This window comes from Neurospora crassa, linkage group I (genome assembly GCF_000182925.2).
Source record: "Neurospora crassa OR74A linkage group I, whole genome shotgun sequence".
Taxonomy (NCBI): Eukaryota; Fungi; Ascomycota; class Sordariomycetes; order Sordariales; family Sordariaceae; genus Neurospora; species Neurospora crassa.
The window spans coordinates 9,334,758-9,461,599 of record NC_026501.1 but is presented as its reverse complement, the minus strand read 5'-3'; the positions used below and the strand labels follow the sequence as shown (position 1 = coordinate 9,461,599).

The following is a 126,842-nucleotide window of genomic DNA, read 5'->3' as shown; positions in this document are numbered from 1 at the left end:
TCTGGAGTCTGGAGCTAGCGGATAAGTCCTTGGGACTTTCATTGCTTCTCGCTTGGAGATGTTGGTCGTCGCATGGGAGGAGAAAAATGTTTTTGTCACTATTTTCTTTCAACTAATCCGGCAATAAGTTTTGTCTTGGTCGATGCTTATGTGGAGGAGATGACAATCGGTATAAAAGTGTCATTTATCTGAGCGGGAGGACAGGTGAAAGAGGAAAGTGTAATGAAATGATGTTTGAGAGTGTGCGAGTTAGTTTTGCTTTGAACAGAAAATATTAGGGGTTTGCTCTTGCCTTTTTGGACTCATCCTTTTTACATGCTGTAATGTGATCTCTATTGGTGGAGGCCTGTTCAGTTAAATAACGAACCGTTTGATATATCAAATTAGTATCTGACTCCAGTGAGGGTATATGACCACTCATACCACTTCCCCAACAACATCCAACCAGGCCCGTACAGCTCAAAAATATACGATCATAGGCACCAGGGCAAAAAACTCGGGATCCCGTCCGCTCTCCCCTAGATAAGCCGGTGACCGCCAGCCTAGTAATCGGATCGGTGACGACCGGTGAATAAGCTGGTGTCGTATGGATGTATGTCTTTTTGCTCTCTTTCGTTCCTGCCACTTGCGTTTGGTTTTCTGTTTGGGAAGGAAGTTGCGTTTGGAATAACGAACTAAAATGGAAGGAACTCTTCAACTCACTCAAAGGAACCATGCAGTGAGCATCGATTGTACCATGTCGCATTGAGACTTGGAAATTCCCCAGTGTTTTTGAGAGATCAACGAGACGGACTAAGCGAGGCAGCTCCACGGAAGTTCTGTCCTTCAAAGTGGAAAGTATAACGAGATATGTATGGGCCATCAAGAGGCCTACTTCCCGTTTCCCAGCCAGTGAGCGACATACTCCCTTTACAAGTCGCGATTCTCTGCCCAAGACAGAATAGCCGAGTGTATCGCTGATTCAATTGCTTACTCTTCCTTGTCGTATTTTCTTCAAAATAGCGGAATATAGCGGGGACGGGCCCTGATATTCCTAGGAATCTTTACGTACTGACACTGCAGCTCCAATCTGTCATTGTGCCATTCAACAAGTCGTCTTCCGTGAGTGGGCGGCGAAACATACAAGACAGTCACTTCACCAAGTCATACCAACGACAATTTCCTAAATCTGTGATCCTGATCATCAGACGTAAAACACACCACGAAGAATGACTCACCTGCACAGAAATTCGGTTATCCACGCTAAAGCGGCCGGCTCATTCTTGAGTGTACCTGCAGAAGCAGGTGGTCGTTCGATGAAAACCTTAGAAGCAGACGCAACCCTGTCAGCAGCTCCAATAACCAACCGGGGTGTGCACACGTCTGTGGGACGTCGGGAAGACGGGCGGGTAGCTGCATATGTTTGACGATGAGACTAGTGAGCCAGTGGTGAGTTGCGGGATGCAATGACAAACAAAGGACAGTGGGACGAGTAGAAGGAAAGAGAGCTGTATGAATTGAGATGTTCAGAGTAGAGCACACTAGGGAGGTGAGTGTTCAGAGGATAAGAAGTAAACAGCGTCATTAAATGGCTAGTGCAAAAACGACAGATGAATGTGGTAATGACCGATGGCCATACCAATGTTCGGGGAAGATTTCCCTTTTCAATCAGTGACACCAAAACACGGGTAGAGTAAAACTGCAAGTTACCGTTTTTGTTTCAAAGTCGCTGTATTTCCCAGGTTCACACACTCTCTCCCGAAACCCAAGAAGACGAACTATCCGCTTAACGCCACATTCCCAGCACCCGGTATTTTATAAGAGGCTCGAGACTAAAAACTAAAAGACAAGAATTCCGCGGTGATTTCTATTGGCTGAATTAGGCTATCGTCCGGCATCGATCCTACGAACGGTGCTTTTCGCTTTCTGTTGAAGTGAGAATATCTGATTAGTGATTGGGTTGCTGAGAGTCACGGCCGTTGTTCTGAAGCTCACCCAGACGCTGGTAGAGTAGGTAGAGCGCCATGCGGTTGCACTCCTCTGTACCGGTGATGGTGACGAGTCGCTCATTGCTGTTGTCCTGCGGTTCATTAATCTTGATCACACTGCCAGAGATCTGCCTGATTTCGTTGATCTTCTGTCCACCCTTGCCAATGATGGCGCCAACCATGTCGTTGGGGATGTAGATCTGCTGGGTGAGGGCAGCGCCGGCAACAGGGGCGCCATGAGGGCCGGCAGCATGGGGAGCAGGGCCGGCGTGGCCGACATGGGGCGCAACGTGGGGGGCAGCGGCACCGTAACCACCGGCGGCGTGGGCACCGTAGTGCATCGGGACGGCAGGGTTGGGCTGGGCCGGATGAGGTGCACCATATGGCGCAGGGTACTGGCTGGGCGGCATGCCGTGGTGAGACCTGGGGTCGGGGCCACGGTTGCGCTGGTAGTAATCGCGGTTGCCAAAGTTGCCGCCAGCGGGCTGAGGAACGTAGGGGACGACCTGCAGGCCGCCGGGAATAGAAGCAGCGGGGCCTCCGCTGCGGGTGGCATACGCTGAGGCGGCGGGACCACCGAAACGCTCGTTGAGCTGCTCGAGAAGAGTGCTGCCAACGTAGTAAGTAGCAATGTGAACAGCATCGGCCACGCCCATGACAACCAACGACCGTTCCGTGGAAAGGGGCAGGCACGAGTCGGAAGCATTGAGGCGGGCTCCGGAAGCCTCCTGAATCTCCTTGATGCGCGCACCGCCCTTGCCAATAATAGAGCCGATCAAGACGTGGGGAATCAAGAGACGCAGGGGATAGGTCTTGGAGTGGGTGTTGGAAGGCTCAGCAAGAGGCTCATTGTTCAGCGTACGGATAATAAGACCGAATGCCTATGAAACTGTTAGCCAGTGAACTGCTGAGGGAAACATAGGGACGACATACCTTTGCGACCGCATCAACGACACCGCTAACAGTGAGAATACGTTCAACGGCGCCCTTCTGGTAATCACTGACGGTGCACTTGGCGTTGGACATTTCTCTGATCTTGGAAACATTCTCGCCGCCCTTTCCAATGATGGTGGCGGCCTCCGGGCTGGAAATAACGGATCTAACATGGATCCAAGCAGTCTCATCGTGAGGTTGAGCAGAGACAGGGGGCTGAGCGCGGCTGCGAGCACCGTGGTCCTTGGTTGCCTTGCTCTGGGGAGCATCGGGGACAACTGTGTCACCCTGGGCATCCTGACCCTCCGACTTGTCTCCCTTCACCTTGGTGCCGTTGGACTCGGGGGCGGGAGTGGGGGTGGCGGAGCCGGCAGTCTCGTCGGCATTGTGGCTGTCTTCGGGAACGGGAGCCTCAACCTCCTCTTGGGCGTCCTTGACAACCTTGTCGAGAGCGAGCCTCTTGGCCTCGGGCTGGTCGTTGCGAGAGGGCGAAGAGGACTCGTCCAGGGGCCGCTTAGCGGACTGGGTGGGCTGTGGCGAGGCGGACATGGTTGTTGTTGTTGTTGTTGCGAGCGAGCGAGCTAAAAGTCAGGTAATAATCACGTCTCGATGAAGAAGTCGTGGTCGCGCGAGATGAATATTCTTCTTGAATTATCGAACTTGTTTTATCTACACCTTGGGGGTTTTCGAAGGAAAACGTGCTGGTGTAGTGTAGTGGAGGTGCGGTTGAAGGGGTCGGGACTGCGCTCTCAGGGTGTTGGAAGTGGTGGTTGCTCGGGAGGGGCCGATCAGAGAGAGGATCGACGGGACGGAAACCGGTGCTGGTGCTGGTGCTCGAAGTAGTATGGGAGGAAGGAGGCCTATCGCTGGATTGCTTGATCTTGCAGTGTTGGTGAAGCCTTGTCCGGGGAGTTGGTGGTGATGTTATGCGGCAAGGGCGAGGCGCAAAGAGTAGGCAGGTAGTAGAGGTGGTTGAGCAAGGAAGAAGGTGAGTGAGGTACGTAGTAGAGTAGTAGAGTAGGTGGTGGTAGTGGTGGTGGTGGTGGTGGTAGAGTAGACGGAGGTGATGACGGATTGCCCTTTTGTTTGGTACGGAAGAAGAGAGTAGAAGCACTTCTGGTATCTCAAACCTTCTTTCGCTTGTCAAGCACTGGAGACGAAGCACGCCAGTCTTTTACTGCTAGCCCAGGGTATCCGAGATCCGGCTGTAGCTACCGATAGCAGATCGTGGATTTGACCGGGGGACACACTTTGGAGCGTCGATCCGGGTGTGTGTAGATGGAGGAGTGCGGTGGGCGGTCGACTTCTTTTTCGACGACGTGGTGATGGCGCGTGTCGGTGGTCGTGGCAAAGGAGAACCCAACAAGCCTGCAGAATCTTCAGAAGAGAAAAAAGAAAAAAAAAGAGGACAAAAAAACAAGTGATGGGATGGCTCAAGTCAGCGAGATGACGAGAGGAGGAGATGACGACGACGACGAGGGGTGTGGTCGAGAAGGAAAGGGTTGCCAGGTGGTGAGTGGCTGTTGGGGGGAGAAAGTGGAAGTGAAGTGGAAGTGGAAGTGGAATGTCTCGCGAGAGGTTTGGTTCAGTTTGGAATTGTGGAGTGGAAGGGAGATGGCTTGATGAAACCTGAGGGTCCCGCCTGGGCCTGAGCAGGATCAGCAACCGGCCGTAGCCTCAACCGACGCGACCTGCCACGGGCCACAGGCCAACTCAACAGCCTCAGGTGACGGCCCGGTGTGCGTTTGGCGGCTGTAAGCTCGCTTGAGGCCAGCTGCTCAAGTTTCGCTTGCCACCTGCACAGCCGCTCTGCCGGTCTTGGGCAGAAGCTAGTTCACTGTAGAGCTGGAAAGACGGGAGTTGGTGCATGGGTTTCCTGGACGGCGCCGCAGCCCAGCATGCAACCCCAGCTCAGGTGTCTCCTTGCCCAACGCCCAGCGGCCCAGCGGCCCAGTTGCCAAGGCATCCGAGCTCTGTGGATCCAGGCCACCCGAGCGAGAGAAGCTGCGATCCGATTTCAGCACTTCCACTTTCTGCTTCACAGTTCTTCAACCACTGCACCACCAAGCAAGCTCAGGCGTTCAATGCTTGCTGCCTGCAACTGAACACCGGCATTGCTGCTGTAATACAGTAACACGGTGTTACGGCGTATTTAACAATACCATCGAGACACATCCGACGAGAGAAACAACAGACCAGTGAACCATCACGTTGTTGTTGTGGTTGTTGTTATTTTGGTGGTTTCATCCCAATCAGGTTGATTGCCTTGAACGCCGTCGACGAAAACAAACGGGCGCGTATTCACTCAGGCTTCGGCGAGAGCTTCATGGTTGGCTGTCGACTGAACTCCTCATCGGAAAACAATTCGTAATACGGGAAGCCGTGTTTTGAGCTTCATTCATCCCGGCTGCTGGACATATCCGGGTGGAACACACACTTTTCATGAACGTGGCACTAGTTGCCAAATTCTCGTTCCGGACGTTGTACACCAATAAACCGATACCTGCTTGCAAGTGCAACATTTTCTCATACTCCGTCACTTCTCACTACTCCACGCTGTGATACCGTGTCCCGCTTAGGTTTTCCTCACTTGCCACCCTTTGAGCCAACTAGGCCAACAAGGCTTCGGAGAGCCGGCCATGTCAACAACCAACAACACCAACACCATGGAAGGCATCATCCAAGGATCCACTGCCACAGACTCAAGCAACGGTAGCGGTGGTCGCGTCAAGGATCCTGTGCATGAAGCGAACCTAGAACGAACCATTCGCGAACTCAAGCGAATGACGGCAGAAGCCGAGGCGACTTTGAATGAGGTGAGCCGAGCCCCATGTCATGTCAACAAACCCCCTTTTTTACTCACTAATAACACATTCACAGCTAAAACAAAACATTGCCCAAAATGGATCACCACCACCCCTCAACCCCCTCTCCTCCATGCACCTCCTAACCCGCGCCTACACCTCCCTCGCCGAGTCGGACCCAACTCCCCTCCTCCCCTTCCCAGACTCCGTCCTCCCTGCCCTGCTCGCTATCCGCAAAACCAGTCAAACCATCACCCAAACCAACTCTTACCTCTCCTCTTCTTCCACCCTCCTCGACCAGCAAAAGCGCCACCTCGAAAACTTGAAGACCGAAGTCCGCGAGCAGAAGGAGCTCCAAGAAGCTCTTCAGGCTCGCGTCGAATTGCTCAGGAAAGGGATGGAAGCAAAGAAGGAGATGACGCCCGAGGAGCTAGCGAAAGAGGAACTGGAAAAGATGGAAGGGGAGCGGAACAGATACGATGAGGAGACAAAGAAGCTTGTCAGAGAGTTGAACTGGTTTATTGAGGAGTACCTTGGCCCCTTGCTGGCAGCGGAGGAAATGGGCGGGCCGGTGGTAGGAGAGATGATGGATTTGGATGCTGATGATCTGGAGGCGGGGTTTAACGCGAGGGGCAAGTTGAAGAAGGCTAAGGCGAAGAAGACGGATGAAGGAGAAGATGGGAATGGAAGGCAGAGGAGGATTGATGAGATTTGGGGTGCCCAAAATGACCAGCAAGAGGGGAGACAGGGTACTGGCAAGAGAAAGAGGGAGAGGGATGAGGCGAGTGCGGCGGGAGCGGAGATGAGGAGCTTGATTGAGAAACTGCTGAATAAGAGCATGGATGCTGGAGGGGATAGCTCGGCAGCATACGTGAAGATCGAGAGGGAGACGGCGGCGGCGAGGTTTTTGGTCAGGAGCAAGGTGGCTGTTTTCCACCCGAGGGATGCTACGAGGTTGAGGTTGGTGGATTTTGGGAGGGAGTTGGATGATTAGGGCAGCCACGGTCATGGAAGTCTATCATCGTGGAATATCTACGGTATCTGGCTCGAGTCGATCTTTTGAGGTTACACACCTTTCCTTGGGCTTCAACTTCATCACCATCTTCGCTTCTGTTGCCTTACCTCAAGCCATTCTCCCGGCAGGCAACGCACTGGCCAAGAGATTTTGGACCCCTGGAATCGATCAATTTACGCGTCCGACCGACGCGTCACCCAACGCGCTTACATTCATTCAGCTCTGGCTGAGCTTTTGCTTTTGCGCCTCAGCTGCAGTGTTGCCGCCTCCCCACCATTGAAACAGCTGCGTTTCCTCCTCCTCCTCCTCCCTCGCGCAGCAGCAAATCAATGTTTGTTGCCCGCCGTCTTCTCCTCTCTCGTTCCACTTCTGCTTCTCTTTCAATTGTTTCCCAAACCACCACCACATTCGAACACTTCTTCGCAACCATCACCCCAATGACCACCGGCACCACCGAACCTACTACCTCCTCCCCTCCCGCCAAGCGCATCAAGACCTCCGCTGATTCCTCCTCCCAAACCACCACTGCCGCCACTACTACCGCCGCCACCATGACTGCCGATACCCAGACTCCCGTTACCAAGGTCGACCAGGCCCCTCCTCTCCTCATCAAGAAGCTATCAGACAAGGCCCGTCTGCCTACGCGCGGCTCCGCCTTCGCTGCTGGTTACGACATCTACGCTTCCAAGGAGACTACGATCCCTGCGCGCGGCAAGGGTCTGGTGGAAACGGATATTTCCATGGCTGTTCCTGCTGGCACTTGTACGTTTTCTTTTCTTATTCCTACCTGCCCTCTTCTTCTCTGTTTACTTTTTTTCTTGTCTTTATGTATTTCCTTCGGGTGTACCTCCGGTGGCCACTCCGTGGAGGCCCTCCGGGGGTGTCCTCGCTTCGCTCGCTTTTCCCCCCTTCCTTCCCTTCCCTTCCCTTCCATTTCCTACTCTTCTCTCTCCTTCCCTCCCTCCCCCCCTCCTTTTCCCTTCCCTTTTTTTGCCCTCTCTTCCCTCTCTTCTGCCCTCAGAATTCTCGCTAACACGAACCTTTCCAAAAAAACAAAAGACGGCCGCATCGCCCCCCGCTCCGGCCTAGCAGCCAAGAACTTCATTGACGTTGGCGCCGGCGTCATCGACGCCGACTACCGCGGCCAAGTCAAGGTTCTCCTGTTCAACCACTCGGACGTGGACTTTGTCGTCAACGAGGGCGATCGCGTCGCGCAGCTGGTTCTCGAACGCATCTATACCCCCGAGGTGGTCGAAGTCGAACAGCTGGAGGAGAGCGTCAGAGGCGCGGGCGGGTTCGGGAGTACAGGCGTTGGTTCTGGTGTTGGGGAGCAGATGAAGAACTAAGAAAGCAAGAAAAGAAAAGAAAAGAAAACAGAAGAAAAGAAAAGAAAAGTGGGTTAGGGGTATGAAGCGATATAGATGGACGGCGTTTTTGGGAAATTTCGCAGAGGAATTGAAAGGTATGAAATGCATATGATACTTCGGATTGGTGGACATGGACATAAATCTCGGTGATACATGAATGGTGAAATGAATAAGGACGAACGAACGGCTTGACGGGCAGCGGAGGTATGATCAGGCAAGCTCTAATGGTTCCTTTCAAATCAAGACTCTACAACCCTTCTGTATCGACCCAATTCTTGATGTATGAAGCGTGTATGGTGTAATATACACTCTTGATTGAGACATCAACCAAATAGTCTAACCCCCCAAAATCTCCCGCAATGCTATGCCCATGCTCTAATCTAGCTTCTATGGTAGAATAGAATAGAATAGCGCCTCGCTCACCAGCAGCAGATCAATTATAACTCCCGCTATCCAATGCTGATCCCGTCATCCCACACCCCTTCTATTCCTCGCTCTCCCTCTCGCAAAGATATTAATTCCACACCCAAGCAGATCCCCCCCAAAAAACTAAGAGCACTCTATCCTCCTAGCCCTAAACTCCACCTTGGGATGCCTCAAGCTATCCAAATGCCTGACCAGCCTCAACTCGGCCGCCTTACTCTTCATCAAATGTAACCTCTTCCTCGCCTGCACTTCTTCTTCCTTTTCCGCTTCCTCCACTTGTTTTCTCCTCCTTCGTTCTTCTTCTTCTTTTATCCTCTCTTCCGTCTTTTCCTCATCTTCGCCACCATCGCTATTACCATTCGTCGTCGTCGTCGTCGTCGTCGTCTGTGTTGAATCCAGCCTAGGTTTCTTATCCACATGCCCATCCTGATCTGTCGTCCCATTGCCATTCGCATGTCCACACCCATTAACCCCATCCGTCATCGCCTTCTCTCGTTGAAGCTGTTCATCCACAAACCCCTTAGCCCTCTGCACCCTCCCCTTCATCCCCTCCGCCGTCTTCGTCAACACCTCATGCATACTCGCCAACACCTTCTCCGCCGCCTTGGCAAGCGGCAAGTCCAGCGCGTCCACTGAGTCATCTGACAACCACGATTCCCGTTCTGTCAAGTCTCCTTCAGTGTTATACACCGCTTCTCGCATGCGCACAAGCATCAAAGCGGAAAACATATCGCCCGTTCCGGAGAAGTAGCAGTCGATGGCGGGGAAGCTAATCTGAAACGCGCGCGGTTGGCGGGCAGAAGTCATTGTTGAGCCCACTACGCTGAGGGTCTTGGTGCGGGGCGGTTGCGATTGGCCTTGGCCTTCTTCTTGGGGTGTTGGTGTGGGCGCCGAAGAGCCGGGTACGGAGTTGGGCATGGTGGAGGAGACGGTAGTAGCAGCGTCGGGAAGGGAGACGGAAGTGATGATGATGTGCGGGATGGCGTAGCGCTCGTGCAGGACGGAGATGGCGCGGGTTAAGGAGGGCATGTCGACTATTTTGACTTCTGATAGGAGTCTGTTATCTGTTAGATTAATAACCCAACAACAAGAAGAGAGGGAAGGGGAAAGGGGAAGAAAAGAAAGGTACGCACTCGGCCTCGAATTGGTTCGGGAGTATCAGGTCTGCGTACTGCACCAGCCCTTTATATACCGGCACCACATCCTGCGCGACGTACAGACTGCCGTTATCGCCCATCACGGGGTCCAGCACCCAAAAGAAAGATCCAGGCTTCCCGCGCGCTTGAGCCTTTTCCTTAAGTTCTTTCGCTATCTCCCCCACGGCTTCCAGCGCTGGAGCACCGGGGACGTATCCGGACAGCATCATATCAAAGTCATCGAGGTAGGACTGTTTGAGACCGCGGTAGAGGTCGGTGATTTCGGAAGCGGACACGCGCGTGCCGGTGAATTGGCGGTAGCCCGTATGGTTGCTGAACTGCACCGTGTTGAGGGCGGCGACGTCGCAGCCAAGGGATTGCATGGAGAAGACGGCGATTTTGTTGCCTACGTAGCTGAGGGAAGACACATTGATGTTAGCCAATGCCTTTCTCTTCTTCTTCTTTTTATTCTTTTCCCTTTCGTCTCGTCTCGTCTCGTCTTGTCTGGTTGGGGCTCGGCTGTTCTAGTCGTCATCGGGGGAGGCCGGCGCAAAGCTTGTAGGTAAATCGGAACTTACCCAGAGACAACCTGAACACTCCCAGTCAGCAATTGATTTAACCTGGTATTAATTGAAAAGGAGAAGTAGACTTACATGGCTGGCGACCGCCAACACGCGGGTGTCGGGGACTGGAGGCTCTCCGTCGCTCATGGTGACCTTGGTAGAGTACTTTGTATGCGATTCGGCTTTTGGTTGTTGTAGAGGAAAGATCGAGCTCGAGACTTGTTGTAGAGACCTCCTTCGTTCGAATTGGTTATGTTCGGTAGATGTCCTACGACGTAGAGTGGCGGCGCAAAGGATCTCGATCGTTGGTAGAGAGAGGTACGTAAGCCGAGTAAGCCGAGCTGGCGATTCAACGAACGGTCTGTCAATTCGGTGATATAAATCGTCTCTGTAAAAAATAGTCGGCCGCTTGAAATCTCGACGATATGTTGAGAACTGGTGCCAAAGTTAAACGATGTAGAGAATGTTTGTTGTTGTCAAAAGGAACTAGGTCTGTCTCGAACTCGCAGAAGAAGTCCGAGGAAGGACTGCCAGTGGATGATCACCGGGTCAAGAAAAGATGGAGGAAAGATTCCGGAAAAAGAACTAAGCAAGCAACACTGTGACACACCAAGTGAGTCTGACTCTAGACCTAGTCAGTCAGTCAGCGGTGAAAGAAGAAGACCGTATATAGCCGAAAGATTCGATCAATTGGAAATAGTATCATCAATCAAATAAACTGCGATATCGCCCTCTCGTGCCACCCATTTGCCCACATCTTGATTCGAGTCCTCGAATGGTCCAGAAATTCGCCGCTAACGGTCATGGCACAGGGCCGGCCAGTCAATGACTCTTTTTTTTTTCCCCAGGAACCACCCATGCCCCGCCAAAAAGTTTCCTGCAGGGCGGGTTAGGGGCAACTTGAATGCGGAGTCCATTCAGCTGCTGGGCGCGCCCCGGGCCCTGGGCTGTTGTAGGCGGGAGGGGACGTCACGCAGGTGGTGGGTAGGTAAGTTACATACATTGAATGAACAATGTGGGGAAGCTGGTGAACACCAGGAACTTCATCGGATGAAAAAAAAAAAAAAAAAAAAAAAAAAAAAAAAAAAAAAAAAAAAAAAAAAAAAAAACAGTCGGGTGGAAGATTTCTGGAAAACACGCCGACTGACGGGAAGTGGTGATGTCAGTACTGGTGTACTTGTGATTGAACCCACTTCTGAGATACCTACTTTCAACGCCAAGCTGAACTCCCGAGAAGCGATGATTACCATAGTGATACAGGGAGGACAGTTTGCCGATATCAATGTTAGAAACCATCAGACAAAAAAAAAAAAAAAAAAAAAAAAAAAAAAGGAAACGACAACAGCATCGGGTTCCTTGGTGAAGGTGTGTTGTTGGAGGCCATCGCAATAATCATTGACACCTCGTCGTCTCCCCTAAACATTCATCTTCGCAGCAGAAAGAACAAAACGCCCTCTAAAACATTTGTGTGTAGTGTACTAGTGCCAGACTCTTTCAAAAACACAGATTTCTTTTTCTTCATATCCCTTTTCTTCTTCTCATCACTGCATCACCCCTTATCTTCTACATGACTTGCAATTCTCCTCCTCCCCATGATTTTATAGCAACTCGAGGTATACATGAAGGCATAGTTTCGTGGTGTTCGTAACAAAGATGTGGTTCGGTTGTTGGAGGTAAATGGGGCGTTTACTCCTCGTCGCCAATCTGTGAATCAGAACCAGTTAGCATCACGCCTGACAGAAAACAACCACCCAGAAAATGACAAACAAAGACATACCTTGGGCGCAAGATAGAACCTCAAGTAGCTGCTAGCCGAAATGTTGTACTCGACCAAAAGGGGCACCTCGTTGGAGAGGCAGATCTTGACCGTGCTCGACAGCGCGCTCGCCTTGCAAAAGTTGACCAGGTACTTGAGCGAGAACGTGAGGGAAACCGGCTCGCTCAACTCAATCTCGATATTCTCGCTGGGCTTATCAACGTTGGTGTGCTGGCGGAGGGTAATGCTGCCGTTGCCAATGTCGCCCTGGCAGCTAAACTTGACGCCGTCCTTGCTCGCCTCAATGTTGACGCTCTCGCTCATGGCCATGAGGTCGGTGGTGATGCGCTTAAACTCAGAAGACGGCATGCTGATGGTGGCCGCGTACTCGGTATCCGGAATGCCCAGGTGCTCCTGGTCAATGTCCATGAGCTTGAGGTCGTACTCGGAGATACGGTCGTTTTCGGAAGATTCGAAGACGAGGTTGAGCACGTCGGGCGCGTCCTCGGCCTTGAGCGTCAGGATGTCCTCGTTCTGGGCGGCGCGGAGCACCTTGGTCAGCGACGTCAGGTTGACGCCGAGCGCAATGTTGCGGTCGCACCGGAAGGGCGAGAAGGTCTCCGTCTTGAGCATCATGGACACGAGCGCGACGTGCGAGTTGTCCATGGCTTGCAGGGCGATGCCCGAGTCGTTGCAGTCGAAGTTGCAGTCCTGCACGAGGTCCTTGATGGCGTCGACGACCTGGACATCATCGTCATCATCATGACAGAGTTAGTGGGGGTCTTCTAGCTGGGAAAGGAAACAGACAGCACTTGACAGGAAGAGGACATGACATACCTTCTTCAGGATCGACGCCTGCTCCAACCGTGCTTCAAGCATTTCTGTTGTTGTGGTAGTCCTCCAGTCAGCAACCCATCACTCCAGTTCTCCAGCTTTTCTTCCTAGTGCCGGGCCAGCGAGCAAGCGAGCAGGCAGCTTCACGCTCAGACAGAGACGACATACTGATGGATGTGAATTACCGAACTCGACGGGGGAAAAAAAGACAAAGAGGGAAGAAAATATGCGCGCGCTGGGTATCACTTTCGGGAGAGAGAGGCGCTCGTGGTTTGACGAAGAAAGAAGAGAGAAGAAAAGATTTGGATTTGGGAAGAGTTATGGTTTTGTTCAAAAAGCTGCAACAGGCAGGCAATGGACGATAAAAAGAGAGGAACCACCAATACCACAGGTGGTGCCGGGACACCCACTTCGCGACTTGACGCGCCTGCTAATGGCAGCTAAACGCGCTGAGCCGGGGTTAGGCTTAATTGATTTACCGCTTCAGGCTAGCTCCCGGTGCACGGTCCCGTTCTCCAGCGCTGTTAGTCCGCTTTCAGGCGCAATCTTCGCGTTTTCAGTGGGAGCTGTCGCCCTGAATCCCCTCTTTCTGTTTGGATCGTGTCTCGACGGCAATGTCGAACCAAAGGTATGCTGCTCACTTCAAGTTCCGATGATATGACTTCAACTATTCGACTCCCTCATTTCTGCGCGAACTCTGTTCTACCTCCATTCTCCAATATATTTTGATTATTACATTATTTCACCTATCTTACACCCTCCCCCAACTCAAAAAAGAATTTGTTACAGAATGCCCGCCCAAGATCGTCTGTATAAACTGTGTAAACGCCGTTAAATTCTGTGTCCCACATTGCTCGCTTGCCTGCCCCAGCTTTCAAATGTTCCCATGGTCTGTATGTCCGTCAAAACGCCATTCTACCCAAAGTTGTTGTTGTTGTTGCTGTTGTTGCTTTTCAAGAAAACTGGCAAGCTGACCTTCTCGTCGTTGTTGTTCGCCCCTCTCTTTTGTCTGCGCGCAATGCCTTGATGCCATGTAAGATTATAGTGGTCAAAGAAAAGAAACCCGAAAGAAAGACAGCGCGAATGCCGCAGAGTTTGTCTGTCGTCATAAAGAAATCCTCGTCGGCGCCGCACTCCTGCCGTTTCCCCCGCCTGGTCCCATGGTTGTATGTCTCTTCGGCCTCAGATTAATCACCATCTCCAACTCCTTCAACATGCCCCTACTCGCTTCCGCCTTCTCTCTCTGCATTGCCCTCATCTCTCTCTCCTCTTTCATTTTCACCAATCTCTCTTCCCTGGTCAGCATACTCCTGGGCCGAGCCGATAGCGCAACCGCCTCAAACACATCCGGCTCGTTGGGACTTGGCGAGGAGTTTCGTGTGGGAGACGTCTCCCCGGTGAGCGCTTTCAGCGCATCCTCCGCTCCGCCGCCGGTTTCGTTCTCTTCGCCGACAGTGGTCAACCCGCTTAGAGAGGTAGCAGGCGAGTACAGCATGCTCATAGACGAAATACGTTTCTCGTTGCGGTCGATTCCCGATGCTAGGGCAGCCTTGCCATCCTCCCAGGCTTGCTGCAGCATCTTGAGGTCTTGGCCAATGGACTCGTATTGCGACAGGAGGTCGAAACCAACTTCAGAGATGTCGTCGGCTTCGTTGAGTGCTTTCTCGGATTCTTCACGCAATAGTGCCAGCTTGGCTTGGAGACCGCGGATGCCCGTCGATAGAGAGTCGAGCTTGCGGAATTGCGTTCGGCGTTTCTCGCGGTTGGGCGAAAGAGGGAACTTGGTTTCGGGGATAGCGGGGAAGCCTGAGTGGTTTTGTTAGCTGTTGTGTGTTTGTAGTGTGCAAGAATACGGGATGAAACTCACTCTCTTCATCGCTCAAGATGAGACGAAGCCTCTCGTAGCAATCACCTGTCAGACTGCTCAGCTGGCTGAGACACTGAGCCGCCGTCGACCACCGCACAAAGTCGCTGTTATCTCCCGTAGCCTCAAACGCAAGCAAAGCGCAGAGAAGCAGCTTGCGGATGGTATGGAACCGAGCAGCGGCAATTTTGAGCACCCGTAACGACTCCGCCTCCTCCGTCGCGACCTCCGGAAACCCTTGCATCGCATCGGAAACGTCAAAGTCGGTAATGTCGTAAACGTCGTAGTACTTTTCCAGATCCAACTGTTCCGAGAGTCCCTTCACCGCTGTCGTCACTTGGATGTAACTCTTGATCATATCGGCAAACCGCTGCTTGAGAGCCTTGCGCAGGCGTCCGCATCGTCTCGTTTGGCTTCGGTCTTCGATTCTGCTGATAGGCGGTAGTGGTGCGCTCCTGGTTATTGTTAGCCGCAGTTAACCCCAATATCCTCCGGAAGACCATACTCACAGCCTATACCCCCTCGACACCAACTCAACCTCCTGAACAAGCGACAGCGCCGCACTCGTAGCACTATCCCAATCCTGACTCTTCGCCACAAAAGTAGCAACCTCTGCCAGCGCCTTGTTCCGCACATATCTCAGCCACTGCTTCCGGATATAAAAGTGCGCCACCAATCCCACCGCAACGGCAACCACGACGGCAACCAGCACCCCCTTTTTGGTCAGACGAGCATATCCTCCCAAACACAACCACCTTATCCCCAACGCCACCACCAACGCTCCCGCAGCCGTCGCAACCAGCCCCGTCGAGTTCGGTAGTACGACATCGTTATTTTGCTCTTTCGAACTATCGGCATCCTGATTTCGGTAAAAGTGATTAAGTCCAGCAACCGAGTGCCCACTCAACAACTGCGAAGCGACGATCGTATATCGGAACTGCTCGATGAATTTCTGGTTGTCGGCGCGGTCTATCCTCGCTGTTACGGCTTTCTTTTCACCACGAACAAACGTCATTAGTTCAACACACATGGCCCCTATGATTTGAGCGTAAAAGATCCTTACAGAATAGGAGTCATGTAGCGAGCCGAGCGAGCTGTATCGCTTCATGCGGTGTGGGATCTCGAGTTGTATTGGCTCAGGGGCGTTCTTTCGGAACCGCTTGCGGACCATGGGGCGGCCTACGGGAGCGAAGTTGGGAGAAGAGGGGGGTGAGATGCTGTGTTCGGAGAGGCGGTCATCGTGGGCATCGTGGAACTGGCCATTGTGGTCGGACTCGGAGGCTGGCGGTGTTGGCCAGTCATTGTTGCGTGTTTCTTCGCCTTGATCTGTCATGGCAAGTAAGTGATGCTGTGCTTTAGAGATGGACAGTGAGTAGGTAAGCGAACCCTTGAGATAATTGGCAAGAGGCTCGCAATCCTGAATTACGGTCTCCATGGATGCCACTACGACCGGACAACGACTCGGACAATGATGGGACTCGGACAAGAGAACGGAAGAGGAGCATCCAACAAAGAAACGGGAGGTCGATATGTGGTGCTAGCTCTCCATCTGACGCCAGGCGGCACTCTGAACAAGGAAGAAAGAAAGAAAGAGGAGTGTGCTTGTCCCCTTGTTTCGACGGAGTACAGATACCAGGCCGGCGGCACCACGCAGTTTCCTTGTTTCAAGTCCTGGTTCCTCCTTCGATCGTGTTTAATGTCCGTTATTCTGCAGAGCTAAAGCTAGGCGTGGGTCGGTGTGGCTGAGATCTGGGAATCGGTGGGTTTTCTGGGTGTCGCTTATGCTATGCGAGGTGGTCGAGACGTGCGAAAGCAAAGTGCGGCGCAAGGTGGAATGTTGGAGTACCTGAGTAGTGTTGGTACTAGCGCTGTCGGTTATCGGTGCATATGCCCTTTTGTCTTTGTTGTTCCGACAAACGTTGTCAAGATTCGATCGATCGTTGGTTTATCGTGGTCTATCGTGGTCTGGATGGTTGTATGTTGTTGTCGATGTTGAAAAGGAGTGTCAAGGTTCAGTTGGAAATTGGTGTAAGTGACTAGTACAGTAAGTACTACTGATGACCGCTTGAAACGGGGTCCAGGTCGTACGGGAAACGGGCAACTGGCGACGTCCGAGCCTTGAACGAGCGAGCGGCTGGCGTTGTCCAAAATGAGAAATTGTTAATTGTGACAAGTGCCAATACTAGTGGAATGATTATCAGTTATGGAAGCCTTTTCTTCTCCGTGAATTTAGTGTTTCTCTCCACAGCTGAGTCCCAAAATAACACTCTTGATGGTCCTGGGGATGCTCATTAAAGAGGTCACAGAACCCTGGCAGATGACGTGAAATTTGACGCCACTCGTTCTGCAACTCGCCAACCAAGGGGGGGGGGGGGGGTGGATTCTTAGGATTCTGTATCTTACCGGCTTTGCTGTGATGATCTGCTGCCCGTCTCTCTCCAGTCCAGTAACCAAATGCCAGCAAAGTGAAAAGTTGGAAGATTGAAAAAAAGGCCCAACGTCGCACAGTTATGTCACTCCCAGAAGTGATCCATAGACCATGAGCTCAGCTCAGCCTTGATATCGGTGAAGAAGGGGCTCCAACAGAAGTGGAAGGCTGGGAGATCCAACCATCAATCCCTAGGTAGGTTGAAACATTTCAGTTGAATGACACCTTTTCTTCAGGAGGCTGGACCGTCCGTTCAGTTGTTACGCTAGTGTACCTTGAACCCTGGAAATTACTGTACCTCGACACATGCCAGTATCGCCGCGTCACCGTCGCCGACGCCGAGAGGTCAGGAATGTGCTGACAAAACGGTAAGATACGATAAGATTACAGTACAACGGATCGACGGCCCAAGGCTTCGTTCTTCGTTCCACCGGAAGCCGGCAATGGAGCCGGAGAGCCGTAAAGGTTCTTAGCAGCTGAGCTGAAGCCCTGCCACGTGCGCCGTTGCCTGCCGGGATCAGTTCTGCTGTGCATGGCTGTCGGGGCAGGCATTTTCAGGCATTGTTTGTTACACTGAAGCTCCAGGCCAGCTCCGTTTCCTGACGTTGGCCATCCCGTCTGGGGCGACGGGAGCTGGGTCATCAATTGACCAACAACAAACACCATCCAGCCAGACCACGGGAGTGTACAAGTACTATCACCATCTTAACGACCCCACGACGTGAAACGAATTCGCCGATACTTGATACGAGACACAACGAAACAAGCGAAACGAAACAAAAGGCGACGAAAAGCAAGACGAAGATCCGGGGTAAATTAGCTGGTTGCACATCAAACACCCCCGCCAAGAAATCAACACCACCCAAGCTCCCGTCTTCCTGTCGCATAGTAGGCCTGGCGCCAGATAGTACCGACACGATACATCACCATCCGTTGAATCAAATCATCTTCACGACAACAAGATACTCAGTCAAAAGCCAACATGCTATCCGAACGCGACTTCCAAATCTCCCCCATTGTGCAGGAGAGCGTGATGCACAACTCCAAGGTTCGTTTATTTATTCCCCTCCCTTCCTTTTCCCTCCATTCTCCCCTCCCCTCCCCTCCCCTCCCCTTCCCTCTATTTCCCCCCCTCCCACATCTTTAACCACAGTCCCCCACCCACCAAGACTAACTTGATATCCAGGCCCTCCAAAACCTCCAATCCCTCTCCGCCTCCCTCTTCGGCATCTCCGCCGGCATCCTCGGTCTCGAATCCTACTCCGGCTTCCTCTTCTACATCTTTTTTTCGTTACTCACCTCTTTTCTCATCTACCTCGTCCGCGTCGCCCCTTTGTCGTCACCAAAGGGGTACAAAGACAATAAAGGCACGGGCAACGGCCTTGGGAGCGGGGTCGGCGGCGTCAAGAAGTATTTCCGGAGTGGGTTCGAGTTTTGGGCGGGGGGTATCATGAATGGGTTTGCGGGGTTCGTGTTGACTTGGACCTTGTTTTATGGGTTGGTTAGGGCTTAGTTGTCACGGGCTAGGTGGAGGAGGGGAAGAGGGAGGGGATGGGGTGGAAAGAAAGGGGGAAAGAGGGGGAAGAAGAGGAGGGTAGAGGAGGGTAGAGTGGGAAGTGGGATATCGTCATGTGTGGAAAGACCAGAGAGGTGGGGGAAAAGAGGAGGAATGAAAGACGGCTTTTGTTTGAGGACGACATGGGAAACTGCTGTGTGTGTTTTGACGACGTGAAATGCGGAAGCACGATAGGCAGAGGAATTACGAATGTGATGCTTTGAATAGAAAACACGGGTTCGGCGTTGAGACCTGATTATGGAACTGGAAGCACGTATTGCTACGAAACATCACGACATTGGTACATCGTACATTACCCAGCCGCGATGAAACCCAATAGAGCCGTTGGTTATGAGACAAAGCACAATTCAGCAATGCTAACAAGAACACTATGCTACCCAGATATCATCTAACCAACAACTGCCTTCGACAATGTCGACAACACTATGAACAATAAACAGAGTTACGCTATGACCATAGCAAGAACAAACAACTCGTAGTATCCAAAGAGACGAAAGAACAAAAAGGACTCGCTACCACACTTACTCATGTTCAGACACAAACCATAGGAAAACAAGATAGATCACTCAACAATCTCAACAACCCTCCCTACATACCCCTCCAACCGCGACGACCGATCCCGACTCCCATTATCACCCAATATCAAGATCCTCGAGCCCAGTTCGATCCACTCGCGGTTGGAGAGGAGTTCCAGCTGGACTTCGCATCCCTTCTTTCTCGTCTCCTCACCAACCAGGTCTAAGCCACCGCCATCAGCATTGCCGGCGTGCAAAGGGTCTTCATAGGCATCTTCGCCCTCTCCAAAGGTAAACACGTCCCCGCCACTCCCATCATCCTGACCCGTAAACTCGGGAGAAAGAGAGGCACTGGGAGTGAGACGAGTGACCCTCACCACCCTTGCAGACGCCCTAACGCTGGCCACGTAAACATTCACCAGACTTCCCACCGTCAGCGCCCCAGCCACACCCTCGTCCTCCATATTGCCATCACCATAGGAGGAACCGTGATTATCGTCCTCAAACACCGCCGTGACCCCACTGGCAGCCTGCAAGGTGGTAGACGACATGTGTTTCCCAGGAACAGCAAGGACCATCCCCTTTCTTATCCTCGCTGCCCTCTTGCTCCCTGTGCCATTCCCATTGCCGTTTCCATTGCTTGTCTCTGCAGTGTTCGGGTCACGGGGATCAAACACCATCCCTATTGACCCCACCTGCCCGGCCGCCAGTGTTTGCACGGGAAGTTGAAGATTGCGGATAGACACAACCTTGGCGGTGTGCCATTCGCCTTTCGCCGAGGAAGCAGACGCCGACGGATTGGACTTGGCCGACGAGTTAAGGCGGTTGAGTTCAGCTGATGACGGGTTCGCTTCAATATCAGATAGGATAGGGCGGAGGTGGTTGTCGGTTGCCATGGATCCTACTGCGCCTAGCGAAGAAGTAGCTGGGCTGGGCGTGTCGCTGGTGTCGTCAGACGAGGAAGATGAAGGGAAGGGCCCGACGACTACCGTGTCTCCTATCGACAGGCTGCCGAAGCGGAGATAGCCTGCTACCACGGTGCCGAGGTCTGTTTCCTCGTCTGAGTCGCCTGTTGCTAGCGATGAGGATGCAGCGAGATTGTACTGGTCTTCGATGTGGAAGAGTGAAGCAGGCTGCTCGGGGTTCAGAGCTGGGCCGGTGAAGTCGTGGGCGGTTGGGGTGGGAGGCAAAGGCAAGCCCTGAAGTAAGGCGTGCAGCATGCCTATACCACGTCCATCGACGGCGGAGGTGAGGACTATCGGGACGACTGATAGGAAGTCACCCTTGGAAGCAAGTTGGTCGACAACCTTAGCGACGGCTGCCTCCTCGGTTGGCGAGACATGGGTAAGATCGGAAGGGTTGGTAGCGTCGGGTTTGAGAATAACTGGAGCTCTGCCGGCTCGCTTGATGCCAGTGAGAACTTTGTTGAGTGTCGACACAATGGACGGCTTGGATGCGAGATCGAGCTTGGTGATGATTATCGCAAGGGGCAGTTTGAGTCTCAAGCAGAGCTCGAGGTGGGCGGAGGCTAGGTCGATGCTATTGCTGCTACCTGTTGGAGTGGTTCCCGGAGCCGGGGCGTCAACGGAAGGAGAAGCATCGCTGCCATCGGCTGCTATGCAAAGCAGTGTCCAATGCGGTGCCCAACCGACGGTACCGCGTAGGATAGTCCTACGATATCTTGGAGCTCCGGCCGAGTCGACCAGGTAGACTAATCGACCGTCCCTAGTGAAATCGTGAACGTCGATCCAAGATTCAACTCCGCTGTGAGCATCGTTGATGATTTCGTCTTCGTGGTACCCGACCAGTGCTTGAGCCACGGAAGAAGTGACGCCCGAAGCTACTTCATGAGGGTGCTTCAGCAAAATGAGCCGGCTTTTTCCACGGCCATTATCCAGTGAGCCCTGAGACAAAATGCCCAGAAGCGTAGATTTCCCAGACGTAGTTGGCCCCGTAAGCGTAACGCGCAACTGGTTCGCGGTCAACGGACCCTGTTTCATGGTGGGCAAAGTTGAAGACACAGCGCCGTTAGCTTGAGTAGTCAAATCTGGCATAATGAGAGCTTCAGCCACCCATAGCTTATCTTTGCGTCGAAACTCCCGAGGTTCTCCGAATAACGAATCCCCAGGCTCATCCGAAGACTCGATCCATTCGCACTCGCCCACAATCACCATTCTCAGCACATTCATGTTGCACCCCAAGCTCGCCGCCATGACCCTTAGGTTTGCCAAACTTTCATCCAGCTCATCTCTCGTCAGCCCGACAAGTGTGCCGTCATCTGCCACCCCAATCTCATACAGCGCACCTCTCGATGCCTCCAGACCCGGTAACAGCTTGCCCAGCTTCACCTTCCCATCGCGCTCCAGCTCATCCGGGGCCGGCAGTTTCGGAATCACCAGATCAACAGCCGCGGAGCTGGCATGGTAAGGACAAGATTGCTGGAGTCTCCAGAGCAACTGGGTAGTCAAGTGCTCGAAACGGTCCTGTCTTGTTGTGGTCACGCCCGGGCCACCCCCGACAGAAACGGGAGTTCCGCGTAGTGACTTGGACGTAGGATCATAAGGCAGTGGTTTGCTTTGGGTTGAGCCGCAGATCTTGGCTGTTGAGGTGCTGCTGTGTTCGTACTTGCGACGAGGGCGGAGGAGAAGGTGGAGCTTGTATTCGGTTGGACCCTCTTGGGGCTCGGCTTCTAGACGGGTGATGCCATTGTAGTCGGAGAGCAGACCGGTTTGGATGACGCCGAGAGTAGTAGGGGTTGAGGAACGGGCCTCCGGAGTGGAGCGCCGGCTGGGCCCTTCGGAGGATTTGAGCCAGGGAGAGGAGACTCGCGGGGGGTTGGGATCGAAAGTGAAGACGGACATGTTGATTTGGAATTGTTCGCTGGTGGTTTGATTGATTGGGGGGTGGTAACACCTTTGGAGTTTGAATCACAAACACTGGTCAATGTGTGATGTTGAGCAAGACGGTTTAACAAGCAATAACAAATATCAGCGAGTCTTGTAGTGGTAGTAATATCGGGGGTAATGATTTAGTATTGCACGATGAAGGGATGTGTTATAGGAGGATAGTGTGTATATTCGGGTAATCATTTTGGATGCTGTAGAGCAAGTTGCTCGGTGTCTGGTGATGCTGGTAACGAAGAGAATAGTGGGTGGTTAGGTGAGGTCCGTGAAGAGGGTCCTAACTAGGTGCTTGTGGCAAGACCACTGGTCTGCTTAATTGAGGCTAGAGAACATTGTGATGACGGGTGCCGTTGTTGACTTTTCTTTGAGATTCAATTTGGTGAATGCAGGAGGGGGTTTCCCCAAGTTAAAAGTGAGGTTAAAGAAGGAAATAAAAAGGTGAAAGGTGTTTGGTCGGTGAGTGACGCATCAATGTTGCCTTCCTCTTTCGTCCAGCGCTAAATGCTTATGGCGGTCTGTGCATTATTCGGAATAATGTCAAGTATCTGTAAGTTTAGAATACTGTCCCCAGGGCTGTCAGTCAAACCAGTTTTTCCCATTGTAGAGGGTAAAGGGATGAAAGATAGCGTCATTTGATGACTTTCGGTCCCAAGTAGCAATCTGATCACATTGCAAGTATCTGACTCCAGGAAGACGCAAGCAGTTGCCTTCTTATTCTCAAGCCATTGTCAGTATCTCGTATTGTTTGTACAGTTGAATACGGGTTCAATACATTGGCACACGGTGGGGCTGCAAACAACACCGAACCACAATTGAAGCAGAAACCGGGAGAGTCGAGACACCTCTTGAATTTGTATCAGCTTTTTGAACTAGGCTTGGTGTCAAGATCGATGCTTTATTGTGCAGAGTGCCGGGCAACGAAGTCCCGCCCTAATACCTCTACTGAACGGATGTTCCATGTTGTAATGTAAGGTAATTCTCAGCTCCTCTCTCACCATCGCCGTCTTGGCTCCTGCCCGCTCCTTCCAAACAGAGCACTAACACCACGGCAATTAAGGCCACTGCCATGGCAGTTATCCGGTACTTGCGCAACTACCACCCAACCGTCATGTCTCCGCAGTCAAATGCCGAGCAGCTGGTTATTCCTTAACAGCAGCTGCCGCAAACCCTCTGGATTTTGCACTCCAGGCAAGCTCGGCAGGCTTCGATGCCGTCTCTTTGTTCGGATTTCCAAAACCAAACTCAGCACGAATTCACTTCATTGATCAAGTGAAGCGGGGGCGGAGGCGAAAGGCAATACCGACCGGGAGCATTTCTTGCTAAAAGTACACCACCCGGCAACTCTATTTCGATGATGCCCGTCGACCTCCCACGGCCTCATCTCAGCCATCCATCACCGAACTGCAGCAGCCACCACTAACAGTTCGATATCGCCAAAATGGGTCGCAAAGATAGGAACCCCACTTGGCGAGAGGCCAATATCTGGGAGAAGCCCACCCGGAGATACAGCACCTGGGCGACGACCACAACATGGAGAACGAACACATGGGCCAGCAATGATGTCGACCCCGATCCCGAGGTTCAAAAGCACACAGCAGAGGAGGCGAAGACCAAGAAGCCATCAAGATGGCGATGGCGGTCTTTGGCGTGTGGGATGAAGGTAAGCATTTATGATGGAACACCACCCATCCAAATCCCCAGCACTAGCACAGTCCAGCCCTAGCCTGCGACATGTACAAGCCCGCTTTCCCCTGGATCACCCATCTCCACTGCCCTTTCCTGTGCATTTCAGCGTGCCCTCCACCACTCAGGAGCCAGGAACCAGCGGAAAAGGAGGCCCCATGGACACCATCCACGTTTCGACTCCCATTCGACTGGACCCTTGGAGGAAACATCAGACAACACCTCTGGACTGGTCTGGACATGGGGGTGACGATGAATGCCGGCACGTCCACCGCCAAGAGAGCCAGGAATGGTTAACACAGCCTCAACACCAAGCAGCCCACGGACAGTCTCGCAAAGAAGGAACCAAAATGGGCGAAATCTCAGCCTGGGCGAGACGCGGACACAGCGGAAGCAGGCCATCCGTCGGTGTTAGTGGTCAACATGTTCCACGCTGCCATGGGCGTAACAGAAACACCTGAAAATGGCTGCTTACAGGCCAAACACACAACGAAGACCCGCAAGATCCGTCCACGCTTTCCCTTCCCACTCGGTGGCCAATGCAGGCATCTCCAGATCGCCCCCTGCTGCTGCTGGCCTGCTGCTGCTGCTGCTTCCTGCAACTTGTCTACCTACACATGAGCATGGGACCTCCTTGCCAACATGGTTACAACGCTTGTATTACGGGCCTTCCCCAATCATTTACAGCACTCCATCGGCCGTCCGAGGAAGCACAGAAACCTGGAACGCTCTCCAGACACCAGTCAAGACATTCGGAAGTGTTCTCCAAGCGGGAACTACTTGTATCCCCCTGTTTCCCTCATACTCATGGATTATTCTCCCTAAAAAAACAAACCCTCCATCCATTTTACTCCTTTTCTCCTTCCTCTCGTTCCAGTTCCACCGCATCCTGTCAATCACAACACATCAGTTTCCATCTCTTTGACATACCCATTGTTCCAATAACTTCAAGTGTACTGAGTATTGTAATCATCACAGCTTCCCAAAATGGGCTGGTCATTCGGACGAAAGAAGAACAAGGAGGCCGCTGCCGCCGAGAACCCCTATGCCCAGCAACCATCGGCCGATCCGTATGCCAACCAGCACGCGAGCCCTGCTCAGTCTCAATCTACTCTATCCAGCACCGCTAGCAGTGGTCCATCCCCGTACCAGAACCAACAAGCTCCTCCTCCTTACTCCGCCGGGGGTCCGGTTCAGCAGCCGCCTGCTGCGGGCAGATACACGAACGAGAGATTCGGCACCACGGATAAATATGGTGATAACCGATACGACACCCCTTCCAGCAGCCACCAGAACCCTTATGCGCCCTCAACCAGCTCCAACTACAACTCGGGCGTTTCTGCTCAACCGTCTTCCAACAAGCAGCAGTACCCGGTTACATATGGCGACAACAAGCAGCCCGGACAGATTCCTCCTGATGGATATGAGCCGTCTCCCCAGGAACTTTATGGCAACAAGTATGGTGTGCCACAGGAGGAGCTCACGGAGGAGCAGAAGGAGGATGTGGAGTTCACCGATGTCCGAAACGAGATTGTGAACGAGCAAAATGCCACCATCAACACTTTGGATCGGACCATGGAGACGAGTTATGCTGCTCTGGCGAACATGCGCAATGCACGACAACAGCTGAGGGAGCAGAACGAGAGGCTGCTGTATGCCAAAGGAAACATTGATCACGGAAGTTAGTTTTTGCCATGTATACCAAGTACAAAGTAGTGAATGACCTGACGCTAACACCCTGCTACAGCCGCCCAAGCCCGTCAGGCCAAGGAAAGGGTCAAGGAACTTGAAAGAGTTAATCGCTCCATGTTCCTCCCTGTCGGCCACAGCAAGAAGACGCTTGACAGGATGGATAGGGACCGTCTTCAAGCCGAACTTGAGGAGAAGGAAATCCGCGAGCAGAACGCGCGCGAGCTCTACAAGAACCGTTCACAGGCGCAGATGGCCAACATGAAGCCTAAGAAGCTGGGTCTTGGCGGCGGCGCTGACAACAAGAAGAAGTACGCGCTGGAGGATGATGAGGAGATGGACCACAACGAGAACGCCATCAACACCAAGATTGCGCTGATGGAGCAAGTTGCGGACGAGCTCAAGGAGGGTGCCCTGGATATTGGCGCGGGTCTGGATCTCAGTAATAGGTATATTGAGACCATGACTGAGAACGTAAGTGTTTTGAGTTCTGGGAAGGGATGCTGGGAAGAGCACAACACTAACAGTTGCAACAGACCGATAGACTCAACATCGAGGTTCGCAGGAACAAGATGGCGCTCGAAAGATTCTAATCAAGATGGTTTGGCAGGTTGGTACGGTTGGGTGGTTTGGAATGGCCGGAGTTTGTTGGTCTTAGGTTTTGCTGCGAACATGTGGTCCACGCTTTCTTCAATGTTTATGTCGACATTGTGGGTTTAGGAAATGTTTTATCAAACAAGAACATTTCTGCGGTGAGTCCGGTGTAGGGTTCCTCCTCAAATGATGGGTTCGGGAAACATGTTAGAACGCACGCGGTTACAATGATTCAGTAAATATCTACTATGGTAATCAACTAGTCATGTACTTTTGGTGTCCGTATATGGTGATGTGTCTCTCACTTTTGACTCCTATCATGTGCTATTCTTTTTCACAAGTTAGTGTTCAGCCTGAGGTATATCGAAAAGTAAGTACATTTGTGAATATTGAATGGTACCATCCTCGCCCCTCTCCAAATTCTCTGCGTCCTCTTTTCTTCAATACAACGATGATGTCCTGTCTTCACGCATACCAAAAGTGTTCGCTCCGCTCTTCTAGATTATCGTTTTACTTGTACCTGGGCCTAGTTCATCACTAACATCATCACCCCTTTCTTTCCTCTCCTCCTCAACGACCTTTTGGTCACCATCAGATGCTCCGTACCTACAAAGTCTACCTTCTCTCAACTTACTTGTCTCCACCTTCTAACCAAGTTCAAATCAACAAAGCCAAACAGTCATACTGCTAACACACATATTCACTCTCTTCAACACTAGATAACACCTAGCTTGCCTCGTGTTGTCTGCCTTGTCTTGTTTACTCTATCTGTCTCAATACAGGCCTAGTCTATTAGGTGTGTAAGTAGGTAGTAGGTATGTAAGTAGGTAGGGGAGGTAGGTACTCAATCACACTTGACATGATACACGGCTCTGGATTTCTTTTTTGTTTTCTTTTTTTTTTTTTTTTTTGATTTTTCTTCTTATCAACCTTTACACCCAGCTGCTGCTACCTTTAGGTAAGTACCTAGAGGTAAATAGGTACCTACTGCTATCAGCGCTATGTTTCAAATTTTCATCATGTTCAAATACAAAATTGTCAAATTTAAAATCCAAAGTGTTCACAACACGAACCCGGCTGGCTGGGACATGATTTCCATCCAACAAAGATCTGGATGAAATTGTTACATACTCGTGTGTGTATTTCTAGTAGGTATTGGACTGGAAAATTAGGAGATACCAGACGAGCACTATACCAATTTGAATAGATATCATCCAGTCCACTAGGGGTACCGAAAAACCAGTACTAGATTGTACAAAAGGGGACCATATTACAGTAAACAGAATCGCAGTCTCGAAAGTACCTAGCCTTTAAGACCATCTCCGGCGAAAGCACCACCCGGTACAGTAATAAATTCACCTCCCTCTTCCCCAAACCCTCTCCCTCCATCTCCTCATCACCAACGCCACAATAAGAAACATCTTCCTACAAATCAGAAACTCCAAGTATTAGCCCACCCATCCTCTCCAACGAAAGATACAAACCGGATTTTGAAGAATCAATTCAAACTTGCATCATCATCACCACCTCCTCCTCTCCCATCGGCACCCCTCTCCTCCCTTCCTCCTCCTTCTTTGCCCACACCCCCTCCGCCAGGTCCAGATCCTCCCGATTCTGCCTCGTCTCCTCCATCATCTCCATGTACCCCCTCTCCAAGTCCCCCACCACATCCACCACTTCCCCCTGTGCATTCACCCAATCCCTCCTCACCCCCAGCTTCGCAGCCGTCTCTCGATGGCTTTGCGCCGTGCACCCCGCAAAACAGCCGCCCACGCCCTTGATTCGGTGGTCACTAAACCGCGGATCGCCCACTTGCAGAATCGTCTTGACGCGATGCGCGGCGATGACGGAGTAGTCGTGGTTGGCGCTGTGGTTGGCGGTGATGAGGTCCTTGAAGACAATGGAGAGCTTCAAGGCTTCGCGGAGACGGTTCAGTTTGAAGAGGGTGAGGCCGTGGCGCTCGAGGGAGACGAGGGTGTGGGAGTGGGTTTGGCCGTACTTTTTGGATGCGAGGGCGAGCGCGTTGCGGTGAACGAGGAGGGGACAGGGGAGGCGAGGTGGTGGTGACGGTAGTTGTTGCGGCGGTTTGTTGGCATGGGATGATGAAGAGGAGGAGGATTCCTGGAACTGGAGACCAAGTTTGGCCAAAGATTCCGAGGCCATTAGGGTCGTGATGTCGTCTTCGCCATAGATGTCTTTGATTTCGTCATAGTGGGCCCACAAGAGGTCCGTCTTCTCGTGGAAGGAGAGCGTCGTGGAAGAGAGGATCTCCTTACGATAGGCGTCCTGTTTGTGAATGTCCATTTTTTCGTCGACGAGCTTGTGTTTCTTGCGATAATCTGCCTTCATCTTCTCAATTGCCTTGTATATTTCATCTTGTTCTTCCCAGGTCAGGTCGGCGACGGCCTTGGGGTTTTGGCCCCTCTCTATCCAGTACTCTGTTTCGATGATTTGGTCGCCACAGGGCTGGAGGTATTCATTGTCAGACTTGATGCCGCTTTCCCAGATCATCTCGTCGGCTCTTTCGAGGGCTTCGAGCCGACCTTCGGGATATCCAGCTTCCATAAAGAGATCGGCTAGGCGGCGGAGGGAGGTAATCACACGCCTGCAGTATTCTCCCGCTTCTCTGGGTGTAACGTATTTTTCGGAATCCGTCTCGACAACCTTACCATTTTCCCGGACATACGAGACCCTGTCCCGTTTGAGGCAAATGTATCTGTTTCGCTCGTAGGCCTCAAGGAGCGTCATGTGGGCCTTGTGCCAGTCTTGACGCTTAACGTAGAAGTCGCCTAGTCGGTCAATGGCTTCGATGGCGCGTCCTTCGTCTAGCCAGCTGTTCTGCTTGTATCGCTGGATAGAGGAGATCAAAAACTTTTCTGCTTCTTCCCAGTTGCCAACACTTTCATTGGCGAGGGCCCAGACCTTGTCGTAATAAGCTTCACGGTACAAATCGCCGATAGCTGTCGGAGGTGCGTGTTCGTTTAGAGCGAGGCCGTGCGGTACCACTTTTGTCCGGTAGCTGAACTCTTCCGGGCGAGATAATTCGGGTATAGATTCAAAAAGGATGCATCGAGCGGAGAGCGCGTACGACTCCTTCTCGGTGAAACCATATTGGTCTTTGGCTGAGGTGTCCAGTCTGTCTCTGGCCCAGGAGTGAACTAGCACGTGCATGGAAAGCGACCGATGTCGGTCTATCCTCACGAGAGAAAACTGTTTGAGGATGTTTGCCCCGCGGCGGAACCAGGCCGGATCCCACTTTCGGTCCTCGTCGAGCTCAATGATGATATTGGCGTTACGGTCGGTGTCTCCCCCAAGTTGCTGATCGATGGGAATTTCTTGCTGTCCCTCCTCCTCGAGCTGCTCGCCTCGCCAGTTGGCCGCTCTCATGAACATTTCTTCGGGTATGTTATCGTAGTGATAGAAACAAATGATGTTGAGAATTTTCATGGCTGTCTCGTAGTCGCGTGCGTGTTGATCTTCGTTGATCCTTCGGGATTGCCTGCGAAGGGCGAGATACGACAAGTCAAAGGTGACATATACAGCCGGATCACCTTCCATGTCTGTGCCTGTCGTTGACTCCTGCCTCTCCCTCAGCAATTTGTCCCGCCTCTTTCGAAACTCCATAAGGTAGTCTTCAATGTTGCGCTCTGTCATGTGGATGTTGGCACCGGCTTGGTCAATGGCTAATGGCAGACAACCCAACTCCTTTACTAGAGCCGTACACTGCTGCCGCTCTTCCGGATCCACGATCGTGCGGTGAAGAGTTTTGATGAAGAAGGTAGTGGCTTCATCATCGTCCATCTCGCGGACTTCCGAGACAGCCTCTGGGCCTAGCCTTTGAAGGAGTGTGTTGGTTCTGCTAGAATACAGCAGATTCCCTCTTCTAGGAACAATGTCGTTGTACTGACCGTACTCGTCGCCCTTGTGAGCGTAATTATCGAAGATGAGGAGCCATCTGCCATTGGAGGCATTCATCCAGTTCAGGACCACCGCCTGAGATTCTTCGATCTTGTCTGTTTGTATCCCAAGTTTTAGTGCGATATTGTGGTAGCTTTGCTGTACTGTGTTTTTGTTGGTGGCATCAAGCCAGAAGACGTGTTCAAACCTAAGGTACTTCAATGTCAGTGAAAGCCCAGAAGGGTGGCAATGTTCAAAGAAGCATGTTACCTGTCTCTGTGAATCTCGGCAAACCTCAAGGCGATTTGCGTCTTTCCGATACCACCCATGCCCCAGAGAAGATATTCCCGGCGCCGCTGGTTGCGCCCATCTGGGTCTGATAGCAACACTTTCGCCATATTCCTGAGAATGTCAGTCCTTCCAGTGAAGAAGTTGCTAGACAATCCCATTGGACGAGCTTGTAGCGACATGGCCACCGCACTCTTTTCCAACTGACCTGTCCAACATAAGTCTCTGAATATAAACGGCAACAGTTACTAGTAATAAACAGTGAACTTACAGACCAAGCCAATCCACGCTCCTTCTGATTTCCTTTCAGCAAGTATCCTCGCAACCTTTTCGATGTGCGCTGCAACTTCAGGAATATCCATATACTTTTCCGTCATCTTCTCCAACATCTTCATCTTCTTGTACTCAGGTAGTTTGACCGCATCGGCCGCGCCAGGAACACTGAAGCGAAAGTATGTCTCGTTCCACCCATCGAGGAATCTAGCAACATCGATGTGCTTGGGATCAGGGTCCGTCAAACTGTCCTTCATCACTTTACCCATTCGCCAGCCCCAAGAAAGACCCTGGCCGAACCACCGACCAGACCTCCTGAGGGTCTTGTCCGCCTTGGTGCCGCACCCAAGGCTCAGGATACATCCCAGCTTGAGGGTCGGATCCAAAGATGTGCCCGCCTCGTTCAAGACTTCGGTGATGGGATTGTTATACCCCAGCGCGCCATCAAGGAATTCTTCCGGTACGTTGTTGTGGCTGATGGTCATCGGGGCAAAGAATGTCGGCGCTGCCGAGGTCGCTCGGGCTGCTTCCCAAATCTTGCAGTTGCTGTATTTCCGGTCTTTGGAAGAGTAACTGCGGAACCGTCGTGGAGGACCAATCTTTGCGGAAGTCACGGCGCAAACAAACGCCTTGCAAGTGGTTGGCTCGTCACTCGGGTCGTACATGAGCTCGCTAGTTCTTCGCTCTTGGACGAGCTTTTTCACTACTGTTTCGAGTGCCTCTGCTCCGTACTTTGCGCTGATCTCGAGCCTCTTTTTGTTGTGCCTGTGGAAAATGACTTTGCCCAAGTCGTAGTACTTTGCCAGAGCTTCTTCAGTGGTCATGCGTAGCCTGCCAAGCAGAATGGCGACCAGTCTGTGGGAAAGAGACAGGTCAGTCTCAGGGAAATGCCCCGTCAAACCAGAGAGATAGGAAGAACGTACCCTCCAGTGCTGGTTCCGCCCATAATGTGGAAGTACTCGCATGGCTTTGGCAACTCCTTGAACCCCTCAATTTCCTGCACCCTCTTCATGATTCTGTGAAGCATCACCACCTCCGACAACCCACGAACTCCTCCACCGTCTAGTTGGTACCGACCGTCGTTAGCTTGGTTGTGAGAGAAACACAGGCTGAGACGTACCTAGGGAGAGCAAGTTGACCGGGCCATCGATTCTCTGGTGCCGTTTCCCTTGATGAACCATCTTGCCTCTTTTTCCCTCCACCTCTTCTTCCAGCAAAAACGAGCAGTATCCCCAAAAGAAAAAAAAAAAAAGAAAAAACAAAAAGAAAAGAAAACCAACGCAAAAGGGTATCACAAAAAGTAAACAATCAGTAGAAAAGTCGTGAACAGCAACGATATCAACCAACCATCAAGTCATGTCAATGTCCAGTCCATCGTGACGATTGAGGCCCGAGGAATGGGAAAAAGCGCCGCCACCATCTTCATATAACCAATCCCACCGTCACCGTCACCGTCACAGTTGCATTGCTTCTCGTTCTTCCTCCTGTTGTTCCCAAGGTTGGACTCGAACAACGGCCGCCCACATTTGTCCACCCGACCACCCAACCCTTACTTCCCTTCCCTCCTCCCCCTCCCCAGTCCCCCTACCCCTGTATCCGTTGCGCGTTCAGCCTGACTCCTCCTCCTCCAAGGTACATGCAGATCAATCAATCAATCCATGTTGTAACCCGCCCCCTGGAGTCTCACGGTGGCTCTATCGTCGAACGAATCGAAACCGCCAGCGCTTAAAGGCGTCCAAAGCCACTGGGCATAGCCGCAGCGTTACATTACAGGAGGGGCGGTACTGGTAGGGAGGGGAGGGGAGGGGGGGGCGCCCCATGGTACCGCGGTTGGTACAGTGCAGATGGGCGAGCGGGCTATCGACACTGCTCAGGTCGAGGATGGAAGTTCGGGAGAGGATACTCTCGAAGACAAATATCTTCGAAATAAGGCACCTGTCATCGACATCTAGGTTAGGTTCTATCCGCTCTGGAGTTGTGCGCAGATTGGGGCTGTAGATAGTGTTTTTGTTCGTGATGATGATGTCCAGCCAGTGCCGGGCATCCAATGGAGACGGGAAGTGGCCCGATGTCCGTGGCGAAGAAGTGGAAGTTGAAGGTCGGAGCGGAGGGCGCTCTCTCATCCCGGCCGCTATGTACCTAATCTTCAGCGGGACGAGCCGCTGTCGTTTCAAGAAAGAAAGAAGCTCAGGTCACAGTGTCTGTTACTGTGTCTACTGTAAGCCCCTGTAACACCACTGAAAGTCCGCTGTGATGGAAAGCGCCAACCTGCATCGAATCCCATGCACCATCTTAATTTTTTTTCCACCATCACCAGTCGTCCACTCGAACATCTCTCAAGCTCCAAAGGGGGTACACCGCGCTCCCACAAAAATCATGGACCTGAACAGTCAGTTAGAGAATAGTAATAAAGCTAAGCTCTTGGCTTGCGGCTAACCACAGAACCACCCTACGATGGAGGAAACCGGCCTGATGGCCTTCCTCGCCGTCCCTTCCCTCCTCCCGTGTGCTGGGACTAGACATGGCTGCATACATGTATTTCACCTATTGTGGACATAGCCTCGGATAGGTTGCCTTCTATCTTTAGTCCTTCGCCTTGAACTCATAGATAAGTGTCCATGGTATCCCAAAACCAAAGCACTCCCGCCACGAAACCGCCTCGTACATGTCATCGATATTTATGAACTTCCACTTCCTTGAATCATAACGTCCGTCTGTATATTCTCAAGCTAAAGCCCCAATACAATGTCTTCTGACGATGAGATCGTCAACATTCTCTCGCTGGGTACGAAGCTCATGGCCTGCTCTTCCGTAAAGTGACTACCTGGCTAACCTGGCCTTCCATGGCACTATACAGACGGCGGGGGCGTTCGTGCCTTATCAGAAGTCATGATGCTTGATAGGATCATGAAAAGGATCCAAGAGAAACAGGGCCTTGCGGAGATGCCGAAACCATGCGATTACTTCCATCTGATCGGAGGTATTGGCACTGGAGGGTGAGTGTCTTTGACCACCATCACTACCTTGCCTAGACATATGGAACGCTTACTCCGGCATCCAGAATCGCTGCAATCCTATTCGGAAGGCTGCGTATGACGACTACCGAGGCTCTCACAGGGTATGAGAACATTGCCAGTGAGATCTTCAGTACTCGAAAGAGGAGACTCGAGTTCTCCGTCGACTTCAGAGAGGAAAAGGTCGAGAAAGGGATGAAGAACATCATGAAAGGCCGCAACGATGGCACGCAAATGAGAGACGAAAAGGGCGAACGCTCTACCGGAAAGTCTTTTGTGGTTGCGCGACGGTCGGATGGCTCATTGCGCCGCATCCGCGCCTATCGTCATGAGCAGAATCAGTTGGACTTCACCATCTATGAAGCCGCAAGGGCAACTGCAGCGAGCATCGAGTCCTCCGGGGACCGGTATTTTTCCGACGAGACCAAAGACTACAAGAACCCGATAAGAGAAGTGCTAGAGGAGGCAACAGAAGTCCTGGAGAACACAGCGAAAGTTGGTTGCGTTTTGAGTCTGGGGGCCGGCACCAAAGACATACATCATCGCGACGAACTGACAAAAGATGGCAAGAAACGACACACCGAAAAGACGAATAGTGACATGAAAAGGCGCTTCGCCAACGTGCCAGACACGTACTTTCGGCTGAATGTCTATGACATGGCTGACAAAGTCGAAGCTAATAAATCCCACGAGATTCCCGCGGTGAAGAGCGAAACAGAGCGGTGGCTAGGCACAAGTGCCATGAGAGGTGTAATCGACCGAATCGCCGATGTCCTCATCAAAGGGACCACATCAGGCGTGACCGTCGACAAACTCACGCTGGATGAAATAAACCCCAAGCCGAAGCAGGAAGAGGAGGAAACCGTCGAATCTCCCCCAGCACAGTCAGTGTCCCATGCCAACACAAACTCAAATCAACTCATTGACTATAACAACAACGACATGGACCCCAACGACCCTACTTACCTCTCAGAACAAGCCGCCCTCTGGGCCCAATACTCCGAATACGCCTCCGCCCTCGGCCCTTCCTCGTCCGAATCCCTCGTCCTCCTCCACCGCATCTTCAAACACATGCTTACCCACGAGCACCTATCCTGCTCGCTCCGCGTCGCCGAAGAGGGCTACAAGCGCAGTCTCGCACGCCACGGCCCCCCCTCCGCGATCACCGCGCTCACCACCTGCTCACATCTCGGCGACGTCATCACGGCGCTGACATTGCTAGGGGAGTTCGCCCGTGCTCATGATCTTCTTGAGGGGCTGGTGGGCATCTTTGTGAAAACGTTGGGTCCAGAGCATATAAACACACAGCAGGCGATGGAGACGCTCGAGGAGCTAAAAGAAAGAAAGCGACAGAGAGAGTGGGGGATGGGGCGGGCCATGTCGATCATGAGGAAACACGAGGACTGGGTGAGGGGAAGGCCGGAGGCGGTGTTGAGGGCTGAGGTCGGGGATGCGGGGTATGAGCAGAAGGATAGGGATTATGTAAATGCCGTGGCAGTTTACGCGGAGATTCCGGTGATGGATGCTTGTAGGGCCAAGGGGGGGTGTAAAGAGACGGGGTTCAGGGAGGTGGACGAGAAGTTGGCGATAGGAGGAAGGACCTCCAAGGATGTAGAGATGGAGATGGGCTTGGTTGATGATTTTAGTTAGAAAGAGGAACCCCAAGGGAGAGGACTGGACTGCTCATGTTTACTTGTGGTGTGGGCCTTTTCAAGGCAGGGAGTGTACCAGTGATGCTGCCATATTACTTGAAGCCTTTGTGTTGCTTTCCTTGGACCTCAGCTGGAGTTCAAATGTTGCTACTGTGCAGAGCGACATCTGGATGTCTTGACTCTTGCCAAACTGGACTGTCGCATGACCTTCAGTTTGCAACTAAAGTAGCAAGTTCTGCAGATATTGGCCATGGCTGCCCTCGCGTTCAGTTCTTCGGGGAAGCAACGGAGTGGAGATTTGGGTATGACCTTCCCAATCCGTCCTTTGAGACGGATCATGCTGACGCTGTGTTGGCTATGTTCGATCTGTTCCTTCCCGTCCAAAATTGCCTTGAGCTCTCGGTCCCGGCAACTCGTCTGCACAGCCAATTGGAATCAGGGCCGGCCTCGCTTCTTTCCAAATCAGCTCGTGTAATGGATTACCCCTTCGCTCCAGACGGAGATTACTTGCTCTGCCCGTGCTTCCATATACTATGGAAAGAGCAACTGAAGGAGAGGAGTTGCCCATTTCTCACGCGGAGCTTGCCTTACTCGAACTTGAGGTCATCAAAGTCTTTCTTGTGCGTCGCTCTTCGCTTCTCGTTTTGTGCCTCCAGCTCGGTTTTCATCACCGCGATGGCTTGCGCCACGGAAGGTGAGCCACGCTGAAGAAGTCTCTGGCTGGAAACTCCTCAACTTGGGTAGAGTCTTTGGGAGCTGGTAGCAGACGGAAGGAGCATGACGTTCTGAGGAGACCTTCTCCAGACGTTGAGCCGATGGTTACCCGAGATAACAACCTAGGTATGCATATAAACCCCGGATCCCCATGTCTCTGAAGCAGTCTTCTTTTCACCATCCTCTTCACCCTTTCTCGATCGCTTTTCACAATTCTCTCAACTTCATCCTTCATCTGCACCAGCACCAAGCCTCTGGGTCACCACTGCTCCATTGACGCCAGCATCATCATGAACAACGGTGTGGACCATGTACTGACCAAACTTTGGTAGCGCTACCGAGCCGCAGCCTTTCACCATCCTCTCGTTTCATTCTTTCCAGGTTTCTCTTCACAAGTTTCTCAGCTCCATCCCCCGATCTGCACCAACACCCAGCCTCTGAATCTGCACCAGCATCGAGCCTTTGGGTCTGCACCAGCATCAAGCCTCTCAACTTCATCCCTCGATCCGCACCAACACAATCATGAACAACAACGCGGACAATGAATTGGCCAGCCTCTGGGAGCGCTACAGAGAAGCAGCGGTTGCTACGGGGGAGGATTCGATGGAGTCCATTCATAGGCTCGAACATGTCGCACAACATCTTTGGACTCAGGGACACTTCTCATGTGCTGTTACCATCTTAGGGTTGGAGGTAAAGACGAGGGAGTGGATCGCGACGAGAAATTAAAAGTTGCGATGACCAAGTCGCGGGGGCGCCTGAAGGTTGGGGACAAGAAAGTTGAGGAAGAGGGAGGCGCATATCTAGGTAGGGATGAAGAAGACTGGCATCTACCTATTTATTAGTTGTGATACGGGAGAAGCATTGATTTGTATGGTCGGAGGAACCAAGTAACGCAAAGACGGCAGAGGACCAACGCATAGGCACAGCAGATATGTAATTATCGACGAGAACGTAAAGTTGGAACTGGAAGGCGTGAGGGCGAGTAGAAGAAAAGAAATAAAGAAAAGGACTCAAGAAGCTAAGATAAAAATAAAGGAGAAAGAAAACCAAAAAAAAAAAATTTAAAAAAAATACGAGCCTTCTGTCCGCCTCACCATTTCCATTCGGTTCAATATCACTCTCTCAACAGAACCATCCATTGGAACTGACATTCTTCTATGTCCTCTCGAATCTTCTACCTCTCATCCAGTACAGCCCAGTCCAGTCAGTTATCCTCCCTCTCTCGACGTACCTTCTTTCCCCGTGCCTTCCCCCTACCCCCTTCCAACTTGCCCTTTCCAACTTGCCCCTTCCCCCTTCCCATTCCCAACCCCTCCCCCCTCCTCTCTCCCCTTTTTAACCTTACGAATCTTCTTCACACATGCACCTCATCTCCTCACCGCCATCACCCCCAAATCCTCATTCTCCCCTCTCAACACTTCCATGTCTTCTTTCATCTGATCAATCATCCCCCTTATACTCGCAATCTCACGCTCCAGACGCTTGATGTAGTCGGCTTTTCGTTGGCGGTGGGAGGACTGGGCGCGGCGGACTTGGAGGCGACGGCGGGTGTGATACTTTTGAGGTTGGCGTTGACTGGCTGTGGAAGTGGAAGTGTCTGTAGAGGTATCCGAGGTAGGAGTTGAAGTACCTGTGGAGGTATCAGTGGAGATACCTGTGGTAGAAGTAGGAGTAGAGGTAGAAGTGGAGGGAGTAGTACCTGTAGAGGTATAAGAATCGGTGTGTATGTGGTCCGTGTTGGACATCGATGGCGAAGGGGGGTCAAGTTGGTGGAGGGGTGCACCTGTGGTTGTATGCGGAAGAGAGAGGGAGGTTGAGGTTTTGCTATTGTTGTTGATGTCGTTGTTGAAGTTGCTGTTGAAGTTGCTGTTGCTGCTGTTGCTGCTGCTGTTGGTGGTTGTGGAGAAGGAGGAAGAAGAAGAGGATGACCGTGGTATGGTAATCATGGTAGATGATAATTTGGTGGGTTCATGTTGTTGAGATGATGGTGATGCTGTGGATTGTTCATTGGTAGAGTAGGTAGATGGGAAAGAAGAGGAGGAGGGTAAGAAAGAAGAAGAAGACGCGTAGGAGGAGGAGGAGGACGAGGAGGCGTAAGAATACATCTGGCTGCAACGATTTGGTCTTTTTGATACTGGATTATGCTGCTAATGTCAAGCAAGCAAAGGCCAAACTTGAACGGGGGTGTAAGTCAACGGGGTTTGTGCTGGTAGAGGTATCGGCTGAGGGTGATAAAGATGGTAAGAGGCCCGGAGTAAGTGTGCTTAATTCCAGACCCGACAGACAGACACATACCTCTACACATATATCATCCAAATCATCATCGTCATCATCGGACATGTCTCCTCCGAGATCAACTCTCAACGAAAAGAATCTCGACGGAATCGGAACGCTCCGCATAAATTTCAACTCAAACATATGATGCCGTGCAGCCATCAACACCAACATCAAGTCTCCGAGTGTCACTCCAAAGTTTCTCGCATTTCTGTCATAGCAAGCAAACATGGAAACCTAACCACCAGTTAAAGTGCCAGAGAGCGACGAGAGTCTGTAAAAATGCTCCAGGTTCACTGACACTTCGTTGGCAGCCTGACCACCACACTGCACCAAACCCAGAAACTCAAATCATTTCGATAACTCAAATACCTTAACCAGGATCGTACCATCCATGTATTCCTGTCTCCAATATAAGAAACTTACCTCATCCAGCGTAGTAATAGTACCTAGTAGCTACCCGCCTTTTTCCCGCCTTCTCCAGCCCTGTCGATATGTCATCCTTCCGGATAGAAATCAAATGATAGAAAGCGGAAGAATAAAAGAACCTTGATGGCCTAGTAGGACCGCCGGTCCGGGGGAAGGGGGGGGGATTGGCAGATCCATTCAACCATCCATAATCCAACCATCCAACCATCCAACCATCGAACCTCGCCCTGAACAAAATAGTTGAGACCTTTGACATCATACCGGGTACCATATACTCCTACCTACTACGCATCATCCAGCGTCTTTGTTACACACCTGCTGATTTTGAGTTCTAGGCAGTTTCTGGATATTTGTATTGTATCTAGATGAGACTCTGGCCAATGTCTTTTCGAATTGTTGTAATGCGTATTACATGCTTGCAACGGCCTCTTTTTTTAAAAAAAAATAAAAAAAAAATTAAGAAGTAAAATAGAATTTACAAGCGGTAGCGAACTGATTTACCTAACCTATTATTGGTCGGTCTCATCTATTTTGTCTCGAACGAGCCAACCATCCATCCATCCATCCACCCCCAGGCACCCAAAAGTTCCTCGCTTGGTGCTGCAATGCACATGGTGACAAATACCTATTTTTTTTTTTTTGTGGGTTAGGGGGGATGCAACGCTGCATGCTTGCACATGTCCATTCACCACTGCAGTGCCCCCAGCTCCGGTGCCCCCGGTCGACGCCTCATCGTCTCATCGATCGAAGAGAAGTGGAAGGTAGCACAAGGCAAGTCTGGAGGTAGCAAAGTGATGAGTAAGGTTGTCACTGCTTCACACTTTACGCTTGACACTTCTGTGAGGACTACTGAGAGTATTGGGCGGCGGGCACTGCCGGCTGATGACATGGAATGATATTTTGCTTTTTTTTTTGTTCTCAGTTCGCTAGTTCTAGAAAGGTAGATAGCTACTTGTTCGAATGGTACTCCTCACCATGGGTGCTGATTCATCCTCCGCTTACATATTCCCTATGTATCTATGGCTCAGGGGTCTCTGTCTCCCTTGATGGACAGCATAGCATAGCATACCTAGCATAGCATGGACAGCCAATGACAACTGGAACCGAAAATAGGTAATTCGCCCATCCATCTATGGTATATCCTCCTCACATCCTAGGTACCCATTCCATTCCATATCATCAATCACTGTTCCTTCGAACCCTTCCTTGCCCTGCCTTGTAGTCCCAACCAAAGAGAAAAAAAGACAATTTTTGAGTTCCGACCCGTTCCCTTCCCTTTTCCTTTCCTCTTCCCCTCCAAAACGCCAAAATTGAGTGACGAAGGTAATGCGCTTTCCCACCGCCGCCGCCTATTCGCCATGCAGATAAAGAAACAGATATGAAACCCCACCGAAAACAAAAAAACAAAATAAAAAACCAACAGAGTTAATGACCTTCCTCCCGGATCACTTCACCACTTCAATCACTCTCGTGGTGTGCAACCCCCTCTTAGATCCGCCTAAAGCTCCCATGGTACCCATCTCTCTCCTCATCCGTACTCTCATCATCTTCATGCTCCACACCCCCAGCCTCCACCTCTTCATCACTCTCATAGTCCGATGCATCCCCAATATCGCCCATGCCATCCTCACTCACATCGTCGTCATCATCATCCTCACTATCACTATCATCATCACCCCCCTTCTCGAGCATAGCAATGCTCCTCCACTCAACGTAATTCTTGTCCAAGTCCAGCCACCTCTTGGCGACCGGCAGCTGGAACGGATCAAAGGGGAAGCACGCCTCGATGTGCGTCCAATTCTCGTGATCGAATTCGAAGCCGGAGTCGCGAAGGGCACCGCCGGTGGCGTACGAAGATGTAAAGAACTGCGAGAGGTGGATGGTCTTGTTCTTTTCGATTTGGGGGTAGATGTAGATCAAGCGGAGGTGGTGCGAAAGGCGGGCGAATTCGTCGACGATTATGGGGGAGCAGCATTTTAGGGGCTGTTGTTGATTTTCGTCAGTAAACGTAACACTCGATACGGGCGGTAAGTGGACGGCTTACATTAAGCTTGCTGGCAATATTCACCTGCAACCGCTGCCTCAAGCCCTTCATCCACGGCAAGTCCTGACCCAAGAAGCTGGCCGGATCGTCCCAGTCAAAGCTCGCGGGGACCTCGTCCCGATCAATCAGATCCCGCCAGCGGAAGCAGAAGATGTACAGCAACCCCTGAAAGTACGCATAATACTGACCATAGCGCCGTATGTCCGGTCCGCGACAGCTGGTGTGGGTGTTTCTGTAGTGATCGATGTAGTCGAGGAAGGTTTGCGCAATCAGTTGCACCTGGTCGCTCTGCACGCGAGCTCCTCGTGCCGTGAAGGATGCCAGGTAGGCGACGGCCGCTTGCTTGACTACGGGCGCCCGGGTAGACTGGAAGGCGATGTTGAAGAGAGTGCCGATAAACATCTCCATTAGCCGGTTGGACTTCATGGCGAACTTGAAGAGGAGGTATTGCGTGTGGCGCGATTTGAGGTGAGGGAGGATGACGTTGACAAAGTCTGTTAACAGATCCTCAAAGGTGGCTAGTGCCTCCGGGCTATCGGGGTCGGCAAAGACGGGATCATAGATGGAAAAGAGGAGATCGAGAATGGCATCCATCGTTTCCAGCTTGCTTTTCAGCAGAAGAATTCGCCTTGTCTGCTCGTCACTTTCCTCCTCGTCTTCGTCGTCCGAATCGGCGTCGCTCATGGCATCGTCATCCTCATCATCGCTCTTAGCGTTCGAAGCTTCGAGTTGCCGTAGAACCGCCCGTGTGGTCTCGTCGTCGTCGTTCTCCAGATCCAGTGTCATTTCGACGTCCAGCTTCACCAGTCGCGAGAGGATTAGCTCCATTATGTCCCGTTCCAAGTCTGGCTTGTCCACCTTGAGCCTGAGCAAGTGATCAATGTATTCCATGTGTCTTGTCTTCGATTCTTCGGTATGTGGGAAGTTGTGGGTAACGATATCGAGTATCATCGGTCGTGCATCGGCGTAGAGCTCGAGGAGGTATTTCAGACCGAGATGTAGCCGCTCTTTCTTGGTCTCGCTATCGACGGGCGGAAACCCCGGTACGACTTCTACCGTCGAGGTTCGTGTCTCGGTAAACTTGTCGACCATCATCGAGAGTGCCTGTTGCCTGAAATACACCTTCGCAGACAAGGCTGCCAGTAGCTGAATGTACGCTCGTGCAAAAACATCGTCCCTGTCTAGCCACGTGCAATTGAGCACCGCCCGGATGAGTCCCGAACACGATCTGTCCAGCAATGGCGCATGGCTGGTCAAGGCAACGACGTAAACCTGGAGGTCTTGTGGTTGTGGTGCATCGGCGTCTTCCTCTTCAGCAATTGTTCGCTTCGGGCTCGGGCAAAAGATTTCCTTCAGGCCATCGTAGTCTTCATCGTCACCGCGGGCATGACCCTCAAGGGCCTGCTTGACCTCGCGCTTTGCGTCGTCCAACGTCTTGCCACCAAATTCCTTGATCATGTTGAGCTTGTCGTTGAACATGACGGTTTTCCTCTTCTTGGCGGGGCTGCTGCCTGGGAGGCCGTCGCTACTCTCACCGTCCTCTTCCCTGGACCTTCTCCCAAGCACTGTGGTCGGCTTTCGTAGGATGGACTTGATGGCGGATGAAGTGAGCGGGGTTGCCTGCGATCGGGTTGCGACCGGAGTGAGAGTCGTCATGGTCGAGAATGGGGGTGGGCGGAGAATATTCGCCGTCTACCGGGGGTTGGACGATTATCTGGTGATTATTTTGTCGATAGGAAGTGGATCCCTGGGAATCGATTTGGCCGGCAGAAAAAAAAAAAAAGAGACGATGATTATGACTAGCGTGGTGGTGTTGGTGGAAATGGCAAAAGTACGCAAGTACTTGGTCTGTCGTTCAGGTTCTCGACATGCACAGAGACGTCTTGACTGCCCAGTGGCGGACAGGTGATGGTACGGTGATCAAAGTGTGTCTCGGCTCCCGTCGCAGATTTGACCAGACAACAATGGCATAATTGTCGAGTTTGAGATTACAACGAAGCGGATGAGAAGCGAGAGACAAGGTACGGGAGTCTCCTTGGGCCAGTGTGGTATTCCGCTCCAGCTTGGTCTGTTCTTGGTCGCTGGCCGCAAGGATACGGCTTGAAAAGAGTTTGTTTACGCTATGATGGATGAGAACTGAAAGACGACAAATCAATTGCAACTGGGCAATGTTTTTTTTCTGATCTGTTTAGTGAGCGGGAAGCCTCCATTTGGTCCCCACAGAATGGCACGTGCCCACCAGTCTATGTGCGCCCGTGACCGACAGATTCGGAAGGCGGTCAGCTTCTCGGTTTCGGTGAGTGACACTTGATTACATAACCACCATCATCGAGCTCAACCTCCCAAGTCCCCAAATTCCCATGTCATTCCGTATCATACGCATCGTGACATGGGCCAAAGCAAATATCCAAGACGTTCAACATACCTTATCATAAAAAGTCACAAAGTTATACTGATAACTTGTTCGTTCTCGAGTCTAGTCCTAATGTAATTGCTACTTGTTGGCATGTCCTACCTTTTCGGTCAGAGCCACAGAGACAAAAGAGCATCAACCCCAGCTCTCTGACCAAGAAAGGGAACCACACAGCCCATTGTTGGTTTGCTTGTAAGCTTGGCACTCCTGGTATACTGGACGAAATTCATCCCAAACTGTTGTCCCAAGTCCCACAAGGATGAATTTAATGGCCCAGTAGGGATTGAAAAGAAATTCACAAGATTCAAAATGACAGTGAACTTCTGGGAAAACTTCTTTAAAGTAGGATTGCCCTCTAGTCATGGAACTAAATAGACCAACCAGCTACAAAAACAACATTCAAGCCAGTAGTATTGGACTGTATTCATAACCACTCTTTACGCCAGCTAGCCGACTAGATACCAATTTTGATGGCCGCTCCTGTATCTTTGTAGACCAAACAATATCCACCCTAGAAAAAACGAAAGGAAATAAAACATGGCAACGTAAGAGGCTGCTACTTCTTGTCTGGGTAGGTCAACAAGCAACAGCCCCATGGTTATACACACATCAGAGACTCGGTAACAGTGAGTATGCTTTTCGTGATCCTCTCCCGGCTACAGTCGCAATGTGCAGCCTTTCTGGCGACGCGCCGACTTCTCCTGAAGACGTTGGTTCATTCGCAACCGGATCATCGAACGTCTCATGAGAGCATGACGCCTTCTGGACCCGGTTTTAATTTGTCCCTATCAATCACAGGCTAATGGGATGCCTGCTTGGGGCCAACAACCAGAGGGTCCGAAAATACTGCCCGTGCTTCTAGGGCTTGGAGAACTGCTGGGTCGTAGAGGGATTCATTCTTGCTGACAACCGCCCACGGTCCGCTGGCTCCTAGTACCCTTCAGCGCCGCCACCGTTGTGTCCTGTCTGAGCGCCATAGAGGTTGTAGCCTGAAGCATCGCCACTTTCTTGCTGGCCACCGAGATCGTTGCTGGAAAACCCGCCTTGTCCAGGTTGGTTCTGGCCCTGAGGCGCGCCGTAGCCTTGGCTGCTGGGTCGATTTTGCTGGTTCTCGCTACGATTTGTCTGATTCTGCTGCTGCTGGAGTTAGCCGGGTTTTCATGTTTTCCCGTCCCGTCAAGACCGCCATTGTCATGTCTCGGTGTCATATTGGGCGAAATACCACGAGACAGCAACAACATCGCTAGTACCAAAGGAGCCTCACGGAAAAGGGACTTGTGGAACGGAGACTTACTTCTCTATACTTGGAAAGATAAATCTTGAGAGCTTCGGCATAATTCTCGAATCCCAGGGACGTCATTGCGAACAAGATGTCCTCGCCGTTTACGGTCTTGCGCTTTTCTTGCTGGCATTTTTCCGAAGCTGTGATAGGTCAGATTCAACTTCTTCCTCTGACTGGATGACTTTTGACGCTGCGAGGAAGATTGGCTGTCATTGTACGTACCTTCGCTAGTGATAAACGAGATGAACTCGCTCACGCACTCTTGCATGCACTCCTTTGCCTCCTTGGCTATCTTTGCATTTTCGGGAAGCGCATTCTTCATAATGCGGGCGACTGGGGCAAAGTTGCGTATGTTAGCATCGTAGGCATCACATCGATCGGCTTTGGAAGACGAGGAAGAAGCGCGCGGCGCTTCGGGCGACTTGGACGACGAATGGTGAGACATGGAAGTGTATAGAGAGTATGCGCAGCGCTTGTTCTGGAAGTGCTCTCAAGCCCAAAGCAGTAGCGGAAGCAGCAAGACAGAAGCGAAGCCAGTCGGAGACGGTCTCGGGTCTGCTTCTCGTCGCCAAACCCCCAGCCATGAATGGACATGGTGCCATGCAAGCGCAAGCGGGCGTGCTGCCCTGCTCTCTGTCTGGCCACGGCTAGAGCACACACAGACACACACACACACATCCTCACACACATCCTCACACACATCCTCACACACGCTCCCACGAGGGAGGCGGGCGCACACACGAATCATGGTCTGTGACTGTCCACAAAGACCAAGAGACACAAAGAGGCTCAAGGGCCCGCCGGCACCGAGGCAGAGGCCAGAGACAGACGGGGACGGGTAGAGGTAGGTAGGTCAAGAAGGGCACGAAGGCAACGAGGTGTGTAACATACCATTGGCTATGGGCAACCACCGGTCCTGTTCCTTGACTTCGAACTCATACTGGTTGAGCCCGCTCGAGTGTGGGTCCTGAGGGTCGTTCATTTGTGGTTCCTCGCCGGGTGACGGTGCACCTTGTTCGACATCCTTTGAATTGGATTGGGGGGAGTCGGACATATTTGGCTACCTGCAGCGGCTGCTCACGTCTTTCTAAATTCCTTGGACTGCCAACTCGCACAGACTGGATTAAGGTAGATGATGTGTCGTTGGACACGTTGCAAGGGTGTTAGGTAAGGCTTGAGGCCACTTTTTTTTTTCGGGGGCGGCTCGGCCTGCAGGCGACTGCGTCAATCGTCCCCCCTGTTTTTCGCGTGTCCAGGGATCCTTCAGGCTGTGATGGGGGGGCCGGGGCTGGGCACGACGGGGAACTTGATGGGGTACCTTGGGGTGGACTGGTGGCGATGAGAAGAAGGAGGGACGGGAGAAGCCCGAGACAGGATATGGCAGCCCGAACCCGAAGCAAAGGAACGCTCCGACCTTTACTGGTCTGATGTCTCTTTGTAGCGGCACGCTCGGTACCTGTAGCGATAGGTAGCGAGGAGTGAGGGGGCTGTTCCGGGGTGTGGATGGGGTGGCCCGACAAGACTGGTGACTGGACGGGGCACTGCGGGTCCTACCCAAGGGTACAGGGTGGTGTCTCTAGCGCGGAGACTGTCTGCTGCCTCTGGGGCTCTGGAACCTTGCCGGCGCCGGCGCCCGCTGGATATTGTAGATCGCCTTGCTGCAGGCAGGACTGGTGCGGTCGTAAACAGGATGACCAACGGTCACCACCAAGATCTGTGGGTGTATGTATGTATGTATGTATGTATGTATGTATGTACCGCAGTGGGTGGGTAGACTGACCCTGCCGCAAGTATATTCCCGTGTGCCTGGATTCAACGTTTCGTCAAGTCCGTTCTCTTGCTGCTGCCGATGGCCTCCTGATGTTGTGTGTCTCTGTGTACACACGGGTCGCTGTTACACCATACGGCGATGGGCTGGCGATGGTTGGTTTCTTTTGGCTCTACTGTCCGGGCCAGCGCAGGGCAGAGCAACGCGTTTTGTTTCTTTGGACTCGCGGTAGGGGTACGTAGAGAACAGTAGTGTAGATTGTACTGTGTATCGTCGATGATGATGACGATGCTGCTGCTGTCTGCCTGGTCTTCGCCTCGTGGAAAAGGTAACCTGCAAAAGTCGCGTCAGAAGAGCAGATCCAGTCATGTCAAGAACCAATACTTGGCCGGACGTGGGACTACGACGGTGGATTGGACTGGGATGGGTTTGGGGACAGCTGGAGACAAGACGGGGCACGAGGTGGCTTGATGGAGACAAATAGGTGACTGTGTGGAAATGTCCAGTAGAAGCTACCAGGACCGGGAAGGCTGGGATGGGCGTCTGAGGTCGATGTGCCCTTCCTTCCATCACTTGGACTGCCGCGTTCCTGCTGGGCCAGCAATAGCAAGCAGCAAGCAGCAGCAGCACCTCATAGCACCGAACTCATGGCGCTCACGTAAAGAACGGCATGACTGTAGTATAGTGTGCCTGTGTGCTTGTGTGCTTGTGTGTGTGGTGGTGATTGTGCGCAACGATGCAGTGCGCGCATGGCAGCATGGCAGAAGCAGCAAGGCAGTCTGACTCCTTCACGAGACTCCATCGTCTCTGGGGTGTTGTGGTTTCTCACGATGTATGTGTACGTACCGGTGGTGGTGGTAGTATGTAGTATCAATACGATACTTGGATAAGTAGTGTAGAGATGAGTGGTCTGTATCTTCGCGTAGAGTACAAAAACGGGTTTCTGCTTTGCCCTGGTCGGGGTGTCGGACGGCGTGTGTATCCACGTCGAAGAGGAGTGGGTGTGGTGTTTGACTGGGGCGCGTCAACGGTTGGTAGGGTACCTCTTGGGTTAGGGCGTCGAGATATTCCTGCTACTAGGGAGGGGAGGTGGAAGATGGATGCCGAATCTCCCTACTAGTGGATAATCCAGGTATGTATGGTAGGTAGGTGTCTGAGTTGGCCAGTATGGATGGATGATGGATGTGTGAATGTCAAGTGGAAGTCAGGTCTGGCTGCTGTCGTTGTCGTTGTCCCCGTTCCCTTGCGTGTCTGAGATGCATGGCCGGGAAACACAAATCCAAGACAAAGCCGACTCGTGGGGTTCCGGTTTGGTTCTCTTGCTTGTCGTGACAGTCCTGTCAGCTCTCGTTGACAGGCAGCTAGCTAACTCTCTTGGTCTCTAGGTACCCAAAACAGCCGACTGCACTAACAATTTACTAAAAGAAGGAAATCGGGGAAGAGACGAGCGGCATGCGGGAGAAGCGGGTCTCAACCAAAATCATACGCCGCAATTCACCCCGGATAGGCATAGCTGCGTTGTAAATGTTCCGGCGGGTGAGCGACCATCCCGGCTTCCACTTCGCCAGCACAACGTCGGATTTTACGTACAGTATGTCGCAGAACAACAACGACACCAACGACAACACACCTTACTCTCACTCTACATTGCTGATATATTGACAATGGCACATAAAACACCCGAATCATACATTTGTAGTAGTGTCTGTCTGGGCAATATCTATTGCCGCCCTTCTTGTCGGCATCATACTGTCCATGTGGCCCCTCAATTTGACAACTACAACTCCATCGATGTCAATCCACCACCAGAATGGAGACTGACGCTTTCGTCGTTTGTACAACTAAATCCAGAGACTCCAAAGTCCAAAGAACCTGTTCCCCTCATCCGGCCCCGGCGTCCTTGCTGTTACATACATGATCCTTTAGGTATCCGCCTTCCCCACCTGGGCCGATGGATATCATCAGCGCCCATGACGACTACATAGTCACCCGACTGCTAGCACGAGACGTACTCCGCGCCCTCAACGAGACGTCAATATCTGATGGATATCCGTACACAGTAGACCGACAAGAGCGGTGAAAGTGCGTCATCCGTGACCTCCTCACAAAGGGTTGCATGCTTGTTGCGATTATTACCTAGCAAGGATAATGCGCAAAGCAACAGCCACTTCTTTCTTTTCCAACTCACCAGGAAAACAAGGTCCAACAGTTGAATATCTCTTCATGATTCCAGATATGTATGATATCTTGGCGGAACAGCAACCCCAGCTTCAGGGCGACGAATGCCTGGAAGGTGGGTGGAGACAGCCTCTGATTCGACAATGGCTGTGACATATCAACACCATCTACAACCCAAGCAACAGGCACGAGGAGGCTGAAGGAAACCCAGAAGCCCAATCGGTGCCCTGAAATCCAACAACGGCTTTTTAGGCCGAAAGGGGCTGGGGATCTATTGTTTGGGGGTCCAAAGGAGATCCCAAAGGAGAGGAGTGTGTGATGACTGGCTGGGCTCTTCGTTATCACCATCTTCCTGTCATGATATGCCCGCCCCTTCTTTCGTTTCCCACGATGCGGGTAACCATTCACAGCCATTTTCACTGTTCTCCAAACACGAGTCTGGGACAACCTCAAAGACCACGCTCAGTGGTTGTCACAAAGCCAGTTCTTCGCCAATAATCGATTTTACCTGGGATTTCGACAATCTCATTGGGAGATATTCCGGAAATTGTCGCAGAAATCCCCTGTTGGCTCAACACGCTATCACTGTCACGGGTCTCCTCAATCGCAAAGTTCAGACAAAAAATGGTTGGGGCTGGCCAACAAAAACCCGCGTTTCATGATGTGCTGCTGTACGACAGGACCGTAACATATCACAAGCATTCAAGCTAAACGGCGGCTTACTTACATTCAAGCCATTTAAAGCGGAGAAAATGACGCCGGCGTTCCGCCCGCCGACGGCAAGTCCGTCATAACCGTTCTTTGCATTTGTCCGTCCGCCCGTCATCTCAGACAATCTCGCACACGCAGTAGCTCATCACCAGTCTTTTGGCTTGCTTTGCGTTGCTTTGCTTTGCTCACTCGCGGGTTCCAGTCCAATCGAAGCCCAACCAACCAACCGCATGCGCTGGCTGGGCTTGGGACGAGGAAGGTTTCCGGCCTCCCGGTTGGGCACTGAGACGCGCCCCTTTGTCGCTAGGCTGCAGTGAGCCTCCTTGGGAATGCCATGCCAGGATGGACATGGGACAACTCATCAACCACACCACCACCACGACCACCACAACCATCATATCCAGCATTCTTAAGCACCCCCAAAAGCACAAGTATGCCGTGACAACTGTCAACTGATTGTTTATGCCTTGCGTGTAAATATTGAAGTAGGATGATGGCCTAACAGCTCTTGGTTATTCCATTTCTGGAGAACTTTTCCGCATCCTTTCGGTTCTGCTGCTGATGTCGGCCGCCCCTTGACAACTATCAACATCGGCATCCATGATATGACTCTAAGCACTATCGATTTCGTGTTGCTGAAAACAGAAAGCACCCTAACGCGACGTCATCGCCCTGTAGCTCGTTCTCGATCATTATCGCCTTCACATGCCGAACCTTCCTTGCCCTTGAACACGTCAACAACCGACCACCCTTGGTGACATGGCATCGTCTATCCACTTGAACCTTTATTTTTCACTTGCTTCATTCGGGCTCCTCCTCACACTGACAAATCCGTAATGGTGGTTGGGGGGTATTGTATCCGTACACTATACCTGATGAAATCTCTCTCTATCTTCCTCCAGCATATCATACCGTCTATCTCCTCATGACTGAACAACCTGGACATTGTTCTTCTTCTGTATAGTTTGAAAAATCAGTCAGTCGGTTGACCATTTCTCATATCCAGCTCAGACACTTGCATAGCCCAGAAAAAAAAAAAAAAAAAAAAAAAAAAAAAAAAAAAAAAAAAAAAAAAAAAAAAAAAAAACACAAGGACACAACATTACCTTCCACTTATCCAGCTCCTCCTGCTTGTTCTGGTACTGCTTGACCAAGTCGTTCAGAACCTTCTTCAAACCCTCGGCGTTGGTCTTCAAAGCGGGGATCACGTCCTCCACCGTCCTCTCGACCAGGACGCCATTGATCATGCGGAAGCACTTGCGGTCTGCCGGGAGAGGGTCCAAGGTTTCGAGGACGAGTCTATTTTCGGCGTCAGTTCAGTTTTTCCAAGATCGGGATTCATGGTCAGATCTTCCCAAGGTAAGGGTATGGATGAGGAGTTAACTGGGGAGTAGTAAGAGATATGAGAAGGGCGGTGTGGCAAAGAAAGAATTATGAATACGAGGAGGCAAGAAGCAAGAAAGATGGAAAGACACGGAAAGGGAAAGTGTTGAGAGAAGGAAAAAGAAAACATCAACCATCCATCAACCACGCCGCAGTAAAGCGGTGTGATGACATGTATGAGATCCCACAACGAGAAGAGGGAGGGAAGGGGTCATAGCATGACCGATGAGTGAGGATTTCACACCATCACCATCACCACCTGCTTCAAGTCGGCTGTGGCGGCTAAACGAAAAGGAAACCTCAAGTCCCAAGACCGAACATCGAGATGCTTACTTATGCTCTTCGGCCTCCTGCTCAACATCGCCAATCTTCTGGGCAATTTGTTGCAGAGTGTTCTTGTAAGTGGTGTACTGAAGCTGAAGGTCTGTTCGAAGGAAGCTGTCAGTCACCTCTACGTACGTCTACGTACAATCGACAAGGATGCCCCTCTTCTTTGGACCCTTGGAAGGACAGGACATGAGAACACTGACCTTGCTGCTTCTTCGCAGCTGCTGGTTGTTGAGCCATCTTTGTCGTCTGATCTGAAATCGTCGCTACAGTCTTCACAGTGAAAAGTGAGAGGTCTGGTCGTTTTGTTCAAATCGGATAGAAGACCAGGCAGGCAGTTCAAAAGAGTTGACAGTTGCTCTGGTGCGAAAGCTAGGCCAAAAATGTTGTTCTAGTGCTCAGGAGGTCCCAGTGTTGCTTGAAAGAACCGTTGGAGGGGCAATCAATCACAGGCCTCTCTTGGGCTCCCCAAGTAAACTCTGGTTGGTCAAAGCTTCCAAGCACCTACCTACACAGTAAGTAGCTCCGAGCGGTCCAGGCCTGCCGCCGCGGCCGCGCTTTTTTGGATTTGTCTTGTCTGTTTGATCTTCCCGTCTTGTCGCGAATCACAACCCGATCACCCCCAGATCACCTTTTTGGATTGCGACAACACCCGACAACGACTTTGGTCTCAGTAGCTGTTCCTCCGTGACAGCACAAAAACTCTATCTAAGATGCATCCTCTTTTGCATACCAAGGACAATGCCGGTACGTTTTCTTTTTCCTCCTCCTCACCTCCCTCTCGACGCATCATCCCACCAAACAACCCCTCTCATTCCCTTCCAACCAACGGTTGCTGACAACTCACCTTTCTCCCCAACTATAGCCTGCCACGACGTCATGGTCGCCTTCGAAGAATGCCACGCCCGCGGCTTCCTCTGGAAGTCCATGGGCATGTGCAACGAGCTCAAGGAGGAGCTAGCGGCCTGCCTGCGCGCCGAGCGCTTCAAGACCCAGAAGATCAACCAGAGCAGCGTGGCGGACAAGAAGGCCATTATCCGGCAAAAGTGGAAGGAGATTGATGAGAACTCCTAAACATACTACGCACGATATTCTGGATCGAGAAGAAGAAGAACAACAAGAAGAACAAAACCGAAGCCGAGCGGTGGACCGAGCGAGCCGAGCGAGCGATGCATACGCCCGACTGTGACTCGATACCACCACCAATCATTACTCTGCCTCTCACGACACGACCGATGCGCCGCCATACCTTACCTACCTACCTACGACGTTCGACGCCCTTTGGCTTAAGGCTAGAAGCAATGGATACTGTCTGTGGGAAACAGCATGTACAAAGAGGAGGTGGTGGATGAGGCAGAGGAAGAACTGAAAGAGGAAGGGAAAAGAAGATCCAGAATTCAAAAAAAAAAAAACCAAAAGTCATACCGACCCGGAGGCTCCGAGACATACACACATACACAGACCATCAAGGTTCACACAATTGATACCCCTCACCCACCCACCCCATTCATTCCATATCCCATCACAACCATACGAGAGAGAGAGAGAGAGAGAGAGAGAGAGAGAGAGAGCATATGGGCGGCGCAACTTGCATTTTGTTTCCTTTTTTTTTTTCCTTTTCACATGTAACATTGGATACTGGACAGGCAGAAGAAGAAATATCACTACTCCCCTCTACCAAAACACCCTCCCGCCCCCGACACCGGTTATTTTGTTTTTTTCTGGTCGGCTCCCTCAAAGAGTCTTGCGGAAAGCATCACCAAAGGTATACAGCCCAAAAGCAGCAATGGCGCTGAGCATCATGGGCACAGGCTTGCGGAGCTTAATGGCGCGGGGAAGGGAAGCGCCGCCGAGGACGACGGAGGCGAGGAGGCCGAGCTCGACGCCGTAGGGCTGGTTGTTTTGGATGCGGTAGCCGCCGAGGCCGTCTGTTGTTTTGCGAAGACCGTCAGCGATAATTTCAGTATAAGGGTCGAATGGTAAGTAGGATGAAAGGGAGAATGAGGTATGGCAGAGGTGGGTATTCGAGGTTTGTAGAAATTGGTAGATTGGCGCGCTAGCTGAGTTCGGGAGGTAGGCAGGTAGATATAGATAGATCGGATGCACTCATAAAGGTAGTGTAGCATGTAGGTAGGCATCGCGATCCGGGATCATGGGACGAAACACATACAAAGAAGACCGACAGCGCAACCGGCAATAATGGAAGGCTTCGACTTGGTGCGGGCATAGCCGGCGATACCACCGGTGACCGTGAGAGCGGAGAGGACGTAGGCGGGGAGTTCGAGGCCCTGTTTGAGTTTGATGCGATTGCAATTGTTAGCATGACCTGAACAGCTCCAAGCATCTAAGCAATCCCGTTGTATGCCTCGGCCTCTCTCCAGCTTGCCATTGCCATGCCAATCGCTAGGTAGGTACAGGTAGTTCTAGTCAATTGAACGCAAGCTCGACCATAGCTGTCCTTCCGTCTCCTTAAGTTGGTATCACCCAGGCGAAAACTCACCATTGTGAATAGTGTTATCGTCTTAGTTTCCGTTGTTGTTGTTGTTGTTGTAGTTGTAGTTGCTCGTTCAAAAAGATCATTGACAAGTTCCGTCGGAAACTTACCGAGCAGCTAAGGTAACTGTACCAGCACTAGAGGTAGCGAGCAATGTCCGGGTCCAGTCCGCGCGCGCAACGGGATCTTGGGGGACTCCGGTCGGTTGCGATCGGCAGGCAAGCTCCGACAGACACTGCTCAACAGATTCGCTAATTGCTGATTGGGAGCTCGGGCCACTTTGTCATAACTTACGAAAGCTCCGAACGAAGCAACGAAGGTTCGGGAAGAGCCGAGGATGACGTCTTGGGAATTCGGTCCTAACCCTGAGTGAGCAAATACCCTAACCCGGCACGGGCCTACTTGATGGTCTGGACGAAAGTGAAGAGAAGGCGATGAAGGAAAGCTCCGTCTTTTCTTGTCTCTTTGTAGGTACTTGGGGGGTTCTGGGCGCCAAGGCTTTCTTTCCCCCCTACATTCCATGTAGGGGGAGCCGAAAAGTTGGGACAGTATTTTAAGTTGGGACATCAGGAATCTGAGCGTTTCCTATAGAAAAGTGTTAGCGAAGCGACTTTAGTCAGCTATTCAACTACTAAATCTTTTCCTAAAATTCCGAAAAAAATTCCAGTATAGAATCCTTACTAAGAAGAACCATTCTAGAGAGTTTGAGAAAATTATCTTTGGAAATAAGTAGATGGTGAGGTCCGAATATATCCTATTCACTAAACGTTGCCGCTTTCTTCAGTGTGCACCTTGCTAGCGAAGTTGACGATTTTGTAGTAAAAGAATACTTTTATCGCTTTTATCTCCCCAACCCTTTGACCAAAATTGATGCAACTTTGTAGAGGCTCTTTAGAGTAATTCTCATTGCTTCTGGATTTTTTTGGGAATTTTGGAAAGAAGTCTCGTAGGAGAATAGCTAACTGAAGTCTTCGCTAACACTTTTCTATAGGAAACGCTCAGATTCCTGATGTCCCAACTTAAAATACTGTCCCAACTTTTCGGCTCCCCCTACATGGAATGTAGGGGGGAAAGAAAGCCTTGGCGCCCAGAACCCCCCAAGTAATCAAGACCTTGTGGTCATGGTAATCTGTTGTAGCTCGATATTTCTGAAAAGTTGTTTCCTTGCTACCTTTGGCAAAGTAATGGTGTATGGAGGTTATCAAGTGTTTGTTTCAACTGGTCGCCTATTTCTAGGATTGGACACTGTAATGTCTAGTGTAATTCATGAGCTGAAATGACGACAAGTCAATATGGTTATAGAGGAAGACTTTGTAAGTTCCTGAACATGCTTCAAGACCTCGTGTCAACTTTCTTATGCATTTTCATAGCTGACCAATGCGTAATCTTACCTTAGATACACCGTTTCTAAAATTTAAAATGCTGTATCAAATCCTGCTAATTCCTTTTCACATTCGTACTAGCCATTTTGATTTCTTCTTGCAAGGTTTGGGACTACTCGGGATAGATTTCGTCTACGTAATATACATAGTACGGTACGGTACCTAGGTAGCGTACCGAGCCAACAAACAAACAAACCAGTACTGGACTGTAGTGTCTGTCCTTTTTGGGAAGCTACGGCATGGTCAGACGACTCACTTGATCAGTTACGAGATGACCGGGACTAGATCTACACTATATGTAAAGCTCAGGGGCAGTGTGTGGCCAATAAGCCAAAAGTGCTTGTTACTACCATTTCTCCAACAAACAGCACTCTTTCTTGACGTTGAGATCCGATCTGGTCCATGATTCGAACACCAAAGTCGCAAGGCCATAGGGATGCATGCGGCTTTGCTCCAACGATCTCAGGGGTACAAGTCCCCTCTCTTCAGTACACGCATGATGATCCTTCAGATCCCCAAACAGCAACGGAACTTACCTAAAGGCCATGTCGTTGTTTGGCTGAAGTCTAGGATTCCGTCTATATGTAACCCCAAAGTGCGGAACTAGAACTTTGCCCGGTTCATGATCTACACTGCCTTTTGGCTTAGATCTTATGCATGTCATCGGAGGTCAGAGAAGAGCGGATGAGGCACATAAGACTTGGCTTACGGGGTATGGGCTCAAGCGTTCGGCGAAACTTTTCTGGTGCTGTTAGAATAGTGAGATGGTGTGACCTTGGGCAGGGCAGTGGGAGTCTAGGCTTGGAGCAAGGAAGCTTGTGCGATACGAAGCTTGTATCATGGGGCATGTGCCGATGGTTCAAGATGGGGCTGGGTCTGAGGGCGCAAGGAGCATCTTGAATGTCCCCATAGTCGGTTGGCTATTAGATTGGCTTGCCCAGTGGCCGACGACGAAGTCACTCCAGTGGTATGGGTAGACTTTACTCACGACCATGGTCCATGACGACGCCTAGTCATTGTCTGTTTCGGGACACGGAAGTAGTTCCGTTGTGTCAAATTGTTTGTGCTGAAAGGTTACAATAGCCTGCCCCTTTTGTTAGTGTAACAGACTGGCTCGTGAGGGTATGTTGAGTCGGCAGCCGAACGTGGAAACAACATGATGTCTGACAGTGAATCATTGAGACGGTGAATGATGGTGGTGAAAAGGATCAAGGATCGATAGCAAGTGCTGAACTAGTTCGGATACGTGATGCCGGAGGAGAAGATGCATCGTGGGAAAGGCTCCGTAAACGGGGGTGGCAGAGCGGAAGTGGAAGACGGCGTCGCGTGGCAGTGCAAGCCGTCTCCAACCACCCACCAGAAGGACTCTTGAATTCTCGAAACCCGGTGCCGAACTGAATGGAGTGTTTGTACATAATGGCCATTGTTGATGCAGTCAGTGGCTTATGAAAAAGGCATCGACTGATGGGTTCACGGATGGTCGGCCGTGGATTGGGTTCAACGGTTTGTCGGGACTTTTTGACAGTGCGTATCAAAGTGACAAGTCAAGCGAATCGGGAGGGTTCAATATCAGCAGTGAGAAACTGAATGAAGTGACTGGACGTTAAAGAGTGAGTGAGGTCTGTCAGGGCTTCGACTTCCATGCTTCTTTCCGTGCTGATGGGCTGCATATATGTATCATTGTGATGACGGGAAGGATGATGTAAAGTCGCAAGGCACAATCCGAGTTCCTGGATGAGTATCATGAAAGTGTGTGGGATGACGGTGAACTGTCTGCAAAGTGCCCGGCGACGATGATGTCGACTTTGGTGGTTTGCAAAATGGTTCGCGCGGGGCAGTGCACTGCAAGATGCCTTGTTCAAGGTGGGGTCAGCAGCCGTTGAGGTTCCCGTCGCTTCCCTTGGTCGGGCAGGTGGGGTATCTGGGGAATGATTCTCCCCACCAGACGCCGGGAGTGTGGGAATGTTCAGTCTTCACTTCACTTTTTCTCTGCAACCACCAAATTCTCGTGACCTCCTTCTTCTGTGACTGGACACAGATCGGAGATAAACCTCATTTGGTCGCCTTGAATTGCTGCAATACAACCCCAAGCGACCACCCTAGTCGATCAACTCTGTTCAGCCTGCTGCTCTGCCCGAGTCTGCCCTTCTCGAACACTGTTGCTTCGCCTCATTCCACGATCCACTCACAGACGTCGACCATCACATCAAGTGGAACGCCCCATGGATGTTGCGATACTGGTGAAACCGTGCCGACTTTGGGACGTCTACCACTGTCTCGGGTCTTGATGGAACGGACTTGATCAAGGTTCGTTCTCTCACCGACCGGTCTGCCTTCCTTTTGCCGTGATGATTACCACCATTGAGCCTTGGACCGTTTGGACCACTACGTCCGTCGCTGTAAGCAGAGCATATCGAGGGTGATCTCGACCAGGTGAAACTGTCGGGCCAACTGCATCAAGCTGGCTGCATCTCCAGGCCAAATCAGTCAATATTTGACAGGGGCTTGAGGATACACAAGAACAACACACTCAACACCCACCACTGGGCTCTGGTTCGAGATGACATGAAGCCACGATGAGGCAGAACGAGCACTGCTCCCATGTGGCTGGGAGACCATGAGATGATCACAGAGTCAAGCAACTCCGCATGCCGGTTGAGAAATATCGAGAACATGACTTCATATCCGGGGTACTGGTTTATTGGTTTATGCATGATACTTATCCTTCCCAAACGGGTTGACACCGTCACTGTCGACCCCAGGCAACCACGGCTACCTAGATTCAGGACTCCAATCATGGCCCGGCTACCTCTCCGCGAATATCATCAATTCACTTGACTGATGAAACCCGACCTAGACAAAGAGACTATCGGCAACTGTCAAACCAAGGCAAACCCATATAATGATAACTATGGTAAAACATTCCACAGTTCGACAGAGTTCGCTGTGTAAGAACTTTGAGCTCACTGAGGTTGCGGATACACGGCTGGACCACCGAGCTGCGCTACCACACACTATCGCGAACCCCTGCTCACATCACCCAAATTCAAGCCTCTAAGCGCTCACGGCCACAGACCAGGCTCGAAAGCGCAAAGCTGTCTATGCGCCTTGCCCCCATCCACATCCACGCTGCACGAAGGAGAGACAGGGGTCCAGGCCGGTGTTGCTCAAGATTTGGTTCCTGTCGGGTACGCAAGACACCACCATCTTTTCCCCTTCTTCCCGTCCTTTCCCACAGTTCTCTACAGTTTCTCCTTGGAATCGCTCCATATCCAGCTTCTATCACGCGTGGGAAAGGGAAGCCATCGCAAACATTTGATCATCCGTCTCATTCAAAGTGGAGAAGCGTCTATAACACGGCGACAAGAATCCAGCCAAGACAATAACACCCTCACTCTCTCTTCAGAACCCCGCGCAACCGCGACACAACCGCAGCCGCAGCCGCAATCTCCTCCTCCTCCTCCTACTCATCATCCTCTGAGGTTTGCCTACGCAGATATACCATGATTGCCGCCTAATCGCCTACCAGGAAGATCGGGACCTGACCGCGCACTGCCCATTCGGCCAACACTCTCAGCATCATAACATCACTTCTTGATATATACACACCTCACACATAGGGAGCCACTCTCTTAAGGGCCCTCACCCCTCCCCTCCTTCAATATGTCTTTGGCTCATACCTATTACTCGCCGTCTTCTCTGGCTGATAACGACTCTGCCACGCCGGAGCGAAACCCACTATCACAAAGAAGCCATCTCACACCAAACACCCTCAGTAACTCGGCGTCACCTGCCTTAAACAACTCACAAACACCAGAAGAGTCTCTGGCAGCTTTCGGTAACCAACATCAGCAACTATTTTTTGGCGGCCAGGACGATCCGTACTTTGGTGTCAACTTTTCTTCCGATTCGGACGGCTCACCCTCCTTCCTTGACGACATCCTCCAGATAGCCAACAGTAACCCCTTTGCGGACGACATCTCCTCCGAACCAGTCCAGAAGACACAAAACGCCTTTTTAAATGCCAGTCATCTCCCCATGAGTCCAGAAAAGACACCTTCGTTACAGACCTCCCCAAACCCCGAAGCCGGCTCCAACCAAGCTACCTTTCCGAAACGTCCAGTCATTTCCGTCAATACCCAAGAGGTCACCCATAGGCCAAAACAGCCATCGCTATCAGACTCGCAGGACAGTAGCCAGCCTGGGTACGAGTTGACATCAGAAGCTACCAATAGCGCGGAGCTGGGTGACGACGGCGCTGTACCCTCGGTCAACGTCATGTCAGAGCAAAGTCCAAGGGTAACAGTCTCAGATTACGACACCATCAACTCGTACACTTTCAACGACGCTCAACACCATGTTCTCTACCCTGGCATCAACGAAAATGATTTCATCCATCAGACTCCCGACGGCGATATGTCCCCATCGTCTACACTCGCACGCGATGAGTCTGTACGCTGGGCCCCAGATCAAGCCAGCGGCCGAAGTGGAGTAGCTCCTGGTGACCGGTCTTCCGCCGAGGTGCGCAGCGTGAATGAAGTGGCAGCCGAGAAACAAGTTCAAGAACGGAATGAGGAGGTCGATGCCTGGATGGCCAGGTTGAAGGACGTCAGCCGCACAAGATCGGGCTTTGTGGATGTGAATCAACCCTTCATACGACCTCTTGACCACGATGATGAAAGTATCGATCCGCGGGAGATTGGAGCGGAACCCTCCGAAAACAAGAAAATATCAGGCCAGACATACTTCACAGAGAAAGGCGGCGAAATGACAGCAAAAGACCGAGCCATCATCTACGGGAACCGCAATTGGGCTGATGCACCCTTGTTGTTGCCCATCACCTCTGAAAGACATCAGCCAGAGACTTCTCATGATGCCATGCGGAAATTTGAGCAAATGTGCAAAGACAATGGCTCCATTATTTCAAGAGCAGCAACCTGGGGAACCAGGCGTCGCAGTATTGGCACCATAGACGCCGAGGTCGAAAGCACTGGGAACATCCTGAAAAAGCTGTCATTGAGCCGAGGTGATTCCATTCGCCGACCTAGTGCAATCTTCCAAGAGCTCCGAGGTCTAGTCAGAAGACCCAGTAACGCCAAACGAACTCGGGCTGATAATGAAGAGGTTGCTTCCAACTCTACACGCTCGTCGGTGGACCGAAAGGACGGCCAAGGAAATTTGAACTTGGCTCCCCCAAATCGTACAGGAAGCTTGGGCAAGAAGCAATCGGTTCCCAGCATCAACACCGCCTTGGTCGCCATGGGAAGCAATGTGGCATCTATTGGGGCCGTGCACGCTAGGAATAACTCCATCAGTACTACTCCCATTACTTCTCCTAACGCCAAAAGTCCAGCGCGGAATCTGGGTGTCAACTTGACCCGTCTTCGGAGCAGATCGGACGCTCCTACTCTCGCAGCAATGTTGAAGAATCATGGCGGTCCTCCAGCCCCTCTTCCAAGACCTTCTGCGGAACCCAAGCCTTCTGCTGAAGTCATAGAGATCGATGATGATTCTGATGAGGAAGATGACGAGGACGGGGCAGGAGACTCCAACGCCGATTCAAGCGCATCAATTGTCCATGTTAAGCCAACGCAGGATGGCTTCAAGCAACACTTCCTGGAGCTCCATCCCAAGCTCCCCGAAAAAAGCCGTTACCTGGTGGACCGCATTGCCTACCAGCAGATGGTTCGTTATAAGGCCCTGCTGAACCACAAGAAGGAGCACGAACAGCACCTCGTGAACAAGAGTTGCCCATCCGGATCAATGTGTATTAAATCAGGCGGCAAGGCGAAGTTGATGAGGGCCAATCCTGGCGGCCGAGGGCTCTCTGTGCGGCCTGAAGAGGACGTTCCGCTGGGTGACAAAATGATCAACCCCAACCAGTTCCCTGCCAACATTCCTCCACCGATCACCAGGGACTTGCCCGCTGAGCTGGAGTGCCAGTTGTGCTTCCAAGCAAAGAAATTCGAGAAACCTTCGGACTGGACCAAGCACGTGCACGAAGACGTCTCGCCTTTTGCCTGCACGTGGGAAAACTGCAGAGACGGTAACAAAACATTCAAGCGAAAAGCCGACTGGGTCCGCCATGAGAACGAAGGCCATCGTCATCTCGAGTGGTGGAAATGCCGCGTCGACGATTGCACGCACGATTGCTTCCGGCGGGACAACTTCCTCCAGCATCTCGTGCGCGAGCACAAGTTCCAGGAGCCCAAGTACAAGACAAAGGGCGATATCAGAAAGGCCGGCGGCGCGTGCCACCCAACCTGGCAGATGGTGGAGAAATGCCACAGAGTCACAAAGACAAAACCGGAGGAGGAGCCGTGTCGGTTTTGCGGGGAAAAGCTCACGACATGGAAAAAGTTGACAGTCCACCTGGCGAAGCACATGGAGCAAATCAGCTTGCCCATCATCAAGCTCGTGGAGCGGACGGAGGTTGATCCTGACACGATCATCAGCCCGGTGCAGGAACCTCCGCCGAGGCATTTCCCGCCTCCTATACCCGAAAAGAGCGACAGGAGGCACAGCGGACAGCCTCATTTGCAGCAGCGGTTCGATCCGGCAATAGCTGGCTTGAGCCATATGCCAATGCGCCAAATGCCCGTGACATATTCCAACACCCCGCAGCAACACTCGGGCTTCAATGGGTTCCAGTCCTTCCCTTCGCCTGGCTATCATGCCGTGCCCTTCGGTGACCTATCACAAGGCATGATGACCTCGGGATCAATGAACATGCCCATGGCCCAGCAACCCATGAGCCAAGGCTACGCCAACCTGATAGCCTCTCAGGCAGCGTACACCACCAGGCCGATGACCACTACAGCCGGATACCTGACCTCTCCCATGTCGGCTTCGCAGATGGGTGTCTCCTCACAGCTGACTACTCCCCTGATGGGCACACCGTTAATGGGCCCGGTACCTAACCAATTCATGGGGGTGTCGCCAGACGGCATGGGAACAGAGTCTTTCCCTGGGATGGATCTCAACATGACCATGAACGCCTTGGGACTTCAGGATCCTGCCTCGATGGGGTATGCAAACTTGGATAGTGGCGGCGGGATGTTGACTAATACGAGCCTTACTCCCAATCCAAGCCAGGGTAACGGTCAACCGCATTCGCAGAATGGCCACCACGGTAGACAACACTCACATGGACATGTGGCTGCGCAGTTTATGCCGATGGCAGGTCCTCATGGGAGCGTGAGTCCGTTTGGGACGTCGCCTATGCCGGGACAGAATGGGTTCTACTGAGGCAATACGAGTTCTTGTTTTTCTTTTCTGGTTCTATTTTTGGTGTTGATAGAGGTTTCATGGTCGGATGGTTTGATACCCTTGCCTGCACACATGCGTTCTTGAGGGTTCTGCGTGGCGAGGCGTTTGCCAGCAAGACTTGGTGCATGTTTCTTTTGAAAAAAAAATTTTTTCTTTTGTGCTTACGAATCGTTCTGGTTGGCGGCCACGAAAGGAGCTTGACGTCTTATGGTCCCTTCATTTGGTGGATGGTTCTGCCTTCTCTATTTTTGAAACACATCAAGCCCAACGATTCATCATGAGTGAACACGGGAGTTGTCTGCTTTTGAACTTTCCCAGTTACGAGTTACGAAGGGGGCTTAGAGCGCGAACGTAACCTTCCTTTTTGGATATGTTGGATAGACAAGCCCTTTTCTTCTTATCGTTCCTTGTTTGACCTTGACCATGAATGGCCATGAATCATAGGTGGTGACTTGCATCAACCTGACGCATTTCGTGCTTCGAGTCCGGAGGCGATCTCCGAATCCTGACGTGTAACCCGCGACAGGGGCACCACAAGGAAACAGGGGGCGCGCATAGTGATGCAGGGATGGCTGTAGTTATGGAATTAGGGCCTTCCTGGAGGGGTTATCATGTACCAGAAATGATGTTGAGATTTTCACAGTTCTAAAACATGATCAACAGAGCAAGTTAAAGCGACGAGCAGCTTTGAAAAAAGAGGCAATTCAAGACGGGCAAAAGAAAAAAAGAAAACATCTGAGAGGAATGAAGTGAAGACGGATGATTGCCTGGAGACGGATTACAATGTGGAAATGGGGGCGAGATTATATAAAATCACGAGCCGTTCCCAAGGTCAAGGAAACCCAGATGACCGGATGCAAGGGCGAGCTGGTCCGGTACTTAAGGTTTCGGGATCCGGCAGGTCGCAGATGTCAAGCGCGGCTCATTGTGGTAGATGTACACGTGTACTTGTATGTACATACGCTACATATGCATTTTCAGGCCTGCCTGTCTTTCTGACTGAACGGCACCCATGAAGGCTGGTCGGCGATTGTTGTCTGGTGGCTCGCTCTCGTTAACGCAGATTTCCACTACCTCCTTCATTTACCTGCCCGGCTCTGATATCATGGAGAGAGATGACGAAGGGGAGACGAAGGAGGTTAGTTCTCTCACGGAACCTCTCTACCTCTTCCATGTAGGAAGCAAGCACATTGCCACCAACGGATTCACGGCATTTCTATCTCGTGTACACTATCTCTTCACCCATCCGCGAAGAGAAGAGTCGGTTGGACTGAAAAGAAAAAAAAAAGATACCCAAAAAGATCGTCAGGGGTCTAGACTACCAAGAAAACTCCCTTGCTTCCCTCGTTCCCAATTTACTCCGCCAAAGTCAGGCGTCCCCTGTCCTTCTCTTCCAGGTTCTCTTCGGTTAACGGCTCTCAGTGGACAACAAGGCGGGGCTTCAGGTACCTAGCTGAACCATTGTTCTCTCTCCTTCAACCAATCAGACTTTGGAAATGAAAGAGCCGCCCACTCGCACGAGACAGCATCAAAACCCCTGGTCCACTGTCGACCGTCGGGCCAGTGGTGGGCGACCTGGGAGTGGGTGTCGGGCACTGCTGGAGTGCTGGAGTGTGCTGGGGGACGCCTCCCACCACATCCCACAGTAACGTTTCAGATGCTTGCTTGCTTCCACTTGCTTGCTTGCTTGCTTGCTTGGGCTTGGGCTTCCACTTCCATGTCAGGGGAAAAAAACCAAAAAATCTTGGGAACAACTTTCCGTTCTTTCTTTTTGGGGATCAATGACGGACCCACGAGGGGACTTGCCACGGCCCTGTTGCCAGTCCAGTCACAAACGGGCAAATATGATTCGACCGGAACCGAGTAACCAACCGGGCGGGCGACCGACCTACCAGTTTCGTTACGTTCGTTCGGGCTGAGCCACGCGGGCAACCTTCCTGAATTCGATTGCGGAATGGAACAGAACACCTTTGTAGAAGCTCCGAAAAGGAAAGTCTCGTATTTTGTTTTGATTTCCATCCATGGAAGAATTCCGCAAAGAAAAAAAACGGACCGACCGACCGACCGACCGACAGCTTTATATACGAAAGCTGTTGAGAATTTGTGGAAAGTCTTCCGAGAAGGGCTGTTCCCTGGCTGGCTGGCTGGCGGACTGGCTAGAACGGAGGCGATGCTACTTATGCTTGTCGGAGGCCTCGATGCAAGGTACGCACTGGTCAAGTGACCGCAGACCGCAGACCGCAGACAGAACAGAAGATGAGGATGAGCCCCGTTTGAATTGACGGACGGACGGGTTGGACGGATCGGGCAGTCCGTTTGTTTTTTGATCTTTCCGAACCTTCGTTTGTTGCTGCTATGGCTGGCTGGCTGTTATTCTGAAGAAGTAATGAATGAATGGCATTTTTGAAGAGAAAAAGTTTACAGGTCATTCGCCCAAATGGGCAAGGCGTTTTGGCCAACCTTTACAGAGTCGGGGACTTGGTCGCTGAGAACCAGCCGTTCGTTCGGTTCGGTTGATTTGGTCCCTTTTGCTCGCTTGATTCGTTCCAAGAGATTCGAGAAATTCGCTTTCGAAATAGGGGACTCTGTGTGTGTGTGTATGTGTATGTGTGTGTGTGCGTGGGAGGCAACTCTAACTCGCCTCAAGGAGGCTCGGAGGGGGGATTCCCGGCTTCTTTCTTGTCATGTCGTCCTGTCTTGTCTTGTCTCGTCTGAAGTACACTACACTACACCAAGATTCAAACTCCGACTCCCACACCAGACGCTGGTGGTACTCAAAGCTGCTGGGAACATATCGGTATCACTAACACTTGGGGGGAAAAAAGCGTCAAAAGTCGTTTCACATACCCGCTGGGGTGAACCCTTCTCTGCTTCCCGCGTTCCGTCTCGTCTTCCATCTGATCGTCCGGTCTTGTCGAGGAATTTCGGAGAATCTACGACTTCCTTTACACTTTCACTTTTCCACCATTTCTCCATCATCTCCATTCTTTTTCTTCACTTTCAACTCATCCAGCTGGCCTGTGCATTTCCTTTTCCTGAAACAGCCCAGCGCAGGTTTCGCTTTCCTTTCTTCTTTTTTCTTCCAAACAGAAGCAAGGCAGGTTCTTAACTTTTGTACGAGTTCTTGCCTATCCATGACGACCTGGACAACATCCTAGAAGCTTTTACTTGTCCCATTCCACGTCGATCATCATCAGACTTGGATCGATCCGATTTCTTGGCTTGGAGACGTGGACCGTGAGCACCTGGACCGCCCAGGCCAATCCACCAAACGAACAATTACCCAGTTCTTCTCATTCTTCGCTGCCCATCCTTCTCTCACTTCCTGCGTTGCTCTGCTCTACACTACTCGCTCTCCTCCTTTGAGCACACAGGGGCCCTATTCCCGTTGAGGAGATCCTTCTTGTTCTTTCACTTCTCCTTCCAGGTTGATCCTCGGCTTTTGTCCATTGCTTGGCTTTGACCATCCAGTCCTTTTTTGACGTCAATCATCTATCGTCGTCGTCGTCGTCGCTTAGGAAGGGGGTTCAAACCAACAAAACAAGCAAGAAACAACTTTGCCTTTGTTAGTCAGTCGCTCACTTTCAACCAATCACCACTTCCACACACACACACACACCATTCATTGTTTGACTACCGCGACATCTGATCGATACATCCTACACATCGAAATATCATATCCAACTTTCCGAGAACCGGCTTCGAGGATACCACTACTGCACGCCACGGCAATCTTTCGACGGCATACATACATGAGTTAAGGGGGTTTTGGAACGACACCACAATACATCCAACTTTCGACCATTTCGCAGCGCATATTTCTTATCTACAGCATCATCGACGACACAGAATAGAAGGGGAGAAGGAAAAAAAGCAATTTGCATACGATACTGGCGAACAAGAATAGAAGGAACTGAATAGGACATCACCATTCGAGTCGAACATATCGACCATTCATTCATCAACACACACAACAACAAACACCATGATCCGCAGGAAGCGGACGGCCCTCGGGGCCTTCTTCGCCGGGCTCTTCATGGCACAGGGAGTCATGGGCGACGACATTCTCAAGACGGTCGGCTTCAACATATGCGAGCAGGACGCCCAGGTTTCGGTACAAAGGGCTGATATCACCTACAACAACGCCGACAGGACCGTTGTTTTCAACGTGGCGGGAACGAGCAACCAAGTACAGAACGTCACGGCTCATCTTTCAGTGACGGCCTACGGGATGAACATCTACGACAACACGTTCAACCCTTGCGATGAGGGTACTTTTGTGAAGCAGCTATGCCCTGGTATGTGGAAGTTCTGGATCAAGCGTTATTGGTGTAGGTGAGATATGCTGACGATCGATAGTCCCCGCTGGTTCCTTTTCCGCCAAAGGATCCCAGGTACTTACTCCAGAGGTAGCCAGCATGATACCGCCGATAGCCTTCCAGATCCCCGATATTGCCGCCATGGCCAAGCTCGAGCTGCTATCTAAGGAGTCTGGACAAAACGTCGCATGCATCCAGTCTGAAGTAACGAACGGTAAAACCGCCGCCGTCCCCGCCGTCTCCTATATCGCCGCCGGCGTGGCCGGCGCCGCCCTCATCTTGACCGGTATCTCGGCCGCTGGAGCTGCCGTTGCCGGAAGTAGCGCCGCCGCAGGCTCAGCAGGAGGAGCTGCGAGTAGTGCCGGCGTGGGCACCATCAGCCCCAGCTTCACCGAAGTCTTTGGCCATTTCCAGGGCATGGCTATGAACGGCATGCTGTCTGTCAGCTACCCTCCCGTCTACCGCAACTTCGCCAAGAACTTTGGCTTTTCTACGGGCATCATCCCGTGGGCGGCCATGCAGACCTCCATTGACGACTTCCGCCAGAAGACGGGCGGAAACCTCACTCACAACAGCTTCACCTTCCTCCGGGAGAACGCCACGCTCGTCTTTCCCGACAACACCACCACCACGCTTCACGAGAACAAGGCTTCTTCCGCGCCCGTCAAGCGCGCCTTCACCGAGTTCATCCGCCTCGCCGCTCGCGAGATCGAGACCAGTGTCAACCTCACGGATTCCAGCGCAGCTAACACTACCGACTCCGGAAACGGAACCACAACCGCCTCCGACAACACCGACAGTTTCCGCGTCGCCGTCAAGGGCATCCAAAGCTACGTCCAGCAACTCTCCATCCCGTCCGCCAATATGTTCATGACGATCCTGCTCATCGTCGCCATCATTATCGCCGCCATTGTCGTCGGCATCCTGCTGGTGAAGGTCGTTCTCGAGATCTGGGCCCTCTTCGGCTCTTTCCCCGCCAAGCTCTCCGGTTTTCGCAGAAACTACTGGATCTCCATCACACGCACCATCACCTCGCTCATCATGCTTCTGTACGGCGTCTGGGTCTTGTATTGCGTCTTCCAGTTCACGCAGGGCGATTCCTGGGCGGCCAAGCTTCTTGCTGGCCTTACCCTCGGGCTCTTCACCGGTATTTTGGCCTTCTTCAGCTACAAGATCTGGAGTACCGCGCGGGAGCTCAAGAAGCGCGAGGGCGATGTGGCAGGGCTCTACAATGACAAGAACATCTGGGTTCGGTACTCGCTTTTCTACGAGAGTTACAGGAAGGATTACTGGTGGATTTTCGTGCCGACTATCGTCTACATGTTCAGCAAGTCGGTCGTTCTCGCGGGGGCGGACGGGTCAGGCATGGTGCAGACGATTGCTCAGCTCACTATCGAGGGGCTGATGCTTTGTTTGCTGATCTGGAGCCGGCCGTACGAGAGGAAGAGTGGAAACGTGATCAACATCATGATTCAAACGGTCAGGGTCCTGTCGGTGGTCTGCATCCTGGTGTTTGTCGAGGAGTTTGGCATTGCGCAGACGACGCAGACGGTTACGGGCGTCGTGCTCATCGCGGTGCAGAGCACGCTGACGGGCATTCTGGCAATTCTGATTGTCTGGAATGCGATCAATGCTCTTTGCAAGGCGAACCCGCATCGGCAGAAGAGAAAGGAGATGGGTATGTTTTTCACTTTCCTCCCCTTAGAGGTATTCTTCTATGATTCGATCACTAACAACCGCACAGAAAAGTTGCAACAGCGCGACACCCTCACCCCCCTCGACGCCCGCAACTCCCTCCTCCTCGGCCGTGCCAAGACCGCCGACTCAACCTCCACCTTCTCGACCCTCGACAAGCCCTACGCGAACCACGACGAAGAAAAAGCCATCCTCGCCTCCCGCGACTCGGCCGCTCCTCCTCTCCCCGACCTCAGCCTCATCCCCGGCCCCAACCAACGCACCTCCACCGCCACCACCACCGCTGGCCCTGGACCGGACGTCGGTAACAAGGCTGGTTCCAAGCTCGGCAGAATCCAATCCGGCTACACCATGTCCGTCTACTCCGACTACTCCCGCTCCACCACCCCATTCCAATACGACGGTTCCGCCGCGCCCCCGATGCCTCAGCAGCCGCAACAGGTTCAACAGCAGTCATCACTAGGCAGGATGGGAAGTCGCGAGCAACTCACTGCCAGTCCCGCGCCCATGGGGATTTCGAATCCGCCTGTGAACCCAATGACTCGCCAGCCAACTGTCCCCAACGTCGGAGCAGCTGGTACTGGTTATCGCGGGATGCCTGCCACCAATCAGGGTCAGGCGGCACAGGGTCAAGGTCCGAGGCCGGCACGATCTGGGTCCGCACCGGGCATGGCTCCGGGACAACAAGGAAGTGGATACCAGATGCGGTTCCAGCCGCAACGGCCGCCGAGGTATGGAGCTGGTAGTCAGAGTGCTGGGAGCGCGGTGGGCGGGGGCGGTTATGGACAGCAGCAGCAGCAGCGACAGGGAAGCCAGAGTAGCCAGGGAGGATATAATGGTCAACAGCAGCAGCAGCGGCAGGGAAGCCAGAGTAGCCAGGGGGGTTACTACGGCCAGCAACAACAGCAGCAGCAGCAGCAGGGTGGACCGGTTTATAGGCCGCAGTACTAGCTGCAAGTAGCAGATGCAGTCACGGCAGCAGTCATGGTACCTAAAAGTGGTGGTTAAAGTAGAGGGGGCAAATGAGGAGAGATATGGTGAGGAAGAGTGTGTAGGATTAAGAAAGAAACAGAGAGGGAAGATTGAAGATTTAATGATGATGGAAAGCGACTACATACCTACCTACCTACCTAGGAAACAAACTTCTGTTTTTGTATTTTTTTTTGTTTTTGTTTTTGTTTATTGTTTTTTTTTTTTTTTGCGAACTCTGATACCAATGTAACTTTTCTAAACCAAGGATATATTCTTTTTAATTTGTGACTACCCAAGCTTATCATTTTTCGACTTTGTTTGTTGAACCCCTTTGTGGTAATCTTTGAGGTGAGTAGGTAGAAAGAAAGATGAGGTACCTACCATTCGAGATAGGTATGGAGGGTGCTGGGCTTAAGCACTTGGCTGTTGACACTTTTCATAAGACAAGACAGCCAGTGCAGAATTCCACGCAGACCTCATGTCGTATAACGACATGTTCACCTTGCCTGCACATAGGTAGCAACCACCAAAGCACAAGCTGAGCATACCTACCTAGGAAAGCGAAGGTGGAAGCCACCGATTTCTGTGACGACCTGACATTCCCGCGCTTGTCTCTTGACCGCACCGCGGTGTATAACTCGCTCCCGTCACGCTACCAAGCTCGATACTTCATTGCGCATCCTTTTCGTCTGAGCTCAGTCTCTGGACAAAGCCTCCGCTACCAAAGCCCATGACTCGGACATAAATTGGTACGACATCCGTCTCGAAGACCTCCAGGTCTACTTCCACGGAGCAAAAAAAGCACCCGGGTGATCGACGTGGAGGTGCAGCTTGGGGGATCCTTCTTTATGCACGACGATGAATTCCGGCAATACAGTTTTGAAGTGCCGTCAAGAGAGGGAACTTTCGAGTACCAGAATGGTGACGAGGCGGGCAGGGAGAAGCTGGAGCCCAAGTCAAAGGGAGGGGATCCAGTTCAGCTTTGCGCTTTGCTGGGGTAGGTCCATGATGTGACTTTGGATTTTGCAACGCCAGTGAGGATTCCGTGTATGCATTAAATATTTACGGACGAGAACCATGTCGAGGTCAAGGACGTGGATGAGATGGAGATCAAGATGAGCTTGCGGGTGAGCACGGGTCATATTGAGGCCCAAGGGATTCAAGGTTGGGTCAGTGGTTGTCTCGCCGTCGGCGTTTTCTGTGCTTGAATGACCATAGTGTTGGCAATAATTAGATGGGTCGGTATGGAACGTATCCAAGTGAGAATGAACGAGTCAAATTACGTGATTTGAAGGTGGTTTACAAATTGAAAGTGAGGGTGATGTTTACAGTTGACATTGGCAGCGACAGTGACGGATACAAGTCACCACCAAGTGCCAAGTGACCGTCAGCCAGCTGTAATCCCACCCGTATGGACCCACCCTTCACTTCCTTCACACCTTTCATCCAATCACAAGCCGCCAGCCGTTTTTCTTTCGCACGCCCATATGTACATTTCCCAGCATAACTCACCCCCATTCACACTTCTCACTCGATCCTCCAATTCTCACCAGCTCTTGATCTCACCAACCCCCGCCACCTCTCAAAAATGTCACGCAAAAGAAAAGCCGAATCCGGCGAAGTCCTCAAAATCGGCAACAAAACCATCTCCCTCGAAGGCTACCTCACCAAGAAACCAAAAACTGCCAGCACCCCTTCAACCTCGACATCAGACAACAACACCCCAGCACCATCAACCGAAAATGATACAACGACGACAGCAACAGACCCCAAGGAGTTCAAGCCCTCTCGCCCCCTCACAGGAGATCCCTCCCTGTTCGCCACCCGCCGCGCCCTCCCGCTCTACCTCTACCAAGACCGGATCCGCTCCATCCTCTCGAAAAAGGACGTCCTGGTACTAGTGGGTGAGACCGGTTCGGGTAAATCTACCCAGGTCCCGCAGTTCTTGTACCAGGAGCGGTGGTGTCAGCGACGGAGGGTCAAGGTTAAGACCAAGGTGTTGGATAAAGATGGGAATGAGGTTCTGGAGGAGGGTGGTAAAGCAAAGACCAGGGAGGAGACGGTTAATGTCGGTGGAGTGATTGCGATTACCCAGCCGAGAAGGGTAGCTGCTACCACGCTTGCGGGGCGTGTGGCGAAGGAGTGCGGGACGCCGTTGGATACGAGTGGGAGGGGGACAGGGTTCAAGGGACGGGGACCGAAAGGGAAGGATGGAAAGGGACCGAAAGGTGGGAAGGAGGGAGAGGAGTGGGATGAGGAGAAGGATGTGGTGGAGGAGATGGGGAAGAATAATGGTGGTGATGAGGAGGTGATTGAGGAGAATGGGAATGAGAAGAAGGACAGGAAAGACCAGGAGAAGGGTCTGGTTGGTTATTCAGTCCGTTTCGACCATCGAGTACCACCGGGGACGAAGATCAAGTACGTGACGGAGGGTATGTTGCTGCAGGAACTGCTGAGGGACCCGCATCTACGACAATACTCGGCCATCATCGTGGACGAAATCCACGAGCGCAGTGTGGATGTCGATTTACTATCTGGTTTCCTCAAGCAGATCGTCACGGGCGACAAGGCCGGTCGTGGAGGAATCCCGCTCAAGGTGGTGGTCATGAGTGCTACGGCACAGGTCGAAAGAATCAAGAAATTCTTTTCTAGCGACGACAGTCTTAAGAAGGGAACATCCGGGGAGGAAGTGGAATATCTCGAGATCGAAGGCCGACAGTTCCCGGTCGAAGTCATCCACGAGCCCAAACCTGTTCCAGACATCCAGGAGGCACTCCTCAAAACCGTCTTCAAGATCCACACCCAAGAGCCGCTCTCCGACAAACACGGCAAGAAGGACATCCTGTGTTTCTTGACAGGTCAAGAAGAAATCGAAGCCGCCCAGCGCCTAATCGAAGAATTCGCCGAAACCCTCGACCCCAAAGTGCCCAAAGTCAAAGTCTTTCCCCTCTTCGGCCAACTCTCCATGGAAGCCCAGCACGAAGCCTTCCAGCCCATCAAACACCCCTTCACGCGCAAGATCGTGCTAGCCACCAACATTGCCGAAACCTCCGTCACCGTCCCCGGCGTGCGCTACGTCGTCGACTGCGGCAAAGCCAAAGTCAAACAATACCGTCCCCGTCTCGGCATGGAATCGCTGCTCGCAAAACCCATCTCCAAATCCTCCGCCATCCAACGAACCGGTCGTGCCGGCCGTGAAGGCCCCGGCAAGTGCTTCCGTCTCTACACAGCCGACACCTTCGCCACCCTGCCAAAGACGGACCTCCCCGAGATTCTGCGGACCGACGTCCTCGGCGCCGTCCTGACAATGAAAGCCCGCGGCATCGACGACGTGCTCTCCTTCCCGTTGATGGACCGTCCGGAACTCGAAGCCGTCGAAAACGCTCTTGTACATCTACATGTGCTCGGCGCGCTAGGCGACGACGGCCGCATCACCGACACCGGCCGCAAAATGGTCTTGTTCCCCGTGACTGCGCCCTACGCGCGCGTCCTGCTCGCGGCCGCTGACCCGCGCTATGACTGTCTGCTGGAAGCCATCGACATCATTTCGTGCATCACGGCCGGCGACGACATCTTCATGCAAGTCCGCTCGGAAGAAGACAAGGAAGCCGTGGACGTGTACAGAAAAGAACTCCAGCGCCGCGAGGGCGATTTGATCACGTACCTGAACACCATGCAACGCTTCGTTTCCACGCCCTCAGCCGACCGTGGGACGTTCTGCAAACAACGCCGGATCAATGTGCGGAATATGCGGCAGGCGCTGAATATCAGGAAACAACTCCGGTCGCTGTCGGTCAAGAATAAGATGCTGGCGGAGTTTCCAGCCCCAGATGCGGAAGTGACGTACCAGCCTGTGTCGCCGGAGACGGCAGAGAGGATCCTCAAGGCGTTCTTGAAGGGGTTCGCGATGAAGACGGCGGTGCTGGCGCCCGATGCGAGTTATGTGACTGCCCATGGGAAACATGTGGTTGCTATTCACCCGAGTAGTAGTTTGCATGGGGTCAAGAGGGAGGCCATCATGTTTTTGGAGCATGTGTATACGCAAAAGAATTATGCAAAGAAGGTGAGCGCCATTCAGGCGGGGTGGATTGCGGAGGCGTTGGCTGTTTGAGCCTGAGTGTATTCTAGTGGGTGGCGGGGTTTAATGTGGCCAGAGATGTGGAATGGTGGTTAAGCGGTAGAGAAGATGTGAGGTATAGATACCCTAGATAGAGGTGCTGAATGCATGTACTTGGATTCTACACTGAATATTATATCTGTTCATCACTCAACATAATTAAAAGTGAAAACGACCTGTTGACGATATGTTTACATCGCGATACTTTCCTTGGTGTTGTCCATCCATTTTGTCCTCGAAAAAGAAAAAGTGGACCTTGACCCACCGACCCCCGGTCTTGGCACTTGTCATCACCAAGCGCTCCAGTCTCCAACCGTCGGCAAATCCGGCATTCCGCCCCGGAACGTACCTCTACCATCAACGCCGTTTGTTATATGCCCGAGCCGCCCCGTCTCCGTCGCCGCACCCATTAACCACCACCCATCCGCCCATCACTCCCCCTTTTTCTCCCCACCTCGCTCTCTTCTTTCCCCTTCTTCTTTTGTGCGAGTTCTACCAAGCCGAATTCGGTTTTTACCAATCTTTCTTTTGGGTTCTGCTTCTACCATTTTTCCTTCCAAGGAATCCAACAAGCAAGGATGTACGCCCTCCGCCCAACCCTCCGCCGCTCCGCCGCCGCAGCCCTCACCCACTCCAAAAACCACAACTACGGCATGACGCCCGGCCCGCTGGCTCTCCTACCGCCCATCTATTTGTATAGGCGCTTGCTTCGCGCGCACAGAAAATACTTGCCAAGGGAGATGCGGCTGTTGGGGGATGAGTATGTCAAGGCCGAGTTTCGGGCGCATCGGAGTGTGGATAATCCGGCGCATTTGGTGAGTTTCATATTTTCTTGAGAGTTCTCGTTTTGAGGTTTTGGATGTGGGGGTTTTGAATGTTTGGGGGGTGGATGGGATGTTTGGAGAGGGTTGACGAAGGGGAGGAAAGGGCGAAGGGGAGGAAGGGGGGCGAAGGAGAGGGATGGGATGTTGGGGAGGGTTGATATGGTGGTGATAAGGGGGGTGGAAGGATGCATTGGACGTTGGATGTGAGTAGTGGGAAGGAAGTGGGAAGGAATTGGCAAGTGAATTGAAGTGAAGGTGAAGAAGTCCTAAGGAATGATGAAGAGGTGGTGAAGTGGTGGATGAAGCGCGTGAAGCAAACCAGAGGAGAGGAGAGGAGAAAGTGAAGAGTGGGAAGCCAGGCATTGGAAATTCCCGGTAGCAGCATATGACAGGTCTCAGGAAGGAGGGCGACAAAGAAAGAGAAGTTGATGGGGGAGAGAAAGGGAGCGGTGATACAGCCGATGGGAAATGAAGACCGAACAGCAGGGCATGATTTGGAAGATTCCGAGGATCAAATTGGGGAACGAGAACCGAAAGCCTGTGGGAAATGAAGAAATGTGGAAGGAGGGGGATAAAGGAGCACGCTTAAGAGAGCGACTCGGGTGAACGGCATGAAGGAAAGGGAAAAAAAAAAAAAAAAAAAAAAAAAAAAAAGGAGGACAGCGTGGGACTGAAACAAAAGCAGACTGGAACCGTGGTCATTGAGCAGGAGCAAATTCTCTTCAAAAGCATCAACTAACACAAACATCCACCTCACAGATCGGCTTCCTCACAGAGTGGCAACTCTACGCCCAAAAAATCGAAGGAAACTCGTGGGTAGGCGAAAAGTTGGACAAGGGCAAGGTTGAAAAGATGAGCGGTGCGTATCCCTCCCTTTTTTCCCTTTTCTTTCCTTAGTCACTAACATGAACATGACAGACGAGCAAATCGGTCAACTATACGAACTCATGCAAGCTATCCAAAAGCGCGGAACCGAAGGGGATCTTGAGGACGGTGACGGTGGAGAGTCCGGTCAAAAGTCGCAATGATCGCTGTAATTAAAGGTTTTATGTTTCGATAAGTGTACGGCTTGTTTCTGTTCTTTGTGTTCAAGTATTTGTACAACTAAGCTATCTAAATCAAACGCTTATGAGGAAGTCAAGTACACGAGATGTCTGTGAAAAGACTACCCCTGGAAGAATGATTCGCTCAATAGTCAAAGAATGTACATTTTCTCCCAAAAAGCAACCACCATCTCTACCTCGACCTCTCCCTCTTTTTGGAACACCCTCCTTCCTGCCTTTGCAATGACAAGTCCTCGAGGATTGGGACTGCTCTGTCCTAGCAAGCGACGGCGACGGAGGCGCCGTAAAAAACAGGAAGCCTTGCGCGAACGCGGGAAGAGGGAATTGGTGTGATCGATCGTGCAGAGCCATGGGGGGTGGTCATCCTCAGGAACTCGTGGTTCTAAAGGCAGTGGTTTGGAAAATCTAGGGTCCAGTCCCCACATCTCAAGCCAGCCGAGCACGACGGGAAGGACGGTATAGCTAGCGACGGGGAGAATGGGGATCGCAGAGAGATCCGGTGCAGTTGAGTTGATGAGCCTGTGGGATTGTGGATGATTAGCTGGGGTCTTATCTTTTATGTTGCTGTCAATCTTAAGAAGCCATGTTGGCACAAAAAAGGAGGGACCAAGTACGTGCCCGAATAAAAGGTCAGTGAAAGCTCTCATGCCCGTCATTTTTCTGTCTTTGCTATCCTCGAGGCAGATGATGATTACCGGCCTGGGGGACCGTTGCCTGTTGGCACGGAACGCTTGATCGGCAGTTACAATCCGTTCAAGTGAACACTTGAACCGAGTTTCTGCGGAAAGTAAAAAGATAGAAAAAATTTGATAGTCGCTTTGTTTAGGCTGAGAGGGATCTCGGAAAGAGTAATCGCTTTCTCCAGGCCCCTGAAGGCCGATGTCGTGAAATATGTCATCGGTCTCTGTGGAGCTTGTGAGTATCACTGGTTGATGGTCGCTAATGTGAAAACTGATTACCTACGTTCCTAGCGTTCTCCGTGGACAGCAAGGACCTGTTTCATGGCCTCGTGCCATTCCGTTTTCATCCGACCGTACGCGCCAAACACGTGCTTGAGCTGATGGGCTGTCTTCACAATCGGCTTAGACGCATTCTTGGAGTCCGTGGGGGTACTGGTAAGTGCGGACGATGGCTTAGTCGGTAGGGCGGAGCTCTTGTCATCGGCCACAGCTTGCGCAGGTTGCTCCTGTGGGCGTTCGTTCGACTTGGACGATATGCTACTTGGGTTTGTAGCAGAGTAGTCTGATGAGTCCGACTGCTCTGCCGAGTCAGACACCTCTACCTCTAATACAGTTGGTAACTTGCTATCGAAAGACATTGTGAAGATGGAAAAGAAAAGAGTAAGATAGAGCGAGAGTTGGTGATGGGAAGAGGGTGAGATGAAGAGTGGTGTGGTTTGTTATCCAATGAAAAGGGTATCGTCTAGCTTTAAGTACTGTAGGTATCTGGTATGCTGTCTAAGATGCTCCTCCTGTATTGTGGTCCGCCGTGCCTGCCGTGTCCAACGTGATGCGAAACTGCTGATTATTTCCGAGGCCTTCTGACCGTTGCTTCTCCCTTTGTCTCGGCCGTGTTGCCTGGAGCGCAAGAGGATCCGGGTGCGTCTTTCTCCATGGTCCGTCCTTCAACATCGAGGGTTGCTGGGAACAACGGGTGTAAGAAGGATCTTGGCGTGTCATCAAGTCGCATTTAGAAGCCCAACTTCCCGGTCAGTCCCGAGAATACCCTCGTAAGAACAAAGCCCTCGTCCGACTCATCTGCAGAGCCTGCCACTGACGGCGGATAGATGGGCTTCTTGGTTCTTGGGTCCTTGTATGCCCTCAGCGCATCCTCAATAGCCTGCAACCTCGCCTGCCTCTCCTCGTCCCTCTTGAAGAACTCGTCCTCCCTCTTCTTTCCTTCCTCCAACTGCTTCTCCAAATCCTTTATCCTCTGCACGTTCGGATCGGGCTTTGACGAGGACCGATAGTACTCGTACAGCAGCAGGGCGCTGGCAATGGTCAAGATAAAGGCATCCCCGATGACATCGGCAAATAGGTCGACGGCCTTGGGCTCGGGCAAGGGCCTGAACTTGCGCTTCCATATGCTCTTGGGCGGCTCCCTGACGGCATGCGACTCCTTTGGTATGACGCCGTACTTGGCTTTGAGTTCCAACTCTTTGCGCACTTGCTCTTCTGTCTTGACGGTGGGCGCCTCGGCTTTCTCTTTGGCTTCCTTTGCGCGCAGCTCGGCGTCGGAGTTTCGAAGGGCGAGGACGGACAAGCGCATGTTGAGCTGGTGCATCATCTGGCCATACTTGGCGGCGAAGGCGCGGAATTTGGGGTGTTCATGGGCTTGGTGCTTGATGTGGTTCTGGGTGAAGAAGAAGAAGAAGAAGCATGTTAGGTTACTTGGTTACCTATGACGAGGAGGAGGGGGAGGGGAAAGGGAAGGATAGAGGGAGAGACATACGGCGCCATACTTGGAGATATGCCGCACAAAGAGGGCGGCAAGCTTAAAGAGAGGAAGGGAGACCATGATGATGTCTGAGTCGAGGTGTTGCCAAGGAGGTTAAGTACCTCTAACCAGGGAAAACCGCTGGTCGGTCGTTGCCGCCGTTGGTGGTGGGTGAGTTGGCGATGCCGAGGTTCCGCTACGGGAATTGGGACGAATTGGGAGTTTGGCCAAGGAGCCAACGAGTGGAAGAGGTTGTTTGCCAAGTGATGGCTGTTGTCCAAAGTTCACAGAAGCCCTTTCTATACTACTTGACTACAGGCGCATGTGACAAGACATTGAAGGAAGAATGTAAAGTTCGGATGACGGACAATTCAGCATCCCAGGGCTTCCGTCATCCTCCATATCGATAAGCGCCTGATTGGATTAGGTGATTGGCGTGAACAGCACCCTAACGGGCGTCGAGTCAAGGTGCCGCTATAAGGGAACCAGCCAGCTCAGCACAGCAGGGGCACCCCACTGAACCGGGCGAGTCAGGCCCCCTGGTCTGCCTGTGGGCGCCCTGCGGTGGTGCTGGCTTGGCAAGCGACAGGGCGCAGTGGAGGTTCAGGTCCCTTTGGCTGCAGTGGGCTCCTGGAGAGGGTCCCCGCCGTTGCCCTGGCGACTTGACTGGCAAAGGGACAAACAAAACGAAAAGGTCTCCAGCTCCAAACCTATGCTTGCCAATTTTGGACGGTGGATTCATTCCAAAGCAACGAACCAACTTCCGCTTTGCAATCTTCAACAACACAACACAACACAACGAACTGAACTCGGCGTCCTTCTTTCCCACTTTCCACCTTCCCTTGACCTCTCCACTTTTGCAACAACAAAGTCGTCACCATCCTGGATTGATTTTGTTTGCAAGGTACCGTACCGTACCTTAGCTACTACCATAGGTAGTGCATTTTGACACTGCGCGCAGCTTGGGGGAACCAAGTGGATGAATTACTACCGACCTTCGTTTTCGTCGTCACCAATTATTCCGTCCTCCGATCCCCCTCCCAGCGCGACACCCGAGTCAATCCGCGCTAAATCATATCCTCAATCGACGACGAACATCTTCATGATACTGCCTGGCCTAACTTATCTCTACATACGTCCGTCGGATCCCAGGCCGCCGAGCAGTGCTTGACCATCACTACTAGTCCCACTGTGAGTTTTTGCTTCTTCCAAACAGACAATTGGCGCCTCCTAGGTCTTCTTCCCTTTCCACTCACTCTGTTTCACCCCCTTGCTTTGTTTACTTTGTGTCTCTAACCAAGGTGGAACCTCCACTCCTTAGACCTTTCATATCATTCACGGCATTGAATGACCCGACGAACAGGACGAGAATCCCCGCCGACGACACCGACGTCAAACTCGACGACTGCCTAATTATACATACCCGATTGATCGACCTGTGATCCTCGAGGCGCTCGAGAAAGCCGTGGGAATGAGAGGTGTCGGTATGGACGCCCTATACCCCAGAGATGTTAACGCCCCGGCGAGACCGAGAGCCCATGAGCTAAAGTCCAAGGCAGCTGCTGGGCTCAAGGCTTCCAAGGACAAAGACCACCCGCCGCCCCCGCCGAACCATGTCAACGAACCCCCCAGCTCCGACCGCAAAGAGGGCGCCATCTACCAGGTCGGCAAGCCCCTGGGAAAGGGCGGCTTCGCTATCTGCTACGACGGCAAGCTGATCGGAAGCTCCAAGCGATATGCCCTCAAGATCGTCAAGGCCCAGATGGCCTCCAAGATGGAGCAGAAATTCCAGACCGAGCTCCAGATTCACTCCAAAATGCGACATGTGAACATTGTCCAGTTCCACCGCGCCTTTACCTTTGAAAACTGCACCTATCTGGTTCTCGAACTGTGCTCCAATGGCTCCCTCATGGACATGGTCAAGCGCCGCAAGGGCTTGACAGAACCCGAGGTGCGCTTCTACACCGTCCAGATTGCCGGCGCCATCAAGTACATGCACGCCAAGGGCATCATTCACCGCGATCTCAAAATGGGCAACATCTTCCTCGACAAGTACATGAACGCCAAGATTGGAGACTTTGGCCTGGCTGCCTTGCTCCTCACAGGAAAGGATATGCAGATTATGAGGAGGACGACCCTATGCGGAACACCCAACTATATTGCGCCCGAGATTCTCGAAAAGGGAAAGAAGGGCCATGATCACATGGTGGATATCTGGAGTCTGGGTATCATTGTCTACGCTATGCTCACCTCGAAACCACCTTTCCAGTCTTCAACCACCGACGAAATCTACCGCCGCGCCAGAGAACGTGATTACGAGTGGCCATCGCCCGATGCCACACAAAAGTACTACAGCTTGGAGGCCAAGGATCTTGTCGCAAGCATGCTGCAAGACGCAGATATGAGACCGGATCCTGACACCATCGTCTCTCATCCCTTCTTTACCTCTGGCTACATGCCCGTTCCTTCCGACATTTCGTCCAGGCTCCGGGATTCCCCACCACAGAACCCTGCCTTCTACGATCCTCTGTCCGGTCCCCAGGCGGAAGCAGACAACCTCCGCAATGTGCAAGAGATGTGCAAGGAGTGTAGTGTGGGTCCATGGTGCACACAGCAGTTTGTCTTCAAGAACATTTGGCGAGAGATGGCAGAGGAGGAGGCAAACGGCCTTACCCCTGTTATTCCACTCGCCGAGGGTATCGTTTACAGGCCCTACGACGAGATCAAGACCGAGGCAAGACGTCGGGCCCGTCTATTACAGCAGCAGCAAGCCGAACAGCAAGCCTCCAAGCTGACATTGTCACAACAACCCCAGAAGCGCGTCCCGTTGGCGGACATCGGCGGAAGCAGGATGGAGGGAGTAATACATTCACAACCTCAAAAGCCGGTTGTGGATGACCTGAGCAACAGTCTCGCCCAGGCGAGCATCGCTAACAGGGGCACCACAGGACTTCTCCGTGTCCCACCCCAGAGTTTTGCGGCTCAACAAAGGGCCCAAGGCCGGCCTCTCGCTACAGTCAGCAGCTTAGGTCGGTCGCAGACGGTTCCAGAGCCGGCGCTCAGAAGTGCTAGCTCTACTTCGTTACGCACCCGGTCTAGCAGGCGGGAAGTGCCCGAGACTGCTCCTGATGCACTAGGATCCCAGCCGATTCGACCCACAACCCGTAGCACTCGCAGCTACCCAACTACCAGAAGCCAGGCTGCGGTGTTGCCAACTGAGGAGCCCGCTCCTATCCAGAGGAGTGTACCCATCTCAACAACGCAAAAGCCTCAGGAGGACAAGCTAAGCCTTTTTAGTCCTGCCGAATATCAAGAGGCAGTACCAGGGACGCAGCCTGACATTGTCCTTGAGAGGCTTCGCAGACTGCAGGCAGAACTGGAACGGGCACTGAACGCCCGCTCAATGGCACTTGTGTCGTCCAGGGACAAGACCCCATCACCTCCCCACATCGTAGTCAAGTGGGTTGATTACACCAACAAGTTTGGTTTGGGCTACATCTTGAATGATGGCAGTGTCGGCTGCATTCTCCGTAGCATCCCAACTCAGGAGGGTAGCCGGAGTGGTTTGCTACCACCTGCTTGCGTGCTTGTTCATGGTGCTGAACGTCATTGCCAGCGCAGAGACGACCCTAGATATCCAGACAGGCACCAAATCCTGCCCCAAAATGAGGGCGTATACTTTTACGAAAACAACGGCGAGGACGGCATCAACCGTGTTCGTGTCTCGCCCCAAAACTTCCATATCCCAGTCAACCCCGATGGTACTACGGGTAAGCTTACGGCGGGCAAGGATATTTACGATCATCGAAAGAGGGAGCGCATTGTGTTGTGGAAGAAGTTTGCCAATTACATGATTCAGTATGGCCGAGAGTCGGACAATCAGGATGATGCGCCAATTCGGATGCCGACCATCACGGACCCGACTGTTGCGCCGAGTGATGTCGTGACGTTTTACCAGAGGTTCGGTGACGTTGGGTGCTGGATGTTTTGCGATGGTCATTTCCAGGTATGTCGCCCTCCCCTTTCTTCTGTTGAAATCCAGCTAATAGTAATGACAGTTCAACTTCCCCGACCACACCAAAATCGTACTCGACTCAACCGGCACCTTCTGCCACTTCTGGCACCTCCCCGAGTCCGCCGCCACCCACCTCTCCATAACCGGCTCCCTCTCCGAATCCGCCCTCGACGAGCGTTCCGTCCTCTCCTACCCCTTACAAACCCTCCTCAACTTTTCGTCCCCTTCCCGCTCTACCATCACCAGCACCTCCACCTCCCGCCGTCGCCCCGAAATCCCCGCTGCATTGCAGAACATTCCCTCCGCCAACCAGTTCCGCGAGAAGATCACGTTCATCCGTGACGTAATCAAGGAGTGGTCCGCCAACGGAGGACTAGGAAACAGTGACATGTCACGCGAGAAGAGAATCAGGTGGACAGGCTGCAGAGAGACGAGGAACGCCACGGGCCCGATGAAGCATGTCTGGGTGACGATTGGAGCAAGGTGGGGTGATTCGAGACTCAGTGCGTATGTGGATCCGAGAAGGCCCGAAGAGTTGGGGGAGGAGGTTGATGAGAATGCGAAGAAGAGGTGAACCCCCCTCCCATCATAACGATTGTAGGAGGTGGTGATGAAATGATGAGGACGGTACGGATGACTTATCTGTTTAAAAGGGACCGGGAGGAAAACAGAAAACAGGAGATGGCAGTATACCCACTACGACGCAACGTACGTACGTACGTATGAATTCACGCATGCATCTCGACTTTTTTTTTCATGGGGGGCGTATTTTTACTACTTTTTATAAAGGGGGGGGGCGGCGTTGTCTTTTTTCCCTTCTTCTTCTTTTCCTACTGTTTTCTAGTTCTAGGTACGGACGGAGGAGGTTTCAATTGTCGGAGTAACTTGTACTGGACTACTTACTGGTTCTGGTTGGTGGTATGGAAGTGGCATCCATCACGTCTATAAGGAAAGTCAGCGTGGGGTGGGGCCTTTGATTGGAGCCTGTCTGGAATGTTTCAAGTGTTTGTAGAAAAGGTACAATGTACATATTATGTTTTGAGCAACTCTTTCTACCCGTTGTGGTCTTTCTTTTCTTTTGGGTCATGAGAAGTAGGTTATGAGCAATGCAAGGGTATGTATGCCTGACTTATCGTAGTCAATGTCAAGTGAACGCGTAGTGAAAGTGAACCGGTTGTGAAGTGTATGTATCTCACAAGTGATTACTCTTCTCACCTACTTGCTCACCTTTCCACAGTGTCCAACAATAACCTAACCTACAGTAGCAAATCTCATCCGATGTTAGGTAGCCAAAGAGAAACAATAAGCAACTCTTTTTTTTTTTTTTTTTTTAAAAAAAAAAAAAAAAAAAAAAAAAAAAAAGAATAGTCACGCAACAGACATACGCACACCGGCTACTACCTAATACATGGATAAAAGTCTCTCTCATACCCCCTTTCTCCCTTTCTTCTTCTATTCACAAAGCTCTTCACACGCTAAAGAAAGGAATAGGTATGGATTTTTTTGGTATTATTCATTCATTGGTGTATCTGCCTGCCTGCCTGCCTGCCTACTAGAACAACGCCCCCCCCCCTCAAAAAGAGTCATGTACGCATCATATCGTCCATTCCTGCTTCATCTTCTCTCATGCTCGTAGGGTATTGATGTTGGTATCTGTGAAGTCTCAGGGTCTCCCATAAACCAGAAAACTGTGAAAGTCAGGCGACTTTCCTCGTTTCGAAGCACGAACTTCCCTCTAGAGGCCAGGGACCCCCTTTTCTACTATTCCTTGAGGCTCTGTTATTCAAAGGTAGGTTTTCTCCAACATGGGGTCCAGGAGCAGTGTGGTTGGCGGTGCTGATCCTCGAAGAAGCGAAACAAAAAAAACAAACAGCAGGTGATATCAAGTGCGAGAAAACAAAATGACGACAGCAAACTAAACAAAAACCCTCAAGTTCGCACTCTTCTCCTTCACAAATAGGACCACTTAAAAGTCCCAAAAGTTGTCAGACTTCAAGGTCTGCTTCTTGCCGGGGTTTCGGTTTTGGAGATGTAGGTCCTGAGGTTCCTCCTCCTCAGTAAGCCAGTTACGCTGCGTTCCCTTCTTGCCGCCCATGCCATCTCCGGCAATGGTGATTCCCTTGTTGACAGCGGTGCTAGCCTCAAATCCCTTTCTGCTGCCCATACCATCACCTGCAATGGTAATGCCCGTGTTGGAATTCTCCTTTCTTTGTACGGGCGATTCGTTCTCGATGGACCAGTGACTTTCCAATCCACGTTGGGCCGCTTGGCGATTCTCGCTGGCCTTGGAGCGACCGTTGGCACCCTTCTCAGCCTGAGGGGATTCGTCCGAGATCTCAAAGTGCGGCTCAAAGTGCTTCTCCCTATTCTTGGCGTTGGTGATGTTGCTCAGCGCACGAGGCGCAGGTGATGGCGCACTACCATCAGCCTTAATGAGGTCGTCGTCATACAAATGCGAGGCTGCGTTTGTGCCAGCGCCGCGGTTGCTCTTCTCAACCGGCGATGGAGCACTGCCATCAGCTTTCAAGAGGTCGTCGTCATACAAATGCGAGGCTGCGTTTGTGCCAGCGCCGCGGTTGCTCTTCTCAACCGGCGATGGAGCACTGCCATCAGCTTTCAAGAGGTTGTCGTCGTACAAATGGGAGGCCGCATTTGTGCCAGCGCCGCGGTTGTTCTTCTGAATCTCGGGGGATGGGCCGTCGTTGCCAACACTAAAGTGAGTCTCGTCATCACGGCGTAGCTTACGCGGTGGTGCCTTGTTTTGCGGAGTCGAAGGGCCTTGGTGATCTTGGTCGTCAACGCTGCCAAGGAAACTTTTGACAATGGTACGGGTAGGAGCTGGCCTCTCGGGGGAGGTAAAGTCGTCGAAAGACCACTGGCTGTCATGCTTGGTCTTGGGCTTCTTGTCGAAGGGAGCACCAGGCTGGGGTGCGTCGGCGGGATCGGAACCGTCGGCAAAGTCGAAGTGCTTGTACTTTGTCGGATCGGGCTTCACCTTGCGCTGAACCGAGTAGATTGACTGAGGTGTATCGGGTACTTGGGGCATATTCTCGTCAGTCTCAAAGAGACGGATGGGCTGAAAGTGCTTCGAGGCACCAGCCTTGGGGGCGACACCGGGAGTCATGGAGCGACTCCGGTCAGTACTGGGCGAGGTGGGGTCCTCAACTGGCTCATCTCCAAGAATCTCCTCAAATGTGCGTTGGCGTGGCTTGCTTCCAGCATAGGGAGAGACAACGGGCTCTGGTGGGGTTGCGACCTCTTCACGAGGAGCGAACAGAGAAAGCGAGGCATGAGGATCGCGCATGGCGTTGGTAACCTTGGGACGGGTGCTCGCGGAGCCTTGGTTGTCGGTAGCGGGAGTGCCGCCTTCCTTGATGCATCTTGCGATGAGGCTGATCTGATCCTTGCTGTCGCGAATCGGCCAGTTGCGACCGGACCTACCAATCACCTCGACTTGCTTGAGAAGCGAGCCTTGGTCCCAGCTCTGTCGGATTTGTGTAATCTTGCCGTCGCTGTTGAAGGTTACGATGTGGAACTGTCAAGCCGCAGGGTTAGCACTTGGCTGGAAATTTATGAAGGGGAAATTTGGGCAACTCACAATAGTAAAGTTGACCTTGCGATCGGCAACGTAGTTATCTTCCAGACCAGGGAGGTAGGGGCCTCCGGTAATGAGGAATTCGAGGGAGGTGTGGACTTCTAGGGCGAGGGCATCTTGGCCTTCAATGGCATATAGAACGGTCTCCTTCTCCTTCTTCACCTGGCTGGCGACGGTCGAGAGATGCTTGGTGATATTGGATGCGCCGGCAACGCTGGTGGTGGTTGTGATGTAGTGGAGAGAGGCGTCGTCGGAGAGCGCAGCGGCGCTTGGCGAACCGAGGAACCTCTTGTATGCGTCTTGCAACGACATGGCTGCAGTTGGCGAAGTTGAGTCTTGCTGAGGAAAGGATGACAAGGCGACGATGTTTTGATCCAATGCGATGCGCAAAAAGATAGCTGTGATGGTATCTTGAGGCGGGGGTTTGGATAACAGAAGCTGACCAAGAAAGCAACTAAGGACTTTGGTCAAAAGCTGTTTGTCGACGCGGAAAGAGAGGGGGGAGAATGGAGATTTTGACGAATGTCAACAAGAACAATCAAAGGGAGAAAGTGAAAGCAGAAAAACAAAACAAAGCTGGAGTTGTTGGGGCAGGTGTATTGGGATGAATAGGTAGTAAAGTGGAAGTGAAGGATGGAAGAGAGGGCAACCCTCAATGCAAAGGTTGGCAGGGATAAGATGCATACAGTAGGTAGGGGTCCACCACCATCGCAGTCCACTTTCCACTTTCGCTCCCTTTGCTGGGAGCTTGGGTCCGAAGGCGCAGACAACACCTCACTATCTGCTCGTTCATGACTAAGTAAGGTATGGTCGGATAGTGTATGGACATTGACATGAAGGAAATTCCACTTGAAATCAGCAATCTCTACTAAACAAGATTCGATGGAAGAGTAAGCTGCTTGTGGTGGTGGTGAATGTCAAGGAAGCGAACGACCTTCCTTGGTGTTGACCACACAAAGTTGAGAAATCTATCTTTTTCCAATCAGAATCACAATCCCCAGAACGCATCTGCTAGTGATCACGCAGGCACAGGCAACATGCTTGTGAGCTCTCGTGCTGCATTAGTAGCGCACGAGGTTCCTTGATTGGACGCCCTAGCAACCCTCCCGTCCCTCTGTAGGTACTATTATGTCAGTTCCTCTCTCAACTCGGGACATCGATAACCGTCAGACAAGCTACATAGATCGAAGTCGGTGATCATGTTTGACAGATGTTTGTGATCGGGGAACAAAACACTGACTTATCATGGTGTCATCACCCACACGACGGAGAGCCGGGCAACGGATTGATTCCCTTGATAGCGAGAGGTACTTGTACGTACCCGGAGAGCCTGGAGTTGCGGGGTTGCACGACCCCATGTGCTCAAGTCGCATTAAACTGCAAGGAAGAGCTTCATAGGTTGTGTTTCAGAGGGGCAGGGGCTGGGGTTTTGGAGTAGGAATACGCTATACCCGATTTTGTCCACAGTGTGCTTTGGTCCACTGCTGCCACTCAACGGTACAGTAACCCTCCATCTTTTTCTCTCTTTTTTTGTTTCTTTCAACTTCAACATCCCAGATCACAAGGCCAGAACATCTCAACACCACCATCCTGTGCTTCAACATCCAGAACCCCCAATTTGCCTGACGGACCCTTTACCGAAATGAATCCCCGTCAACCATGGACTATCAATGGAACCCCGAGCCGCAATAAGCAACTCGACACCGTTCCACTTGACGACATCGGCTCCCATCACCACCGCCACCGACTGGCCTGTTAAAGACATAGCAACCGGGAATCCAAAGTGCTGATTGGACCAATGCTCGCTCAATCTACGAAAAAGGCGGTATCATCGGTCTCTGGCCACCACGAATCACAGTTGACCCTCATGGGGCATAGTCAGCGTCGCTCCAGCCAAATAGTTCGTTTCAGGTGAATATGTCAGCTCTACCGTGCCAAACCGTCCCCGTTGTCCGCTTCTGGTTCGTCAGATCAAGCAGCCTTGCGAGACACGCTCTTTGTGAACCGTACCTATGCTGTGCTACCTTACGGTTTGCTCTTGATACCGCTTGTGTTGCCAGCAAACCATCCGGGAACCACTCCCGGTTGGAACGAAGCCTAGTTGTTCTAGCACACCTCACGGGATAGATCTGGCTATCAAGCCCCAAAACTAGTTGATTGCTGGTTTTGCACATAGTGGGACACATGCGATATCCGCATATACTTATATCATCGCTGTTACGCTGTGCTTTATTTTCGCTCTTTTTCTTCTTGCCTCTTTTCGCTTCCACCAAGCGAGCTTATTCTTGGACACCCACCCCATGTTCTAATCTTAATACCCGATTTGGTCACCTTCAAATATCTATCCTGAGATATCCTTCACCTCCTTTCAAAACCAACAACCACAGACTACGCGAGAAGCAACATGCTGGTCCCACTAATGTTCATGCCCGACCTGGAGGAGGGAACCTCCAAGACACCGGAATCCCGTTCCAAGACAAGGCTCAAGCCACAGCTACACACCCAGAAAAACCACAACTGCTACAATGGCACCCGAACACTGCCGATAGCCATTCGGATTCGATGTCAGGACAACTCCACCCCAGACCCGGATTCTCAACCCCAGTGCGAGGACAAGCCCAAGTCAGAATCCAAAAACCATAAAGACGACGAGTCGCCGCTGTACGAAATCACCCTCTACTACCCTCACAACCGCGCCTGCACGATATATCGCTCCAGGGAAGACTTTTGGCTCCTGAGAACAGGCCTTTTGTCATGCTCGTCGTCCACCGCTCCACAGCCTCTCGCAACAATACCGCCCGGGAACAAAGAAGAAAGCGAAGGAGACACCGAGGATGTCGCCAAATGGGATGCAATGCTGAGGGAGGCATTGAAGAGATTCAAAAAGAGTGGCCATGGCCGTCACTCGGTTGAATGGTTCTTGAGGCGGCGGTTAGGAGACTGTGAGCGGATGGCTAGTGGAAAAGGCACAGGACTACCGACGGGGACGACAAGACGGGTAAGGATCAAGAAACCAATAAATATGGACGATATCAAAACAACGGATGAAAAAGCAGGACCGCAAGGGTACTTGGTGGATTTTATGGCCAAATTGGACGAAAAGGTCGCGGTCAGGGACGGAGTATGTCTACATGAGGAAGATACGGAGAAAGAGGATGACGTGATATCGAGAGAGAGTGGGACAGATGATGAAAGGGAGATTGTCAAAGACGAATCAGTCAAGGACGAGGGGAAGCGCTGTGGTGAGAGAAAAGAGGCAGATCGAGAAAGAGACAAAGTCAACGACAACCCGACCGATATTCCGACGGCAGAAGAAACCAAGGAAAGACAGTCTAATGGTACAGAGGTTATGATAGGTTTGGACACGATCTCAATGTCTCATTCCAAGCCTCTTCCCAACCTCAGCAAACTTGAAGGACAGTCCATTGCCGCTAGGAGGAAAAGCAGGCAAATGACTGAGAATACAGGACCCTTGTACCAGAACACAGTACCAACTACTGAGGGAACCCTTCAAAGAAACATGGATGATGTCGAGACGTCAACATTGGACTCGGACTTGGCGTTGGGGGTCGATACAAGCGACGACTCGTCATCCGACGGCACAACGGTGCTTACACCAACATCAAGTAGCGCTGATGAAATGTCACCAGGCGATCCAGCTCCCAACGAGGCTCACATGTACAAGTTCATGCACTCCCCAAGAGCCTCAGATTCCGACTGGGGTCCTGAAAATTCTCAGTCTTTGTCAACAGAATGACTTGGCACTTACACACTCTGATGGTATCGGTTATTGGCGTAATTTGATAGGAGCTGGATGGGGGAAAAGGAAAGGCGTCACTTGTAACATGAAAGACTGCTATAGTTTGATAACTCAATGATATCACAGGACGTAATAATGATCAAGTCCAAACCTAAGCCTCATGCCACGATACGATGTCGTTCTCATGCCCGCCGTGTTGCTGTTTACATGAACTCAGGGGCACCCCCAACAAGACCCCTGTATTGCTGTAAGGTTAGGGGACGCAGCGGACATGGACGTCACTAAAAGCGGGATGGACCGCCCTCCACTGGATGATCGCCGTAACAGCCCGCCGAGCCCCTAAAAATCCGGGGTGGGATCTGCCCCGCGTTCGAGGCCTGAAGGGAATTTCCACACCAGAGATGGAAATCCCCGTCACGAAAAATGCGACAACTCTCTGTGTTCTCCTCCTCCTCCCTCCCTTGTCCCCCCTCCTCTTCAACCACCCATTGTGCCCGCCTCACAACCCAATTCACCGCAATTCACCTCCAATCCATAAGCCACAATGGACATTGACGACATCCTCCGCGAAGTCGACCCCGTCTCGCACCAGATCCCGCAGGAAACGCGCGACCTGCAAGACCTGACGCGCGCCTGGGTCGCCGAGCGCTCGACACCTGAACTGCTTCCCTGGCCCTCCAACGGGCTGTTCGAGCGCATCAACGACAAGATCAAGCGGCAGATAGAAAAAGTGGAGGAGATGACGGGCGACATGGATCCCAAGACCAATTTCGCCCTGATTGTCATCCAGACCGAGTTGGAGAGGTTCAAGTACTTGGTCAGGTCGTTTTTGAGGACGAGGATTGCAAAGGTATGCCCCCTCTGGAGCTCTTTACTTGCTGGGTCACTGAGGAGAATGCTGACACTTGAGAATTGGGTAGATCGACAAACACCTCCTCCACTACATCTCCAACGATAACCTCCGAACACGCATGTCGCAAATCGAAGAGGCGTACGCGCGAAGACACCAGCTTTTGTTGCACAACCACTACCTCAACTCCTTCCTGGGCACGTTCCCGCCCGCGATGCAAAACTTGAACGACACGGCGGGCAATATCAGCATGATTGACAGTCCTGACCTCGACTCGGCCGTGTTCATTCGCTTGTTGAGGGATGCCGAGATTGAATGTCATGGAGTCGATGTCGATGGTGTGCTCACGGGCAAAGAGGGGGATATTGTCATTCTGAGGTGGTCAGATGCAAAGGGATTGGTGGAAAAGGGGGATGCTGAATTGGTTTGAGGCTGCCGCCATGGTTGGATAACCTGTCTACAAACAATGAGGGCTGATGGGCTTCTGCTCGTCGGTATGAGACGATCAGGGAACTTGGACGTTGGCGGAAGCTTCATCTCCAGGACGTCACTCAACACCACCAAATCGACCGATCGACGACGGGAGTTATGGCGGAATTCCAGTGCTCGACCCCGTTAAACTCGGGCGATTGCTATACAGCCATCTCGTCGGTGTTTGCGGGACGAATATTGGGACCGGGTTTGCCAGCTTTGAAAAGGTTCACGCCCACGGCTACGTCGCAATGACGTGCGGGCGGTATGAAACCTCACGATGATCAGACGAACAGCATCAAAGACGACGACGAAACAGCAGCACCCGAGGACACACCGATAACAACGACCTGCTCACCTCCCCATCCACAATCCAACATTTTGCTACAGCGGGTACACCCGATAACCACGCATCATGACCACCGCCGCTGCCGCCGATTCCAAAACCATTGTGCTCATCACCGGCGCCACGCGTGGCATCGGCTTCGAAACCGCCAAACACCTCAGCACCTCCCCCGACCAAAATTACCACATCATTCTCTGCGGCCGCCGTCCCTCCTCGGTCGAGTCCGCCATCACCATCCTGCGCTCCCTGCCCAACCTCCACGCCTCTACTACCTTTGAATTTTTGAATCTCGACCTAACCTCCGATACCTCGACCATCTCCGCCGCCGCCGCCGCCGCCCACATTGCCGCCAAACACGGCCACCTCGACACCCTCGTCCACAGCGCCGCCATCTCCTCTTCTTTCCTGCACACCAACGTCACCGACCCACGTGCGCCCGAGAGGGTAAGAGAGAACTGGCATTCTATTCTTGACACGAACCTCATTGGCCCCGCGCTCCTGACCGACGCACTCCTCCCTTTACTATCTGCGTCCCAAAAACCCGAGCGGAAGATCATTTTCGTCAGCTCCGGGCTGGGGTCCATACCTTACACTTTCAACAACGACGGCGACGACGACGAGGGGGCCGTCAACAGTCGCAGCAGTCTCGTTGACCTGGATAACGTCACGAGCAAGTACACGGAATATAGCGCGAGCAAGGCGGCGTTGAATATGTATGCTAAGCACTTGGCGTGGAGATTGGAGAATTCCAAGGAAGGGAAGACACTAGGAGACACGAAGGGAGGGCAGGAGAAGAATAAAAAGTGGAAAGTCAATGTGGTTTGTCCGGGGTATACGTCGAAGACCGCAGGGGGGTTGGATAGTTTCAGGGGAAAGCAGGAGCCTTGGGAGGCGGCGGAGACGGTGGTGAGGGTTGTGCAGGAGCAAGGAGAAAAGACGGGGACGTTTAGGGATAAGGAGGGGGAGGTGCCGTGGTGATATGTAGGTACCTCACAGTAAGTAGTAGTGTGGTGGTGATTGTAGGGGTGGTGGTGAGGACTGCGATACGGGTGATGTGAAGTGTGGGTGAGGGTTAGGGTTGATGCAGTGAGGGACCTTCACGGAAAGGGAAAAGAGGAGGAAGGAGGTACAGTAGTTGAGGAGGCCATTCACATCCATCCATCCCTCACATCGCTCGATGGAACCTGCTCGCAATGTACTTACTGTACATATGACATTTTTTTTGGGGGCTTTTCCAAGTTCTAAAAATAACGATATGTAGTTCGAAAAATCACGCAAAGTGGACATCGATCTGGTGACTGTCCCGTTGATCTGGTAACGGCGCTTCCCTGACCTGCGCCAGAGCTCTCCAGTGAACATACCTACATAGTACAGCCCGTGACCTCGTATTTATCTCCATGCATGCATTGAGGCAAAAAAACAAAAAGACCCTTCGTACATTGAAGAAAAGGGTATGTACACAAAGGCTAAACGTCCTGCCGGATTTCTAGCTCAGATGCTACCTAGTGGATGCGTCCCACCAGCAGCAGCAGCAAAGAGGCGAAGTGGTCATCAGATGGAAAACGGTTGTCTACCGTTGTTTGGTTGGTTGGTTGGTTGGCTAGGAAGTCCCTCCCTTCGTATAGAAAGTGCGGCTGTATACCTAGGTAGACAGCTCTGGTTGGTTATTTCCGGACCATGTCGTTCGGGTACTATGAAGTACACAATACGTACATACACACGGGGCACGACGAAGCTGCTGCACAAGCACAAGACTTACTTATGTATATGTACTTGTTAGGTAGGTCGGCCTTGGTTGGGGGCGCTCTAGGAACCTTTCGGTAGAAGGCGTGTGTGTAGCTTGCAATGAAGAGTTTCATTCATTGTCAATTTTCTCCATTTGGTGTATACAAATGACATACCACAAGGGTGTAGTCTAGTATACTATATACAAGATGTATGTATGTACGTATGTATGTACAAAGTTTTACTACCTACGGAAAATAATGATGGAAGTCAATTTTTAAAGTTTGAAACGAATACAAGCTACGGTAGGTAGGTAGGTAGGTAACCTCCAAGAGTTACCATAGTTGCCTTGCGCGACTTGTCAGTAGTTGTGTCACAGGGCCTACCTAGGCCGGACCTATCTCTACGCAGGAGCAAAAAAAAGAAGTCGTTCACGATCAATTCGATGCGGTGTCTGTGAGTGTGAGTTGTGAGTTGTGAGTTGTGAGTGTGAGTGTGAGCGTTACATACATAACGAGGGTTACCTAAGGCGTGCCGCGGTTTCGGGTCAACTTCAGTTAACAACCAAGGTACCCTCCAAGATTTTATCACCTTGCTTAGATTAATTTCTTTCTCTGTCTTCGTCTACCTATGGATCCAGCCTCTCTTTTGTGGTAGATTGGATATTGGAGGCCGCTGACAGAAGCTGGAGGTTGGTAGCCTGGTAGTAAGGAAGTGAGTGTTTCAGTTCTATCTCTCCGGCGACCGCCCGCCTCACATTCAAATCCAAGCCAACAAACGATTTTACCAAGCGAAACCAAGCGTGGCCGATGCTGATCACCCACTCACCCTCCCAGTCCCGGTCCCAGTCCCAGCCTTCCATCTGTGTCAGTCAGTCAGTCAGTCAGTCAGTCAGTCACATTGATCATGGTCATGCAATGGCTTGCGCTGAGCGGTCCTGGTCCGGGTCCGGGGGTGGTGGCTGGCTCGGACGGGACGGATTTGATGGAATGTGGATTTACAGTCAGGCGTGCATCGCATCGATGTTCGCTTTTTCTTTTTCTTTTCTTTTTCAGTGCAGCAGTGTGTGCAGGACGCTCGCTGTGCAGTGCAGTGCAGTGCATCGTCCGTTCCTTTTGGACAGTGCAGGGCACTCTCCTCGGCCCGCCCCGCGCGGTCTGTCCTATCAACTGAAGTTTTTTTTTTTAAGTTTTTTTTTTTTTTTTTGTCTGTCAAATTGAAGTTGCAATCGTTGCCATTGGTCTTGCTTAATTCAGTTGATCTCGAAACAAATCCGGGCAATATCATGAGTCTCAAAATCCGTCATCTTCCAACTTTTGTAAAGAAAGAAAAAGAGTGAACACAATGGAAAAGAAAGGAAACCGAGAGAGAGAGAGAGAGCAGAGCGCGTGGCCCAGCGTCAAACAACAACCGACACGAATTATGATTGCAACTTCACTAAAAACTCCGAAACTCTGTCTCGGTTTTGATTGGTCACTGCCCTGAATGGGATTACCGATTCGGGAAGAATAGCAACCACGCCCACTTTTTTTTTTTTTGGTTGTCTTCTCGTCACTTCCCTTTTCCCTCGGTCCTCCTCGTCTCGACACTGGCACTGCCCAGGCCCGGGCATCTCCCTCCTGTGACGGGACGGGAGGATGGATGTCTCGATAGATACTACCTACCACCACCTACGAACCACTATTAGCACCGCACTAACAGATATGATTATGATTATGAACAAAGGAATAATGGATGGATGGATGTGGTAGGTGGCGGCAAGTAGTAATTTTAATTTGGTTACAACACCCGGCCAAGTCAAGGGAAAATCAGCGGGAAGTGCGCATAAAGTTCTGACCAAGATTGTACATATAGAGGTATATATATCCCTGTGACCTGCACCTAATTAGAGAAGGTATAATTGACATCCTTTAACTATGTATATGCAAACGCAAAAAAAAAAAAAAAAAAAATAACGTCTGTGCTCGTAAGGGAATGGACAACAAAGGGACTGGATCATCGTGGGAAAGGAAGGGATGACATTGAACCACCGGCAAAAAAACATTACTAGACAATCAATCTCTTCTCGCTCTGCCGTGTCTGTCTGTCTGTCCATATTTCGCGAGGTCACACAAACACACAACTAACCAACGCTTGAACCGGGCTGTGTGTGTGAGGACTGTTTGAGTGACACGACATCCATCATCCTGTCCAGCACAACACAGCACAACACAACACAGCACAGCACAGCACAGCAGAGAGGTTAATCGAACGTCTTTAACAACACAACATATATCCACTTTCGAGGCGCATCGCTCCTTTCGTGGATCGCCCAGTGGTGTTTGTTTGTTTGTCTCTCTCTCTCCCATCTGACCCCATCTGATGCCCGTCCACCACTTAAAGGGCTCGCTGAATGGCTCGCGGCCGCCGCTCAGACCAGGCCACCCACCCCCCCTGTCCCCTGTCCCTGCCTTCGTGTCTGTGGACATTTGTGGGGGAAAGACTGTCAGTGGAGAAGACACAGCAGCGCCCCATGTCCTAGTCCTGTCCAGCAAGTCCAAGACAGACAGACTGGAGAAGTCAGTGGAAATCACCTATGTACCAAACATGTTTCCAACGACGACGACGACAAGTCAGGCAGGTCGGCAGGTATCCAAGGTATCGTGACCTTGTTTTTTTTGTTTTTTTTTTTTCTCTCTCTGGCCACCTCATGTTTTATCCCAGTATTCCGACCTTTAGCTGTTATGCTACGAAAAGGGTATAAACCGAATCGAGTGTGTGCTCAGGCAGGGATATCAAATGGATGGATTCAGTTGTCTAAGTGGTGCGTGACGGTAAGCCACGGTAGGTTCTGGTTGCTACGGCGTGAATGGAGAAGAAGGTCCGTAACATGGAAAATGGAGACTAGGAGGAACTGGAGCTAGCTAGGGAAGTGGTGCCCGTGGGTGGCTTTGCATCCATGTGTGTGTGTGTGTGTCTGTCCGTTGGTTAGTTAGTCTTGTCCACGCAGCCATGTTATGTATGTCGTATGAGCCTGTCTCTTCTTCCCTTACTATTTATATGACATAAACATATAACCTCCACCTCCTCTCCTCCCCCCTTCCTTCCCTTTTTCCTTTTCTCTTTCTCTTCCTCTCCTCAGAACTTTTTGTTTTGTTTCCATCTCTTAAGTAAGATACGCGTACTGAAAACCGACGACACACACACACTCGCTCTCACACTCGCTTGTTGAGATTTGCTGTTTTGCATAACACGACGACGATATAAGATATCGGAATACCTTCGCTTCAGATAATATCTAATACGAACCAATCGAAACAAAACATACGAAAAAAGCCAAAAGCCAAAATGCGCTTCACACCTCTCATCCTCACCGGCCTCTTCGCCCTCACGGCCAGCGCCCAAAACGCCACCACGTCGGCTTCGTACCCTGTCAACTCGGAGCAGGCCGCCATCACCAAGTGCATAGAAGCTTGCGACGCCGGCGACGTTTCTTGCACGAGCAAGTGCATTGCTGTTCCTAACCCTTCTGATTCTGATGTACGTTACTAACCTACTTACCTCCTCTCTCTCTCTCTCTCTCTCTCTCTCTTCACCTGTCACTCTCTTTCACCACTTTCAACAACCCTCAGCTCCACCAATCTTTTGCCAGCACACACACCCCCAACACACACTAACTCTTGTTTCCTCCAGGTCAACGCAACCAACGACTGCGTAACCGCCTGCCCCAAAGGCAGCGGCACCGACGCCGACAACGCCGCCTACCAATCCTGCGTAGAAGGTTGCATCAGCCAGCACTACTTCACTGCCACCACTGGCGCCGCGGGCGTTGTCGTCGCCAACCCCACCGGTACCGCCCTTACTGATTCCGGTACCACGGGCGTCACTCGCACCAACGTCGTGGTGGTCAGCACCATGGTCAGCGGATCGTTTACCACGACGATTACGAGCACTAGCGCGGCTGCTGAGCCTACCGAGACTTCTGGGAGTGATGATGACAACAAGGGTGATACCAGCACGGCGTTGGTGGAGAGCACGAGGAGTGCGGGTGGTGCGGCGGGACGGGCTGCTGGGGCTGTGGGCGGGTTGGGAGGCTTCCTTTGGGCTGTGGCGGCTTTGCTTTAAGGGATGTGAGATTATGAGAACATGAGTTGGGGTGGGTGGGATGATTGATGGCTTTGGATGGAATGTATGATTTGATGTGATGGTTATGGCTATAAGCTGACACGACGGATGGAATGAGCGGGTGGATTTGTTATGGGTATGGCTTGATGGTTATGTATGGTTTGGATGCATGATGATGATGGCTCGGGATGGATGACTGATGGACTTAATGGGTTTCTTCTGCTGCTGCAGCTGTGGCGATTTGGGTCTGTCTGTGTTTATTATCACACCTTCCTTGGAACCTTGGGATAAAAGTCGGAAGGTAGTGAGTGGTGACGAGCGGTATTGTAGTATATATAGTAAGCACAGCGGTTTGAATCACTTTGTGGATACACATCTGAGCTGAACTTGTGTATATGATTTTGATGGAATGTTTCTTTGTTTTTGTGGTATCACTATTGTTGTTGTTATTGTTGTTGTTTACTTCCTCGTAGGAACGGTAGGCTCGATATCGGTTACCCAAGGAAGACCGAGCTGCTTCATCTCGACGGCCAGTTGGAAGAGGTAATCCAAGCTGTTTGTCACACAGATCCCCACGGTTAGCTTACGGCCAGACAACAACAGTAGGCAAACACAGACACGAGAAAAAGAACAGACATACCTCTCGCACATGGTCTTGGCCTTGTGCACATTCTCCCCCCACACATAGACACCATGCCTCCTCACCAACACCGCATACGTATCCGGATACTTATCCATGGCCTCCTCCAAAAACTCCGTCAAGTCCTCCTCATGCGCCGTATTCTCAATCACCGGGATCTTCAACGTATCATGATATCCCAAATTCCCACTCTTGCCAAACCCCTTTCCAAACCCCTTGATCTGCTCGATATTGTTGATCATAAACTCCCTGTCCTTGCCGGCGCCCTGCGTCTCCAGAATCAACGTAACCAGCACCGCCCAATGCGAGTGCGTATGGATACAACAGCCCGCATTGCGCTTGGTGAACGCCGCCAGAAACAAGGGCGTGCACTGCGAGGGCTTGTAGTTGGCTGGCGAGCGGAGGTAGACGCGTTGGCGCTTGTCGAGCGATTGTGCCTGGGCGGCCAAGGACAAGACGTAGATGTCGTCGGGCTTCATGAGCTCCTTTTGGACGCCCGAGGGGGCGAGGTAGACGAGGTCATCGGATCGGATGGAGGCGCCGCCGCCTGTGCCGGTTACCCAGCCGAGAGTCCAGAACTTGGCGCAGAGGGCGGGGATGAGGTTGGCGGGGTGGTTGGGGTCGGACGATTGGACTAGATGGTCGTTGTTGTTGTTGTTGTTTTCTGTAGTAGGAGAGCACATTTTGGCGACGGGATTGGAGGCGGCCGAGGGCACCAAGCGAAACTCTGGCTGGGAATGTGTCGTGAAGTTTTACCGGACGGACGGACGGCCGGGGGAATAAACGGTCGCGGAGTTGGGAATCGCGGCACGGGCTTGGGTCCCTTCAGGCACGGAGTGGAGGGGTTCGATTTCGCGATTTCAATAGCGGCCGTTGTTGACGTGCGCGGAGCAACCCAAGTTTAGCGCCAAGAAATAAAAAAATTGTGGTCCCGCCCCCAGTTTAGGAAGAGGACTGGGATGCGGGAAGAATGGCGCTATGGATAGTGGTCTAGTGTCGGGAGCTTCTGCCATGCGGATCCTACTTGTCACCGTGTAAATATTGCCAGTGAAGCTTCGAGATCAAGACTGGCGAGATGAGGCTAAATGGGACGGATAATGAAACAGAAAAAGCCACGGGTTAGTTCAATGGAAGGTTCCTCTTTGGCTGAGCCCCGAACTCGAATGTGACAAGTTCGTTCGAAACTTCAGCCGTTGCCAGAATGGTTACTTATTTGATGCGGATCCATCCGACGAAGATCGAGATCTCGGAACAATGGAAGACACGGTGGTGGACACATTCCTCGAAACAACTTTCAGGAAAACTATCATTCACCGCACAAACATCACCATGTTCATACCAGACGAACAGAGACAAACAACTGGCGAGAAAGCGTTCATCTCGCTGTATGGCCATGCTCGTGGTCGAAACGGAAAGCCCCACATAATCTACACGCGCTAAAATGACCGACTCCAACACAATTGACCAACAGGACGGGACGCTTCCATGGCCCCATGTTCTGGTGCCAGTGAAGACATTCCGATGTTGGAGTTGGACACAACTTCAAAACCAACAACCACAACAACAGGTTCAAGCTGAGGAAGCTGAGCTGAATGAAAACCCACCGTTTGTGCCACATACACGTTGGCTCTTTTGTACACTGCATAGCAAAGAGGGATGACAATGGGTTCCAAGACTAAGAGAACAATTACTAGTATACAGTCCAAGGTTGACCAATGAAAAGAGAGACCCCTGTCGTCTGTCCAATCCCGTCCGTGGAAGTTTCGAAGCATTTCCACAAGTTGAAGTTCCAGCCGACTGGACTCCGAAACGACGGGCGCTGAGAGGCCACTTTGTCATATCATGGAGCCTCCAGCAACAGACAGGCCTGTGCCTCACACCTGTGCCCCCGCAATAACCAATGCTGGTCACAGGTCTCCGCAGCATCCCGCCCGCTGCCGCCGCGCCAAACCAAGCTCCCCTCCCCCCCGTGCCCCCCAAGCCCCCCAGTACAGTCAACTCTGCAATTAACGATCAGAGCCGTCACAGGGGTTTTGAACGTTATAACCAGATTATCGCTACTTCCAGTAGTGCCAAGCACGCCAAGACAGGTCCAGATAGGTACTTAGGTACCGAGAAGTAGCAGTCTAGGTACGGCGAACGGGTAGGTTAGTAGTATTTCCTGTATTTACTACCTATGAAAATAACGATCAGATACCAGATTGTATGTGTTACTAAGCAGGATTTTGATCGTAACCGTAATTCGGAAATTATCGTTATACTGCTGTGATTCTCATACAAATGGAACGGTGGCGGCGAAATCGAACGTTATAAACAGATTATCGTTATAGCTCTGATCGCTAATTGCAGACTTGACTGTAGCTGTCATCTCAAGCACCCAGGGCGGCCCATTGAAGACACGTTGTCACTTGTGAAGAGGTTACAGTATAACCAGCGCCTGGAAACTTTTAATTCATCATCCACCGAAACCCCTTCCCCTCATCGCCGCCTACATTCTTCTTCCTCTTTCCTTTCTTTGTGCCGTGGGAGTGAATATCCATTGCCCAACAAGGTTCTTGTCTCTGTCTGTCTGCCTGTCTGTCTCGAACTCGAACTCGACTTCGACTTTGACTTCGTCTTTCTTTCAGCCACAACCCCTCTCTCCATCCACAACACCTCTACCACACACACCTACGAACGCGACTGCGAATCCAGCTTGAGATAACAGCCACTTCGCCTTCATCATGAGGTTCAACGTAGCTGCCGCTGCCGCCAGCGCCGCCCTCCTTGCCGGAGGTGTCAGCGCCGACGACGCCCAAAAGGTGCTCAAGGACGAGAGCTCCTCCAGCACTGTCGCCGAGGCCGCCACCTCGGTTTCTCCCGCCGAGATCCCTACCTTTACTGTAAGTCGTCGCCGTCGTCGCCAATGCAGTCCAATTACATCGACATCACGGACAGCAGCTGACCAATCACACACCCACACAGCCTACCAAGCTCAAGGCTCCCTTCCTCGAGCAGTTTACCGATGGCTGGGATGCGCGCTGGAAGCCTTCCCACGCCAAGAAGGAGACCGGCCCCGATACCGAGGAGGAGTGGGCTTACGTCGGCGAGTGGTCCGTCGAAGAGCCCGTCGTCTTCAAGGGCATGGAGGGCGACAAGGGTCTCGTTGTCAAGAACGCGGCTGCTCACCACGCCATCTCGGCCAAGTTCCCCAAGGCGATCGACCCCAAGGGCAAGGACCTCGTTGTCCAGTATGAGGTCAAGCTTCAGAGTAAGTCACTATTGCCCGCTACCCGTTCTTCATAGCAGGCAATTGCTAACACACACCGTCCAGACGGCCTCGAGTGCGGTGGTGCCTACCTGAAGCTCCTTCGCGAGAACAAGGCTCTCCACCAGGACGAGTTCTCCAACACCACTCCCTACGTCATCATGTTCGGCCCCGACAAGTGCGGCCACACCAACAAGGTGCACTTCATCTTCAACCACAAGAACCCCAAGACGGGCGAGTACGAGGAGAAGCACCTCAGCGCTCCCCCGACGGCCAAGATCGTCAAGACCACGGAGCTCTACACGCTCATTGTCCACCCCAACAACACCTTCCTCATCCAGCAGGATGGCGAGACTGTCAAGGAGGGCAGCCTCCTCGAGGACTTTGTTCCCTCGGTCAACCCCGAGAAGGAGATTGACGACCCCAACGACACCAAGCCCGAGGACTGGGTTGACCAGGCCCGTATCCCCGACCCCGATGCCAAGAAGCCCGACGACTGGGATGAGGAGGCCCCGTACGAGATTGTCGACGAGGAGGCCACCATGCCCGAGGACTGGCTCGTTGATGAGCCCCAGACTATCCCCGACCCCGAGGCCCAGAAGCCTGAGGATTGGGATGATGAGGAGGATGGTGACTGGATTGCCCCTACCGTTCCCAACCCCAAGTGCTTCGAGGTCTCTGGTTGCGGCCCCTGGACCAAGCCCATGAAGAAGAACCCCGACTACAAGGGCATCTGGAGCGCTCCTCTCATTGACAACCCCGCCTACAAGGGACCCTGGGCCCCTCGCAAGATCGCCAACCCCGACTACTACGAGGACAAGACTCCCGCCAACTTTGAGCCCATGGGCGCTATCGGTTTCGAGATCTGGACCATGCAGAACAACATTCTCTTTGACAACATCTACATTGGTCACTCGGTTGAGGACGCCAAGGCTCTCGCTGACGAGACTTTCTTCAAGAAGCACCCCGTCGAGGAGAAGCTCGAGGAGGCTGAGAAGCCCAAGCCCGAGGAGAACAAGCCTTCTTCGCCCAGCGACCTTAAGTTCACCGAGGACCCCGTTACCTACATCAAGGAGAAGGTTGACCTCTTTGTGACCATTGCCAAGAAGGACCCCGTCGAGGCTATCAAGTTTGTCCCTGAGGTTGCTGGTGGCGCTGCCGCCCTCCTCGTCACCTTCATTGCCATCCTCGCTTCCCTTGTCTCTGGCGGCAGCTCTCCTGCCCCTGCTGTCAAGAAGGCTGCCAAGGATGTCAAGGAGAAGGCCAAGGACGTCAAGGACAAGGCTGCCGAGGCTGTTGCCACTGGCACTGAGAAGGCCAAGGAGGCTACCAAGCGCAACACCCGCAACCAGTCGTAAGAAGCAGACAGACTGTGTGGTGGTGGTGAGGAAGTTGCAGGTGGGACTAGTTATTAACGGGTAATAAAAGGAGGCTGAGATAGTTGAAAGAGGAAGAAAGAAACAGACTACAGGATCACCTCATCTAGTTGGGTGTCTTGACGTGACATGATGATTTTCATTTAGCTCTGAAGCGATACCGGCCTGGGTATAGTTGGCCAAAAGGTTCTTTGTGGTTTGGGTTCAGTTTTCGAAGTGTTTGATCGATATCTCGGAGTATCAGGGTGGGGAGGCGCGCACACATGTATTCTAGCTATTTACCTACCTAGGCTTATCACAATACTTTTTTGCATTATCTGAAGTAGTTAAGGCATTGTGGAGTGTTGATGTGACGGCGTTATCTTGACTGATAGTGACGGTGGACTCCGTGATAGTGTCTAGTGTACTTGACACTAAGTATAGTACTATAGCGCGCCACCCGGGTTGTAGAAAACCATCTTGGGAAGAATTTTACAGTTATTTTTCATTTTGACCTGAAACTGATCCATGGATCAGTTCGACTAGAAATTCGTAGACTGTAAAAGTTTATCATTTTTGAAAAAGATAATTTTGGAATAAGATAAAAGTTTAATAAAAAAATTAATATATATTAATATTTATTTTCTTATAACAAGATTAGCTTCTTGATTACTTTATTTTAATATTAAAGTATATTTTAAAATGTAAAATGATTTTCCATTAATTAGGACTATTTTAGTAGAATAAATTGATTTTGAACTTAAATTTACTTATTCAAAAAATATAATTATAATTCATATTATAAGTAAGAAGGTTAATACTAGATTTTTTTTTCCAAATAAATTTAAATATATATAAGAGTATATCCAAAAATGTTGACTACAACAAGGAATCGAACACGGATCTAATAATGAAGAACTACTTCATTAACTACTTAGCCACTAAGCCAAATAGTTATTTCTGAAGAAAAAGTTTATTTTTTTCCAGTTATAAAGAGAGAGTTTAATATTAAGTATAGATAATAAAATATAACTTTAAGCCTTTATAAATAACTATATATACTAGGAAACTATAATTGTAAAATTTTAAAGGTTATTATAGAATATTAGTGTAAAATTACTATAAGAAAATATATTTGGAAAATTTTATATTAATATAAGAAGTACAAGTGTAAAATTTTACTCGAAGAAAGTATTTATTAAATCAACAATTTATTAAATAGGGAAATTAGCAAAATATAAAATAAAATAAGACCTATATTCATTATATTAATATGATTTTAATATATAAAACGCTTCTATAATTAGGGTAAAATAATCCTAATTACTAAGATTATCCTACTATATAAAAATTTATTTTATTTAAAATAGTCCTGAAGATGATTTTTAGGTATAATATATTTTATATATAAGCTATTTCTCTTGATTTTATTATTTTAGTTAAGCGATTATGTCCAATATGATTTTCACATTATAAAACCTTCTCTCTATAAGAAAAGAATCCACTCGCAGTAGGATTATCTCCAAGACCATTTTTACAAATGCAGGTGGCGCGCTATGGTACGTACACTACATAGTAGCCCGGAGCTTTGATCTGGTTGCCGGGTATCCGTTTCCTTCCCCGTCTTCCGCTGGGCTGACTTTGGCTGGGATGTGCCTGATGAGAGGGGGGTCCGCTATGAAGACACAGTGGGGAAGAGTGATCGCCGTCTTCCGACAGGGAGAAAGGGTCGAGGAAGGTCATTGGTTGGTCGGCAGGCGGCGGCTTATTCATTGCGAGCAAAGAAGCATCTCCATCTCTCCGCACTTCCCCCGCACCGCGACAGCATGTACACTACTTACACTACGTATGCGCTAGGACGGGACAGAGCGACACCGGGCACTGGATGGCCACGATCAACCGAGCGAGCTGGTTCAAGCCGGGAACAAGGTCGCCTCGGGCCAACGGTGGTTTCGAACGTGTGGAAAGCGGTATGATAAAAGGGCATCATGGCCGGACCTCTCTTTTATCTCCATGCTGTCGTTGATTCAACCAGTCAGCAGAGACCACGGGTAATAGGAATTAGGTCAAGGTAATACCAATCACCAACAAACAGCCAGAGACTGACTGACCTCTACGGCTCTCGTCCCGTGGTTGCATTTCCGTCTCCTCTCTTACCTTCCGTCCTCCCTCGACTTCTCCCTGGTCCAAGGCTTCACTCAACATGCAGCGCCTCACTTCTCGGGGTCTCTCAGCGTCTGCCTCTGCCGCTGGTCGTCGCCTCGCCTCCACCAGTTCACGCAGAGCATCACCACTTCTGCTCTCCTCCGCCTCCAAGATGTCGTCCCCAGCAAAGACCCCTTCCGCCACCGCGGCGCGAAGGATACATGCCACCGCCAACCACCTCCGTCCTGCCGCCGCAGCCCTCGAGAGCACCGCGACCAGCTATCCTACCACTCACGACAAGATCGCCGACGTCAAGGACACTCCTTGGTTCATCGACAACAAGTTCGTCACCTCCTCCACCACCCAGTACATCGACCTCCACGATCCCGCCACCAACAACCTCGTCACCCGCGTGCCGCAAAACACGGATGAGGAGCTTAAGGCCGCCGTCGCCTCGGCCCAGAAGGCCTTTGAGTCGTGGAGGAACACCAGCGTTCTCCACCGTCAGGCCATCATGTTCAAGTTCGTCGGCCTCATCCGCGAGAACTGGGACCGTCTCGCCGCCAGCATCACCCTCGAGCAAGGCAAGACCTTTGCCGACGCCAAGGGCGATGTGCTCCGCGGTCTGCAAGTCGCCGAAGCCGCCTGCGCTGCTCCCGAGCTTCTCAAGGGCGAGGTCCTCGAAGTGGCCAAGGACATGGAAACGCGCAGCTACCGAGACCCCTTGGGCGTCGTGGCCGCCATCTGCCCCTTCAACTTCCCCGCCATGATCCCTCTCTGGTGCATCCCCATCGCCACCGTGACAGGCAACACCCTCATCCTCAAGCCCTCGGAGCGCGACCCGGGCGCGGCCATGATCCTAGCGGAACTCGTCCAGAAGGCCGGATTCCCCGAGGGCGTCGTCAACATTGTCCACGGCGCCCACCGCACCGTCAACTTCATCCTCGACGAGCCCGCCATCAAGGCCATCTCGTTTGTCGGAGGCAACAAGGCAGGCGAGTACATCTTTGCGCGCGGCTCCGCCAACGGTAAGCGCGTGCAAGCCAATCTGGGCGCCAAGAACCACGCCGCCGTCCTGCCCGACTGCAACAAGAACCAGTTCCTTAATGCCGTCGTGGGCGCCGCGTTTGGTGCCGCCGGCCAGCGCTGCATGGCTCTGTCGACCCTCGTCATGGTCGGCGAGACCAAGAACTGGCTGCCCGAGCTGGCTGAGCGCGCCAAAGCGCTCAATGTCAACGGCGGGTTTGAAGAGGGCGCCGACTTGGGACCCGTCATTAGCCCGCAAAGCAAGGAGCGCATTGAAAGTCTGATTGCCTCGGCCGAGCAAGAGGGCGCCACCATCCTGCTGGACGGCCGCGGCTACAAGCCCGCCAAGTATCCCAACGGTAACTGGATTGCTCCCACCATCATCTCCAACGTTACTCCCTCCATGAAATGCTACCGCGAAGAAATCTTTGGTCCCGTCCTCGTCTGTCTCAACGTCGAGACACTGGATGAAGCCATCGAGCTGATCAACAGCAACGAATACGGCAACGGTGTCGCCATCTTTACTCGCAGCGGTCCCACCGCGGAAACCTTTAGGAGACGCATTGAGGCCGGACAGGTCGGTATCAATGTGCCGATCCCGGTGCCTCTGCCCATGTTCAGCTTTACGGGCAACAAGAAGAGTATTGCGGGGGGTGGAGCGAGTACGTTTTATGGAAAGCCGGGAGTCAACTTTTATACGCAGCTCAAGACGGTGACGGCGCATTGGGCGGCGCAGGACGCGATTGGACAGAAGGCGGATGTGGCTATGCCTACGCATTCGTAGGGACGCAAGAGATAGGTTTTATGAATAGTGAAATTTAGTAAATTTGCAGGCCATTTTGTTTTGGATCTTTTACTGATGTTCGTGAGGAGTTCGTTTTGTTCGTTCCGTATTGGTTGGTTGGGGAGGGATATCTGTGGAAAGTGAACGTTTGGTATTTTAGTTATTTTGTCTGTACTTTATGTCCATCTACTGCGAGTAGGTACCTACCTACCTACCTACCCCCATCCATCCATCAATCTAACTTCATACCGGGACTATAATAATCATAACCGCTACAACAAATCTCTCTCACTCGACTTGATCTAGTAGGACAGCGCTGCATCTATTATACTACGGTACGGTCTTCGTGAAAAGTACCTAGGTACCTCACACGACAAAAATGGCCAACCAACCTAATCCACTCACTAATCGTCAATTGTCCAGAGGAGGCTAAGTTGCAACTCGCCTTGGGGGCTTCGGTCTCGGGATTAGGTGACTTTAGTTTAGTCTAGTCTAGTTGGGTTCTTCAGTGGATAGGTGGAGTTGGATTAGGTAGGTAGTCAAAGTAAGTTAAGTTAAGTTAAGTTAAGTTGAGTTGAGTGAACCAATAGCTGTAGAAGAAAAATTGTACGAACGAGAGAATTGGACAGGTAGTCCAGGTAGGTACCTAGGTATGTTCTCAAGTGCCTACGTACACTGACTGACTATGGTAGATCTGACTACCTAGGTAACTGTGTATGTACCCTGTGGTAGCGGCAGCGAGTATTTCTTACTTACTTTGATAGGTAGGTAGGTAGGTAATAGTAAAAATGATCAGAAGACATGTTATAAGTCATGTTAGTCGATTGTCATAGAGTACAGAATAGATCAAGGACAAGACGAATGATTGCACGATCATGCATTGCACTATAGACATTGTGAAGGATATAAGTAGGTACCTGTGTAAAAAGATTCATGTTTGTTTGGTATCACTTCATCTCATACCCTTCTTACCCTTACGCTGTCAACCCCTACGGTGGCAAAAGAGAGAGAAACCATACACAAAGACAAGACAAGATATCAGCGGGAGAGTACCTAGGTATGAAAAAAGGGAAGCCATATCATCTTATGTCAGGTCCAACGATAACTACCAACACCACTACCAGTCACTACTCTCCATCTGCTACTGGGACTAGGGGATATCCATCGTGTTCCTTCCTAATATTCAAGAGATGCTAAGCCCACCTTCCGCATCCAAAAGTACAGATACTATCCGAGAAGGGGAAAAAAAAAAAAAAAAAAAAAAAAAACCCAAACAAAAAAAAAAAAACTATCATACAATAACCAACAAACGAAGAGAACTAAACAATCAACCAAATCTCAACCATCATAGAATTAAATCCCCGGCTTCGAAAACCCATCAGTATTAGGCCAATTGCCTAACCCTGCCGGATCCCCTCCAATCCTCACATACACTCCCACAGCCGGCACTCCTCCGTCCAGTACAAAGAACTGATACCATCCGGGCGGCGCAGTATGCGCATTAGGCGGCGCGTCTACAGTGCAAGACGTACCCGTGCACTGCACATTGGGCATGATGGTCCTGGCGCCCATCGAGTTGCCGTGGGTGCTAGATACCGATCCCAAAAGGGTGACGGTGATGGCGCCGTTGCGGGCGGCAGCGCCAAGGGTGAAGGGAATGGTCTTTTGATTCCAGTCCCAGTCTCTGTTTGCGAGGGTGAATGTCGGCCGCGGCTTGCCGTTGAGGAGATAAGGCGGGACGAACACCTCGACGCGGTATTCCTCGGGATTGACGGCATCTTGGGGGTCGGAGCCGGAGATCATGACGCGTCCGTCGAGGAGAGTAATGGCTTCGGAGTGGTACATGCGCGCGATGGTGGTGTTGGCCATGACTGTGATGCGGGAGCCGTAGGGCTTTGTAGGGTCGTAGAGCAGGGCGTTCAGGTTCGGGTTGTTAGCGAGACCAAAGCCGGCGACACCGTGGTGGGCGCCGTTGGCGATCAGGTAAGTCCCGTCCGGCAAGGGAGCCATGCATGGCATGACGCGGAAGGATGGCATGCGCTCGATGACCCATGTCGGGTTGGCATCGTCGGGACGGGTGGACACGCAGTTGTCGAGGGCGTAGCCGGGGCCTACGTTGGAACCGCCGCAGATGAGGACGCCAAGGTTCTCGGAGTATGGGTAGCGCTGCGGGAGCAGGACGGCGGCGCCTTCCAAGGGGTAGGTGCGCCCGGATGTGGGGTCATTGACGGCGCCGGGGACCTTGGGCAGTACTTTGATGGTGGCAAAGGTCTTCTCGTCTAGGATTCTGGCTTCGTTCCAGTATTGGACAAAGATGCCACCGCTGGGCAGGACTGCGACAAAGGGGTAGAGGTTGTTGGGATCGGTGCGTTCAAGCCATTCCATGAAGAGTGGTTTGGTTCCGGTATAGGGCAAGACCTCAATGGAAGGGACAGCGGCAGCGTTTGAGCCAGTCTCGCCTCCAATCACAAAGATGGAGCCATTGGCCATGATCATGGCGCTGGGATACCAGCGACCGGCTTGCAAGCTCAGCTCGTTGACGTTTTCCTCCCAGTCATGACCAGGCCAGTACAGACGAGTGCCGTAGGTAGAGTCTCCAGACCAACCTCCCACAGTCAGCTGGCGGCCTACCTTGTCGGGCAAGGTCACACCACCGGCACAGAATACATCAGTCTTGAGATGAAGTTCACGGAAGGCCGCATTGGTACCGATCTTGGACAGATCGAGCTCATATGCACCCGTTTCGTTGGCAGGTCCAGTTCCCCATTTGGAAAGGAAGCTGATTTTGCCTTGGATGGTTTCGGACGTCATCAGTGGAACGGTAACGCCGTTGACGAGTAGTTCATATTTGCCCGCCCTATAATCCTGGGGGAAGTCCCACGAGTAAAAGGGTGTTCCTGTCCAGAAGTAGGTTGTGAGGCGGCTACCACCACCGCAAATGGACGATGTCTCACCGGGACAGACAATGTTGCACTCCGATTCGGGGCGTTTGGTGGCACCGGATGTCCCAATGTTGGCCGGGTCACCGCAGTAGCACTCTTGTCCATATTCGAGACCAGCAGCCATGTATCCGTATTCGGCACATCGATCGAGGCACATCTTGGGCGTCATGACATTGGGGAACTCGGATTGCCAGAAGAATGTGCGTTGGTTGTTGAGGTTGTCTTCATAGCAGCCTTTGTAGGCCCAGTCACCCACCGTCCCTTTCGGAGCTGGAGGAAGGTCCACTTGGGGTTCACCACGGGAAACAATGGTGAGTCTATCACCTGCGCCGCACTTTTGGCTTGCGTCCCCTGGACAATTGACGCTGCACTGGCTGTCGTCAACCTTCGCTCCACTGTTAAAGAGCGAGTTTCCGCAGAAGCACTGAACGCCATATTCGGTCCCGGAGATGGAGTATCCCTGTGAGGCGCAATACGTGGCACAGACAACCTGAGAATTAGTCTGGCTGTCGGGTGCCTGGTGATTGAGGAGACGGCCAGTGGTTCCCTCAGTCCAGCAGCCTTGAGGAGCCCAACCTTCGGGGAGACCGGTGGGTTGGGGGATTGCAGACGAAACGGTGGAGCTAGGAGCGACTGTTGTGCTTGGGGGCTCGGTGCCATTTTTGGCATAGACAGACAGCCGGTTTCCAGCGCCGCAGTACTCTGTGGATTTACCAGCGCAGGTCATGCTGCAGTCAGAGTCGGGTGCGGCCACAGACCCGGCATTGAGGCTGTTGCCACAGTAGCATTCGCGGGCATATTCTACACCAAAGAAGGTGTAGGCAGCACAAAAGGCGCTACAGGCCTCGAGTGTCATCTCATCCGACGCAGTGGTAGCAGCGCTCAAAGCACGGTTGCCAGTGGCCTCGGTGCGGCATCCGTACCAGTCGTAGTTTCCAACGGACGCCGGCTGAGCGGGGTCTTGGGGGTCAGGAACGGCTGAAGATGTAATGGCAATGATGCCGGAGACGGTCGAAGTTGGCGGGGGATTTCCCTTGATGTAGATATTGAGGCGATTACCACCGCCACAGATCTCGGTGCTGTTGCCGTTGCAAAGCGTGGTGCATCCGCTGGTCGCGGGGGCACCTCCATTCGAGATGCGATTACCGCAGTCTGCTAAAGTCAGCATGGACTCCCTTTCAAGCGGTTTCGAGAAAACTTACAGCATTCACCGCCATATTCCACACCCGCGTACTTGTAAGCAGAAGCATCACAGGCGGCCGTGCACTTGTCCACCGTCATATTTGCGCCTGGGATGGTACCAACAACGAAGGTAAGTGCTCGACCGGTTGTCCCCTCCGAGTAGCAACCAAGAAGAGAATAGCCATTGACACCAGGGTTCGCCTGAGGCCCGACGGCGGCAGAGCTGTGGAAAATGGACAGTTTCGAGGGGCCTCCGCACGGCTCTGTTGCGTTTCCCTTGCAAGCCATGTTGCATTGTGAATCCTCGAGCTTTTGAGCAGTAGTGGCAATGCTCTCACCACAATAACACTCTTGTGCGTATTGGGTTCCGGCATACTGGAAGCCTCTTGCGGAACAGAAGGAGATACAAGCCTCATTGGTCATGTCCTCGCCATCAGCATAAGTGGCCGCGCCAATGGTTCGGTCGACCTCGGTATAACAACCATCGTATTCCCAAACGCCTGGAAGATTGGTGGGGATGACGAGTTGGGAAAGTGTAAGTGGTAGCTGGGCGCATAGTTAGCCATGGATCATGAGAACAAAGCACATGTCAAAAATGAGGCTTACTGAAGACAGAAGAAGAGAGGTCAAGACGGCCCCTGCTTGAATTGCCCTCATGATGGAAAAGTGTTATGTCCTATGGCGGACACCAGCACGACAGCGAGTTCAAGAGAAGGGGATATCGAAAAAGAAGGAGGCATTACCGATGAAGGAGAACATGATAGCTATATATCTTCCATGGCCAGGTAACACCATGGCTGACATCTGTAGGCGAAGTTGAGCCATGAGAATAAGAAATGGCAATACGAAGTACCAGTGACTTTTTTTTTTCTTTTTTTTTTTTTTCTTCGAATCTTTGGTTGCAACAAGCCAACGGGAGAGTAACAGACACCCTTGCCACCCTTCTTGGTGGTTGCCGGTAAGCGAAAAGCCAAGTTCATGGAGGGAGGTGTGGGTGCCGGATGAGGGATGTTGTTCTGATGCTGCCATGTGAGCACAGTGAGAGAGGGTGTGCCAGTGTAGTGCAGACCATCTCATCGTACCAGAAAGTGTGAGCTGCTGATGGACAATATTGCATAGCCCATATTGCTTGCATGTCATGGAGCTGGGGGAAGGGAGGGGATCCCGGCAGGGGTATATGGATGAGGGTAGCATCGTGTTGGGCCAGCCTTGGGAAACTTTGGTATTCTACAACGGATATATTTGTAAGTTTCCCAAACGACTAACATGGGTTGCGATAAGACGGTAATATTTGGGCTAGTTGACAATGGTGCATCTGATGACCCCTAGTGCTCTCAATAGACTGATTTTGCTCTTGGAAATGCAAGAGGAAGAAGGAGCTGGCATAGGTGGTGTAGCCGGCACCATGGGAGCAGCCGGTGGGTGTAGCGAGCACGGCATGATCCGTATAAGTAAGGTAAGCCCAGGAAAGGTACATGAACTCGCGGCGGTGTAGTGGAAAGCAGGCAGTGGGTGAGACTGATTCCGAACCTACACGACAGGAAAAGCGCATGGCCGCCATGTTGTATCACCACACTTGTGGCCTTGGGTAAACCGTATAGCTAAGGCCCAACTCATTCATGAAAGCAGCCTGCTGCTGTGAACGAGGCAACGGCTGCACTAAAACAACCTGGAGGTGCCATTGTTCCGTCTCCAACTCTTGACAGAGGGAAAACTCGTGGCAGGATCGGGTCAATCTCGGTTGGCCGGTCGAGCTTTGATGCAGTAGACTCGGATTTCGGTAACAGTTGATGTGGAGATTAACTGCAGCAGAGTGGTCGAGGCCGACTTGTCAACTCGTATCACCCTGGTTGAGTTGTAGTATAGGAGTGAGGTGGGATGAGTGGTGAGTGAGCGAGGTACTGCCTCTACAGTATGTATGCAATGGGGAGGAAGGGGTAAGTAGCCAAGGTAGCATCAGGACATCTGGAAAGACTTGGCCGGGTCAGCCTTTCCGGAGTGCCACCGCAAGCCACACGAGGCCGTCTGGGATGACTGACCAATGCCCACAATCCCCGCATCGGGATGGCTAACTGTGGTGCCGCGAGTATGGATACGCAGTGGTCCTTGTGGTTATTTGGCCTTGTGTCGTCATGGTAAAGCCGAAAAGTTGCCTGTGGCGTAGAGGTGCTGATTGATCATGAGTCTGGTGATGTTGACGAATGTGAAGATAAAATGTGAGGTTCGTAGTAGTGGTTGGTCGGTGTGAGAATCTCAACTCAGTGTGAAGCCTGGCTGCCTGCCTGCCTGCCTAGTCTAGTCCATCAAATTGTCTTGGTTGTCTTGGACATTTCCAATTCAGGAAGCAGAAAAGACGAGGGCTTCATGCCCTGGCTGCCCTGCGTATGAGTGAAACTCCGACCTGTGACCAACTGCAGAAGTCAACGAAGCTCTTGCCCATTGACCGATCGGTCCAGAAGCATTTGCTCTTGCCCAAAGTGTCTGTCTTCCTTCCTTCACACCGTAGCTCTCCCATCAAGACAAGGAAGGTACCGGGTACCTTGCAGATGCAGGGCAGCGGTGTCTCCTCCAAGCCTGAGATTTCTCACTGCACTTCCATGTGCCTTCCCGGACTTCGATTTTCGTCGAGTTTTCGTCCATGATCAAGACTGGAGACTGAGTGTTCGGAACATCAGCCCATGACGCACTGAGTGTGATAAAGAGGACATTGGCGCAGCGTTATCATCTCACTCTTAGTTCGCCGTCGGTTGTTGGTCGTCCTGGTTCCTGATGGCATCCTCCTCCTCGCCGAGATGGAATCGCCGAGCAAAAGGCGTGTCGCCAGTTCCTTTCAATATGTGACTGACTGAATGACTATTGTTTCCGGACAGGGCTGAAGACCATCAAAAAGGTTTAACGTCCATCAAGCGAGCCCGCGATGAAACCCGCCTCGGACCGGAGTACTCCGCGGGCCTCACCGAGAAGATATCGCGGTATCATGGATGTTTCTGGCACACACCCTCCTGTCACCGTGTGTGTGTGTCTTGGTCAGACAGACTTGACCAAAATGGCGTCGCTAGACATAGTAGGTGTGGTCGTGGCATCTGGGGGTTAGGGTTCTGTGAGTTCTTGGGGCATTCCTTCGGCTCCACTATGTATGAAGTGCAGGAATTCGAATGCCCAAGTACCAAGGTACTTACCTCGAGCTTCCACTTTCCACTTCCTCCCTTTTCTTGTCTTGATCCTGCCAAATGTGATAACTGTGCTACCTACAGCTCGGCTCGGCTGACGACCCTCCTCCTCTTCCAATTTCGCAGAATAATGATACCCCAAAGCGCAACCCAAACTCAGCCCATCGCCAGTCAGTCCTGGAAATGGAACGCGGGGTCCATCAGCGACTCCAAAGACACGGGCGGCTCGGGCTGGCTGTTCGGATAACCCCGCCATCACCAACTGACGACTGAGACAGTCTTGCGCCGGGCAACCTTCAGCTCCATTGTCGACACCTCTCTCGCTTTTGGTCACCTCTACCATAGGGGAAAGAAGCGCATTCAAGGCTCCAGAGAGACAAGGCTCTTTGGTGTCAGCCTCGGTGCTTCTCAACTCCGAACTGTCATCAGGGCCCTTTTCATCCCCAAAAACTGACGCCGCAAGAGAATCACCTGCAAGATCTCGGGTAATCAATCGCATACGATTCGCATTTTCCCCCGCCCATAAGGCGGTCAAGTCAACATGTCAATCACGAGGGCCAGCCCTGCAGCATCACCATCTTGTCCTTGTCCACGGCTCAGCACCGCCAAAAAAGCAAAGTGAAATCTCCGGGGTGAGATTCAGGAGCCAATGATTTCCCTTGCCCATCCACTGTCCCTAATTTTGGTCAAAACCCGTTCAAGCCACCCTTTGCGGGACAAGAGGCCCATCAATACACCGTCCTGAACCTTGGACTTGGGATCGTGAACGACATGCCATCATCCAAGCGTCGGCCGTCCAAGTGTAACCCACACCCTCCTTCATCACACCCAGTATTCCTTATCAAGACCTAACAACCATCATACCCCCCCAAAACGTCCTTCCCTGACATGATCTGACACTAACGAATGGGTCTGAACACTAAAAGGGTTGAGTAAACCACTCTTCGAAGCTGTCTATACAGTATACACCAACAGCCCGTCCAAGTCAGTCCTTGTACGACACATTCGTTGACCGCAACCCATAAACAATCCTCCAAGTCGGAGTTACCTTACCATTAGGTCATCCAGAGACCAATCACAACACTCTAATGTCAACTCCAATGCTTTATCATCAAGCAACCTTTTACATGCACAGTGGTCTTACCATTCAAGTGTGCCCTATCCCTTTTCGGATGCCTATATTAGAAAGTCCATCAGTCATCCCGGGCATGCGTTGTTGCCCGGAAAACTCGTATCCGGCAACGGCACTCTACCTGATCTCACATGCAAGGCATAATGCACACTGGTCACAACTAGGTGTACACTTGATGTTGAAAGGCTGAATCTGGCAGCTTGGTGGCGGATGTACCCCAGTTTATTGTCCCCGCTCGAATTTACTCGGGATTTTCCGTTTCAACGTTATATCGGGGTATGACCTGACTCCGTGCAAGAATTCCTTATTTTGCCGACCGGCCGGCTGAGTGTACAAGTGTACGAAGACGTCCCTGAAGAGTGTATGCAGTCCTTCCAGACACTGGGTCGGCATCATGGTCAGCAGGGTGTATGCGAGACTTCATCGGATTTACACCGTTTAACTATTTTCAATAATTTCCTGTTTTGCATCCTGCTGTTACTGCTATCCTACCTTCCTACGCACACATGGCTCGATTCCATGCCTAATATCCTTGAAAATCGCATGGCTTTGCAGTTTCGGATATTCTCCTTGAATCGGTCTGGCGCTGATGTCCTTCGGCGGTCAATTCATCTGCCACCACGTGAGAAATTACAATGCCTGAACGCAAATGTTTCTACCCAGCTTCTTGACATAGCAGCATGGGCACGTTCTCAATCAGTTCAGCCGCATCGACCAACCTGCCTTGAGCTATCACATCGAACACCCACCCCCGCATGAAACGGGCAGCCTTGATGTTATGTTCACCGAGGAGCTGGGTCACCTCGTCGGCGGCAATCTCGAACCAGAGTCGGATCCACCACGGTCTGGGTTGTAGATGCTCGCGGGGAACGTACCGTGGTTCTGTTGCGGGCGCGGAGTTCGGCAGGTCTGGCCAACGTCAGCTGCGCAAGCCCTGTCAGCCCTAGAACCCCCATTAAACGACGATACCTTCAATTCATTGTATAAACTGTCCAATACTCTGGAGTGGCTTTCAATTTCGGTCAGCGTTCAAGAAATGCTTGACTCACCTCAAACAGCGGTTGCTACATGGCTCAAGACTGTCTCGGCACCCAGTTGCGACCTATCCTAGCAATCCAGCAACAAGAAAGGAGTGAATTTGCCACCAAGCCCCTTATTCCTTTCCCCGGAACGCCAACGCAAGCCTCCCATTGCTTTTTGGGAGGAGGCTTGCTGTTGTGGCGCCTTCTGGAGTCTGATCATAGACTACTGCAAACATTTATGCCGGTACACCGCGATGAGCTGCAGGAACGACATTGATCCTAATATCTTGCCCCTGACTAGTCAAGGCGGCTAAGAATCTAATAGTCTTCAAGTTGTCACCTGCGTCAAACTATCGAGGGCTATCGCAATCTTGTCAAGGGCGTCAATGCAGCATCATGTCGTTCAACGGTGATGCTGAGCGCTAGTGGCAGACTAACGACTATACGCAGTAGCAAGACGAACGACTGCTCCTACGGCGAATCAATAGAGAGACCACGGCACCCCCCTCTTAATGTCAATGGTTACATAGTTGCTTGGGATGAGGGATTGACCAATGCTTCTTGCCACGAGCTGAGCGCAAAATATCTTATCGACAGTGTCTTTGCTGCGTATAAGTCAGCGTTGCATTGCGCTGCAAGCGGTAAGAGAATACGGGATTGATCGGTTCAAGCTGACATGTTGGTTTACCAGTGACCTCTTCAATCGCATTTTTCAATGTTGGTTCATGACTCTGCGCATCCGTACAATATCCGGATGGAGTGTAAGCCTGAGGCCTGGCAACGTGGGGGGAGAATGTCACAGTGAAAATGGAATTTGAAGTTATTGATTTGTATCAAATAGTTTGTTTGGGGTTTACCTCATGGGAATGAACAACGCTAATCTTTGGAGCAGGACGCAGAATGGTCGAGACACCAGACTGTTCAAGATTCTAAGACTCTGCCATTGTTGCTGTTGGAGCTCAAAGAAGCAAAGGCAAGGCATCACACAGCTCTCAGCTTTTCGCCGCAATCACGTCAAGGCAGGCACATTGGCTGATCCTCTCACATCCGTGAAGGTCTGCTTTGATTGTCTCTTTAAGCACATCGCTTCGAGACACTTGGAGGAACACTTCCACATCGCGCAACGTGCTTGAACGCCAGCGGCAAATGCCAGGAGCATCATCAAGACCGAAACAATGTCGACCAACTGCCGAGCAGAAACAGAAAGGCAATTCATCTGATATCCAAGCCATCCGCGACGAACACTTCTTGTGATATGGATTCCATCAATGGTGCAGGGACAAGTCCTCCTTCTGCTCAGATGCTGCCGACCTGCTCTGCACTTGGGTCGAATGATGCAAACACTCCAGGTACGATGAAGACAAGAAGTCTGAGCCCAGACCTCATCGCGATCGTCTGAATCACAGCTGAACGCCGACTGAGATCAACTCAAACTGTTCAGTGATGTCCACAAGCAAAACACACCCATGCCATCCACCAGCAGTACACCCGCCACTAAGTAGGTAGCAGGTATCTTTCTTCCTCGCGTCCTGAGCCGCCCAAAAAAGGGAGCCCAAGAGCACAATGAAAAAAAAAAAAGTGTGTGATGTAGGCCGGTCAGACTTCCATCGAAACCCACCCCGCCCAAGCGCCCGAAGGCAGACCTTGGGAAATCGGGGTACAGATCATCGCCACTCTCTATACAATCATGCAGTGAAGCAAGATCGCCACCTTTTCAGGCAGAGCGAGAGTAAAATAAAAGGGACCTCACTGTTGGGAAACGAGGATATAGTTCATCAACCCGGGTGGGATCTGTGGCTCCTTTAGGGAACACAAAAGAGGACAAATACTATAGAAATGATTCTCCTGTTGGTGGGTGGTGTGGTTAGTAACATTTTCAGTGGTACAGATCCTAATAGTAGGGGGGTAGACTCACTGAAGTATTGTCGACATGAAGAAAAAAAAAAGAGAAAAAGAGAATCCCAAAAGGTGGGAGGGAGGGAGAGGTTTTATACCCCTCCTGTGAAGAGGTTCTGGTGGTCTGTGCACGTGTGAAATTTTTTGGGGTGGGAACTTGTTTCGGTTTTTCTTTCTCATTCACCAAAAAACTCCGTGAGTTGTGTACGTACCGTGACCCGCTCCCCTCGGCCCGTTCCGTGTTTGGGTCCACTCCGTCTTCTCCGCTCTGCTTTGCTCCGCTGGGTGACCGGCTCCGGCACCGGCACCGGCTCCGACGACGAAGAGCTACACTAAAAAAGGAAGGACTTGGAATCGTCAAATTGGACGTCTCGAGAGCCACCTTGTCATTACCATGCGTATTAGCATTAGCTATGTAAATTTAGACACAAATATCCAGTGTCCCTAAAGGCCATTTAGAGGTAGGTAGAGAGGTATCATGGTATTCCATCCGCAGAGTGCCGGAGTCAACTGCGATGTGCATGTTGAAGTACCTTGCTTGATGAATCTCTGATTATGAGACAAAGCGGACAGTTTGCGATTACGTTTCAGCGCTGTTGAAGCCGGTGAGAGTGTATAGGAAGCAAGGAGAAAGGCCTGGTCGATGTCATGGTTTCGACGGAACCGGAAAGTACATCTTCCTCTCGGTGTCCTGACATGTTGGCATCAAATGTTGATGTCCTTTGATCAATGTCATGGTCATTCTTTTCACTCTCGAGGTATTCTTGCTAGCGGTGGAACAGCAGATGTCCTTCAATGCCCGTTCGATATTATACTTATGCCTCCAAGTACACATTAGGTAACCACCTCACCGGACTCGCGACTACCCGCAGACCTATCGCCAGGCGACTCCAGTGATCGATCAGGCGATGAAGGCAACACAAGTCAAGTATCCCTTACCTCCTCTTTTCTTCCTCTTCCTCTTCCATCTTCTATACCTCCGTGTTGCTGAAACCGGGAGTGCTCTCCACACCACTTCCCCTCTTACTCCCCAGCTCGGTCACCGTCAATCATCGATGGCTGCATACCCGTATTCCTTTTCAAGACTTCCCCTCTTGTCACGTTCCCTACAATTCCAATAATCCCCAGCTTCAAACACCCCATTACCATGCCCAACACCCCAATGTTGTTGCCGCGGGGGTCCTGAAAGTTGAAACGGGTCCTGACTTATTCTTCCCTCTTCTTCATTTTGATCTTGTCCCTCAGAGTCAGACCCGTATCTTATTCTTGCTCCTCCCTCGCTCTTGGCCGATTGGAAGTTGATGCGAGCTAGACCTAGTTGGTCTGTCACGCCCGTCAGACCCGCCAGACCCGTCAGACCCGTGAACAATTCGGCTAAAGGCTCCAGGAATTTTTTTTTCTCCTCGATGAGCCGCCACGCCCATCTCGTCCATCTCGCCCATTCCCCCCTAGCACCATCAGCACCGGACTCAGAACCAGACTCAGAACCATCCCCAGCCCCGGAACCATAACCGCCTTGTCCAGCAGACAAATCCGAACTCGTTCTCGAACTCAAACTCAGACGGGGATTAACTTCGTCGTCTCGCAATCCTCAACGTACAGTCCGATGAATGTACCACTTTAAAAAAAGTGCACCGACCAGCCAAGCAAGTGAAGGTCCCGCCGGTGATGGAACCCAGTACTACAGCGGCCGTATCGTTATCCCTTTTCTTTTGCTTTTCTCGTTTCATGTGGTGGCTCTGTCGCCGTCTGATTGATTTTTGGGGTCAATGTCGGTGTCAGTGAGGACCTGAGTGTCCATGGCTGTGGGGATGCCCGTGACTGTGAGAGTGTTAGTCTCCATCCGTCCGATGGGATCTAACTTCGAGCTAGGTAGGAGTACGAGTAGAATCTGTAACGATAGAAAGGGGAAACCAAGTCTCAATACTGATGATTATAACTTCCTGTCTACTTCTGCCGCTTGTTCTTCTTCTTTCACAGTCCATGTGCACCTTCCCCTGGCATTTGGTCTTGCCTCGGTACCCTTTGTGTTGTTTTTATCACGGGATGGACAGGGAGGTAGAGATAGGTAGGTAGGGAAAGATGGAAGGCTGCTTCTTTGTGTTGAAACAACCTAATATCTAGTTTCACGCCACCATGAGGCCGCAGGTCAACCACCCTTTTGAATGAGAACCAGAAACACAAGAATACCCTGAACATGGCCTGTTCCGCAAAGCCCTTTTTGTTCAAGTTAGGCAAGCACTTGACGGTTTCGGTGGCGAGTGATGACAGAGAGAGAACTATCAGTGCCCATTTTCGTGCGTATATAACTGAGACTGAAGGGGTTCGAACCATAAAATGAACAATGTCCCAAAGCTTTGTGCCAGAGAAGATGACACAGAGAGGCGGGCGTCAACATATCGATGGAGCCTCTATCAACGCCAGAAGGGATTTTGGCGTCAGAACCAAGTGAAACAACCTTTAGGTAACCAGTCAATTCAAGTCATCAGACGACAACAGGTAGATCCTTCCTTTTAAAGAGGCTTGACAACTTTGTGGTGCCTGAAGATCACTAGAGGTAATCCAGTTGTGTCTGGACCAGTCCGGACCGACTGCCTGCCTGGAAAGAAGGATTCAGTCCGGTTTTCGTCGATATGTTGAGGCAAGAGCCGTATCGCGAAAGGCGACGGTGGCCTCTGGTTCAAATTTGCCCGATAGAGAACTTTCCCGCCCCTGCCGCACCTCACTTTCCAACGAGCGTTCCATGACTGTGTTCGAAACGGGATCAATCGAATCAAGCACACTATGCTCATCCCTCCACGTTCCATTCCATCTCCATCCTTCACCACCTCGACTAGGTAACTGAAGCTGAAGCACTTGCTCAGCTGCCGCCACTAGGCAGCAGTCTCGACCCAAATACTTCTCTTCCAATTTCCCACAGCTGCCCGATTCGCCGACTGGATTATCCCGCGGTAAGTCGTCCATAATCAACCAGCTGACGAATACATACGACCCAAAACGATCGACATCATCCAAGTAAACTTGCCGAGTAAACTTGTCGAGTGAACGTACAGCCGCACCCATTATCTCCATCCCCATCCGTCTCAAGCCCCCAATATCTGGTAGACGGGCTCTCATCGACAAAAACAATCAGTCCAGCTCTTCCCACCTTCCTACTCCTAACCTCACTGCCGGGCTCCTCATCTTCACCAACCATGCTCCATCACCTTTCGCAACAGAGCCCCGAGTCCTGAGGCTAAGGCTAAGGCTAAGGCTAAGGTCCTCCGAACTCTCGGCTTGTGGGCATCCTTCTCGGGTTGTTGGTGTCGATACCTTAGTCTGAACCCGTCATGGAGTCGACTCTGCCTAGGTTGGTTTACCCCGTCCGCGTCGGCGTTGCTTGACTACAGGCTGTTTGACTCCCGCCTGCCTGCCTAGAGGGTACCTGCCTGCCTGCCTAGAGGTGCCTGCCTGTCTGAACTTGACAGTGGACCTGACCTTGACAGTAGACCTTGACAGTAGACCTAATCGTAGACCGGATCGTAGACCAGCTGACCGTGTCCCGACCGTGGCCCTCATATGGCCGTCGCCGGGCCCTGGCTGGTCCTTTGGTTCGGTTCGTTAAACATTGACCTGACCTTGACCTGACCTTGACCTTGACCTGACTTTGACCTGACTTTGTCCGCCGTGACTTGTTGGAAGTCGTTGGCCCCGCTCCAACTCCAAGTTGAAGTCAACAAACGTCGGCAGGCATCTTTCCCCATCTCTTCCCTCGGCTTGGCAACTTGGCGCTGACAAATATGATTTCACACTACAGCGTACAGCTGTGCCAATAACTGACTTCTATTACCATGCTTGCCATGCGGCCTGATTTCAGCGCAGGCGCTAATTACACAGTGACTCGTAGCAAGTGGAAGAAGCAAGGGATCGCGGCAGTGGCAGGCAAAAACGCCTGTGAGGGTGACACGACAAAAGAAACGAAAGCTGTGGTTTGATGTCATTGCCAGGATGCCAGGGAGCCCGAGCCCATCGCCCCCACGTAGCACTTTGGCGTTGGAACGCGCCGGCCGGCGGGGTGGTACACTACATACGTATGTACGGATGGGCCTCACCGCCTAACCTTATCGCTTCGTCGGTTCCTCATTGTTGCCGTTTGATATCAACATTCAACTTCATTGACGGCCTATGAGCACCATAAAGTGGTGGCTAAAACCTGTGTCTACCAAAAGGGTATTTTGTGGTGCGTTGTGTGTACCTATCTAGATAATCTACCTACTAAATAAAGCGGGAGTCGTTTATGCTGAAAAGCGAAGAAAAACATGCAGGTCTACCTCCCCAGTTGCTTTGGCTAAGTTCGCGCTCTCTCATTCAGATCGAGTGTCATGTCCACATGCTGTGATAATGGGGGTATGATCTTTGTCGTCGTGTAAGCTATGTCGGCAAAGTCCAACAACAGCAACCACATTAGCAGCTCACCCTTTCAACTTCCCATTGCAAAATGAAAACATAAAATGGCCTTTGAAATCGACGACCTCTCTCTCTCTTTTACTGTCTCGTCTTTCTCGCTTTAGACAGACTTCGACCGCTTTCCCTCATCCTCCAAGACGACGTGGTGACAAAAGGCTAGTTTCTCTCCAACCTGGTTCCGGACCGGCGACTGCCCCGAATGCGAAGTAATTGTTTTTTTTGTCATTTGCGTCTGGAAGACCCGCTCATCCTTTCATAACGGACATTACCAATCTTTCATTTTCCCACAACTCCATGACTCCTGACCAGGGGTGTTCCGCCTGAGCCGGGCCCTGAAGCCGACCCTATCCATCCGCTTAGAGATCATCATCGTCCTCCTCGTTGGGAAGAGGCATCTGGGCGGCCTCGTCCATTTCGGCGCGGTACTTCTCCATAAGCTCCTGGTCGACAACGGCGGTAGGAGGAGCAAGAGCGGGGGCAGCGACGAACTCCTAGAGACACAGTTAGACATCAGACCTCTCATGGAGCTGGGGGTGGGATAACATACGAGAGCGTTGTTGCCGACGAGCTTGCGAGCGAGCCAGAGGAAGGGCTTCTCGAAGTTGTAGTTGGACTTGGCGGAGATATCGTAGTACTGGAGGTTCTTCTTGCGGTGGAAGGTGATGGTCTTGGCCTTGACCTTGCGCTCCTTCACGTCGACCTTGTTACCGCAGAGGACGATAGGGATGTTCTCGCAGACACGGGTGAGATCACCTAGATGTGTTGTCAGAGAGGGCTGTCATACGTCGTGACGGGTTCTGCATGATGAGGGGCGCTTACGGTGCCAGTTGGGAACGTTCTTGTAGGTAATGCGGGAGGTGACATCGAACATGATGATACCGCACTGGCCGTTGATGTAGTAACCGTCACGGAGACCACCGAACTTCTCCTGACCGGCGGTATCCCAGACGTCGAACTGGATCTGGCCGAAGTTCTGCACGGGGGGATGGTTGGGTCAGCATCGGGTTCGTCGAGCGAGCGCGCGTGCAAGCACACGTTTGTTGTAATCGAGGGCCATCAAGACTTACGGTGCTGAAGCCGAGAGGGTGGACCTCGACACCGAGGGTGGCCATGTACTTCTTCTCGAACTCACCAGTCAAGTGGCGCTTGACGAAGGTGGTCTGGTGATGGCATCATCATGTTAGCGCAACAAGTCCCAGCAAGCAGACGGGTACCCACCAACACCACCCCGCAGCACAGCGATATACACTGGAGCGCCGATGGTGTTTGATGATGATACCGTCCATGTTCGCGGAGGGTGGGATGTGGACTGACCTTGCCGGTACCACCGTCACCGACGAGGACGAGCTTGAAAGTAGGGGTCGCGGCAGCCATTGTGTATGATGCTTAATATCGCAGGCGAAAAGAAGCAGGTAAACAAGTCCTTTTGGGAAAGTCAGCTATCGACCGGTCGGAGCGACACAGATGGGCGGGGTATCGAATGGTTAAATAAGGGCGAGGGAGGGAGGGATCCAAATCGAACTAGAGACGCACCTTTGCGATTTTGCAGAGGGTGGGAAAATGGGTGTGGTCAAAAAGAGAGGAAGCAGTGGACCTCAGACAGCCTGGTGGATGATGTTGTGTTTTCAAGGCACCGCCGCTCAAGGGAATGAATGGGCCACCAGCCTTGACGAAAAACTCGTTGGGCGGCGGGGTGCTTGTTAGGTGACGGGCACGTGACCCGCCTGGTCAGTGCGGTACCCTCAACCAACTGAAGGCAACGAACCTGATGCGCGCAAAGTCAAACCGATCGATGAGGCTGCCATTCACTCCGTCTTGCCGCAATGCCGTCCGTTCGTGTCTTATTTTCTGCTCCTGACGTGCTGACGTGCTGACAGTCGCGTGTCGGGAACAAAGAACTGAACCTACCAGAGGTTTCAAGCGTTGGGCTACAGTGAATGCGCACTCTCATGGCATCGACCTTATCCATCTATCTCTTTTTCCATTTTGTCATCAGGTTTGCTCGTTCAAGCTCGTTTGTTTTGTTTTGGTTCTGGCCTCGTTACTACGGTGAGGGAGAACCCCCTGGCGTCTTGGCTTTTTGGTTCATCTTTCGAATGCCAGTCAGTCTCAGATCCGTCGTTTCCTTCATTACAAAGCAAATTCCCAAAGAGGCCTCATTTCCAGGCGGCAATGGCGCATCCTGATTCTTCCCTAACATATCTGAGCGGATTTGGTGCCCAATGACGCTACTCTTGTATCACAATCTTCTTCTGCCTAGTTCCAGGCCATCATCTCGCCCCGGTTGCCTTTTCATAGTGGCAAGATATGGCATCCAAGCATACCTCTACCGCCCCAGTCGCGGCGAGGAGTCAACGTTAGCCGAAGCTCTTGGGTTCGTGTCCCTGCCGTGCTCCGAGAGACCTTGACGAGGATATTTTGCTACGAAGTATACCCGGTTAGCTCAGCTTTCTCTAGGTTGGCAACTACTGAGGATGGACAGAGCCTGGCACGACTTACCCCTTCATTACCCTGAACACACTCTGCGACCTTCCTTAGGCTGTCATGGTTGGACCGGTTGACATAACCAAAGCTGCGAATCAGATCACCGGCCTTGAGACCTGCTGTGGCCGCCGGACTGTTATCAACGACACTGTTGACTTTGGCAAATGGCTGCTCCAGGACTTCGGGTACCGAGTCTGGCAGCGGTGCGGATTGATCCGTGGGAACAGGTGTTGACTCTTCGTCGTCGTCCTGGATGCTGGCGAAATGCTCATGCAGACGCTTCTCGATCAAGGCCATCAGCTCCTTGTAGTCGTTGCGAAGATGGATGATGCGCGACCTTGTTGTGCGGATTTGCGCAACATCGATATCTGATCTGGGAAAGCCATCGGGAGTAAGGAGGTTTGTGTTCATGTCAACGCCGTGCTGGAATATTTGATCAGTCAACTGGCATGATGAAGGCTCGAAGGATATAAACTGGACCAACCGAATCAAGCACTCCGCTGAGCGCCTTGAGCTCCCCCTCGATAGCATCCTTCTTGCGCTGGAGCTCAGCAAAGGATAGATGGGCAGCACTGCCGTTGGTGACAGGGGCAGAAGTCGGTCCCGAGGGGACAGTAGGCGCATGAAGATTGCTCATGGTGAAGGGTTGTAATTTCGTAATATCTTATAAAGGGTAAGCCTCAGTTGTGGAAATCACCAAGCATGATGAGATCTCGATCTCAGATTGGAGTATGTATGTACCTAGCTGGCTCGTGAATTACCTAGGTAGGTACTTTGTAGAGTACTCACATAACCCGACCCCATACCCAAAGCTTCCTAACCCAAGTGGATACGCTAAGACCGACCCCACACTATAGAAAATCTCTCAATTAACTATCACCCCTTTAATACGTCGCATACATACCTTTTAACTTTCCCTATAGAGAAATAACCGGCGCTTTTGATCCCAATAAACGAAACTTACCTACAAATAAGAAATATATAAGTCCAAATAATATTAGCCCGAACTCACCCTTCCGTAAACCTTCCACAACAATTCGTAATAACACCTACGTAATCTATCCCTAATTAATCTCTAATTTATTATATTTAATATAAAATAAGTACTAACCCTATTTCTAACGCTAATACTTTAACTATTATTACTAGGCTTAATTTAATTAAATAGAATAATAAAGTATTTAATAGACCGTCTATTATATTCGAATTATAGTAAATTATTAGTATAGTAGCCGAATTTAATAAATTAAAGGATTTAAAGGATATAACCCCTCTTAATATTATAATACTTAATAATTTCCTAATAAATCTTTATTAATATATTTTAAATATATCCTATATTAATTAATAATTAATCCTATAATATTAATTATATAAAAGTTAAAACTATAGGCCTAACGCTTATTTTATTTAATAATATCAATTAATACTCCATTTTTATCGAAATAATATACTATATAATTACTATTCTAAAATACCCTAAGTCTTCTACTCTTAGTATAGTATATATTATAAATATTAATAGTTTAACCGAAGATTAGGTTAAGGCTCTATAGAGCGAGGTATGTAACGGTAGTATTTTAAAATAAAATAGTAATTTAAATAAAGTTAATATCTAATTACTCTCTTATATCCTAGATCCAATATTGTATTGCAAGGAAAATGCTTGCGAAGGAAACTTCCTCTAATTATTTGAATAACGCTATCTATTATTATACTATATACAAATATATTGGTATTAAATATTGTAAATATTTAGACTATAGAATTTAGTAGGTGTATAAATAAGGGTTTATACCTATAGTCGACGAAGAAGTTATAAACCTTTTATTTTAAATCCGCCTTCAATAGGATAAAGTCCCCTTAGCTAGGCGAATTATTAAGTATAGATTTATCTATAATTTATCCCCGGCTTTAATTATATTACTATAACCTAATTAATGGTAATTATTATTTATTAATATAATTTTTATAATTAGTTGGGTAATAGGCGGCTAGAATGTATTGGGAAATATAGGGCTATAAGGAATTAAAGCTATTTTATAAATTTATTTAGTATATAAGTAAGGTATTTCCTATTTAAAATATACTCCTTATAATTAGCGTTACTTATATTCCTAACTTATTTCTATTAAGATAATTATTGGCTATATTCGCTATTAGTTAAAATATTAGAATTCGAAGTTAGAAGAGAAGATATATTTTTTTACTAGCCTCCCTAATAACTTTAATCGATTCTAATTAGATATTAAACTAATAATTGAAAGTTATTCAAGGGATTCTATACTTAAATTATTATATATTAAGGCGTATATTAAAATATACTTTATATTAGTAAGAAAGACTAAATATAGTAAATAAATCTTTCCTCCTTATTTTAAAAATTTATTAAAGATTTATTAGTAATAAATTAGAGACCGAATACCTATAAGGATATAGTACTATCCAAATTCGAAGCTACAATATTATTATTAATACTTACGTTCCAACTAATACCAAAACTATCCTATATATTATTATAACCTCCTATAGTTAATATACGCACCTGCTACTACCTCCTAATAAAACTCCTTAATATATTATTAATAATTTAATAAGGGTTTTATAGAGAATAGGAGACCCTAATATAATTTAGAGTAAGTAAATTCCTAATATCGATAATATATTAAAGATTAATTATTAATTAATTTATAATTTAGTAACTTTAACCTATAATTTATATTTTATTTAATTTATTAACGAATATAGTATAAATACTATTAATTAAGTATATACAAATTTTAATAATATTAATAGGGTTCGGTTAATAATTAAAAAGTATTACGTTCTTACTTAGCTATTAGGAATTTCGAGCCTTAAAGCTATAATATACGAATATTAATTAAAATACTAAAATTTAAATATTCGTATAAATTTATATATTAGAGTTTTATTAAGAGTAAATTACTAAATTTTTTTATTAAATAATATATTTAGAAACTCCTTAACAATAGAACTAATTTTATAATTATCTATTTCTTTAAAGAGTAGATAGAATTTCTTCGTAAAGGTTTTATTAAATCCTTTAAATTAGATATAAATTATAAATATTTTTCTAGTACGTAGAATAGAGAAGTTATTTAGGGCTTCTACTTAGAATAATTAAAGCGATATAAATTATTAAATTATTTTGGATCTATTTCTAATAAATCCCTAATTACAATAATTTTCCCCCTCGTTTATATTTTAAT

General features: G+C 51.2%; 38 protein-coding genes across 41 annotated transcripts in view; 19 read left to right on the top strand and 19 right to left on the bottom strand.

Moving 5' to 3' along the window:
* Positions 1-289, top strand: part of NCU09236 (hypothetical protein) — a 1,372-nt gene extending 1,083 nt beyond the window's left edge. Inside the window, exon 1 of the mRNA XM_958720.2 lies at positions 1-289. This exon is cut by the window's left edge and continues 1,083 nt beyond it. The gene's annotated coding sequence lies outside the window, so the exon portion shown is untranslated.
* A 1,187-nt stretch (positions 290-1,476) lies between these two features.
* NCU09237 (KH domain RNA binding protein) lies at positions 1,477-4,501 on the bottom strand. Its single transcript, XM_958721.2, has 3 exons — positions 2,901-4,501; positions 1,975-2,848; positions 1,477-1,905 (listed from the first exon to the last, which is right to left on the bottom strand). Exons 1-3 carry the CDS (start codon positions 3,447-3,449, stop codon positions 1,883-1,885), a joined length of 1,446 nt encoding a protein of 481 aa, XP_963814.2. The 5' UTR covers positions 3,450-4,501; the 3' UTR covers positions 1,477-1,882.
* A 461-nt stretch (positions 4,502-4,962) lies between these two features.
* On the top strand, positions 4,963-6,698 carry NCU09238 (hypothetical protein; the record flags this gene model as incomplete). Its single annotated transcript, XM_958722.2, has 2 exons — positions 4,963-5,716; positions 5,781-6,698. The coding sequence occupies exons 1-2, from the start codon at positions 5,540-5,542 to the stop codon at positions 6,696-6,698; spliced, it is 1,095 nt and encodes a 364-aa protein (XP_963815.2). The 5' UTR covers positions 4,963-5,539.
* A 315-nt stretch (positions 6,699-7,013) lies between these two features.
* NCU10893 (deoxyuridine 5'-triphosphate nucleotidohydrolase) lies at positions 7,014-8,212 on the top strand. Its single transcript, XM_001727962.2, has 2 exons — positions 7,014-7,481; positions 7,779-8,212. The coding sequence occupies exons 1-2, from the start codon at positions 7,049-7,051 to the stop codon at positions 8,063-8,065; spliced, it is 720 nt and encodes a 239-aa protein (XP_001728014.1). The 5' UTR covers positions 7,014-7,048; the 3' UTR covers positions 8,066-8,212.
* An 84-nt stretch (positions 8,213-8,296) lies between these two features.
* Positions 8,297-10,977, bottom strand: NCU10351 (pyridoxine kinase). The gene is made up of 4 exons (XM_001727963.2): positions 10,302-10,977; positions 10,227-10,237; positions 9,646-10,062; positions 8,297-9,569 (listed from the first exon to the last, which is right to left on the bottom strand). Exons 1-4 carry the CDS (start codon positions 10,356-10,358, stop codon positions 8,636-8,638), a joined length of 1,419 nt encoding a protein of 472 aa, XP_001728015.2. The 5' UTR covers positions 10,359-10,977; the 3' UTR covers positions 8,297-8,635.
* Positions 10,978-11,542: 565 nt separating this feature from the next.
* Positions 11,543-13,205, bottom strand: pcn (proliferating cell nuclear antigen). Its single transcript, XM_959581.3, has 4 exons — positions 12,970-13,205; positions 12,805-12,848; positions 11,989-12,708; positions 11,543-11,915 (listed from the first exon to the last, which is right to left on the bottom strand). The coding sequence occupies exons 2-4, from the start codon at positions 12,844-12,846 to the stop codon at positions 11,898-11,900; spliced, it is 780 nt and encodes a 259-aa protein (XP_964674.1). The 5' UTR covers positions 12,847-12,848; positions 12,970-13,205; the 3' UTR covers positions 11,543-11,897.
* A 257-nt stretch (positions 13,206-13,462) lies between these two features.
* On the bottom strand, positions 13,463-16,940 carry NCU09240 (the record flags this gene model as incomplete). Of its 2 annotated transcripts, XM_011394960.1 has the most annotated exons (5): positions 13,463-14,607; positions 14,669-15,120; positions 15,175-15,656; positions 15,729-15,991; positions 16,052-16,940. In XM_011394960.1, the coding sequence occupies 5 exons, from the start codon at positions 16,098-16,100 to the stop codon at positions 13,907-13,909; spliced, it is 1,947 nt and encodes a 648-aa protein (XP_011393262.1). In that variant the 3' UTR covers positions 13,463-13,906. The 2 variants fall into 2 exon arrangements, with proteins under 2 accessions (XP_011393262.1, XP_011393263.1); XM_011394961.1 differs by lacking the exon at positions 16,052-16,940 and having other exon boundaries at positions 13,505-14,607; positions 15,175-15,998.
* A 645-nt stretch (positions 16,941-17,585) lies between these two features.
* NCU11402 (DUF786 family protein) lies at positions 17,586-19,043 on the top strand. The gene is made up of 2 exons (XM_001727965.2): positions 17,586-18,141; positions 18,280-19,043. Exons 1-2 carry the CDS (start codon positions 18,076-18,078, stop codon positions 18,604-18,606), a joined length of 393 nt encoding a protein of 130 aa, XP_001728017.2. The 5' UTR covers positions 17,586-18,075; the 3' UTR covers positions 18,607-19,043.
* NCU09241 (hypothetical protein) lies at positions 18,991-22,492 on the bottom strand. The gene has a single exon (XM_959583.3). It carries the CDS (start codon positions 22,043-22,045, stop codon positions 19,232-19,234), a length of 2,814 nt encoding a protein of 937 aa, XP_964676.1. The 5' UTR covers positions 22,046-22,492; the 3' UTR covers positions 18,991-19,231.
* A 953-nt stretch (positions 22,493-23,445) lies between these two features.
* Positions 23,446-24,067, top strand: NCU09242 (hypothetical protein; the record flags this gene model as incomplete). Its single annotated transcript, XM_959584.3, has 2 exons — positions 23,446-23,747; positions 23,795-24,067. The coding sequence occupies exons 1-2, from the start codon at positions 23,526-23,528 to the stop codon at positions 24,065-24,067; spliced, it is 495 nt and encodes a 164-aa protein (XP_964677.3). The 5' UTR covers positions 23,446-23,525.
* A 333-nt stretch (positions 24,068-24,400) lies between these two features.
* NCU09243 (hypothetical protein) lies at positions 24,401-26,337 on the top strand. The gene is made up of 3 exons (XM_959585.3): positions 24,401-25,451; positions 25,518-25,933; positions 25,996-26,337. The coding sequence occupies exons 1-3, from the start codon at positions 24,758-24,760 to the stop codon at positions 26,050-26,052; spliced, it is 1,167 nt and encodes a 388-aa protein (XP_964678.2). The 5' UTR covers positions 24,401-24,757; the 3' UTR covers positions 26,053-26,337.
* A 766-nt stretch (positions 26,338-27,103) lies between these two features.
* NCU09244 (hypothetical protein) lies at positions 27,104-32,008 on the bottom strand. Its single transcript, XM_959586.2, has 5 exons — positions 31,632-32,008; positions 31,435-31,573; positions 30,510-31,366; positions 30,221-30,446; positions 27,104-30,158 (listed from the first exon to the last, which is right to left on the bottom strand). The coding sequence occupies exons 1-5, from the start codon at positions 31,690-31,692 to the stop codon at positions 27,557-27,559; spliced, it is 3,885 nt and encodes a 1,294-aa protein (XP_964679.1). The 5' UTR covers positions 31,693-32,008; the 3' UTR covers positions 27,104-27,556.
* Positions 32,009-32,825: 817 nt separating this feature from the next.
* On the top strand, positions 32,826-35,654 carry NCU09245 (hypothetical protein). Its single transcript, XM_959587.2, has 3 exons — positions 32,826-33,296; positions 33,369-33,507; positions 33,573-35,654. The coding sequence occupies exons 1-3, from the start codon at positions 33,257-33,259 to the stop codon at positions 35,173-35,175; spliced, it is 1,782 nt and encodes a 593-aa protein (XP_964680.1). The 5' UTR covers positions 32,826-33,256; the 3' UTR covers positions 35,176-35,654.
* A 1,607-nt stretch (positions 35,655-37,261) lies between these two features.
* Positions 37,262-37,999, bottom strand: NCU16494 (hypothetical protein; the record flags this gene model as incomplete). Its single annotated transcript, XM_011395142.1, has 1 exon — positions 37,262-37,999. One exon carries the CDS (start codon positions 37,997-37,999, stop codon positions 37,262-37,264), a length of 738 nt encoding a protein of 245 aa, XP_011393444.1.
* Positions 38,000-39,500: 1,501 nt separating this feature from the next.
* Positions 39,501-42,787, bottom strand: NCU09247 (hypothetical protein). The gene is made up of 2 exons (XM_959589.2): positions 40,642-42,787; positions 39,501-40,580 (listed from the first exon to the last, which is right to left on the bottom strand). The coding sequence occupies exons 1-2, from the start codon at positions 42,295-42,297 to the stop codon at positions 40,086-40,088; spliced, it is 2,151 nt and encodes a 716-aa protein (XP_964682.1). The 5' UTR covers positions 42,298-42,787; the 3' UTR covers positions 39,501-40,085.
* A 588-nt stretch (positions 42,788-43,375) lies between these two features.
* NCU09248 lies at positions 43,376-47,505 on the bottom strand. 2 transcript variants are annotated; one of them, XM_011394963.1, is made up of 5 exons: positions 46,951-47,505; positions 45,228-46,437; positions 44,559-44,669; positions 44,349-44,476; positions 43,376-44,188 (listed from the first exon to the last, which is right to left on the bottom strand). In XM_011394963.1, exons 2-5 carry the CDS (start codon positions 45,388-45,390, stop codon positions 43,985-43,987), a joined length of 606 nt encoding a protein of 201 aa, XP_011393265.1. In that variant the 5' UTR covers positions 45,391-46,437; positions 46,951-47,505; the 3' UTR covers positions 43,376-43,984. The 2 variants fall into 2 exon arrangements, with proteins under 2 accessions (XP_011393265.1, XP_011393264.1); XM_011394962.1 differs by having other exon boundaries at positions 43,376-44,185.
* A 955-nt stretch (positions 47,506-48,460) lies between these two features.
* Positions 48,461-51,131, bottom strand: NCU09249 (prefoldin subunit 2). The gene is made up of 4 exons (XM_959591.2): positions 50,907-51,131; positions 50,710-50,800; positions 50,100-50,292; positions 48,461-49,949 (listed from the first exon to the last, which is right to left on the bottom strand). The coding sequence occupies exons 1-4, from the start codon at positions 50,941-50,943 to the stop codon at positions 49,917-49,919; spliced, it is 354 nt and encodes a 117-aa protein (XP_964684.1). The 5' UTR covers positions 50,944-51,131; the 3' UTR covers positions 48,461-49,916.
* Positions 51,132-51,304: 173 nt separating this feature from the next.
* NCU09250 (hypothetical protein) lies at positions 51,305-52,263 on the top strand. Its single transcript, XM_959592.2, has 2 exons — positions 51,305-51,450; positions 51,569-52,263. The coding sequence occupies exons 1-2, from the start codon at positions 51,417-51,419 to the stop codon at positions 51,775-51,777; spliced, it is 243 nt and encodes an 80-aa protein (XP_964685.1). The 5' UTR covers positions 51,305-51,416; the 3' UTR covers positions 51,778-52,263.
* NCU09251 (hypothetical protein) lies at positions 52,249-53,584 on the bottom strand. Its single transcript, XM_959593.3, has 3 exons — positions 53,204-53,584; positions 52,874-52,991; positions 52,249-52,631 (listed from the first exon to the last, which is right to left on the bottom strand). The coding sequence occupies exons 1-3, from the start codon at positions 53,204-53,206 to the stop codon at positions 52,438-52,440; spliced, it is 315 nt and encodes a 104-aa protein (XP_964686.1). The 5' UTR covers positions 53,207-53,584; the 3' UTR covers positions 52,249-52,437.
* A 4,156-nt stretch (positions 53,585-57,740) lies between these two features.
* NCU09252 (hypothetical protein) lies at positions 57,741-62,567 on the top strand. The gene has a single exon (XM_959594.3). The coding sequence runs from the start codon at positions 58,243-58,245 to the stop codon at positions 61,825-61,827; it is 3,585 nt and encodes a 1,194-aa protein (XP_964687.1). The 5' UTR covers positions 57,741-58,242; the 3' UTR covers positions 61,828-62,567.
* A 1,505-nt stretch (positions 62,568-64,072) lies between these two features.
* Positions 64,073-69,252, top strand: NCU09253 (DUF907 domain-containing protein). Its single transcript, XM_959595.2, has 3 exons — positions 64,073-66,146; positions 66,208-67,845; positions 67,912-69,252. Exons 1-3 carry the CDS (start codon positions 65,834-65,836, stop codon positions 68,811-68,813), a joined length of 2,853 nt encoding a protein of 950 aa, XP_964688.1. The 5' UTR covers positions 64,073-65,833; the 3' UTR covers positions 68,814-69,252.
* A 1,101-nt stretch (positions 69,253-70,353) lies between these two features.
* On the top strand, positions 70,354-73,100 carry NCU09254 (pre-mRNA-splicing factor ATP-dependent RNA helicase PRP16). Its single transcript, XM_959596.2, has one exon. The coding sequence runs from the start codon at positions 70,423-70,425 to the stop codon at positions 72,943-72,945; it is 2,523 nt and encodes an 840-aa protein (XP_964689.1). The 5' UTR covers positions 70,354-70,422; the 3' UTR covers positions 72,946-73,100.
* Positions 73,101-73,290: 190 nt separating this feature from the next.
* NCU09255 (acetate non-utilizing protein 9) lies at positions 73,291-74,925 on the top strand. Its single transcript, XM_959597.2, has 3 exons — positions 73,291-73,766; positions 74,535-74,634; positions 74,694-74,925. Exons 1-3 carry the CDS (start codon positions 73,530-73,532, stop codon positions 74,801-74,803), a joined length of 447 nt encoding a protein of 148 aa, XP_964690.1. The 5' UTR covers positions 73,291-73,529; the 3' UTR covers positions 74,804-74,925.
* On the bottom strand, positions 74,847-76,343 carry NCU09256 (hypothetical protein). The gene is made up of 3 exons (XM_959598.2): positions 75,803-76,343; positions 75,458-75,743; positions 74,847-75,358 (listed from the first exon to the last, which is right to left on the bottom strand). Exon 1 carries the CDS (start codon positions 76,155-76,157, stop codon positions 75,807-75,809), a length of 351 nt encoding a protein of 116 aa, XP_964691.1. The 5' UTR covers positions 76,158-76,343; the 3' UTR covers positions 74,847-75,358; positions 75,458-75,743; positions 75,803-75,806.
* Positions 76,216-77,616, bottom strand: NCU09257 (hypothetical protein). The gene is made up of 2 exons (XM_959599.2): positions 77,291-77,616; positions 76,216-77,191 (listed from the first exon to the last, which is right to left on the bottom strand). Exons 1-2 carry the CDS (start codon positions 77,354-77,356, stop codon positions 76,529-76,531), a joined length of 729 nt encoding a protein of 242 aa, XP_964692.1. The 5' UTR covers positions 77,357-77,616; the 3' UTR covers positions 76,216-76,528.
* Positions 77,617-78,020: 404 nt separating this feature from the next.
* Positions 78,021-82,446, top strand: cdc5 (cdc5-like). Its single transcript, XM_959600.2, has 3 exons — positions 78,021-78,466; positions 78,597-81,281; positions 81,334-82,446. Exons 2-3 carry the CDS (start codon positions 78,747-78,749, stop codon positions 81,862-81,864), a joined length of 3,066 nt encoding a protein of 1,021 aa, XP_964693.2. The 5' UTR covers positions 78,021-78,466; positions 78,597-78,746; the 3' UTR covers positions 81,865-82,446.
* Positions 82,447-82,780: 334 nt separating this feature from the next.
* On the bottom strand, positions 82,781-85,336 carry NCU09259 (hypothetical protein). The gene is made up of 2 exons (XM_959601.2): positions 84,889-85,336; positions 82,781-84,825 (listed from the first exon to the last, which is right to left on the bottom strand). The coding sequence occupies exons 1-2, from the start codon at positions 85,195-85,197 to the stop codon at positions 83,257-83,259; spliced, it is 1,878 nt and encodes a 625-aa protein (XP_964694.1). The 5' UTR covers positions 85,198-85,336; the 3' UTR covers positions 82,781-83,256.
* Positions 85,337-86,921: 1,585 nt separating this feature from the next.
* NCU09260 (hypothetical protein) lies at positions 86,922-88,777 on the top strand. The gene has a single exon (XM_959602.2). It carries the CDS (start codon positions 87,290-87,292, stop codon positions 88,640-88,642), a length of 1,353 nt encoding a protein of 450 aa, XP_964695.1. The 5' UTR covers positions 86,922-87,289; the 3' UTR covers positions 88,643-88,777.
* Positions 88,778-89,189: 412 nt separating this feature from the next.
* On the top strand, positions 89,190-89,925 carry NCU09261 (DNA replication complex GINS protein SLD5; the record flags this gene model as incomplete). Its single annotated transcript, XM_959603.1, has 2 exons — positions 89,190-89,495; positions 89,566-89,925. 2 exons carry the CDS (start codon positions 89,190-89,192, stop codon positions 89,923-89,925), a joined length of 666 nt encoding a protein of 221 aa, XP_964696.1.
* NCU09262 (hypothetical protein) lies at positions 89,895-91,390 on the top strand. The gene has a single exon (XM_959604.2). It carries the CDS (start codon positions 90,382-90,384, stop codon positions 91,288-91,290), a length of 909 nt encoding a protein of 302 aa, XP_964697.1. The 5' UTR covers positions 89,895-90,381; the 3' UTR covers positions 91,291-91,390.
* Positions 91,391-94,728: 3,338 nt separating this feature from the next.
* acw-4 (anchored cell wall protein-4) lies at positions 94,729-96,576 on the top strand. Its single transcript, XM_959605.3, has 2 exons — positions 94,729-95,556; positions 95,710-96,576. The coding sequence occupies exons 1-2, from the start codon at positions 95,365-95,367 to the stop codon at positions 96,139-96,141; spliced, it is 624 nt and encodes a 207-aa protein (XP_964698.1). The 5' UTR covers positions 94,729-95,364; the 3' UTR covers positions 96,142-96,576.
* NCU09264 (APAF1-interacting protein) lies at positions 96,456-98,095 on the bottom strand. Its single transcript, XM_959606.2, has 2 exons — positions 96,782-98,095; positions 96,456-96,694 (listed from the first exon to the last, which is right to left on the bottom strand). Exons 1-2 carry the CDS (start codon positions 97,462-97,464, stop codon positions 96,601-96,603), a joined length of 777 nt encoding a protein of 258 aa, XP_964699.1. The 5' UTR covers positions 97,465-98,095; the 3' UTR covers positions 96,456-96,600.
* Positions 98,096-99,087: 992 nt separating this feature from the next.
* NCU09265 (calreticulin) lies at positions 99,088-101,737 on the top strand. Its single transcript, XM_959607.3, has 3 exons — positions 99,088-99,663; positions 99,746-100,031; positions 100,095-101,737. Exons 1-3 carry the CDS (start codon positions 99,505-99,507, stop codon positions 101,384-101,386), a joined length of 1,737 nt encoding a protein of 578 aa, XP_964700.3. The 5' UTR covers positions 99,088-99,504; the 3' UTR covers positions 101,387-101,737.
* Positions 101,738-103,172: 1,435 nt separating this feature from the next.
* On the top strand, positions 103,173-105,610 carry NCU09266 (methylmalonate-semialdehyde dehydrogenase). Its single transcript, XM_959608.3, has one exon. The coding sequence runs from the start codon at positions 103,587-103,589 to the stop codon at positions 105,336-105,338; it is 1,752 nt and encodes a 583-aa protein (XP_964701.2). The 5' UTR covers positions 103,173-103,586; the 3' UTR covers positions 105,339-105,610.
* A 1,024-nt stretch (positions 105,611-106,634) lies between these two features.
* On the bottom strand, positions 106,635-110,119 carry NCU09267 (copper radical oxidase; the record flags this gene model as incomplete). Its single annotated transcript, XM_959609.3, has 3 exons — positions 106,635-109,432; positions 109,483-110,008; positions 110,069-110,119. 3 exons carry the CDS (start codon positions 110,117-110,119, stop codon positions 106,692-106,694), a joined length of 3,318 nt encoding a protein of 1,105 aa, XP_964702.3. The 3' UTR covers positions 106,635-106,691.
* Positions 110,120-111,594: 1,475 nt separating this feature from the next.
* On the bottom strand, positions 111,595-112,975 carry NCU09268 (hypothetical protein; the record flags this gene model as incomplete). The annotated part of the gene is made up of 2 exons (XM_959610.2): positions 111,595-112,464; positions 112,642-112,975. 2 exons carry the CDS (start codon positions 112,973-112,975, stop codon positions 112,355-112,357), a joined length of 444 nt encoding a protein of 147 aa, XP_964703.1. The 3' UTR covers positions 111,595-112,354.
* Positions 112,976-120,784: 7,809 nt separating this feature from the next.
* On the bottom strand, positions 120,785-122,831 carry ran (ran-like). 2 transcript variants are annotated; one of them, XM_011394965.1, is made up of 6 exons: positions 122,662-122,831; positions 122,443-122,551; positions 122,196-122,288; positions 121,948-122,101; positions 121,676-121,881; positions 120,785-121,619 (listed from the first exon to the last, which is right to left on the bottom strand). In XM_011394965.1, the coding sequence occupies exons 2-6, from the start codon at positions 122,500-122,502 to the stop codon at positions 121,485-121,487; spliced, it is 648 nt and encodes a 215-aa protein (XP_011393267.1). In that variant the 5' UTR covers positions 122,503-122,551; positions 122,662-122,831; the 3' UTR covers positions 120,785-121,484. The 2 variants fall into 2 exon arrangements, with proteins under 2 accessions (XP_011393267.1, XP_011393266.1); XM_011394964.1 differs by having other exon boundaries at positions 120,863-121,619; positions 122,443-122,683.
* A 95-nt stretch (positions 122,832-122,926) lies between these two features.
* Positions 122,927-124,393, bottom strand: NCU11053 (26S proteasome non-ATPase regulatory subunit 9). The gene is made up of 3 exons (XM_001727968.2): positions 124,097-124,393; positions 123,628-124,035; positions 122,927-123,549 (listed from the first exon to the last, which is right to left on the bottom strand). The coding sequence occupies exons 1-3, from the start codon at positions 124,247-124,249 to the stop codon at positions 123,421-123,423; spliced, it is 690 nt and encodes a 229-aa protein (XP_001728020.2). The 5' UTR covers positions 124,250-124,393; the 3' UTR covers positions 122,927-123,420.
* Positions 124,394-126,842: the final 2,449 nt, after the last annotated feature.

What these genes read in the sequence shown, in the direction of transcription:
- ran (XM_011394965.1), bottom strand. Translation starts at nt 122,502, where the DNA reads ATGGCTGCCGCGACCCCTACTTTCAAGCTCGTCCTCGTCGGTGACGGT. An exon ending in GAACGTTCCCAACTGGCACC is followed by an intron (nt 121,882 to 121,947) that starts GTAAGCGCCCCT and finishes CAACACATCTAG; the next exon opens with GTGATCTCACCCGTGTCTGC. An exon ending in TCGTCGGCAACAACGCTCTC is followed by an intron (nt 121,620 to 121,675) that starts GTATGTTATCCC and finishes CTGTGTCTCTAG; the next exon opens with GAGTTCGTCGCTGCCCCCGC.
- NCU09244 (XM_959586.2), bottom strand. Translation starts at nt 31,692, where the DNA reads ATGGTTCATCAAGGGAAACGGCACCAGAGAATCGATGGCCCGGTCAAC. An exon ending in AGCGTGGATTGGCTTGGTCT is followed by an intron (nt 30,447 to 30,509) that starts GTAAGTTCACTG and finishes TATGTTGGACAG; the next exon opens with GTCAGTTGGAAAAGAGTGCG. An exon ending in GCCGAGATTCACAGAGACAG is followed by an intron (nt 30,159 to 30,220) that starts GTAACATGCTTC and finishes GAAGTACCTTAG; the next exon opens with GTTTGAACACGTCTTCTGGC.
- NCU09249 (XM_959591.2), bottom strand. Translation starts at nt 50,943, where the DNA reads ATGGCTCAACAACCAGCAGCTGCGAAGAAGCAGCAAG. An exon ending in AGCTGCGAAGAAGCAGCAAG is followed by an intron (nt 50,801 to 50,906) that starts GTCAGTGTTCTC and finishes TCCTTCGAACAG; the next exon opens with ACCTTCAGCTTCAGTACACC. An exon ending in AGGAGCTGGATAAGTGGAAG is followed by an intron (nt 49,950 to 50,099) that starts GTAATGTTGTGT and finishes CAAACTATACAG; the next exon opens with AAGAAGAACAATGTCCAGGT.
- NCU09260 (XM_959602.2), top strand. Translation starts at nt 87,290, where the DNA reads ATGCTGGTCCCACTAATGTTCATGCCCGACCTGGAGGAGGGAACCTCC.
- NCU09241 (XM_959583.3), bottom strand. Translation starts at nt 22,045, where the DNA reads ATGTCCGTCTTCACTTTCGATCCCAACCCCCCGCGAGTCTCCTCTCCC.
- NCU09259 (XM_959601.2), bottom strand. Translation starts at nt 85,197, where the DNA reads ATGTCGTTGCAAGACGCATACAAGAGGTTCCTCGGTTCGCCAAGCGCC. An exon ending in GCAAGGTCAACTTTACTATT is followed by an intron (nt 84,826 to 84,888) that starts GTGAGTTGCCCA and finishes GCGGCTTGACAG; the next exon opens with TTCCACATCGTAACCTTCAA.
- NCU11053 (XM_001727968.2), bottom strand. Translation starts at nt 124,249, where the DNA reads ATGAGCAATCTTCATGCGCCTACTGTCCCCTCGGGACCGACTTCTGCC. An exon ending in TCAGCGGAGTGCTTGATTCG is followed by an intron (nt 124,036 to 124,096) that starts GTTGGTCCAGTT and finishes CAAATATTCCAG; the next exon opens with CACGGCGTTGACATGAACAC. An exon ending in GTGTTCAGGGTAATGAAGGG is followed by an intron (nt 123,550 to 123,627) that starts GTAAGTCGTGCC and finishes TATACTTCGTAG; the next exon opens with CAAAATATCCTCGTCAAGGT.
- NCU11402 (XM_001727965.2), top strand. Translation starts at nt 18,076, where the DNA reads ATGCTATCCGAACGCGACTTCCAAATCTCCCCCATTGTGCAGGAGAGC. An exon ending in GCGTGATGCACAACTCCAAG is followed by an intron (nt 18,142 to 18,279) that starts GTTCGTTTATTT and finishes CTTGATATCCAG; the next exon opens with GCCCTCCAAAACCTCCAATC.
- NCU09266 (XM_959608.3), top strand. Translation starts at nt 103,587, where the DNA reads ATGCAGCGCCTCACTTCTCGGGGTCTCTCAGCGTCTGCCTCTGCCGCT.
- NCU09255 (XM_959597.2), top strand. Translation starts at nt 73,530, where the DNA reads ATGTACGCCCTCCGCCCAACCCTCCGCCGCTCCGCCGCCGCAGCCCTC. An exon ending in TGGATAATCCGGCGCATTTG is followed by an intron (nt 73,767 to 74,534) that starts GTGAGTTTCATA and finishes TCCACCTCACAG; the next exon opens with ATCGGCTTCCTCACAGAGTG. An exon ending in CAAGGTTGAAAAGATGAGCG is followed by an intron (nt 74,635 to 74,693) that starts GTGCGTATCCCT and finishes TGAACATGACAG; the next exon opens with ACGAGCAAATCGGTCAACTA.
- cdc5 (XM_959600.2), top strand. Translation starts at nt 78,747, where the DNA reads ATGAGAGGTGTCGGTATGGACGCCCTATACCCCAGAGATGTTAACGCC. An exon ending in TTTGCGATGGTCATTTCCAG is followed by an intron (nt 81,282 to 81,333) that starts GTATGTCGCCCT and finishes TAGTAATGACAG; the next exon opens with TTCAACTTCCCCGACCACAC.
- NCU09243 (XM_959585.3), top strand. Translation starts at nt 24,758, where the DNA reads ATGGGCTGGTCATTCGGACGAAAGAAGAACAAGGAGGCCGCTGCCGCC. An exon ending in AGGAAACATTGATCACGGAA is followed by an intron (nt 25,452 to 25,517) that starts GTTAGTTTTTGC and finishes ACCCTGCTACAG; the next exon opens with CCGCCCAAGCCCGTCAGGCC. An exon ending in TTGAGACCATGACTGAGAAC is followed by an intron (nt 25,934 to 25,995) that starts GTAAGTGTTTTG and finishes CAGTTGCAACAG; the next exon opens with ACCGATAGACTCAACATCGA.
- NCU09252 (XM_959594.3), top strand. Translation starts at nt 58,243, where the DNA reads ATGTCTTTGGCTCATACCTATTACTCGCCGTCTTCTCTGGCTGATAAC.
- pcn (XM_959581.3), bottom strand. Translation starts at nt 12,846, where the DNA reads ATGCTTGAAGCACGGTTGGAGCAGGCGTCGATCCTGAAGAAG. An exon ending in AGGCGTCGATCCTGAAGAAG is followed by an intron (nt 12,709 to 12,804) that starts GTATGTCATGTC and finishes GATGATGTCCAG; the next exon opens with GTCGTCGACGCCATCAAGGA.
- NCU09250 (XM_959592.2), top strand. Translation starts at nt 51,417, where the DNA reads ATGCATCCTCTTTTGCATACCAAGGACAATGCCG. An exon ending in GCATACCAAGGACAATGCCG is followed by an intron (nt 51,451 to 51,568) that starts GTACGTTTTCTT and finishes CCCCAACTATAG; the next exon opens with CCTGCCACGACGTCATGGTC.
- NCU09253 (XM_959595.2), top strand. Translation starts at nt 65,834, where the DNA reads ATGATCCGCAGGAAGCGGACGGCCCTCGGGGCCTTCTTCGCCGGGCTC. An exon ending in TGTGAAGCAGCTATGCCCTG is followed by an intron (nt 66,147 to 66,207) that starts GTATGTGGAAGT and finishes GACGATCGATAG; the next exon opens with TCCCCGCTGGTTCCTTTTCC. An exon ending in GCAGAAGAGAAAGGAGATGG is followed by an intron (nt 67,846 to 67,911) that starts GTATGTTTTTCA and finishes ACAACCGCACAG; the next exon opens with AAAAGTTGCAACAGCGCGAC.
- NCU09245 (XM_959587.2), top strand. Translation starts at nt 33,257, where the DNA reads ATGTCTTCTGACGATGAGATCGTCAACATTCTCTCGCTGG. An exon ending in CGTCAACATTCTCTCGCTGG is followed by an intron (nt 33,297 to 33,368) that starts GTACGAAGCTCA and finishes GGCACTATACAG; the next exon opens with ACGGCGGGGGCGTTCGTGCC. An exon ending in GGAGGTATTGGCACTGGAGG is followed by an intron (nt 33,508 to 33,572) that starts GTGAGTGTCTTT and finishes TCCGGCATCCAG; the next exon opens with AATCGCTGCAATCCTATTCG.
- NCU09264 (XM_959606.2), bottom strand. Translation starts at nt 97,464, where the DNA reads ATGTGCTCTCCTACTACAGAAAACAACAACAACAACAACGACCATCTA. An exon ending in GCCAAGACCATGTGCGAGAG is followed by an intron (nt 96,695 to 96,781) that starts GTATGTCTGTTC and finishes TGTGACAAACAG; the next exon opens with CTTGGATTACCTCTTCCAAC.
- NCU09251 (XM_959593.3), bottom strand. An exon ending in TTGCGCTGTCGGTCTTCTTT is followed by an intron (nt 52,632 to 52,873) that starts GTATGTGTTTCG and finishes GCAAAACAACAG; the next exon opens with ACGGCCTCGGCGGCTACCGC.
- NCU10893 (XM_001727962.2), top strand. Translation starts at nt 7,049, where the DNA reads ATGTTTGTTGCCCGCCGTCTTCTCCTCTCTCGTTCCACTTCTGCTTCT. An exon ending in GGCTGTTCCTGCTGGCACTT is followed by an intron (nt 7,482 to 7,778) that starts GTACGTTTTCTT and finishes AAAAAACAAAAG; the next exon opens with ACGGCCGCATCGCCCCCCGC.
- NCU09257 (XM_959599.2), bottom strand. Translation starts at nt 77,356, where the DNA reads ATGGTCTCCCTTCCTCTCTTTAAGCTTGCCGCCCTCTTTGTGCGGCAT. An exon ending in ATATCTCCAAGTATGGCGCC is followed by an intron (nt 77,192 to 77,290) that starts GTATGTCTCTCC and finishes TTCTTCACCCAG; the next exon opens with AACCACATCAAGCACCAAGC.
- NCU09262 (XM_959604.2), top strand. Translation starts at nt 90,382, where the DNA reads ATGACCACCGCCGCTGCCGCCGATTCCAAAACCATTGTGCTCATCACC.
- NCU09254 (XM_959596.2), top strand. Translation starts at nt 70,423, where the DNA reads ATGTCACGCAAAAGAAAAGCCGAATCCGGCGAAGTCCTCAAAATCGGC.
- NCU09247 (XM_959589.2), bottom strand. Translation starts at nt 42,297, where the DNA reads ATGACGACTCTCACTCCGGTCGCAACCCGATCGCAGGCAACCCCGCTC. An exon ending in ATATTGCCAGCAAGCTTAAT is followed by an intron (nt 40,581 to 40,641) that starts GTAAGCCGTCCA and finishes AATCAACAACAG; the next exon opens with CCCCTAAAATGCTGCTCCCC.
- NCU09237 (XM_958721.2), bottom strand. Translation starts at nt 3,449, where the DNA reads ATGTCCGCCTCGCCACAGCCCACCCAGTCCGCTAAGCGGCCCCTGGAC. An exon ending in TCGTTGATGCGGTCGCAAAG is followed by an intron (nt 2,849 to 2,900) that starts GTATGTCGTCCC and finishes ACAGTTTCATAG; the next exon opens with GCATTCGGTCTTATTATCCG. An exon ending in CCTACTCTACCAGCGTCTGG is followed by an intron (nt 1,906 to 1,974) that starts GTGAGCTTCAGA and finishes TCACTTCAACAG; the next exon opens with AAAGCGAAAAGCACCGTTCG.
- NCU09256 (XM_959598.2), bottom strand. Translation starts at nt 76,157, where the DNA reads ATGTCTTTCGATAGCAAGTTACCAACTGTATTAGAGGTAGAGGTGTCT.
- acw-4 (XM_959605.3), top strand. Translation starts at nt 95,365, where the DNA reads ATGCGCTTCACACCTCTCATCCTCACCGGCCTCTTCGCCCTCACGGCC. An exon ending in CTAACCCTTCTGATTCTGAT is followed by an intron (nt 95,557 to 95,709) that starts GTACGTTACTAA and finishes TGTTTCCTCCAG; the next exon opens with GTCAACGCAACCAACGACTG.
- NCU10351 (XM_001727963.2), bottom strand. Translation starts at nt 10,358, where the DNA reads ATGAGCGACGGAGAGCCTCCAGTCCCCGACACCCGCGTGTTGGCGGTC. An exon ending in CCGAACCAATTCGAGGCCGA is followed by an intron (nt 9,570 to 9,645) that starts GTGCGTACCTTT and finishes AACAGATAACAG; the next exon opens with ACTCCTATCAGAAGTCAAAA.
- NCU09265 (XM_959607.3), top strand. Translation starts at nt 99,505, where the DNA reads ATGAGGTTCAACGTAGCTGCCGCTGCCGCCAGCGCCGCCCTCCTTGCC. An exon ending in CCGAGATCCCTACCTTTACT is followed by an intron (nt 99,664 to 99,745) that starts GTAAGTCGTCGC and finishes ACACCCACACAG; the next exon opens with CCTACCAAGCTCAAGGCTCC. An exon ending in GTATGAGGTCAAGCTTCAGA is followed by an intron (nt 100,032 to 100,094) that starts GTAAGTCACTAT and finishes CACACCGTCCAG; the next exon opens with ACGGCCTCGAGTGCGGTGGT.
- NCU09248 (XM_011394963.1), bottom strand. Translation starts at nt 45,390, where the DNA reads ATGTCCGACTCCCCCCAATCCAATTCAAAGGATGTCGAACAAGGTGCA. An exon ending in CTCGTTTATCACTAGCGAAG is followed by an intron (nt 44,477 to 44,558) that starts GTACGTACAATG and finishes GACCTATCACAG; the next exon opens with CTTCGGAAAAATGCCAGCAA. An exon ending in ATCTTTCCAAGTATAGAGAA is followed by an intron (nt 44,189 to 44,348) that starts GTAAGTCTCCGT and finishes CTCCAGCAGCAG; the next exon opens with CAGAATCAGACAAATCGTAG.